The sequence below is a fragment of the Aquarana catesbeiana genome, linkage group LG01 (assembly GCF_042186555.1).
Source record: "Aquarana catesbeiana isolate 2022-GZ linkage group LG01, ASM4218655v1, whole genome shotgun sequence".
NCBI lineage: Eukaryota > Metazoa > Chordata > Amphibia > Anura > Ranidae > Aquarana > Aquarana catesbeiana.
In genome coordinates this window covers 497,971,149-498,090,887 of record NC_133324.1, presented here as the reverse complement: position 1 = coordinate 498,090,887, position 119,739 = coordinate 497,971,149, and the positions used below count along the sequence as shown (strand labels likewise).

Sequence of the window (119,739 nt, the reverse complement as noted above, 5' to 3'; positions counted from 1 at the left end):
TCACACCACCTAACACAACTATTACCTGGTTCAAAGATCCCTAGTTTGGCTGTGGAGGATATGGTTATTACCCCCATCCCACACAAGTTATAAGGACCCTTCGAGCTCTATATTGCTTAAGGCATCAGAAACCGCTGATTGGTGGATGATCCCGCCAGGTTTGCCTGCATATATTGTTTTGTATATTATACACCACTGCAAGCTCCTGAAGAAGCGCTTAAGGGCGCGTAACATGTAGAGTTTTTTTTCACTACATCTCTACCACCAACCAGCTGCTCCTTCCATTTGACATCATTTAATTTTGAATCATTATTGGTCGATCTGTTCCACTGTGGTAATAGTTGGTTGTGTTAGGTGGTGTGAGCGTCGTTTAGACCAAACACCATGTTTTGTTTTTAACATGTCATGTCAATAATTCAAATTTTAAAGATTAATAAAAGTTAATTTTGTATTTCAACGCTACAGATTTGCCGCTAAAGTCCACGTTTCCGTCTTTTTAATACATTTTGCAATATATTTAGGACTTTGGCACACTCATACCCATCTGTATCCACAACGCCATCTTCTGGCGATACATTTAAACTAAAATTTCTCTTCATTTGTATGTCAGTCAGTCTTAAAAAGTTACACAATAGGTTTCAAAATTGTAAAATGAATAGGTTATGATATAAAAGTTTAATGACAGTAGATACATAAATTAGATTTCACACACACAACATTTTATAACACAAATTTAACTTATTTATACAATGAAACCAAGTGCATTTAAGGTTACTAAAACATTGACAACTGACATTGTTTTATTTGAAAATGTATCAAGATATATTATCGCTATTTTAGATTTACTCATACCAATTTTACATTACATCGTGCTCTCTACAATTAAAACATACAGTTAAAAAAATAAGAGAAAGGCAATAGAAATGTGACGATACAGTTAAAAGCTAAAACACTTGACAAATATTAAGACACAAATGAATGCAGAGCTGTATTCATTCAGCCTCTTCTATGTCTTGTACAGCAAAACTCATACTGGGGACAAATAAGCAGCAAAGGAGAATCAGTTGTGCTGATAAGAAAATGCAATAGTTTGAGTCACTAGAACAAAACAAAAAAAAAAAAACAAAAAAAAAAAGGAAAACACTTTTACTGGTGTCCTGACAGTGTATAACCCTGTCAAAAACTCAAACCTACTTTCTTCTCTTACCAAAGTGAAAAAAAAGTTGGGGGTTTAGGTATACTTTAACCTTTGTCACTGTGATTTTTTACATATCAGTTTGGACTGTTTTTTTTCATTCTGCATTAAGGTGCATCTCTCTTGTGCTTTTAAAAGGCTGCATCAAAGTTAGAAATTAAAAAAAAGCTTCATGCACCATAAAAGAACATACTCTTAAAAAGGAGTTATGGTATGCTACCACCTTTACTGTACTACTGTGAATTCAAGCAGACTGGCTGTTATGTATAACCTATGGTGTCTTTAAATCACTGACCTGGAACAAATATACAGCTCAGGAACATAAAAAAGCATAAGCATTCATCTGCAGGCTTGTCCCAGGTCAGAGCCTTAAGATATTAAAGTAAGGGGGCTGAACATGATAGCCAGGGAACTATCTCTTAGCAATGCAAAACAGTCAGACTAGTTTCTAGTTTTTTTTATCAGTCATACTCTATTCTATATATTTACTACCTAAAGAATCACTGACCTTGAGTAAACAAGCAACCAACCATATCTGGGTCTGTGTCCCACTAAGTAAAGATGCCACAGGATCATCATGACTGCCAAAAAAAAATTGACAGTTACTTACCGATAACTGTTTTTCTAGGATATCTTCCAGGACGGCACACCTGAGATGAGAGGCTCCTCCCTACAGGAAACACAATCAATCGACAGCTGTTTTAAGTCCCCACCCTTCCCCTTGATCCTCAGTTTGTAGAGAAGTAACTCCTGAACCTGGTTCACAAGGGAAATCATTACTCATAGGTACTCACCTTCTAGTGTTCTACCATTTTCCCTCCTCCAACGGGCGGGAAGTAGGCCTGCCGTCCTGGAAGATATCCTAGAAAAACAGTTATCGGTAAGTAACTGTCAATTTTCTCTAGTCATCTTCCAGGACGGCACACCTGAGAGGATAATCAAGTACCTCAGGCCTACCTTAGGGTGGGACCACTGCAAGACCCTCTTGGCGGACCTTGGTTCTGCAGTGAGTTTTACCTCCATTCCATATGCTTGATGAAGGTATTATAGCTGGATCATGCGGCTGATCTGCAGGTCTACTCCACCGATGTCCCTGCCTTCTATGCTTCGGATGCAGGACCTAGGTGGAGTGGGCTCTTAAAGATGGAATCAGAAAACATGTTAAACTTGTAGGTTATCAATGTTGCCTATCTCACACATCTAACAACCATGGCCTATTGTGCCTGTAGGTGCTACTTAGAACCCTTAAAGATTAATCAGAGACCTGTGTTGTAAGACAAGGACACTAATTGATCACTAAGAGGGCCTGTCTTAACCATAGGTGTGCGCAGCCAATTTCATTAGGGTGTGCACCCTAAAGCTCAAAACACACATGCATGTGTGTGTGTCTACATATATATGACCCCGGCAAATTTATCTCTCTGCTGCCACAGTGAAAGAGACGAGCATAGACACTTCTCTTATGGCAGAGCCAGCAAGATGTAGATCTTTCACATGTTCCTGCTGCTACACAGAGCGATAATACTAATGTGCATGGTGTGATTAGGGTGTGCCTGGGCACACCCTGTGCGCACGCCTATGGTCTTAACACTATCCTGTTCAGGGAATTAAAACTGCAAAAAAAAAAAAAAGGTGGGCCCCTAACAGACAACCTTTTTTGTTCATTTTTATCTTTACATCAGCAAAGACTAAAGGGAAGCCTACTTAAGGGTAATAGATTAACCGAGGCTTAATCCCTGGGTTTAAGGCATGCCCACTCTGTGGCTTTACTTACGCCTGAGTGCCTACTTCAGGAGAATAAAGTCCATAGCAGGAGTATAACACTTATACTGCTACATCTAGTTCTGCTAGAAGGGTGAGATGAAGGTCATGCACCGAGCCGTAACCTATTCGGTCGGATATACATCTTTATACTTCATCTTCAGGTCATAATACTCCTCTGAACAGAACTTCCCAAGTTCTAACTAAGCAGGGTGATTCTTTATCGCCTTCCTCCAGTGTTCTATAACCCTACTGGGCTTCAACCCTAGGAAATGGTTCCAGCATCCCTGAATGTAAGGGGCTGAGGCTTTCTGACATGTGACGTCTGCAGCCAGAACTCCAGGCCCCTCCACGGAAAAGAGGGCTGAAATACAAAAGGTGATACATGCATTATTAATATCACAAATTAAAAAAGACCATAGATTGTGGACCCAGCACAATAGATTTAGACAGAAAGGACACAAGCATAGACAATAATGTGTATCTGAGTGTGGCTAGCTAAACCAACATATCAAATATGGGAGAGACCCAAATCTGAACTTCAATGTAGACAAACAGTCCTCACAGTCTGGTTTTCTGATGTGCAGCCAATCTGTAAAAACATTAAGATACACGCAAACCCTCAGCCTTGGTTCACACTGGGACGACTTGTCAGGCGACCTAGTCACCTGACAAGTAGCGTCCTGTTCTGTGCAATGGAGCCATTCTAAATCGGCACGATGCAAGTCACTCCGACTTAGAAAAAGGTTCCTGTACGACTTTGGGGGCGACTTGCATTGACTTCTATACAGAAGTCGTTTCGCAAGTCGCCGCTGAGTCGTGTCCTGGGTCGCCTGAGGCAGTCGCGCTGTAAGTCGTGCTGCCTCAGTGTGAACCGACCCTAAATGCTGCGTGTTTCTGAAGTGCAGCTAGCTAGGTCATAACTGATATATATACATAAAGGACGGGAGTCCTGTTTACGGTGGAGTTTTACTGATGTACAGCAAAACAGGGCCATAAATATAAGACAGAAAGACCCAAACTTCTATGTTGCGTATTTCTGATGAACCACCAAATACAGTTATAAGATCAATATGGCCCTGGCTAGCTAAACCAACATAAGACAATATCTTTTCTGTTATGCAGTTCTGTAGTGCAGTCACATAGAACCAACACGGAAAGGACCCAAGCAACCTGCAGCATTGTGTTTTTCTGAAGTGCAGTAAGGTAAGGCAATATGAAACAGAAAGCACCAACAAGCTTCAATGTTGAGTATTTCTGCTGTACAGCAACATAAAAACAGACAGCCTTCCTAGCTGCGATCTTTCTGGTGTATTGCAAAGTAAGGCAATAAACTCCATGATGTCTATTCTTGTGTGTAGCAAAACCTCAACCAGAAGGGAACTTCGGGCTCCCACACCTGTGCGACCCAACCTGCAACCGCAAAAACGCAAGAGAATCACTATGGCTTCCAATGGGAACCATTTGTGTCTGTGCAACTCCAGGTCGCAGCGCCACCAAGCAAACCCTGCTTTATGGATCCACAGACCTCAAGATTACACAGGTCGCAGGTAACTTGCAATTTTCAGGTTGAACAAGCGAGGGGTCCCCAATGCTCTATCTCCCTGGAGGCGTGCAGCCAACAACACCCTGCTGTGTATCCCTAAGAAGCAGCAAGGTAGAACAATGAGAAACAGAAAAGACACCCCTCACTGCTGTGCCTTTCTGATATGCAGCCGATAAGGCAGTAAATATAGAACATACAGGACACAAACGATCTTCAATCTTTGTGTATGTCTGATGTGTAGTAATATACCAATACTGAGCAGATACGCCACCATCCTCAATGTGTCTCCCTGCTGAGGCAGCAAAAACAAATCAGAAAAGGACAAGCAACCTTCACTGCTGTGTCCTTTCTGATATGCAGCCAATAAGGCAGTAAATGTAATGCCGCGTACACACGAGCGGACTTTACGGCGGACTTTGCCCGGCGGACTGGATTTCGTCGGACAATTCGATGTGTGTGGGCTCCAGCGGACTTTGTTTTCTCAAAAGTTGGACGGACTTAGATTTTAAACTTGTTTAAAATGTATCCGTTGAAATAGAGTCCGGTCGAAAAGTCCGCTCGTCTGTATGCTAGTTCGACGGACAAAAAGGCACGCTAGGGCAGCTATTGGCTACTGGCTATGAACTTCCTTGTTTTAGTCCGGTCGTACGTCATCACGTACGAATTCGACGGACTTTGGTGGATTGTGTGTAGGCAAGTCCGTTCATTCACAAAGTCCGTCGGAAAGTACGTCGAAAAATCCGCCGGGCAAAGTCCGCCGTAAAGTCCGACCGTGTGTACGCGGCATAAGACATAAAAGGACAGACAACCTTCAATCTTGTATATATCTGATGTGCAACAATATAACAATCTGAATAGAGATAGCACATCCATATTGAAGGGATTTGGCATGCGACTCAACATGTCAAATCGCATGCCTAAAATCGGCAACCTTTGCCGTTAATAGCACTGTCAGCCTGACGCCACTTTGCGGGGCTGCACCGATTACCAAAGTCAGTACAAGTACTACCCCTGGCACAGGTTCAATTTGTATTTCCCAACAATTCAGGACCATCAATCTTCACTACTGCCTATCTAATAAGCAACCAATAAGGCAGTAATACAGGACACAAAAAAACCCCAGACAGAACTCAATTTTGAGTATGTCTGATGTGCAGCAATATAACAAATATGAGCAGAGATGTCATAAGACTAAATGATGTGCATTTCCGCCATGCATCACAAGACCAGAAAGTACAGACCACCTTCCCTGTTGTATTTTTCTGATCTGTAGCCAAATAAAGCAGTACCTTTAGGATATAAACAGACAACAACAAAGCTTCAGTGCAGTGCATTTCTGATGTACAGCACTATACCCCTTATGAGCAGAGATGTCACAAATCTCAATGTGTATTTCTGCTGTGCCACAAAACATCCCAGCAAGGACAAACCTTCACTACTGAGGTCTACTGGTGTGCAACCAAGGAGGAGTCATGGTGTATCCCTTTATGAAATAACCAAACAGAGCAATTTGATCTCTAGGCATAGCCTGGGCTGTAGATACTAACACTTCACCCCCCAGTGAAGGAACAAATTCTAAAAATGTTTAGACACCTTACTATAGTAGCTGTTGTCCTACCTTACCTCCGTAGACTGAGCAAACGCTGGCCAGCTCACACACAGGTGGGGCTGATCAGAAACTAAAGTCTCAATGAGCCCAGCCCTAGAGACCAATTTAGGACAGCCTCTAGAAAAGGTGATCACCAATTTAGCCTGGAGGAAAATAGCCACCTGCAGGCTTTAAACAAGCAATCATGTATCTATCTAGCTCTTGCATATGTTTGCACAGAAAATCCTTAATTAAAGGATATAGGAAGCGATTTATGGTAAATCGCCTTTAGATCTGTCACTGAGTTGACTGCAGCCCAAACCAACAAAAAGGTTTTTCTTACCTCCTGCACTTCAATATAACCACAATGTAAAGGTGGAGTGGGAGGTTGGAGCTTATGACTTCAGATTCCTAGCAGCTGGGCTAATAGGGCCATATAACCTAGTGCACCTGCTGACCAGGAGCGCTTACTCTGAATCCTTCAACCTCTGCACAATCCATAAATTGTTCAGTGGTATACCTGGCCTGTAAGGAACTCTTTGTATCTACCAGGTCCTCCCCCCCCGCTCTATTCATCCCTACTAATGTCCCACAACCGGACATGTAGGGAGAGTGTTGGAAACCTACTGTTGTGATCACCACAGTGTCTCTGCTGTAAGAGGGAGCTGTGGATGGTGGTTTTAGCAGTAGCTTCTGGGCTATTTTGTTATGCAGACCCCAGGTCCTGCACTGCACCACTTAGTAAATTCAGGGGGAAGGGGAAGAAATGCCTTACCTACCTCTTTCCCATCTGAGGTGGTTTAGGCACACTCACTCCTCTGCACCACTTGTCCACCATACAGCACCTCTGATGTAAGAGGGAGCTGTAGCTGGTGTTTTTAGCAGAAGCTTCTGGGCTATTTGAATCCAGACCCCAGGGGAGATTATCTCAAATGCCCAGAAACCATCTGGCTGGGATTGGGGATTTTGCAGCTAAATTCCCAAGGTAAAGGAAAGTACTCACCGTTGTAGTCTTCCCCTTTATCCACAGCCACAGGGCTTGCTTTTCCATCCTTATGGTCCACACGCAAGGAGGATAGCCGCCAAAGTGCCCCCCCCCCAACTGCTGTCCCCGTAGGGAGCTGCAAGGTTAGGCTGTGTCCTGCCAGTCAGTATATACATCTGGGGGGCAATGCCGTACATTCCTCATTCCATTCTGAGGTGGTTTAGGCAGACATCCACCGTAGTGAACTGGTGCCTCCTCGAAAGGAGGATGTGGGCGCCTGCTCCTGCTGACTCTCAGCCTTCCCACCTGGGTAAGAACGCGGGTCGTTCAGGCGGCGCCCTCCCCAGCAGCCCATGCGAGCTACCAGGGGCCCAGGAGTCGGGGGCCCTGGAAAGAACTGACAGCCAGCACCCCTGTCTGAACGGACGCCCGGACAGGTAAGGGGGGGAGACAGGAAAAAGGCCCCTGAAGTTCTGGGGACACCACTGTACCCAGGGGCCTTCAGCTCTCAGGGGGGCTCTTCCAGTTTCTGCTGCCCCCCCTGAGGAAAGGATAGGGGAACCCCCCAGGAAGGATAAATATATCCGGCCAGACCCAGAGGCCCATCAGGTACTAACCAGGCCCGACCCTGCTTTGCCTCCAAGATCATACGAGATCGGGCAGGCGGCGCCCTCTTTCACTTTCAGGGTGATGTGGCCGTAGGCCTTCCCCAGGCATTTGGTCCGGCTCCCAGGGGGGGACCACCAGCCCCAGGCTTCGGGTCATTTGGAAAAAAACAAACGGTTTCGCTGTGTAGGGAGAAACACAATCAAAAAACTGAGGATCAAGGGGAAGGGTGTGGACTTAAAACAGCTGTCGATTGATTGTGTTTCCTTTAGGGAGGAGCCTCTCATCTCAGGTGTGCCGTCCTGGAAGATGACTAGAGAAAAAGAACTTCATAAAGAGTTTAAAAAAAAAAAGAAAGCTAGTGCAGATATCTTCATCATGACAGCTTAAAACTGTCATACACTATACCATATATTGTACTAGAAGAATCAGACCCATGCATTTCAAAGAAATACAGTAAAGGTTCATGTTGCCATATAGTTGCGTACTTGTTTAAACAGCATTCTTAGTGCTCATCTAGATCTAAACAAGCATACTTAAAACACAAGAAGTGCTTAATAGAGTTTGTATTTTACAATGCCAGCCTGGAGTGCCTGCTTACAAAGCAGCAAGCTACGACAATCTAGTATTGTACGCTGAGAAAGGTAATGTTCATCTGTGTATGTGTGCATTATACCACCGTAAGAGTGTATATGGGGACTTACATAAAGAACACAAAGAAAAGAATGCTTGAAGAGCACGTTTTCCAAATCTCACAGGGTCTGCCTCACAGAGTATATAATCAAGTTACGTAATACAGTTTGATTTATTTTCATTCTTTCATTATTTTCAAGCCATTACTTTAACATAGCACTTCCTTTTTTTTTTTTTTTTTTTTTTTTTTTTACAAGTTCCCTTGTTACTTCAGAAACCATTCACATTGTATACAGTTACTATCAGCATACAAGTTTTTGTAAAAAAAAAAAAAAAAAAAAAAAGCCCCAAGCAGAAATTCACAAAATAACACCAGTACTGTTAAGCAGGTAGATTGTCTTTGCTTCTTGTTTCTTCTTCTTTATTTGTGAAGGCTGAGGTGGAAAATGAAAACCTTTCCAGCAAACTACCTGCGACTCTGCACTGTGTTCAGCTGGTGCTTCAAGTTGATTGCTTGCTTCAGTAGACCTTCAATGCTTTTAAAGTGCACGCTGCTGAATGTCATACTTTTTACAGCACTGTGTTAAAAAAAATAATAATAGTATGTAGTAGAATTAATATAAGTCACTATTCACAATCCCAGCTATTTGACTCCTAGCAGATACATATTCCTTGAAAAATAATTATGGAAGCATAGGATACATGGTCTAATACACATCTGCTATGAGTCAGATTTAAACATTTGTACTGTAAAGGGCTTTCAGCTGCCTGGCACAGGGTTTTTCCTTTCTTGTTCATTGAGGGGCGCAGTATTCAGAAACAAATTGGTTAAACAATGACCAGCCTGGCAGTTTTTTACTAGTGTCCTATTAGGATAGACACCTTTTCTCTACTGAAAAAAGTTTAACCATTTTTACTAGCCATTTTGTTTCTCAAGAAAATGTTTTCTTCAAACAAGACTTCTCTACAAGCTGCTTGGGCTGGTCAATCTGGCAGCTATCCAGATTGATGTATCCACCAGCTTTAGAGGACAGACCTGGACCCTGCTGGACTATTAGATTACAGGGAACGTGACCTTCAGGCACTGAACTCTGCTTGTGGTGCTTTCCAGACCTCTGTGCACAGTATTAGTTAGTCACAGAATGCTTTCCAGGTATACAGCCATAGCATAGGCTCTGGTGTGATCCAGTCTTTAAAGATTGAAGTAAGCCATGTAGACTGAGCATGGGGGGGGGGGGGCACTATATTTATTCAAATCATTAGGTGCCATTATTATCCCTTTTTTTTGTTGGTCTTCATAGTAAGGGTCTAAATTCTGCGCAATTGAGTGCTGCATCAATAGGTGAAGTCTGTGGCTACAACTGGTGCTGTTATTAGTCTGGGATCTCTGACTGGCCCTAAGACTACCAAAACCTCTCCGGTACACATCCTACCCCAAAGCATCCTGTACAGAGACTGGGAAACTCTTGATAAACTAATTTACTCCTCGCAAATGTTTTGCAGGCCAATATTTTTTTGAGGCGTTCTTTATTAAAAAAGTGGTGTCTTGTCTTTATAAAGCACGGACTATTCCTTTTGTGGATTCACCAGTGTTTAAGGATCCCTATGACAAATGTTTCCAAATCCTTGTTTTCTCCGGCAGTCCCTGCATTGCAAACTGCCATTAGCCATCTTTTTTATATAGTGCTTAGAGCTCACCATGACACTCCTACGCTACTGTATAGGGGTTAGTGGATATCTCTTATCGTATTGTGTTCTCAGTACAACTGGATTTAAAATCTTTTCTTCCTCCAAAACTCCTTCCTCGTCTCTGCAGACTTAAGATATAGCTCCAGACTGGCCCAGGTGGTTGTAGCACGCTGACCTGGCTAGACACCTGGCAGGCATCTTCTGGGCTTTTCCAGATTATCTGGATCTTCTATCCCAAGGGCTGGGGTTTCACAGCTGCTTGCAGAGCCATTTTTTGCATTTTTCTCCCACATGTTAATAATGCACGTTTTAGTTCATCACCCAGCCGAACCTCCTAGGGCAGTGATGGTGAACCTTGGCACCCCAGATGTTTTGGAACTACATTTCCCATGATGCTCAGCTACACTGCAGAGTGCATGAGTATCATGGGAAATGTAGTTCCAAAACATCTGGGGAGCCAAGGTTCGCCACCACTGTCCTAGGACTTCTACCATCTGCTGAACATTTGATGTCAGTTTCTGATCCAATTGCTCCCTGAGCAGCAGGTCATTCAGGTATCCCACATTAGGAGTCCCCAAAAACTCCAGAACCAGACCAAGCACCTTCGTAAACACTCTTGGTGCCATAGACAGACTGAAAAACAACTCCGCAAATTGACAGTGGCAATCCTCCACTGCAAGGAAATGCTGTGAGATAATGACCCCTTGGGACAGCAGTCCTTCCAGGGCCTCAAACAAAAACTCTCTTTGTTGATCTGAAGATACACTTGAGTGCATAAAGAGTGGAGGACGAAAGCAGCAAAAATCCAGTTTGTAGCCTTTGGATCGCAGGCTGCAGACCCAGCTGTTTTTCTATAAACTGAGGAATGTTGGGGGTGGGAGGCATTAGATCAGGTTGATGTATGATGGCCAGCCTTCTGATTCCCAGGTTCATCATTCTGCAGTATGCCCTATGGTTAGATCCCATTTTAAAAGTGTCTTCCAGTGATCACATGACTCCAGGCTCTCTGCTCCTCTCCTCCCTGGCTGAGGTCAGCAGGGGAATCTTGGCCCCACCCACTGGAGATATCAGACAGGGAGAGCCAAGAGCCTGGAGTCATCTTATCGCTGGAAGACACTGAAAAAAGACAAAAAAACAGGTAGAACCCTTTTTTAATTTTTTTTTTTATAAAGCACAGCCACTAGGATGCAGCTTTTTATCTGACAGAGGGGATGATATAAAGATGAGATAGTGGCTTAACCACTGTCATATATTAAAAAAATAATAATTTTAGGTATTGTTTGTGTGATGACATTTCTTTGAGAGATCTTACACCTAAAAAGTCCCAACATTATTCGGCTTTTCCCTGGAACACCAGGAAGCTAGCAATTGGTATGATGCTTTAGAATTCGAAATAATAATAAAATTTTCTGGTAATGTTGATTCAAATTATTTTGCCAGAAGAATTACAGACCAGCATCTGACTTAAAGAAGATAACTATCATGTCCAGAAATTAATGCATCCTAGGACCCAACTTGCCAAGGTGCAGATTACTTTCTTTTATGGAAAAACATGTTCCTGGACTTATTCAAAGTGCCTCTTTACTCCCAGATTAGACCTACTGGATCAGGAATTTTATATGAATTGTCTCACCTTCCATTATTCTCTATTTTTTTATGGTGATAAATTAACAGCTGTACCTGCAAGCATACTCCACTGTGTAAATGGATCCTTGGCTCTGCTCTTCCCAGTTCTGCATATCAGCCTGTAATATCAATATCAGTAGGAATGTGAAATTCTCATGGTAAAGCATACAACCAGACTAATGTAATCAACTGAAAAAGGTCTAAAGTCAACAGCACCTCAGACTTGCTTGTATGCCCACCTTGGTAGCTCAGCACCAACATCTATACAATCCTATCTCAATGTATCAAATGTAACTATCAGAGCAGATTACCAATGAAGGAATACAGAAGTGTGGCTTTGGTCACATCAACAGGGGAGAACTTAATAGAATTGCCAGACTAAGGGGCTGTGTTAATCAGCTTGAATGCTGCAGGTTCATTGCAAGGACACTGATAGAAAAAAAAAAACATTAATGTGTTCTGTTCACACCATGTGTGTTGGTTTGCACTGCATAAAAAAAGCAGTGTGTCTGCATTTTTTTCAATTGCAATGTGTTGTTATAATGCATTGCAGATGCACATTGGGGGTTATTTACCAGAACTCAAAAGTGCAAAATCTGCTGCAGCTCTGCACAGAAACCATGCAGCTTCCAGGTTTGATTGCCAAAGCTTAACTGAAAAAGCTGAAGTTAGAAGCTGATTGGCTACCATGCGCAGCTGCACCAAATTCTAAGTGCTCCAGTTTTAGTAAGTATACCCCAATGTAAACAAGCAGACATACATTATATGCATCATAATGTGTGCCGCTGGTGTATATGGGTCCTTTGAAATCTTTTTTAAATGTTTTTACAAATTAAGGCATACACTAAGGAGGGTAAAGAAACATTCTGGACACTTATTATGCCCTTCTTGATCTGTTGCAAAGGAATTATACAGAACTCCTTTGCTTGGCCAAATAATTGTCAAAGTATCATAGCACTGGAAACCAAAAAATTGCCTGGTAATCAAGGGGCATTTCAGACTACTACGCAAGTGGTTAAAGTGAAAACACTTCTGCTTTTTTAATAAGAGGTTGATTTCCGATACCATGTCCTCTGGATTTAAGCTTGTAACTATGCCATTCCATACTAAAATGATAAACCCTCTTAAAAGGGACCATCTGAAATACTGCTCAAGATGAGCTGCATATATTCAGACTGCTAGGACAGGCTGAAAGTCAAAATCTTTTTTACAACAGGGTTGTCTGAACACAAATGGACTAACACAACAGATAAAGGAAAAGCACTCTCACCTTGTGCTGGGCCAGCTCCGGTAATGATCTACGCACATGTTCCTGCAGGCGATACAAAGCCACTGAAGGCTCATTGGCGAGGACATACATACTCTCCGTGAACTTGTCTGTGACTGAAACGATCAAAGCGAACGTAGTGTGAGTTATGAGGAAAAGCAATGCCCAACATTGGGTGGATCCCCTTTCTTTCTGTGTATTATGTTTATTTTTACATCTATGTATACTAATGCTAATGTTCAGACTGAATTTTGGAAGGGTGAGAAACCAACAGAAGTCAATAAAATCTATGCAGGGCTTATGTGGGTTGGCATGAACACTGTGGACGCATTTGTGCGGCGGTGGCTTGGTGTTAAGACCCACTTCTCCTGCTGCTGCATATGTGTCTTGCACAGTTGGAGTGGGGTTAAGCCCTGGTTCACAATGGTGAGATTTGACATGTCAAATCGGCGGCAATGGCATGGTCCTAATCAGTGCGAAATCTGGCCTGACATGCAAGAGTGAAATCGTGTGAGTTCAGCTGAACTCGCATGGCTTCATTCCCGCAGCTCAGTGTGAACCAGGGCTAAAGGAGAAGTACAGGCAAAGCTCACTTGGCTGTACTTCTCCTGTGGATCACAGGAGTGCAGTTTGTGCCGCATTCCTGTGACCTGTTTTCAGCAGAAAGCCCACTGTCAGCTGACGTCGCAGAGCCGGTCCAGGCTCAGGCAAGATCACGACAATGGAGTTGGGATCCACCCACATACCTGGACCTGCACCCGGCTTAGCCTCTCAGCACTGAGTGCCTAAGCTGGCCGCTTTCACCTTACTACAGCCCAGCGCTCCAGTGAGTGGGGGGCAGAGCAGAGAAGTGCAGACCTATGTATACCTGGATATGTATTATAGCAGAATGTAAAAAAAATATTTTTATTTTAAAAATTGTCACTCTTTTTGTTTATAGCGCAAAAAATAAAAACCGCAGAGGTGATCAAATACCACCAAAAGAAAGCTCTATTTGTGGGAAAAAAAGAAAATCAATTTTGTTAGGGTACACTGTCACATGACCGCGCAATTGTTAAAGCGACGCAGTGCCATATCGCAAAAAATTGCCTGGTCATTAAGGGGGTAAATCCTTCCGGTCCTTGGTTCTAAAGCCATAAAGTTTTTACATGAATGCATTCCATGCATTATAGTAAAAGACCTTCTGCGTCCAGAATCACTCCCCAAACCCCCCTTATACTTACCTGAGCCCATTCTCCCTCCTCACTGGGCAGATTGATAGCACAGGGAGCCGTTGGCTCCTGCTGCTGTCAATCAAATTCTATGATGAGGGAGCAGGGGGTGGGGCAAAGATCGCTGTCTGTGTCTATGGACACAGGCAGCGGGGCTTGAGATTGAGCCCGCACGAGTACCCCCCAGCAAGCTGCTTGCTATGTGTGTACTCGAAAGGAAGGGAGGAACCAGGAGCACCAGCGGGGGAACACAGAAGAGGAGGATCAGGGCTGCTCTGTGCAAAATCACTGCACAGAGCAGGCAAGTATAACATGTTATGAAAAAAAAAATAAAAGGTTTAGAATCAAGCTGAATTCTGTGTCTCCTATCACTTTATTTATTTTACTATGTTATTCAGCCACTGTAGTATACTGTAGTAGCATCAGCTATATACAGTAAGCTACGTTGTGTTCCAGCAGTAGTACGGTTGACTTCCTGTTTGTTGCCAAAACAAAACTGAGTCGGCCTCAATGCTTCTTAGCCATTCATTTTTTTTTAATCAATGAATACAAGGCTTCCTCTGATTAGCCCAGGTGGAAATTGTGATACCATCTGCCCGCTTCTCCACCTTGGCCAATCAAGGGAAGCGGTTATAACCCCTGTTGGCTTTTTTTTGTTGCCATCGGTGCCCCATTGAGGCAATTTCCCTTCACATCCTGCCCCATAGCCTCTACAGGAATGGAGAGGAAATCCCTGGCAGTCACCATGGTCACCAGTACTAATGTCCCCATTTCCCTTCTATTAATGTTCTGGTATCAACCCAAAATTTGGAATTTTCTTTTACTTTCACTTTTGATAATAACTCTTATATCGTAAGCTCTAATGAGTTGGGCCCTTTGATTCCTACTGTATTGTAACTGTACTGTCTGCCCTCATGTTGTGAAGTGCTGCATAAACTGTTGGCACTATATAAATCATGTATAATAACCATAAACAGGACTATTCGAGGCGTGAATCCTCCTAACAGGGGTCACAGACAGCAATAACAATTGGCAGGTAATCAAATCCCTCTCCACTCCAAGACTAAAAGAAAAAAGTTTTGCCTGCAGGTAAAAGTATATATTTTTATTTTACATTTGGAAGGGTTAGAACACCTGTCAGGCTTTTATTGCGGTCTATGTCCCCATTAGGGAGATTCACCCTCTCTTGATTTGCTCTGGTGACTATTGGCATCAGTACCGAAAGTGAGAGAGGAAAAATTCAAAATGTAAGCGTTGTCACCAGAACAGGAAATCTTCCAATGGGGACACCTGTTGCTGCGACAACTATCTAATGGCCCGTGCACACGTTCAGAAAATCGTATGAAAAACGATCGTACAATACAAGTCGTACATACATCGTACAAAGTTAGTACACAGCTTTCGAGAGCCGATCACATGTGAAATTACCGACAAGCACCAAAAAATTTTTGTACGATACTAAATCGTACCATTTTTGTTTAAAAGGGTTGTAAACCCTTTTGTTTTTTTCACCTTAAAGCGATGTTTCGCCAAAAAAATTTAAAAGCCAGCAGCTACACAGCCAGCAGCTAAAAGCTTCTAGCTTTTAACAATAGGACACTTACCTGTCCTGGAGTCCAGTGATGTCGGTACCTCAGCTGATGTCTCCATCAACTGTCAGATGCTGCCGCGGCCATTGCGGGAAAGGGTACACGGCAGTGTAGCCGAACGGCTTCACGCCAGGGACCCTACTGCTCATGTGCGAGGCCCCACTCCTCTCTCCTACTGGCCCGGTGACAGGGGGAGGAGGAGGGAACACCAAGGGGATGTCTTGGGCCGCGGCCCGAACTCCCGGAAGTGGGAATAGGATACCTGTCAAAGACAACAGGTATCCTGTCCCCCTTCCCCCCCAAAAGGTGCCAATTGTGGCACCGGAGAGGGAGAGGAGACAAATGAGCGGAAGTTCCACTTTTGGGTGGAACTCCACTTTAATGCATCCTATGCATTAAGGTGAAAAAACTTCTGTCAGTCACCGGCCCCCCAATTTTACTTACCTGAGCCCTGTATTTCGATTGGCGGAGGCGCGCTGTCCTTCTCTGCACGGGGTCCGGCTCTTGATTGGATAGATTGATAGCAGCGCAGCCATTGGCTCCCGCTGCTGTCAATCAAATCCAATGACACAGGCTTCGGGCTGAGTCCGGCATTCGTGTCTATGGACGCCAAATGCTGGACTCGGGAGCATGCCCGCAAGGTAACCCCCCGGGAGAGCGCTTCTCCTAGGGGGTAATCTGATAAGAGGAGAAGCCGCCAGGGGACCCCAGAAGTCAAGGATCGGGGCCACTCTGTGCAAAACAAGCTGCACAGTGGAGGGAAGTATGATATGTTTGTTATTTTACATAAAATAGAAAAACAATCCCTTAAAATCACTTTAATCAGTATAGTTGTCGTTTGAAAATACAATTAAAATACACTACATCACTTCTAAATTTTTATTCTGTTGTATGAGAATTTTCGTACTTTAGTAAACTCTTCATTTTTGATATGAGACTAGCACAAAAAATAAACAAATAAAAAAACACGGACGATCATTCATCTGATAATCTCATCGTGTGTTCCAGGCATAAGAGAGGATTGCCCCTCACATTGGAAAGACATCCATTGACTTCCTGTTGTGTCTATAAAACAGGAAGTAAAGGGAAATCTCTCTGAAGGGGAACAGATGGAAAAATAAAAACTTATACGGATTAATACCAGTCCAATGAAAAGTTTGGGCTTTAGTTATACTTTAAATGTTATTACTGTGTGTAGTGAATGGAGGACTCATATGCATTTCCATCTCTGAATAATCAATAGAATAAATGGGAACAATACTAAGAGCAGCTCTCATATCACTTACTTCTTTGAGTGATCGGCCCTGCCATCGCTTTACCCCCTCCACAACACCACCGGCTCACCTTTTTTCACCTTAATCTGCATCTCCTGCTCCTCCATGGCTTGAACTTAACCAGTGCACCGCCTCTACACGTCCGGGTGAGCATGGTCCGTCACGGACAACTGTCCGGGTACACTGGCACTAAAGGTTCCGCTTATAGTGCGGTGCTGAGCAAGACTGCTGTGTAGAGCAGAGTCTCCTGGCTGTGCTAGTCTGCTCTGTTCATCTTTTCAGTCATAGGAAGAGCCAGGTAACAGGTTGCTACTACAAGTCCCAGCATGAAGAACTACATACACATCAACTGACGGTCAACAAAGCAGGCAGAGACAGAATCCACCTATCGAAAGGGGAAGAAGCCATCGACCAATCAGGAAGCCTCTTACATCCAGCTTCCAGGAAGTGTCTGAAGAGGTACCTGGTGCGAAGAAGGAGAAGGAGTAGAGGGGGGACAGCAGCAGCAGGAGGTCATTGCACGGGTGGGTGACTCCATTCTAGGGGAATGTGTCTATGGGCTGCCACTGACATGGGAAGAGCAGGGGAGCACAAGCTCTCTGTAATGACAACTTTACTGCAATCGTCTTCAATCGAATTTACTAAGACTGGAGCAGCTGTGCATGGCAACCAATCAGCTTCTAGTTTTCATCTTTAAAGTGGAGTTCCAGTCATTTGTGTGTTTATTAAAAGTCAGCCGCTACAAAAACTGCTACTTTAATAAACACACACTTACCTGACCCACGGTCCAGCATTCACCCCAGCAGTTTTCTTCCTCTCTCCTCCCTTGGTGGCAGTGGCATCTCTACTATGGGCACCCGGCTGTGATAGCTTGTGGCTTCACAGCCGGGTGCCCACTAGGGTTGCCACCTTATCCCCTTAAAACTGAACACATATTAATTGCACAGGTTGTGCGGCTGATTAAGGTGGTAAACTCACTTGGTGCCTTATCTGCATCAAATTAGCCTCAGAACCTGTGTAATTCATATGTGTTTGGGTTTAAAGGGATGAGGTGGCAACCCTAGTGTCCACTGTGCATGCCCAAGCTGTGCTGTGCTCTGTGGTTGGTCCCGAAGTCTTCTAGGACCTGTCCTGTGTCCCAGAAGACTTCAGGAGGGAGGGGGAAGGAGAACTTCCGCTTCTGATCACCTAAGGCAACCGGAATGGAGGTGGCTGCGGGTACCTGTCAAAATTGGGTACCCACTCCCGCCCCCTCCTCCCCAATAAGAATGAGCTCTGGCGTGTTCGCACAGCCCACCAGGATGTCGGCACGGCGCTGCGCTAATCACAGGCAGTGAGACATTTCCTGATGTGCTTCTGCAGAGATCGAGAAATGTCTCACTGCCTGTGATTAGCACAGCGTAGTGCCGACTTCCTGGCGGGCTCCGCACGTGCTGTTTGCAAACACGCCTGAGCTCATCCTTACTCCCCTAAAGCTCAGTTTTACCATCAGGAGCTGGGGAGAAGGCCTTAAAGCAGAAGTTCCACTTTTTAGTGGAACTTCGCTTTAAGGTCTCATGCACACTGGGTGTTTTGCTAGATGCCTTTGCTCCTGGCAGCAGAGTTTTGGCAGACAAAAAACAAGCATTTAGCAGTGTCAAACGCTTTTTCTGCTCCTTTGAAGCACTGGCTGTGGGTTTTTTTTTTTTTTTTTTTTTCTGCCTCTAAATTCCTCCAAATGCCTATATGTGTGCATGGACACATAGGCTAACATGCAGGGGAGTTTTAGGCTGCGTTCACACTATGTGGGGCTGCGGTGCTAGGGTTGCCACCTCATCCCTTTCTAAAACTGAACACATAATAATTACACAGGTTGCGTGGATAATTAAGGTGGTAATGAAGCTCACTTGGTGCCTTATCTGCAATAAATTGACCTCAGAACCTGTGTATTTCATATGTGTTCGGGTTTAAGGCTGGATTCACACCTATGCATTTTTAGTGCTTTTTGCATTTTGCAGATTTGTACTACAGTCCATTTACCATGGTTTCCTATGGAACACGTTCTGTTGTGCAAATCTGCAAAATGCAAAACACTAAAAATGCATAGGTGTGAATCCAGCCTAAAGGGATGAGGTGGAAACCTTACGCGGGGCACAGCAGGGGGTCCGGTGCGTCCGTGTTCTCTGTATTAGGTCCGGATTTTTTCCTGAATCCAGACCTGAAACGGAGCCAAAGACGCACAGGACCCTTCTGCAGTGTGCGCCACGGCTGCCCCAGGGATGAGTGAACCAGCACCATTGAGAGCCGGTCACACTCTCCTGTCATGCGAATCGGATGTGGAGAAATCTGCATCCAATTCACATCAGTGTGAACCTTGCCTTATGGCAAAGAATAATAAAACTGCCAGATGCCCCTAGCAGCAGCAAAAAAAAAAAAAAAAAAAACATCCAGTGTGCATGAGGCCTAAGGCCCCTTTCACATGGGCGCTTCCAGTTGACAGACTCCGCTTGTTTAGCGGGGGATCGCTCCACTGATCCCCACTGAGTGGGCGGATGACAGGTCCATCTCCACCCCTCTGTGCCGAATGGACACAGTCCCGCACTTCCCTATGGGGAAATCGGGTGAAAACAGACTACTTGTCTGTTTTTATCTGATCCGCCATATGGATGGAAAATAGGACCACCATTCGTCTGGATTTTGCAGACAGGATCGGATAGCGGTAGATGTCAGCGGACACTTCACCACTGACATCCGCCGCTTCATAGGGGAAAGTGCAAGGTCTGATCAGGTCCGCCTGAAAAACTGACATGCGGACCTGATCGGACAGCACATGTGAAAGGGGCCTTAAGCTTAAAGGACAAGTTCACCTTTGAGAGCATGTTGCGTGTTTCACTAGATTTTAGGCTGGAACACGTAATATGTGTCCCAATGTTGCAGCCGCAGCCCGATTTCCAAAGAAGTCCCTCGTACTAGCCGTCACTTTTTGTAATCGGCTTCACCCATCGGGCGCATCATTCATTTACACAGCTCTGTGTGTGAATAAACTACAAGCGCCAACATCCATTTGCAGCTGTCAGTTTGTAGTTTTCAATGAACTATGACACTGTGGAGTGGCATGTTAGTTAATTGATTCTTCCTGTCAGATTTTATCTTATTGCCCGTACAATGTACAGGCGCACCGATAAATACACTCACAGATCTGCATGGCCTGCCTCCTGGTGCAATGCTTTACAGGCTCCAAAAAAAAAAAAAAAAAAAAGCACTTTTTTAATTTTTTCTTATCTGCGTGTTTATTTATTTATTTTTCTTAAACGTGAACTTATCCTTTAATATGGAAGTTCACCCTTAACTGAAAAGTCTCTCCTGTCCACCCCTCTTCCTGAATATTGGCTTTTTTTTCAGAAAAAGGTTTCGGTCCTTCCTCCAATTCATGTTATTTGCTTAGTTCAATAAAATGTACTCTCTGCTGTGCCCCCAGGGATATTTTCGCCACATATCCCAGGAGGCCTTAGTGTTTATTTACAGGGGGGGTGGGTGTCATTGGGGGCTCTCCACCCGAACCCTGAAGAGCTGTCAGGCTTCGTGATGACGTCAGGCACAAACATGGTGGCAAGGAACCTGTGTAGCAGCTGCTGAGAATAGGATCTCGGCAAGATGAAGTTGGATCCACTTGGTGGGTGAGTATCTAAACTGTTGAGAACCCACCACAGTTTATGCCGGAGTTAAAAAAAAAAAAAAGGGGGGGGGGGATAGGAAGGTGAAGATCTGCTTTAAAGTGGTTGTATTTCCATACATATACCCAGTGAAGTGACTGGCCTCAGGTGATACACAGAGATGAAACAAATCCTCCTACATAGGTTGTATATGTTTATCTGCAGTCTTTCCTCTCTGTATTTGCTCAAAGTCCAGCATTTATAAAGCTTGTCTAAGCTGTCAGAACATAGGGGTCGGAGAGCTGAAGATGCACTCTGCAGAGCTCAGTGAAAAGAGGTTCAAGAGCTAATTGGAGAGAAGGGACCACACACACACAGCGCTGAAGCTGGAGATCCCTCTCATGTCACCATTTTTCTCTTGGTGTCAGGAAAACTTGTCAGAAGTAATTCATGCTGATAGCAGAGGAACAAAGCAACATGCAGAAATGACACTTGGCCCTTTGGATAGAGACACAAGATAGAGGGATATTATTTGTTCATATTTCATGTCTGAAATGTACAACCACTTTAAGCTGTTCCCCCATCCTTGTTTGTATGGATGAAGGAATGTGTTTTTTTTTTTTTTTTTTGTTTTTTTTCAGCCTGCTGGCTAAACAACAATGGTCACCAGGTCAAATAAAAGTGGGATGGATGTTTCCAGCAGGTACTCACGCAGCAAAACCCGTCAGTGGTTCTAATCCTTCCCTACTCTATTCAAAACTAAAAAAAGTTTGGTTATACATTTGATAATACTGGATATCATGAGCTGAACAAGAGAAATTCGGTTGATTCTCTGATCCATACTAAACAGCATGGATATATTTATCTCCGCTGCCAGAAGGAATTAACTATAATTTGAGTGATCTATGGTCTATATCTATCTATCTATCTATCTATCTATCTATCTATGCTAAGCCTTAGAAATTTAATATTTAAAATATCTTTTTTGGTTCTAAAGAACATGCTGTTATTTGTTTTGTTCTATGTGCAAACAATTCTAACACATTATTTATTAATAATAACTCTCTATTCTTATCCTAGAAATGGCAGATCCTATGGCGGACGCCACAGGCTTTCCACTTACTAGTGATGACAGCACCGTCATCTTACACCTTTACCCAGCAAGTCAGAGTGGCTCAGACACAGAGGAAGAGATGACTCATATGAATGGTATGGATTTAAAAGAACTGTGATCATGTGGGGAAGTTTAGACTGGAAGGAACTGTCCAGATGGCCACTAGGCTACATGAGAATGTAAGTGCAGCTGCCTTAGTAGTGGGGCCACCATACCAAGTGAATTAGAGGATAGAACCTCTCCCCTCTTCATCAGCACTTTGCAATATTCTGTAAACATCCTACATTAGGAGATGTTGTTAGTGTGCCACCTACTGCCAAGTGCTGTAGTAGATGATGTCATCATAGTTGGGGAAGCAAGGAGAAGTGAGGAATCCTTGTAATGGCCCTAATTTATAATTGCCTTAAAATGGTTGTAAAGGCTCAAGGTTTTTTTTTTTACCATCATACATTCTATGCTGCTCTGGAGCTTGCATTGGTAATAGCAGATCCCATATACTTCTAATTATACTGCCAGATCAGTGGTGGCTGGGTCTTATATTAATTTTGACAAGACACAGTAAGGCTTATTTTCGGGGTAGGTCTTATCATGCCATCTTCCTCCCTGCCTGTCATAAATCCCCTGTGTACAAGTGCTTGTAGAATGTTGATATCACACAATGAAAAACTGCTGCAGCTGCTGCAATGCAAAACTGCTGAGATGTAGTGCCACATACCTTCTTATATCGCCTGTGACACTCCGGAGGTCTGCAGAGGAAGGGGGGCCCGAGATGCCCCGCTGACATCTTGGTGCATCTCGTCACTTCCTTAGCCTACCAAACCTCTCCTCCCTGCTCCGAGCACTGTAGGGGGGGCGAAATCCCTCACTGACAGCTGGGAGGAGAGGAGCAGATCAGCTGATCGCAGAGAGGCTGTATTCCGAAGGTACTTTGCACAATTGACACACAGTATACACTACTGCAACAGAGTAGTGTATACACTATACACACAAGCACTCTACGGCTTATTTCTTTATCGTACATCATAGGACACAGAGCCTCAAGTAATTGGTGGGTTATGGGCCTACTTTCAGGTGTTGACACTGGTAAAACCAATACAGGAAGTTGACTCCCCTATATAACCCCTTCTCCTTCCAGGAGTCCTCAGTTTTTTCGCCAGTGTCTAAGGTGTTGGTCACGAGTGAAGATGTGCTCTGAGGAGCTCCAGGGAGGGATCCATGCTGGATTTAAAAAACCTCCATAACCGGATCCATCCTCGCCACTGAGGCCATAGGATGGTACCTGGGCCTCGCATTGAAGATCGAGGTTTTGCCTGTAAGCTTCTCTTTGAGAGCTGGACCCTAGGAACCAGGACTCTTTTTGGTTTTTCCACATTACCTAAAGTTGTTCCTGAGGGGTGCTATACAGGTCCAGAGGAGCGGAACCCCTATTAATAGGGCCCCAGTCTTTGAAGGTTTAACTACGCTACCCGCCGTGATGGGTGAAAGTTGGATCTGTCTGTTTAATCAGCAGTATCCTGCAGCGAGGAAAAGGTAAGGGAAGAGGCTAGGTACCGTAAAAGGTGCCTATGCTTTCCTTCCATCAAAGACATACCTTTAAAAAAGTCTCCTCTAGAGGGAGTAAAATTACACATACCTTACTTGTTTCCTTAAACAGCTCTGTGTGGTCCCAGCAGCAGAGGGGGGTTCTTGGTGAACAAAGTGGATTTCTTTAGAGGAATCAGAGGGATACAGATTTTCTGGCTGACAGTAGATGCAGCAGTATGAAGTGTATGGGTTTGTTATCACTAAACCGCTTCATCTAAAAAACTTACAGGTAGTTACAGCTATTGCCTTTTAAGATGCTATATATCTCCTGGCTATATCCCTCCCCCTCCCTCCTCTGGGAGGCATGCTGACCAGTTCCTCTAGCTCAGAAAGATAGAGCGCCAGCACCGGCCCTTATAAACTTAGTGTGTTGCTGTTTAAACATGTAAGCCTGTGATCAGGCAGTATTTTTTTTGTAACTCACAGTGTGCGTTCTCGGCGATGCCGCCTCCTCCTCACTGTCCGTGATTGGTAACAGCGCGCGCACACAGGTTACGTTCATAGATCACACAGCTGAATCAGGATTCTCATGTGATGTCTAAAGAGTTGAGGGGGCGGGTCACGAAGGGGGTGTGTTCTTCAGGGCGGTGCCATGTGAAAGTCATAAAAAGACATCCACACAGCTGATCTGTCTCACAGATAGATGGTGCTAAGGGCGGAACACTGACGATGCCAATCAGGATTCTCACCTGATGTCTGTAACGAAGTTAGTTCATAAAGAGTCTGTTGCAGCCACATCACACTAAGAACACAGCAGCGCTGGGCATGTAAGAGGTGTATCACAGGCATTTCCAGCACAGGAAATAAGATTGTTATCAGCAGTTAAATACTGATTCTATGATGACACTTGTCTTGTAAATTTATACTAAGGCAAATAAGATATATTTTGTACCTTGTATTATGACTTCCAAAGCTACTTTGAAGACACCTAAGGTGCCACCCCCAGGCGCTGGGAAACCAAGTCATGCCGCCATACTGTCATCCTCTCCGAAGATACCGGACATGGCAAGCCAGGGTGAGTCATTGGAAGCTAGCGTTGGTGCAACTGCTTTACACACTTCAGCCCCTGTATATGTGACTGAAGATGCATTTTCCTCAGCCCTGCAGGGCCTAGAAGGAAGATTAGCGGCTCTAATCGCATCCTCCATCCAGGTAGATAGGAAGCATCCTAGATCCCTCTCCCCCACCTTAAATTCTTTAACAGTGTAGGGTCCAAGGGAATTGTGGGAACAAGATGAGGTATCTCCCTCAGTTAATTTAGAGGAAAGACAAGCTGGTTATTCCTCTGCTGAGGAAACAATACTTGATGTGTCATTTTCACAAACTGAAGCACAGAACCTTACTGAAATGGTTCGCTCTGCTTTCATGCTACCCCTAACAGAGCTAGCTGAAGGTCCAGTTTCCTCCCTGGGTTCCCTCAAACCTTTGCATGCGTTTCCCGTCCACGCATTTCTAGAAAAGCTTATTTATACTGAATGGGATCATCCGGATAAGCATTTTCCCACTCCGAAGAGATTCTCAGTTCTCTATCCTATGGAGGAAAAGTTCACAAGAAGATGGAAAGTTCCCGCAGTTGACGCTGCGATTTCCAATGTGAATAAGAGTTTAACTTGTGCAGTGGACAATGCGCTTATGCTTAAAGATCCAACAGATAAGAAGTTGGAAGGCCTATTAAAATCCTCTTTTTCTCAAGTCATCTTCCAGGATGGCACACCTGAGAGATGAGAGGCTCCTCCCTACAGGAAACACAATCAATCAACAGCTGTTTTAAGTCCCCACCCTTCACCTTGATCCTCAGTTTTTGATTGTGTTTCTCCCTACACAGCGAAACCGTTTTTTTCCAAATGACCCGAAGCCTGGGGCTGGTGGTCTCCCCCTGGGAGCCGGACCAAATGCCTGGGAAGCCTCTGGGTCTGGCCGGATATATTTATCCTTCCTGGGGGGTTCCCCTATCCTCTCCTCAGGGGGGGCAGCAGAAACTGGAAGAACCCCCCTGAGAGCTGAAGGCCCCTGGGTACAGTGGTGTCCCCAGAACTTCAGGGGCCATTATCCTGTCTCCCCCTTACCTGTCCGGGCTTCCGTTCAGACGGGGGGGGGGGCTGGCCGTCGGTTCTTTCCAGGGGGAGAGACTCCTGGGCCCCTGGTAGCTCGCGTGGGCTGCTAGGGAGGGCGCCGTGTTCTTACCCAGGAGGGAAGGCTGAGAGTCAGCAGGAGCAGGCGCCCACATCCTCCTTTCGCTAGGCGAGGAGGCACCAGTTCACTACGGTGGATGTCTGCCTAAACCACCTCAGATGGGAATGAGGAACGTATGCCATTGCCCCCCCCCCCCCCCCATGTGTATATACTGACTGGTACAGTGCAGGACACAGCCTAACCTTGCAGCTCCCTATGGGGACAGCAGTTTGGGGGGGGGGGGGCACTTTGGCGGCTATCCTCCTTGCGTGTGGACCATAAGGATGGAAAAGCAAGCCCGGTGGCTGTGGCAAAAGGGGAAGACAACGGTGAGTACTTTGCTTTACCTTGGGAATTTAGCTGCAAAATCACCAATCCCAGCCAGATGGTTTATGGGCATTTGAGATAATCTCCTCTGGGGTCTAGATTCAAATAGCCCAGAAGCTTTTGCTAAAAACACCAGCCACAGCTCCCTCCTACATCAGAGATGCTGTATGGTGGACAAGTGGTGCAGAGGAGCGAGTGTGCCTAAACCACCTCAGATGGGAAAGAGGTAGGTAAGGCATTTCTTCCCCTTCCCCCTGTATATACTGAGTGGTGCAGTGAGGACCTGGGGTCTGCATAACAAAATAGCCCAGAAGCTACTGCTAAAACCACCAGCCACAGCTCCCTCTTATAGCAGAGACACTGTGGTTATCACAACAGTAGGTTGCCGGCCTCTCCCTACATGCCCGGTTGTGGTACATTAGTAGGGGTGAATATAACAAAGGGAGTGACCTGGTAGAACAAAGAGTTCCTTACTGGCCAGGTATACCACTGAACAAGTTATTAATGGTGCAATGGTTGAAGGATTCAGGAGTAAGCTCCCCTGCTCAGCAGGTGCACTAGGTTATCTGGCCCTATTAGCCCAGCTGCTAGGAATCTGAAGTTGCTCCAAGATGCTTAAAAGCTGACCTAACTTTCAACAATGTGGCAGGGACCAAGCTTCTGTATGGCACAGTAGGGGTTCCCTTGTGACAGATCCTCCTGTTGGGGGTTGCTTGCTATGGGTAACTTTTCATAAGCTCCAACCTCCCACTCCACCTTTACATTGTGGTTATATTATAGTGCAGGAGGTGAGAAAAACCTTTTTGTTGGTTTGGGCTACAGTCCACTCAGTGACAGATCTAAAGGCGATTTACAATAAATCGCTTCCTATATCCTTTGATTAAGGATTTTCTGTGCAAACATATGCAAGAGCTAGATAGCTACATGATTGCTTGTTTAAGGCCTGCAGGTGGCTATTTACCTCCAGGCTAAATTGGTAACCACCCTTTCTAGAAGTCTTAAATTGGTCTCTAGGGCTGGGCTCACTGAGACTTTAGTTACTGATCAGCCCCACCCGTGTATGAGCTGGCTAGCATTTGCTCAGTCTACGGAGGTAAGGTAGGACAACAGCTACTATAGTAAGGTGTCCAACCATTTTAGGATTTGTTCCTTCACTGGTGGTGAAGGGTTAGTATCTACAGCCCAGGCTATGCCTATGAAATAAATTGCCCCTGTTTGGTTGTTTCATAAAGGGATACACCATGACTCCTTCTTGGCTGCTCACCAGTAGACCTCAGTAGTGAAGGTTTGTCCTTGCTGGGGTGTTTGGTGGCACAACTAAAGTACACATTGAGATTTGTGACATCTCTGCTCATAAGGGGTATATTGCTGTACATCAGAAAGGCACTGCACTGAAGCTTGTTTGGTGTTCTTTATATCCTAAAGGTACTGCTTTGTTTGGCTACAGATCAGAAAAATACAACAGGGAAGGTGGTCTGTACTTTCTGGTTTTGTGCCACACGGCAGAAACGCACATCATTGAGTCTGGTGATGACATCTCTTCTCATAATTGTTATATTGCTGCACATCAGACCTACACAAGATTGAGGTCTGTCTGTGGGGTTTTTGTGTCCTGTATTACTGCCTTATTGGTTGCTTATCAGAAAGGCAGCAGGAAAGATTGATGGTCCTGATTTTTTTTTTTTTTTTTTTTTTTTTGGGCTCCAGAACAGAAGTACAAATTGATCCTGTGCCAGGGGGTAGTACATATACTGCCTTTGGTAATCGGTGCAGCTCCACAAAGTGGCGTCGTGCCGATTCAGACAGTGCCATTAACGGCAATGACTGCCGATTTTAGGCATGCGATTTGACATGTTAAGTCGCATGCCAAATCACTTCAATATGGATGTGCCATCTCTATTCAGAATTGTTATATTGCTGCACATCAGAGATATACAAGATTGAGGTCTGTCTGTGGGGTTTTTTGTGTCCTATATTACTGCCTTATCGGTTGCTTATCAGAAAGGCAGCAGTGAAGATTGATGGTCCTGATTTGTTGGGAAATACAAATTGAACCTGTTGCGGGGTAGTACATATACTGTCTTTGGTAATGGGTGCAGCACCACAAAGTGGCGTGGTGCCGCTTAAGACAGTGCTATTAACGGCAATGGCTGCCGATTTTATGCATGCGATTTGACATGTTAAGTCGCATGCCAAATCACTTGAATATGGATGTGCTATCTCTGTCTGAGGTGCAACAACAATTCTGAATATACAAGATTGAAGGTTGTCTGTCCTTTTATGTCTTTTACATTTACTGCCTTATTTGCTGCATATCAGAGGACACAGCAGTGAAGGTTGCTTGTCTTTTTCTGATTTGTTTTTGCTGCTCAGCAGGGAGACACATTGAGGATGGTGGCATCTCTGCTCAGTATTGGTATATTGCTACACATCAGACATACACAAAGATTGAACATTTTGTGTCCTGTATGTCCTATATTTACTGCCTTATCGTCCATATATCAGAAAGGCACAGCAGTAAGTGGTGTTTCTCATTGATATTCCTTGCTGTTTCTTAGGTATACACAGTAGGGGGTTATTGGCTGCACTCCTCCAGGGAGCCACAGCATGGGGACCCCTTGCTTGTTCGACCTGAAAATTGCTTTTCCTGCGACCTGTGTAATCTTGAAGTCTGTGGATCCCGTAAGCAGGGACTGGTGGAGACGCTGCGACCTGGAGTCGCACAGTCACGAATGGTACCCTTTGGAAGCCATAGTATATGACTTCTCATGAGTCTTGCAGTCCCAAGTCGCAGGTTGGGTCGCACAGGTGTGGGAGCCCTAAGCTTATCTGTCCCTTCTGGTTGAGGTTTTGCTACGCAGCAGGAATACTCATTGTGGCGTTATTGCCTTATTTTGCAGTAGACCAGAAAGACCGCAGCTGTAAAGGCTGTCTGTTGTTTCTCTGTTTTTATGTTGCTGCACAGCAGAAAGACTCAACATTGAAGCTTGTTGGTGCTTTCTGTTTCATATTGCCTTACCTTATGGCATTTCAGAAAAACACAATGCTGTAGGTTGCTTGTGTTCTTTCTGTGTTGGTTCTATGTAACTGCACTACAGAACTGAATAACAGAAAGGATTGTCTTATAGCTTTACTTGGTGGTTCGTCATAAATACGCAACATAGAAGTTTGTGTCTTTCTGTCTTATCTTTATGGCCTTGTTTTGCTGTACATCAGTAAAACACCACTGTAAAAGGGGGTTCCCATCCTTTCTGTATTTACCAGTTATGACCTAGCTAGCTGCACTTCAGAAATGCGCAGCATTTAGGGTTTGTTTGTGTCTTAATGCTTACATATTGGCCACACATCAGAAAATCAGACTGTGAGAACTGTTTGTCTACAGTAAGGTTCAGATTTGGATCTCTTCCCATATTTGATATGTTGGTTTAGCTAGTCACACTCAGATACACAATATTGTTGTCTATGCTTGTGTCCTTTCTGTCTAAATCTATTGTGCTATGTCCACAATCTATGGTCTTTTTATTTGTGATATTAATAATACATGTATCACCTTTTGTATTTCAGCCTTCTCTTCCATGGAAGGGCCAGGAGTTCTGGCTGCAGATGTCACATGTCAGAAAGCCTCGACCCCTTACATTCAGGAATGCCAGAGCCATTTCCAAGGGTTGAAGCCCAGTAGGGTTATGGGTCACTGGAGGAAGGCAATAATGAATCGCCCTGTTTAATAGGAACTTTGGAAGTTCTGTTCAGAGGAGTATTATGGCCTGAAGATAAAGTATAAAGATGTATACCCGACCAAATAGGTTACAGCTCGGTGCATGGCCTTCATTTTGCCCTTCTAGCAAAACTAGATGTAGCAATATGAGTGTTCTACTCCTGCTATGGATGTTAATCTCCTGAGTAGGCTCTCAGGCGTAAGTAAAACTATAGATTGGGCATGCCTTAAACCCAAGGATTAAGCTTCTGTTAATCTATTTCCCTTAAGTAGGTTTCCCTTCAGTCTTTGCTGACGTAAAGATAAAAATGAACGAAAAAGGTTGTCTGTCAGGGGCCCCCCTTTTGTGGCAGTTTTATTTCCCGGGACAGGGTTGTGTTAAGACAGGCCCCCTTTTACTGATCAATGTATTGTCCTTGTCTTACAACACAGGTCTCTGATCTTTTTAGTGGTTCTAAGCAGCACCTATAGGCACAGTAGGTCATTGTTAGATGTGTGACAGGCAACATTGATAACCTACAAGTTTAACATGTTTTCTGATTCCATCTTTAAGAGCCACTCCACCTAGATCCTGCATCCGAAGCAGAGAAGGCAGGGACACCGGTGGAGTAGACCAGCAGATCCGCATGATCCAGCTAAGATACCTTCATCAAGCATATGGAGTGAAGGTAAAGCTCACTGCAGAACCGAGGTTCGCCAAGAGGGTCTTGCAGTGGTCCCACCCTAAGGTAGGCCTAAGGTACTTGCTTATCCTCTCAGGTGTGCCGTCTCGGAAGATGACTTGAGAAAAGTACTAGTTACTTACCGGTAACTGTCTTTCTGGGAAATCTTCCAGGACAGCAGGCCTACTTCCTACCCGTTGGAGGAGGGAACATTTTAGAACACTAGAAGGTGAGTGCCTATAAGGAATAATTTCCCTTGTGAACCAGGTTTAGGAGTTACTTCTCTACAAACTGAGGATCAAGGGGAAGGGTGGGGACTTAAAACAGCTGTTGATTGTGTTTCCTGTGGGGAGGAGCCTCTCATTTCTCAGGTGTGCCGTCCTGGAAGGTTTCCCAGAAAGACAGTTACCGGTAAGTAACTAGTACTTTTCCTTAGCAGGGAGCGCGACTCAGCCTGCAATTGCAGCTATAGGCATCTGTCAGTCCTTAAAGGACCAGTTCACAGATGCTCTTAATGAGCTCCCTGCACAACAGGCCCGGGAATTGGCAGAACTGCCTAGAGCATTATGCTTTGCCATAGATGCTGTGAAGGATTCTATTCATCAGGCTGCTCGCCGTGTGCTAGTTCACATGCGAAGAACCCTTTGGTTAAAGGGTTGGTCAGCTGAAGCGCCTTGCAAGAATCTTTTAACCAGTTTTCCCTTTAAGGGAGAACGACTATTTGGCGAGAGTTTGGATAAGTATATCCAGACAATCTCTAGCGGAAAGAGTACTCTTTGCCAGTTAAAAGAAGATATAAACGTCCTTCATTTAAGTGCACCTTTTCTCCTGTGCCAGGTACATCCACCTCTAGGCAGGGGCAATGGCCTCCACCATCAGACTCTAGAGGAAGTCCTCAGGGTCAAACCCAGGCACAAAGGAAGACCTGGGGCCGCAAGCCTGCAAAGCAAAATACCAAGGCCTCATCATGAAGAGGCATCTCCCCTCACCAAGGTGGGGGAAGACTTCTGGGGTACTCAGAAGTCTGGCAAAGGGAGATTCAGGACAAATGGACTCTCTCCACAGTCTCTCTAGGATACAAGCTAGAGTTTCGAGAGTTTCCACCATCTCTTTTTTGGAGATCAAACGTTCCCAAAGATCCAGGGAAAAAGCAATCCCTGTTGCAAGCATTAGACCGATTATTGGCTCAAGGGGTGATCATACAGATTCCCAAACAAGAGCAAGGTTTGGGGTTCTACTCAAACCTGTTTATGGTACCAAAGCCAAATGGGGATATCAGACCAATTCTAGATCTACGGAATCTAAATCAGTTCCTGAAGACCCGCTCCTTTCGCATGGAGTCGATCAGATCAGTTGTTTCCATCCTACAAGGAGGAGAACTTTTGGCATCCATAGACATCAGAGATGCATATCTGCATGTCCCTATATTCCCTCCTCACCAGAAGTTTCTGCAATTTCGAAGTAGAACAAAGGCATTTTCAGTTTGTAGCCTTGCCCTTCGGGCTAGCTACAGCACCTCGGGTATTCACAAAGGTACTAGCCCCACCTCCAGCAAGGTTAAGGGCACAGGGCATAACTGTCTTGGCTTACCTAGACGATCTATTGTTAATAGACCAGTCGTGGCCCGCTTGAAGCAGGATGTAGCCATTACAAGCAGTTACCTGGAGAATCTGGGTTGGATTCTCAACCTGAAGAAATCCTCCTTAAAGCCATTAAAGAGGCTGGAGTATCTGGGCCTGATCATAGACACAGCCCAGAAAAGGGTGTTCTTGCCTCCCGCAAAGATCGGCTCCATACAAGAGCTGGTGCGGATGGTCAGGTCAAAAAGAAATCCCTCAATACGTCTTTGCATGAGGTTATTAGGAAAGATGGTAGCTTCATTCGAAGCAATCCCCTATGCCCAATTCCATTTGAGACTGTTTTGAAACAGTATCCTGTCTGCTTGGAACAAGATTACCAATGAGGCTGTCCCCAAGAGTGTCTCAAAGCCTCAGTTGGTGGTTACTAAATCGGAACCTGCTGAAGGGAAAGTCCTTCAGACCAATTATTTGGAAAGTAGTAACGACAGATGCCAGCCTTTCAGGCTGCGGAGCAGTACTAGAGAAGACTGTTCAGGGACAGTGGTCAAGAATCGAAAGAGCCTTGCCCATAAACATCCTGGAGATTCGGGCAGTGTATTTGGCTCTGAGAACCTGGACTTCCAGGTTAAAGAATTGTCCTGTCAGGATCCAATCGGACAATGCCACGGCTGTGGCATATATCAATCATCAAGGGGGCACCAAGAGTCTCTCAGCTCAGAGAGGTGAACCAGATTATAACTTGGGCAGAAAAGAATGTCCCATGCCTATCGGCAGTTTTCATTCCGGGAGTAGAGAATTGGCAGGTGGACTACTTAAGTCGCCAGCAATTGTCCCCGGGGGAATGGTCTCTTCATCCAGAGATTTTTCATGCGATTTGCCAAAGATGGGGGACTCTGGACATAGACCTTCTAGCATCCAGGTTCAACATGAAGCTAGTCAATTTTGTGTCCAGGACAAGGGACCCACTCGCATATGGAACAGATGCTTTGGTGACCCCATGGGATCAGTTTTCACTGATCTATGCATTTCCCCCGATTCAGTTGCTACCTCGACTTCTTTGCAGGATCAGACTGGAAGAGAAGTCGGTAATACTGGTAGCACCAGCATGGCCCAGAAGGTCATGGTATGCAGAGATTGTAAAGATGACAGTGGAAGGTCCATGGCTCCTCCCACTAAGGCCAGACCTGCTATCACAGGGGCCGATATTCCATCCTACTTTACGAACGCTAAATTTAACGGCCTGGCTATTGAGACCCACATTCTGAAGAAGCATGGGCTTTCCAGGGCAGTTATTTCTACTTTAATTAATGCTAGGAAGCCAGCTTCTAGAGCTATATAGTATAGTGTCTGGAAAGCTTATGTTTCCTTGTGTGAATCCAAGGGTTGGCACCCTCGAAGATATATTATAGGCAGAATTCTTGCCTTTCTACAGGTAGGCATAGACATGAAGTTGGCCCTGAGTACTATTAAGGGCCAAGTCTCAGCCTTATCAATTTTATTTCAGAGACCACTTGCTACGCATTCTTTAGTCCGGGGTTTTATGCAAGGAGTGATGCGGATTAATCCGCCAGTTAAATCACCCTTAAGCCCTTGGGACTTGAATTTTTAGTTTTGTCAGTGTTACAAAAACCGCCATTTGAAATGATACAGCATATTCCCTTAGTCCTTCTGACTAGGAAGCTGATATTTTTGGTTGCTATATCCTCAGCAAGGAGGGTTTCAGAATTGGCTGCTCTTTCCTGTAAAGAGCCATATTTAATTATTCATGAGGACAGAGTGGTGTTACGCCCTTGTCCAGGCTTTTTGCCAAAAGTGGTTTCAGGCTTTTATCTGAATGAAGATATTGTCCTGCCATCGTTTTTTCCAAAACCATGTTCCAAAGAAGAAAAGTCACTACGTTGCCTTGATGTGGTGAGAGCAGTGAAATGCTATTTAAAGAAAACTGCTCAGATTCGTAACACTGATGTCTTATTTATTCTGCCAGAGGGTCCTAAGAAAGGACAGGCAGCGTCAAAATCCACTGTGGCTAAGTGGATTCGGCAAGTTATAATTCAAACTTATGACTTAAAGGGAAAGATTCCCCCTTTTCAAGTTAAGGCGCACTCTACCAGAGCGGCTGGTGCTTCTTGGGCAGTGCGTCACCAGGCCTCCATGTCTCAGATCTGCAAGGCCGCGACTTGGTCTTCAGTGCATACATTTACAAAATGTTATCAAGTAGATGTAAGATGGAATGAGGATATTGCCTTTGGGCGCAGTGTGCTGCAGGCAGCAGTATAATTCCTCAAGGTCTGGGGGTGCCCTACGGGTTGTCTCCCTCCCCTCAAGTAACATTGCTATGGGACATCCCACCCAGTAATTACTTGAGGCTCTGTGTCCTATGATGTACAATAAAGAAAATAGGATTTTTAAAACCGCTTACCTGTAAAAATCCTTTTCTTGGAGTATATCATAGGACACAGCGCTCCCGCCCCTCTGTTTTATGGGGTGAGAGTATATTGCTTATATTGCTTGGCTACAAAAACTGAGGACTCCTGGAAGGAGGAGGGGTTATATAGGGGAGTCAACTTCCTGTATTGGTTATACCAGCGTCAACACCTGAAGGTAGGCCCATAACCCACCAAGTAATTACTTGAGGCTCTGTGTCCTATGATCTCCAAGAAAAGGATTTTACAGGTAAGCTGTTTTTAAAAATCCTATTTTTTTTGGGGGTAGGGCTTATATTGTAGCCCTTCCAGAAAATCGCAGCAGGTCTTATTTTCAGGGAAACACGGTATATTAGTTTACAGGAAGTACTTATAAGTCCTTTTGATCTGTGGCCAGGAGAATGAGCATGGATGGACCCAGAGGCTAGGAAGTAGAGTGCTAGTCTAGAGGACCGTGGAACACTTTTTGGACTTTCTGTAATATTTTCATTAAAGCTTTCTCTCTCTCTTCTGTACAGTTGGCCCATTGAAATACTCAACTACTCTAACCAATCGGCAGCGTGGAAATATGGTATCTGTATTGCCAGCCACACTGGACTGTGAGTACATGGAGAATTGCAGTGTCTCTCTTAGTATAACACCTCACACAGATTTATATAGAGGATTCTACAACTACATCTTAGGCTGAGCTGTGTAAACATTAATGATTTTATACTTATACACCAAAATTCATCAGTAACAAACAGGGTCCATAGGACCTTTGGTTGGATCCACCTTGGGTCCATCAATGTTTGCTGTATTTACTACATTACACTATTTTCTATCCATTTCTAGTGTATGGATTACCCTGACCATAAATATGTAGTTACTGTATGATTGCTGTTTTTATACCTAATACATGTTGACATTTGACGCAGTTCACACAGTTCAGACAGTTCAGACATTCACACATGGCAAAATCAACCATCAGCCATATTTAGGACTCTTTTACATCATACGTGCAAGAAAACTGATGGGAAAACCACGCAATATTACTTGCAGAAACATGAGTTCACATCAGTTTTCATGCACGTTTCAGTAAGTTTCTATGCACATTGACATCTATGCACATTGACATCAGTTTTTCATGTGCATCATCAGTTTTTATGTGCCCTGTTCACACCAATGTTGATTTCATGTCATTTTTTTTTTTTTCACGTGTGGAAAACTGCATACATGTTGCAGATTCCTGCACAGAAAAAATCCACACATTGTGGTGTCAACAGGGCACATAGAAAACCATTGATTTCTTTGAGCCCTTGCAGAATGCGTACAGAAAAACTGATGTCTCTGCACCATGGTGTGAATGACATCTCAAATTGCAAAAGTAACTGAATGGATTGAGGTAATCTGCCACCAACAGTCTATATACAGTATTTATATCTATATAGCAGGGATAGTGGTAGGTTACCTTAATGTGTATGTAAACTCTAATGCCTTGTACACACGGTCGGACATTGATCGGACATTCCGACAACAAAATCCATGGATTTTTTCCGACGGATGTTGGCTCAAACTTGTCTTGCATACACACGGTCGCACAAAGTTGTCGGAAAATCCGATCGTTCTGAACGCGGTGACGTAAAACATGTACGTAGGGACTATAAACGGGGCAGTAGCCAATAGCTTTTGTCTCTTAATTTATTCTGAGCATGCGTGCCACTTTGTGCGTCTGATTTGTGTACACACGATCGGAATTCCCGACAATAGATTTTGTTGTCGAAAATTTTATAGCCTGCTCTCAAACTTTGTGTGTCGGAAATTCCAATGGAAAATGTGTGATGGAGCCCACACACGGTCGGAATTTCCGACAACAAGGTCCTATCACACATTTTCCGTCGGAAAATCCGCCCGTGTGTACAGGGCATTAGTGCTAGTTCACACCAGACGCAGTTCCATGCGTTTTTTTTTTTTTTTTTTTTTTTCTGCGCTAAAAATGCATGCACAGTGTTTTTCATGTATTCACACCAATGCAGTCTGTTTCCGGTGCAGAAAAAGAGAGCGTGCTGCATTTTTTTTTTTTTTTTTTTTTGGCTCTAGTTCACACCAGTGCAGTCAGTTTCCGGTGCAGAACTGACTGCACTGGTGTGAACTACAGCCGTTGAAAAACAGAGGATCCCCTAGTTACAAACATCCGACTTACAAACGGAGGGAGACAACAGGAAGGGAGAGGAAATCTACTCCTAGGAAGGGAAATTCTCTCCTGTAAGAGCTATTATAGGAAAAAGGTACCTCCACTGATGCTTTATCACCAAGGCTTGTTTCCACAACAACCCAAAATTTTCAAAATCCAATTGTCATTGGGACAGAAAGTGAGGTGAAATCTTCTGAACAGGGGCACGGACAGCAAAACAAATGTTACAGGGGTGATAACCCTTCCCTATGCTATCCAAAAAGCTTAAAAATAGTATTTTTTGGCTGGAGCTACACTTAAAAAAACTTACCTATTCTGACTTACAAACAGATTCAACTTGAGAACAAACCTACAGTCCCTAACTCGTTTGTAACCTGGGGACCCCCTGTACATGGGAAAACACTGTGCATGCATTTTTAGGGCCAGTTCACACCACAAAAAATGCACTCCGGATACGTTCCGGATCAGTTTTTGCTTACAGTTCACAGCAGCATGCTCCTTTTTTTTTTTTTTTTTTTTTTTCTGCACCGGAAACTGACTGCACCACTGGTGTGAACTAGAGCCATTGCAATACATGAAAAACACTGAGCGCACGGAACTGATGTGAATTAGCCCTTACACTCTATTTTTTTTCTTATCTGCTCCCTTTTAGGGCCAGTTCACACCACATGCAGTCCAGTGCGTGTTTTTTTTATTTTTATTTTTTTTCTGCATCAAAAAGCATAGAAAGTAGGTTATATGGTTTTCAATGGCATAGTTCACACCAGTACATTCCAGTTCCAGAAAAAAAAAAGTAGAACATGCTGCATTTTTCCTGCACTGGACTGTACTGGAACGCTATAAAAAGCATCAAGAGCTCACAGCAATGCACCGGAACGCACTGGAACACGTTCTTATTTAAGGGTTAAGGGGAAAAAAAGGGGTGAAAAATGCACTGGACTTCATCAAAAACGCACTGGAACACATCAAACATGCGCATGCAAAAAAACATCTGGAGCGCATCCGGACTGCGTTTCTATGGTGTGAACTGGCCAGTTCACAGCACATGCAGTCCAGTGCATTTTTTTTCTGCCTCAAAAACGCATGGAAAGTAGGTTATATGGTTTTCAATGCAGTTATAGTGCGTTCCAGAAAAAAAGTAGAACATGCTGCTTTATTCCTGGACTTAAACGCTGTGGAACGCACCTAAATGCACCAAAAGCGCACTGGAACACACATGTCCTTATTTAGGGCCAGTTCACACCATAGAAACACAGTCCGGATGTGTTCCAGATGCTTTTCTGCATGTGCATTTTTTTTTTTTTTTTTTTTTTTTTTACGCATTCCAGTGCTTTTTTTTTCCCCCCTCTTCTTTTTTTTTTTTTTTTTTTTTTTTTTTTTTTTTTCCTCAGCCTTAAATAAGGGCATGTGTGTTCCAGTGCATTTAGGTGCATTCCAGTGCATGTTTGATGCTTTTTACAGTGTTCCAGTACAGTCCAGTGCAGGAAAAATGCAGCATGTTCTACCACTTTTTATTTATGGAATGCACCGGTGTGAAATATGCCATTGGAAATCATATAACCTATTTTCCATGCGTTTTTGATGCAGAAAAACACACTGGACTGCATGTGGCGTGAACTGGCCTTTAGGGCCAGTTCACACCACATGCAGTTCCGTGCGCTTTTTTTCTGCACTAAAAATGCATGCACAGTGTTTTCCATGTATTCCAATGGCTCTAGTTCACACCAATGCAGTCAGTTCCAGTCAGTTTCCGGTCAGTTTCTGCACTGGTCTCAGTGGGAAGCATCGATAGTTTCAAGAAACTATTAGATAAGCACCTGAACGACGGCAACATCCTGGGAAATACAATGTAATACTGACATAAAATCACACACAGGTTGAACTTGTGTCTTTTTTCAACCTCACCTACTATGTAACATGGAAAACACTGTGCATGCATTTTTAGTGCAGAAAAAAAGCGCACGGAACTGTATCTGGTGTGAACTAGCATTTAAGGTTAAGAAAAAAGGGCGAAAAATGCACTGGACTGCGTCAAAAATGCACCAAAAACACATCCAAGACACACTGGAACGCATCCGGACTGCATTTCTATATTGTGAACTGGCCTAATCTAATAAATATGCCAAAAGCATTGTATTACTATATGTATTGTACAAGTGCAAAAATTAAAAAAAATATGTATTTTAAAATCTGTTCATCCAGCCAGAAATCCTTTAAACCAGCAATTGCCTGTACTTTCTGCCTCTGGACTGTTAGTAGCTAGGATTGTTCCCTCCTCCCTCCTTTCTTTCTCTTCTTCTTCCTCGAGATTGGTGCTTGTAACTCCCCTCACCGCCGCACCGATCGTCCTTGACTGTCCCCTGTGTCCTCCTCCTCCTCCTCCGCTCCCCCTCGCTGTCGTCCTCCCCCTCGCTGTTGTCGTCGTCCTCCTCCTCCGCTCCCCCTCGCTGTCGTCCTCCCCCTCGCTGTTGTCGTCGTCGTCATCGTCCTCCTCCTCCGCTCCCCCTCACTGTCGTCCTCCCCCTCACTGTCGTCTTCCTCCTCCTCCTCCGCTCCCCCTCGCTGTCGTCCTCCCCCTCGCTGTTGTCGTCGTCCTCCCCCTCACTGTCGTCCTCCTCCTCCTCCTCCTCCTCCTCCTCCTCCTCCTCCTCCTCCTCCTCCTCCTCCTCCTCCTCCTCCTCCTCCTCCTCCTCCTCCTCCTCCCCTCGCTCTCCTCCTCCTCCTCCTCCTCCTCCTCCTCCGCTCCCCCTCGCTCTCCTCCTCCTCCTCCTCCTCCTCCTCCTCCTCCGCTCCCCCTCGCTCTCCTCCTCCTCCTCCTCCTCCTCCTCCTCCTCCTCCTCCTCCGCTCCCCCTCCGCTCTCCTCCTCCGCTCCCCCTCCGCTCTCCTCCTCCCTCTCCCCCTCCCCCTCCCTCTCCTCCTCCCTCTCCCCCTCCCCCTCGCTCTCCTCCTCCTCCTCCTCCTCCTCCTCCTCCTCCTCCTCCTCCTCCTCCTCCTCCTCCTCCTCCGCTCCCCCTCCCTCTCCTCCTCCCTCTCCTCCTCCTCCTCCTCCTCCTCCTCCTCCTCCTCCTCCTCCTCCTCCTCCTCCTCCTCCTCCTCCCCCTCCCCCTCCCCCTCCCCCTCCCCCTCGCTCTCCTCCGCTCCCCCTCCTCCTCCTCCTCCTCCTCCTCCTCCTCCTCCTCCTCCTCCTCCTCCTCCTCCTCCTCCTCCTCCTCCTCCTCCTCCTCCTCCTCCTCCTCCTCCTCCTCCTCCTCCTCCTCCTCCTCCTCCTCCTCCTCCTCCTCCTCCGCTCCCCCTCCGCTCTCCCCCTCCGCTCTCCTCCTCCCTCTCCCCCTCCCCCTCCCTCTCCTCCTCCCTCTCCCCCTCCCCCTCGCTCTCCTCCTCCTCCTCCTCCTCCTCCTCCTCCTCCTCCTCCTCCTCCTCCTCCTCCTCCTCCGCTCCCCCTCCCTCTCCTCCTCCCTCTCCTCCTCCCTCTCCTCCTCCTCCTCCTCCTCCTCCTCCTCCTCCTCCTCCTCCTCCTCCTCCTCCTCCTCCTCCTCCTCCTCCTCCTCCTCCTCCTCCTCCTCCTCCTCCTCCTCCTCCTCCTCCTCCTCCTCCTCCGCTCCCCCTCCGCTCTCCTCCTCCGCTCCCCCTCCGCTCTCCTCCTCCCTCTCCCCCTCCCCCTCCCTCTCCTCCTCCCTCTCCCCCTCCCCCTCGCTCTCCTCCTCCTCCTCCTCCTCCTCCTCCTCCTCCTCCTCCTCCTCCTCCGCTCCCCCTCCCTCTCCTCCTCCCTCTCCTCCTCCTCCTCCTCCTCCTCCTCCTCCTCCTCCTCCTCCTCCTCCTCCTCCTCCTCCTCCTCCCCCTCCCCCTCCCCCTCCCCCTCCCGCTCCTCCTCCCCCTCCTCCTCCTCCTCCTCCTCCTCCTCCTCCTCCTCCTCCTCCTCCTCCTCCTCCTCCTCCTCCTCCTCCTCCTCCTCCTCCTCCTCCTCCTCCTCCTCCTCCTCCTCCTCCTCCTCCTCCTCCTCCCTCTCCCCCTCCCTCCTCCCTCCTCCCTCCTCCCTCCTCCCTCCTCCCTCCTCCCTCCTCCCTCCTCCCTCCTCCCTCCTCCCTCCTCCCTCCTCCCTCCTCCCTCTCCTCCTCCCTCTCCTCCTCCTCCCTCTCCTCCTCCTCCGCTCCTCCTCTCCTCCCGCTCCCCCTCCCTCTCCTCCTCCTCCGCTCCTCCTCTCCTCCCGCTCCCCCTCCCTCTCCTCCTCCTCCGCTCCTCCTCTCCTCCCGCTCCCCCTCCCTCTCCTCCTCCTCCGCTCCTCCTCCTCCGCTCCCCCTCGCTCTCCTCCTCCTCCCCCTCCCCCTCCCTCTCCTCCTCCTCCGCTCCCCCTCCCCCTCCCCCTCCCTCTCCTCCCTCCTCCCTCCTCCCTCCTCCCTCCTCCTCCCTCCTCCTCCCTCCTCCCTCCTCCCTCCTCCCTCCTCCCTCCTCCCTCCTCCCTCCTCCCTCCTCCCTCCTCCCTCCTCCCTCCTCCCTCCTCCCTCCTCCTCCTCCCCCTCCCCCTCCTCCTCCTCCCCCTCGCTCTCCTCGTCCTCTTCCTCCTCCTCCTCCGCTCCCCCTCGCTGTCCTCCTCCTCCTCCGCTCCCCCTCGCTCTCCTCCTCCTCCTCCGCTCCCCCTCGCTCTCCTCCTCCTCCTCCGCTCCCCCTCGCTTTCCTCGTCCTCGTCCTCGTCCTCCTCCTCGCTCTTCCTCCTCCTCCGCTCCCCCTCGCTCTTCCTCTTCCTCCGCTCCCCCTCGCTCTTCCTCTTCCTCTTCCTCCGCTCCCCCTTGCTGTTGTTCTCGTCCCCCCTGCCGCAGATCTTTCAGGATGGAGAGCAGAGGAAGGAGCCAGTAAATATGTCATGTCATTTACCGGCTCCTGGAGAATCTGTGTCCTTAGTCCCTTTCTCTGTCTCAAAAGGGAGATGTCAGGGGTCTGATATCTCACCAAAGCCCCCCCCCCCCCCAAAAGGGGTTGTTAAAAAAAAAAAAAAAAAAAAAAAAAAAGGATATCGGTGCAATCCTAGACCTAACACAATGTTACGTAGTTCTAACACTCCCATTCATAGGATTACAATGCTTCTTAGTACGGTTGTCACCCTAGACAGGATGTTGGGTAATGGCAGCATTACAAAGTTCAAATAAATAGAAAAAGTGGAAAAATTTACTTTCCAGGCACCAATCATAGAAAATAATAGACAATAACTTTTTATTAGCAATTAATACATAGAGATAAAATAAAGAAAAAAATGTTAGACATTTAAAATAGTACTGCAAGCTTAGATGCGGTGGCTGCATTATCTATTTTTGTTCTTAGATTTAGATGCACTTTAATCGGTCCAGTCCTCCTTTGTGATCAACAGCTGGGTAAAACTGCAAAAACTTGTTGTGTATGGCCAGCAAAAAAGCTAAGCCATACTGCTCCGTTTTCAAACTGTTAAACTGTTAAAATGTTAACTAAAATGCCTGATCATGTTACATTTATAATCTTTCTACATTTTGGTTCTCTTGCATTGCTGTCCTGGATAGGAAGATAACAGGACCCAAGTCTCGGCTACTACATGAGCTTCTATGTTTATAAGTACCTAGATACACTAAGCTGCATTTAAAGCATTGCCATAGCAGCTAATGAGATTTTCTTTTCTTTCATAATCTGCAGTAGAAAAAGAGTGAATCTGATTCGTAAATAGTTATACTGAAGACAACTCATTAGTGACTGTCTGTTATAGGTAACTGCCAGCCAATACTCAAAGGGGGTCTAGTTAAAAAAAAAAAAAAAAAAAAAGCATAGTAGGTTATCCAGTATAAGTGCATGTACATTTATTCTGTGCAAATGAGAGAAAAATGAATATTATTAGGCTAATTACTGTTCCGGGCAAAAGTTTTCCATTGATGTAAAATGGAAAATACTACATTTGGCTAAATGTGGTATTTTCTGTTTTAAATCCGTTAACATTCAGCCAGCACAGGTAAAAGCCTAATAACATTTGTTTTTTTTGCTCCCTTTGCACAGTACCAATGTACATGTACTTGCTCTGGGCAAATTGCTATTTAATTCTTGTACAAATAGGCTCCTAGGTGTCCAGTTCCAGCTGATGCTTCAATGGTGTGTAAGCCGCAACACTGAACTACTATTTTCTCCTTTCTGGGCAGGTAAAGTTACAATCCAAAAGGTTTTGTCCAGTGCTATTCTGTGCATTCTGCACTAAAATCTCAGACACTGGTATCAGTACGGTCTGTGAATTGCAGAACACATCCCTTCTATGGTATGGAGATAGGGAGCGGTGGAGGTGTTCTTTAGTCCAAATTAGGAGCGAGCAGCCTAGGGTGACAATACTTCATCTCAAGTCACAGTGGGTGTTGTCACTGTTGGACAGGAAGTGTGTTACTGGCATATAAAAAAAAAAAGGGGGAGAAAAGCCTAAAAGTAAACTATTGCAGTAGCTGCGGTACTGGGAAGCTGCAATTCTGGGATTTAGATAGTTTTACCACCTTGCATGGGCCAAGTTCAAATTAAATGTAGGTGAACATGCAATCCTATTAAAAGTCCCTTATACTTAAGTTCAGAGGGTCAGTATTTTATTAGTAGAAAGATCAGCTTTTTAAATAATTATTGGGTTGATTGTTTGTCCCTTTTTTACCAGCCCTATCTGTACATCAGGTGGCAGCCCAGGGGGAGCTGACTCAGCTTAAGGAATATCTACAGAAAGGTATTTTCCTCTCAATTTACACAATTGTTAACACTGTGTGCTATGGTCTGGGCAAGCTTACTGTTTCTTTAAACTTTGTTTTTTTTTATTTTATTTTTTTTTCCCCCCAAGATGACACTTTACTAAATCGACCAGATGAGCGAGGTTTTACTCCTCTAATGTGGGCTGCTGCTTTTGGAGAAATTGAAACTGTTCGTTATCTCTTGGAAATGGTAGGGTTTTTGTTTGTAGCTATTGAAGAATGGCCTTATATTTTAAATGTGGATTTAAACAACTTAAATGAATTCAACCTGTACCCAAATGATGCGCACTTCAGTATTTACATATTCTGAAAGAGCACTTGAAAACAAACTTGTGTTCACCGTTAATCTCTGTAACTATTAACATTATGAAGGAATTCATCTTTAACCACTTGACCTCCAGAAGATTTACTCCCCTTTTATGATCAGGCCATTTTTTGCGATACGGCACTGCATTACTTTAACTGACAATTGACCGATCATGCATTGCTGTACCTAAATAAAATGTATATCATGTTGTTCTCACAAATAGAGCTTTCTTTTGGTGGTATTTGATCACCTCCTGTATTTTTATTTCTTGCGCTATAAACAAACAAAAAAAAAAAATTTTTTTTTTTTTTATTTTCTGCTATAAAGCACATCCAATAAAAAAAAAAATTGAAAAAAAATCAAATTTCTTCATACATTTAGGCCAATAAGTTTTCTGCTACATATTTTTGGGAAAAAATCCCAATAAGTGTTTATTGATTGGTTTGCGCAAAAGTTATAGCGTCTGCAAACTATGATGTGTATATGTACTGGAATTTTTATTCATTTTGATTTGTTTATACCAGTAATGATGGCAAGCAGCGACTTATAGCGGGACTGCAATATTGCGGCAGACAGACATTAACTGGCACTTTTGACTTTGTGGGAACCAGTGACACTAATACAGTGATCATAGTTACATAGTAGGTGAGATTGAAAAAAGACACAAGTCCATCAAGTCCAACCTATGTGTGTGATTATGTGTCAGTATTACATTGTATAACCCTTTATGTTGCGGTCGTTCAGGTGCTTATCTAATAGTTTCTTGAAGCTATCAATGCTCCCCGCTGAGACCACCTCCTGTGGAAGGGAATTCCATATCCTTGCCGCTCTTACAGTAAAGAACCCTCTACGTAGTTTAAGGTTCAACCTCTTATCTTCTAATTTTAATGAGTGGCCACGAGTCTTGTTAAACTCCCTTCTGCGTAAAAGTTTTATCTCTATTGTGGGGTCACCAGTACGGTATTTGTATATTGAAATCATATCCCCTCTCAAGCATCTCTTCTCCAGAGAGAATAAGTTCAGTGCTCGCAACCTTTCCTCATAACTAATATCCTCCAGACCCTTTATTAGCTTTGTTGCCCTTCTTTGTACTCGCTCCATTTCCAGTACATCCTTCCTGAAGGCTAGTGCCCAGAACTAGACAGCATACTCTAGGTGTGGCCGGACCAGAGTCTTGTAGAGCGGGAGAATTATCATTTTATCTCTGGAGTTGATCCCCTTTTTAATGCATGCCAATATTTTGTTTGCTTTGTTAGGCTCAGCAATGGCATGCAGTGCCAAGCTGCTGCTATCATCTACTATGACTCCCAGGTCCTTTTCCTCCTAGATTCCCCCAGAGGTTCTACCCCCCCCCCCCCCCCCCCCCCCCAGTGTATAGATTGCATTCATATTTTTTCTTTATCGTACATCATGGGACACAGAGCCTTAAGTAATTACTTAATGGGTTATAGGCCACCTTCAGGTGATGGACACTGGTTACACCCAATCCAAGAAGTTCACTCCCTATATAACCTCCTCCTTCCAGGATCACATCAGTTTTTTCGCCAGTGTCTAAGGTGTTGGTCATGAGTGAAGATGTGCTCTGAGGAGCTCCAGGAGGGATCCATGCTGGATTTCAATAGCCTCCATAAAGACCAGATCCATCCAAAGTGCCACTAAGGCCAAAAAGGAGGGTACCTGGGGCCTCGTATCTGAAGCACAAGGTTTTGCCTGTAACGCCTCTCATTGAAGGGATGGACCCCAGAAACCCAGGGCTTTGGTCTTGCTACATTACCTAGCTTTCCTGGTGGGGTGCTTTTACAGGTCCGAGGGAGTTGGAACCCAGTTTTAGGGACCCGGTCCTTGAAGGTTTGCTAAACGCAGCCTGCCGTGATGGGTGAAGGTTGGATTGTCTGTTAATTCAGCAAATCCTGCGTTGGGGATAAGGTAAGCGAAGAAACTTGGGTATTAAAAACACTTAGGGAAAAAATGTTGTCATGCCTTAATTCTCCACTAGAGGGAGTCTATGCACATACCTTACTCTGTTGTCTTCACTGTAAAGCGCAGTCAGTCTGTATGTGGCCGCAGCAGCAAGAAATCTACCAAATGTTATCTTTTCTCTCCCCTGAAGGGACCAGGGGTTAGGGGGACATCAGCGGTGCACCCCCCCCCCCCACCGTGGGGGGTGCGGAGGTCCCGCTGGTACTGCTAGTGTTAACTGTTGAAATGCTGTTTCTGTGGTATGTACCTGCTACAAACAGGTCTCTGGCCCCCCCCCCCACCCCCGTGTTGGGTCTGTGGACCTGAAAACTCTGCGCACAAGCATGGGAACATTTTAAATGTAAAAAGGAGCAGAATTTTTTTTTTCTCGGAAGGGGCGGGGCCTAAGCATGTGCCGTGAACGTCCACGAGGAGCATACACAGATAAACTACAGCTGTGACAGTCTCTCCTCGGCTGATGAGGAGAAAACAAGCAGCCTGCAACACAAGGACACAGAGCTGTGGCACATGTGGGGGTTGCAAACTGGCATTCCTGATACAGGAACGACACCTTTTTCCCAGCACCAGGCTGAATTTTATAGAGGCTTTAAATGTCCTGACTATTTTCAGCGATTAAGTGCAATTTGTATAGTGCCTCTGTTTTTGTACTTAGGACTATGCCTACCAAAAAAAACACTACAAAAACCAAAGAAGTAAAGGTTTCACCCCCAGGCATTAGGATCTCGAGTTGCATTTCCACGCTGTCATCATTGCCTGAATTACCAGTTATGGCAAACCAGGGTGAGCCATTGGAACAAATTGATGGTGCAACTGCTTCTCAGCCCCTGTATACGTGACTGAAGATGTCCATTCCTCCACCCTGCAGGTTCTGGAAGAAAGATTAGCGGCTTTAATCGCACCATTCAAATGGATAGGAAGCGTGCTAGATCCCCCTCCCCCACTTCAGAACCTTTTCAAGGGGAACAGTGGGCACAGGATGAGGTGTTACCCTCAGTCGATCAGGAGGAAAAACAAACCGATTATTCCTCTGCAGAGGAAACAACGGTAGATGAACCTTTTTCAGCCTCTGATACAATCTCTTACGGAGATGGTTCGCTCCACTTTCATGCTACCCCTTACAGAGTCTCCTGAAAGCTCGGTTTCTTCCTTGGGTTCCTTAAAACCTTCTCATCCTTTGCATGCGTTTCCTGCATATGCATTACGAGAACAGCTTATTTTTGCTGAATGGGATCTCCCTGATAAGCATTTTCTCCCTCTTAAGAGATTTGCAATTCTCTATCCCCTGGAGGAGAAATTCTCCAAAAGATGGAAATCACCAGCAGTTGATGCTGTGATTTCCAATGAAAAATAAAGGCCTATCTTGACCAGTAGACAATGCACAAATGCTTAAGGATCCAACAGATCAAAAGTTGTAATCCTAAAATCTACTTTTTCCATGGCAGGTGTCGTTACTCAGCCTGCAGTCGCTGCAATAGGAGTCTGTAAATCACTAAAGGACCAATTTAAACAGGCCCTTAGAGAGATTCCTGCACAACAAGTTCGGGAATTGGCTGAACTACCAAAAGCATTATGCTTTGCCATAGATGCTATTAAAGATTCTATTCACCAGGCATCCTGCCTTACGCTTGTGCATATGCGTAGAATCCTGTGGTTAAAAAATTGGTCAGCTGAAGCACCATGTAAAAACCCCCTAACTGGGTTCCCTTTTCATGGGGAGCGACTGGAGAAAACTTGGACAAATATATCCAAACAATTTTTAGTGAGAAAGGTACTCTTTTGCCAGTCAAAAGAAAGTATAAATGCCCTTCATTTAAACGGGCTCTTTCCCCTACACCAGGGGCATCCGCCTCTAGGCAGTGGCGATGGCCTCTGCCATCAGACTCTAGAGGAAAATCTTAGAGTCAGACCCAGGCTCAAAAGAAGTCCTGGGGTCAGGAAACCTGCAAAGCAGAATCCTAAAGCCTCATCATGAAGAGGCAACCCCCCTCACCAAGGTAGGGGAAAGACTTCTGAGGTCAAGCATTCCCAAAGATCCAGAGAAAAGACAATCTCTGTTTCAGGCACTGGACCGATTAATATCTCAAGGGATGATCATACACATCCCCACAAAAGAGCAAGGTCTGGGGTTTTATTCAAATCTTTTCATGGTACCTAAACCAAATGGAGCCGTCAGACCCATTCTAGATCTAAGAAATCGAAATCGGTTCCTGAAGATCCACTCCTTTCGCAGGGAGTCGATCAGGTCAGTAGTTTCTATCCTTCTAGGAGGAGAACTTCTGGCATCAATCGACATCAGGGATGCATATCTGCATGTCCCTATATTTCCCGCTCATCAAAAGTTTCTGCGGTTCGAGTTAGAACAGCAGCATATCCAGTTTGTAGCCCTGCCTTTCGGGCTAGCCACAGCACCCCGGGTGTTCACCAAAGTGCTGGCCCCACCTCTAGCCAGGTTAAGGGCACAGGGCATAACAGTCGTAGCGTACCTAGACTATCTATTGCTAATAGATCAGTCGGTGGCTCGTTTGGAGCAAAGCGTATGCACTACAACCATTTATCTGGAAAGTTTGGGTTGGATTCTCAACCTGGAGAAATCTTCCTTAAATATCGCTAAAAAGGCTGGAGTACTTGGGTCTGATCATAGACGCAGCCCGGGAAAAGGTGTTCTTGCCTCAGGCAAAGATCAACTCCATAAGAGAGCTGGTGTGGATGGTCAGGTCAAATGGCGATCCCGCCATTCGCCTTTGCATGAGGTTGCTAGGAACCATGGTGGCTTCATTCAAAGCAGTTCCCTATGCCCAGTTTCATTCAAGACTGTTGCAAAACAGTATCCTGTCTGCTTGGAACAAAACAATTCAAGCTTTAGACTTGCCAATGCAGCTGTCCCCAAGAGTGTCCCAAAGCCTCACTTGGTAGTCACTAACCCAGAATCTGCTGATAGGAAAGTCCTTCAGACCAGTCATCTGGAAAGTGGTGACGACGGATGCCAGCCTTTCAGGCTGGGGAGCAGTACTAGAAAAGACAACTGTCCAGGGACAGTGGTCAAGAACCAAAAGAACCTTGCCCATCAATATCCTAGAGATTCGGGTAGTACGTCTGGCTCTAAAGGCCTGGACTTTCAGGTTACGGGATTGTCCTGTCAGGATTCAATCCGACAATGCCACAGCTGTGGCCTATATCAATCACCAAGGGGGCACCAAAAGTCTCTCAGCGCACAGAGAGGCGAACCATATTCTAAAGGGGGGGGGGGGAGGAATGTTCCATACCTATCGACAGTCTTTTATTCCGGGAGTAGAGAATTGGCAAGCGGACTACTTGAGTCGCCAGCAGTTATTCCCAGGGGAATGGTCTCTTCACCCCGACATATTTTGGGCTGTCTGCTAAAGATGGGGGACTCCGGATGTATATCTTCTAGCGTCCAGGTTCAACATGAAGTTAGTCAACTTTGTGGACAGAACAAGGAATCCATTCGCATGCGGAACGGATGCGTTGGTGACCCCATGAGATCAGTTGTCCCTGATCTATACATTCCCCCCTATTCAGTTGCTGCCTCGACTTCTTTGCAGGATCAAGCTGGTAATTCTGGTGGTACCAGCATAGCCCAGAAGGTCATGGTGTGCAGAAATCGTCAAGATGGAAGTGGAGGGCCCATGGTCCCTCCCACTACGGCCAGATATGCTCTCAAAGGGACCGATATTCCATCCTTCTTTACGGTCTCTAAATTTAAATGGCCTGGCTATTGAAACCCACATTCTGAAGAAACGTGGGCTTTCCAGGTCACTTATTTCTACCCTGATTAATGCAAGGAAGCCAGCTTCCAGAACTATATATTATAGGGTCTGGAGGGCTTATGTTTCCTGGTGTGAATCCAAGGGTTGGCATCCTCAGATATATCCTAGGCAGAATTCTTGCCTTTCTACAATTAGGGGTAGAAATTAAATTGGCCTTGAGTACTATTAAAGGCCAAGTCTCGGCTTTATCAGTCTTATTTCAAAGACCGCTTGCTACTCATTCTTTAGCCTGGGGTTTTATACAAGGGGTAACGTGGCTTAATCTGCCCGTCCAAACCTCCCTTGAACCCTTGGGACATGAACTTTAGTTTTGTCTGTGTTACAAAAACAGCCATTTGAACCGATACAACATATTCCCTTAGTCCTTTTGACAAGGAAGTTTGTATTTTTGGTTGCTATATCCTCAGCAAGGAGGGTTTCGGAATTGGCTGCTCTTTCTTGCAAAGAGTCATATATTTGATTTTTCATGAGGACAGAGTGGTGTTACGCCCTTGTCCAGTTTTTTTACCAAAAGTGGTCTCTGGTTTTTACCTGAACCAAGATATTGTCCTGTCATTGTTTTTTCCAAAACCATGTCTTGATGTGGTGAGAGCAGAGAAAATCTATTTAAAGGCAACTGCTCAGATTCGTAAGACTGATGTCTTATTTATTCTGCCAGAAGGTCCTAAGAAAGGACAGGCAGCGTCGAAATCCACTGTCACTAAGTGCATTCGGCAAGTGATAATTCAAACTTATAATTTAAGGGGTAAGATTCCCCCTTTTCAAGTTAAGGTGCACTCTACCAGGTCGGTTAGTGCATCTTGTGTTATCAGGCCTCCATGGCTCAGATCTGTAAGGCCGCAACTTGGTCTTCAGTGCATACATTCACAAAATGTTATCAGCTGGATGTAAGGAGGTATGAGGATATCGCCTTCGGCGCAGTGTGCTGCAGGCAGCAGTACAGATCCTCAAGTTTGGGGCAACCCTCCGGGTTGTGTCTACCTCCCCTCAAGTAGCATTGCTATGGGACGTCCCATTAAGTAATTACTTTAAGGCTCTGTGTCCCATGATGTACGATAAAGAATATAGGATTTTTATAACAGCTTACCAAGTCTTGGAGTACATCATGGGACACAGAGGTCCCTCCCCTCTTTTTTGGGATTTAAGTATATTGCTTTGCTACAAAAACTGATGTGCTCCTGGAAGGAGGAGGGGTTATATAGGGAGGGAACTTCTTGGATTGGGTATTACCAGTGTCCATCACCTGAAGGTGGCCTATAACCCATTAAGTAATTAAGGCCACCAAAATGCATTATTTTACATTTTTCTTCATTAAACCTCATTTGCCATGTAGTTGCCCACCCCATTAATTTGTTCAGATCTTTTTGCAAGGTTTCCACATCCTGCGGAGAAGTTATTGCCCTGCTTAGCTTAGTATTGTCCGTGCTAAATATATGCACTGTCCCTATACTATTGACACTGGCCGGAAAAGGGTGAAACATCTAGGATAATCAAAGGGTTAATTGTGAGCCTAGCCAGTGTTTTAATGTACTGTGTGCTGCTTTTACTCAGGGAAGTGATGTATTCTATTCCCTGCTTTGCAGGGACACAAAATCCATCCCTTTCTCCCCCTGTCAGACAGAGATCTGAGTGCAAAATTTTATTTAGCAGTATATGGGCGATCCTTAAGTGATTAAAGCTCACATCAGAGGCACAGATGGCAGCCTTGTAAGCTGTTAGAAATCGACTGATATTGGATTTTAGAGTCTTTGATATATTTTATTTGGATCTTTTAGAATAATTCACTTCACAGTACGAACAGTTTTAAAGCCCTTTTTGTTTTGTTTCTCATTCATTGATGGACTGCTGCCTAGTATGGATTGGCAGCCCAGTATAAACCCCACCTAATTATATATATATTTATATTTAATTAATTTTTTTTTTTTTTTTGCTAGTGTCCTAGAAGGACAGACACCTTTTCTTCCTGTTCAGCTCAGAGCAGGCTAACCTTTTTGCTAGGTACCATTTTTTTTTTTTTTTTTTTTTCCCCCCCTCAATCAAGTTTCTGACTTCATTGCTGCTGAGCTGGAAAGTTAATGCAGCTATCTAGGTCAGCCTTTCCTTAGCTTGACTTCCATTTGTCATACCTGGACCCCACTGGACTGAACATTGCAGGGCTACCAAGGAATAACCTTTAAACACTGGGCTCTGAATTGGGGCATTTATAGACCTAGGTATATTGGTAAAAGTTAGCTGCACTCCCCAGGTATGACCTTGTCTCTGAAGACTCACTTTGAGTACATTTTTATCAGCTGTTTGGGCTTCATTAGTACCCGAGCCCTTGCTTCGTATCCTGAGCTTTAGGTTGCTTTGCTGCTTTGAGTAACCCCAGCTCAAACTCTACTAACTGCTACAAGACTGCTTTTCAGCAAGCCGACGTCTGCAACCTAGAGTCTATTCCATCATCGGAGGCCTCTTTAGCTGTATGTAGTGCGACTGGTTCCTTTTCCCTTTCAGCTGCGGTTTTCGCTACAGTCATGTAAAACGTAATGTTCAAAGTCACTTAGTTATTCGCAGAGGCCACAACGCACTCCAGCCCCTTCCCCAACAAAGTCTGTAATCTGATTTACTCACAAAGACTTTGCTGACTCAGAATCACTCTGATCAGAGAAGCTATGTGTACCCCCCCTGCCTGAATGTTTATTAACCTTGTAAACTTTTGAAATATGATTTTGTTCAAAAGTGAACTATTCCCAGTGTGAATCTGTTCCACCTTAAAGCCAGCACTATACCAGTGACGGATGTGCCTGTCATTAAAGCAGATTTTCCCCCTCTCCACCTAATAAACCTGACTACCTAAAATTGCTAAAAACATTCTACTAACTAAAACTAACAAAGTTAGTAGTACCAGCCTGCTGTCGCCTCCCATGGACTCCTGAGTCTCTGCACTTGTGTCCCTTGCTGATCATCAACTCACGCTGCCATTAAAATAAAAACTGAAAACCATTTTGTATGGTGCATGCACAAGCTGAGGCATGTGACATCATTGTTGGGTTGAAAATATGTTTATTAGAAGTTCATCACAAACCAGAGCTTCTCGAGAGTAAAAATTAACAGTATGAGTAAACGCATGAAAGTCTCTGAGAATCTTTGAAGACATTTTCTACAACAACATAGACATCTGTGGTGACATCATTGTTGGGCTGGCAGAAAATAATGAAACCAACTGTCAGTATTGTCATATGCCTGGAGGGAAAAAAAGACTTTCCCCCAGATCTTGCAACATGTACAGGAAAGATATTTATTTTCTAAACAGATGACTGAAATTTTGTATGGCACATGTGTGAAATGAGGCTCATGACCTCATGCGCTTCACGTTACGCATGCACCATATAAAAATGAAGCTAGTCTGTAAAAACACTTTGCTTTTTTTTCTTCAGATATCACAAGGTAGGAAAGAGATCCCCCTATAGGCACTGGTGACATTGCCTTCCCAGGGTACATCTGTCAGACCAGGGCTATGTCAGTCTTGCCTTCAGGTAAACCAGAAAGTGCACAAATAAAAAAAACATGTTGGATGATTTTACATCAGTATGCAGAGCTGCACGCTAGACCTAAATGATACGCTGTTCATTTATAGAACACTGTTCTTGCTGATGGGCCCTGCGCCTCACCTCTGTCTTGGTTGTGACTTTTTCCTTTGCCAGGCTGTGGCTAACTGGTTGTAATTCCTAAAAAGGGATCCTATCGTCTCTTTGAATCTGCTCAATACCAATATCAATGATGCTACTGGTGGCAGCAGGAGGAGCCTAAGGAACAGACTGTCTTTTCCCTCCTTATCAGTTAGGAAACAACTCTCGTTTCTTCACTCCAGCAGCCTTCAAGTTGAGACCCTCCCTAGCTTTATTCCTAGTCTACCAGCAAGGTAAGGTGGCTGAAAGTCCACCAAATTTTTAGACAAGCCTCTTTCCACATGAAGGTGCACCTCCACTATCCAGAGTTGGGGGATGTTTGTTAACCGTTACAGACAGCTTGCATCTTAGATGGCTTGGGTGCAGGAGGTGGTTATACCAGGGCTACAAAATGAAGTTTTGTTCTCTGCCCCAAACTCTGCTTCTCGCCTCCAAACTTCCTATGTCACAGCACTGATCAGATCTCCATTTAGTCCTCTGGGGTCTTCTGAACCAAGGTGTCATTGCCCCCTATTTCTGTAGAGAGGTTTCAAGAATTTTACTGTTTAACGTATTCAGAGTTCCTAAACCCAAAGAGGGGAGGGCATCAGTCATATCTTGGGTCTCAATGCTCTGAATCTTGTTTTTATAAACATAAAATCCTATTTTGATAAACATTTGTTCCGCTTGGGACACACAAATCCAACATCATCACCTTCCTTGAGTCTACCATTTTGTGCCCTTGAAAATATGAATGATTTTGAGGGATCATTTATGAACTTGTTATATGCATGTGAGAAAAAGCAGAAAAAAAGGGATTTGGCCACCCAAGATACAAAATGGGAGGAAGGGCCTGGTAGATTTTCACTTTCAGCAAAAGATTAGCTGACTTCTTCTTTCCTTATGGATGTCCACTGTAGAGTTCCCCTTGTGTTCTGCTAGCTAACTCCAGCCCAGAGTATTTTCATAGAGAAGACAGTTCAATGCCTGCTGCTGTATGGGAGACCATCTCAGAACTTTGCACAGTGACTATTCTTGTGGCTACCCTGACATTGCCTAGTCCATCCACAACATTAAAAACGTGCACATAAAACATGTCCACTAGAGTATACTGCATTAGTTGTTTAATGATGAGCAGGAAGCTTAAGGTATTATTTTTTTTTTTTTTTTTTTTTGGCTAATTGAATACCAGTAGTATAATGTATGCTGCAGCAAACAGTGCATTATTTTTCTTCCCTACAGTAGCTCAAGAAAGTGCTAAATATTTCAACTGCTGGAGAATTATTCAAGTAGTAGGTTCTTAATGCTACAGTGCATATGTTTTGTTAATCGGTTTTTCTTTTACTACATTGGGTAGTGCTTTAATCTCCCTTGCAGGAAACGGAACACAGATACATAAGGACCATGTATATCTTTAAAACAAAGAAATACAGGTATATCAACCACATTAGGGGATCTGACTACACCATATGGTATTGATAGTGAATGAAATATGACATGCTAATTAATTAGAAGGTTTTTTTTTTTGTACATAAATACATTTAAAATCCAGACCTGCTGCACAAAATGCTCAACAATACTCATTTCTTTTTGAAGGGTGCTGACCCTCATATACTGGCCAAAGAAAGAGAAAGTGCCTTGTCCTTGGCCAGCACTGGAGGATATTCTGATATTGTGACCCTGCTCCTAAACCAGAAGGTAGACATTAACATCTATGATTGGGTAAGTGAATATATGGCACAATAACTATAATGAGAATGAGGTAAAAAAAAAGTGTGGTTCTTTTCCGCTTGAGTTCAAACTTAAACACAAGTGAACAGGTATCGCACAGATAGCACTGAAAGTCCAGTTATACAAAGTAATGCCTCAAAGCAAAACAAGGCTGCTTTTGCGGTGCTGTCTTTTTAGCCAAACAGCTGTGCTCTGTGAATCCCTTTTTTAAGTTTTAAATGTGTCTAAAGCAAAGATTGTATAGTTTTAAAAAGAAAAGATATAAAACCTTTTTATTCTTTTTATTCAAAAGATTTTAAATTGAACTTGCAGAAACATAGACCACAAACCAGACTAAAACAACAACTTCATAATTTTATCATCTTGTTTACATAAACTTGACTCCTAGTTTCCTTACAGCTTTTAGTCTTAAGTTTAATCTCAAATTAATAATAAAGAAAAAAGACAAAAATGTTTTAAAAAAACGGATATAGTAATATGGGAATGTACCTTCACAAAGAAGTTGAAGAAACCTATATTACCTGGACTTTTAAGGAACCCACAAAAAGATATGTTAACAATTTGTATTTTATTCGTGATACAAACATAGTAGTAAAAGTAATCTAAATGAAAAACCAAAGCATGTTTTTATGTGATGACGCATATAATCAAGGTTCATTGAAAGGGTATGTCATATCCCGAGTATATGTAAACACGGGCAATTCGATATAGTCACAGTAGGGAATCTAGGGGGATTCATAGAGCTGCATATGGGTTTCTTCAACTTCTTTTGTATATCTGTAGGATGTAACACTTTTTTTTTTTTTTTTTTTTTTTAATGGTCATTTGTTTCCAGTTATGTGGAATGTACCTTCAGAATTTTTAAATATGAACAGGAAGAGGAGGACAATATTACCAACATTACTATCAGACTGATTCTAACAAGAACTCAGAGCAATGTGGGAGCATTGGTTTATTGATATAGCTGTAGCTTGTACATGACATAGGAATTAAATCATATAGATATGGAAAAAAGAAAGAGAGAAAAAAGAAGGGAAAAGAATGAGCGGGGTTTGGGTGGGGTAGAAGAAATGCAGAGAGGAGATAAATAGAACTGTGAAAAAAGGAACGGTGGTCAATCTTAAAACTCTTCAGACTGTTGAAAGATCATTAAGTGAATGTATGCCTATCTAAATAATCCGTTGGGGAAGGTATCCGTTTGCCAATGTCTAGGAATAACCACACATGCAGCAGCAAGGACTTTTTTTTTTTTTTTTTTTTTTTTTTTTTTTTTTTTTTTACTTTTAGCCCGGGTTCACACCTATGCGAATTAGATGCGGCTTACACCGCATCTAATTCGCAGGACATTTTAAAATACATTCATATGAATGCATCTGGTTCACATATGTGCGTTGCATTCGCACTGCGCATTGCACAAAAAACGTGTGCGTTTTTTGGGCATTGTGGTGCGAACTACAAGCCTATTATCTCCTATGGGAACGCATCTGATTCGCAGATGCATTGCGTTCTGAACAAGGATTTTCTCTTTCTCCTCACTACACCTCCCCATCTCCCCCCCCCCCTCCCTCCCCCTCTCCCTGCTCTCTAATCCTGAGCAAAAACGCAATGAATCCGTTGAACAGGAGATTGTTATCTCCCCAGTGAAACCTGAGCTTCAATTCGCACCGCACATGTGTGAAACCAGGCTAAATTAATGTAATTGCCCCAGGAATAAAGGACAAACCAGGTGGTCATGGGAGTATTTGGTATCAATCATAACAGTTTGATGGGAGCGCATTGATATATATAAAAATATACATACACACAATACACTCAGTCTATGGGAAGATTTGTTCCAAATACAGATGTTTGCATTGCTGGCGGAAATGCCTGATTATCAAAGAGTGGCATTATAGGGCCAATGTAGGAGGACATGGCTAAAGAGGAAACAGAATGATCCCCAATAGTCAATATTTGTTTCGTCGAGGGGCATATCCTTCTGCAATTTTGAATCAATCCATGACAGAGCCCATAAGTCAGCTTAGTTGAGGATTTGTTTGAGTGCCACTCAGAGTTTAGTATCATGAGGATGCATCCAGTCCGTTACTTTAGTTAGTACAGAAGCCTTGAAATAGAGAGCCGTGTAGAGTGCTGCACCCAACTCTAGATTTGGGCTGAGATAGTGTTTTATGATCTAAAATGTTTTGACCCCCAGATGAGTTTTGTGTATAGACATTGTAGTTTTTGGAGGAACGAGTGCAGGATTGTGATGGGAAGAGTTTGAAATGGGTATAGGAATCAAGGGGTGACGTACATTTTCAAAATATTAATTATACCAAAAAGGGGAACTTTTTTTGGTCCTAGGTTTAAAGATCTGTTACTGATTTCCAAAGTAAAAATTGGAAGTTTAACAGGAATAGTTGAGATAAGCCAGAAGGAATATGGATCCCATGGCATTTTGCTGATTGACGGCCTCATTTGAAAGGGAAACTGCACTTGTTGAGGCCTGAGGGATACATTCAGGATTTCTGATTTTGATCAATTAACCTTGAAATTACAACACACTGTGACCAGAGCAATACAGTGTTACCATAGTAATACAGTGTTACCATAGTACTACTATGGGGAAGTGATCAGGATTTTTTTTACACATTGTAATTCCCTATGCCAGTGAATTTCATGAGTGTAAGCAACCATTTTTACTGAATGAAACTGATTCATTCAGTGTCTTGTTAGTAATTAGCTGTGATTGGCCAAAGCTAATCGCATGGTACAGATGGGCTGTAATTGGCCCTGTCTGTACCATGTGATTATTGTGACCAATCATTTAGCAACACAATTGTATACAATGAATGACATGAAAGGAAGCCATCCATTGTTTACAATTGCCATATGATCTACTGTAATTGGTTACAGCGATCACTTAGTGGAGGCAGTGGACTGGTATAGTGATCAGTCATCGGCTGTGTCTGGTGGCTGTGCGGCCCCATGCGAGGCATGTTCTGGGAGGACGTCATATGACGTCCACCCAGAACAACGAAAGTCCTGTCCAGGCCCTCATTTTGCTATAGGCTAGGTGGGAACTGGTTACCATAACTGAGCTAGTTATTTTGACACAAATGTGCACAGACTGCAAGTTTCTTACCTAAACCATGTTTTTTGTTACAGAATGGAGGGACGCCATTACTGTATGCTGTAAGAGGGAATCATGTGAAATGTGTGGAGGTGTTGTTGGGTAATATTTTGAAAACTTTTTTCCCTAGCTGAAATATTCTGTCAGTGAAGTGGTCTAGTTTGTTTTGGAGAAGGGAAGGGTGCATGTGCAGGAATACATGAAGGCATTCTTTTCTATATCAAGTCAGCCTCACTGATCGATTTTTGAATATGAGTGTGTTTTGTACATTTTGAAACTTTTTTTTTTTTTTTTTTTCTTTTTTAATTTTAAACATGCGTATTTTATACCAACAGAGAGAGGATCTGACATAACGATGGAGGCAGATTCTGGATATACCCCAATGGATCTTGCTGTGGCACTGGGTCATAAAAAAGGTATATGAAATATAATTTCACTGAACATGGAAGCTGTGCTTATAATTATCAGCATTCATATTACAAAACTTCAACATTCACCTTTATAACGTTAACGTGCTGGTCATAGTGGGGTAGTACGTAGTGTCTATTAGTTATAGATAACTGAATAATGGCCCTAGAATTATTGCTTTAACTCCGATGCATGCGGCAATCTGTAACGTGTAGCGAGATCAACATTTTCATACGTAGGCAGCCCCAACACATGTGTTTACATTTGTATGTATGTAGAGATGGGGGGACCGCACTACTGGGGGTCTGTGGAAGCAGCTAGGAGTGTCTGTAAAACACCCCTGCTGCTGCAGGCATATTTCATATGCTGGCAGTGAAAGAGTAAAAGCATCTTTCAGTTTTAGGAGTGTAGACATAGATATTAATGGGAGTTTAAATTAAAGGGTAAGTTCACCTTTACAGAAAAATCTCTAAGGTGAACTTACACTGGACCCCCTTACCCATCCCCTCTGGTCCCACTGACCTGGAGTCTGGTGACTACCCACTCTGACACATCGGACAACCACTTCACCGGTCTGGGGATTAGAAATCCCCTTGGCTTAATCTCCTAAGCGTACGTGTAGGAGGCATTCTATTTGGTCGGCGCCGTCGACCAATCAGAACCCGCGTAGCCTGTCCTGTCAGCACTGGAGAAGAGGGGAGAAATCCCAGGGCCGGTAAAGCGGCTATCTGATGTGTCAGAGCAGGTGATCACGGGCCTCCAGGTCAGCAGGGAGTGGGTCCAGTGCAAGTTCACCTTACACTTTAACTGCTTGCAGGCTTCCAACAAACATCAAGTTGTGCTGAACCTAACTTAAGCCTGCTTGCAGCCAGCATTCTTATTAAAATCAATGTTTAACCATCCCATAGTGGAGCTAAATGAGGCTTTAACCCTTTTGCTACCAGAGTTGCATATTTTTTTTTCCCACACATTTTAGAGCTGAAGATTACTTAAAACCTCCCAACACATTTATAAACAAAATTTCCTGAAACCAGAGACCTTGGTAAATTTTAAATGTTGGTAGTTGAAATTTTTTTCCCGTAACGCAATTATGCACAACTGTTCATCAAACCCATATTTTCAGTAAAAAAAAAAAAAAAATTCACCAAAGATAATTTTAGTGAACACAAAGGCAAAATATTGCCCATTTTTTGTGAAATGTAGAGAAATTTGAGGTTGCTTTGAGTAAATACCAAACATGTCAATCCTTAAAACTGCAGGGGCTTGTGAAATTATTACTCTAAAGCTGGCTACACATTTTTCTTGTACAATTTTCCTTTAGATTTACCAAAACCATATGATACGAGGTCACACCTGAACACTTTCAAATTGGCATATAATTGTGAAGTGGAAGGAAAATGATAAATGGTTTCCAAATATTTTTTACAAATATGTGAAAAGTGTGACCTGCATTTGTATTCAGCCTCCCTGAGTCAATACTTTGTAGAATCACCTTTCACTGCAATTACAGATGCAGGTCTTTTTTGCACATCTACAGAGTGACATTTTTTTGCCCATTATTTTTTGCAAAATATCTCAAGCTCTGTCAGATTGGATGGAGAGCTTCCGTGAACAGCAATTTTCAGGCCTTGCCACAGATTCTCAATTGGATTTAGGTCTGGACTTTGACTGGGCCATTCTAATACATGAATATGATTTGATCGAAACCATTTCATTTTAGCTCTGGCTGTATGTTTAGGGTCGTTTTTCTGCTGGAAGATGAACCTCCCCCCCAGTCTCAAGACGTTTGCAGACTCTAACAGGTTTTCTTCTAAGATTGCCCTGTATTTGGCTCCATCCATCTTCCCATCAACTTTGACCAGCTCCCCTGTCCCTGCTGAAGAAAAGCATCCCTACAATATGCTGCCATCACTATGTTTCACAGTGGGGATGGTGTGTTCAGGGTGATGGTGCAGTGTTAAGTTTTTTGACACACATAGGGGGTTATTTACTAAAGGAAAATCACCTTGCACTACAAGTGCATTTGGAAGTGCAGTCGCTGTAGATCAGAGGGGGACATGCAAGGAAAATAAAAAAATAGGATTTTTTAAAACAGCTTACCTGTAAAATCCTTTTCTTTCGAAGGACATCACGGGACACAGAGCCACAGTAATTACTGATGGGTTATATAGGTATCACTGGTGATTGGACACTGGCACACCCTATCAGGAAGTTCAACCCCCTATATAATCCCTCCCCCTTGCAGGGATACCTCAGTTTTGTAGCCAAGCAATATAGTGTATTAGAAGAGGGGCGGGACCTCTGTGTCCCGTGATGTCCTTCGAAAGAAAAGGATTTTACAGGTAAGCTGTTTTAAAAAATCCTATTTTCTTTCTCAAACATCATGGGACACAGAGCCACAGTAATTACTGATGGGATGTCCCAGAGCAATGCTACCTGAGGGGGGGGAACCACGACCAAGTAGGGTGCAATCAGACCTGAGGACCCTGTACCGCTGCCTGCAGCACACTACGCCCAAAGGCGATATCCTCATGCCTTCTCACATCCACCTGATAGAATCTGGTGAATGTATGAACTGAAGACCAGGTTGCGGCCTTGCAGATTTGAGCCATAGAGGCCCGGTGATGCACTGCCCAAGAAGCACCAATAGCCCTTGTGGAATGTGCCCTGATCTGAAACGGAGGAATCTTCTGTTTCAAACCGTAAGCTTGAATGATCAACTGTCGAATCCATTTAGAAATGGTAGCTTTTGACGCTGCCTGTCCTCTATTGGGACCCTCTGGCAGCACAAACAAAACATCCGTCTTGCGGATCTGAGTAGTTGCCCCTAGATAGGCCTTAACTGCTCTTACTACATCCAACGAATGTAGAGATCTCTCTTCCGGAGAACAGGGATCTGGAAAAAAGGAAGGTAGAACAATGTCTTGGTTTAAATGAAAATCAGAAACCACCTTCGGTAAAAAACTAGGATGAGGGCGTAGTACCACTCTATCCTTGTGTATAATCAAATAAGGCTCCTTACAGGAAAGAGCTGCTAATTCTGATACTCTTCTAGCAGAAGAGATGGCCACCAGAAAAATTAATTTCCTTGTCAACAAGACCAAAGGAATCTGACTTATTGGTTCAAAAGGCCGTTTCTGTAACACAGCCAGGACCAAATTCAAGTCCCAGGGGTTTAGGGGCGCTTTAACCGGAGGATTAAGACGCATCACCCCCTGCATAAAGTTTCGGACCAAAGAATGCGAAGCAAGTGGCCGCTGAAATAATACTGATAAAGCAGAGACCTGGCCCTTGATGGTACTCAAGGCCAGCTTCATCTCTAATCCCATCTGTAGAAAATCAAGGATTCTACCTATGACATATTTCCTGGGATGCCAACCTCTGGATTCACACCAGGTTATATAAGCCTTCCAGACTCTATGATAAATCATCCTGGAAGCTGGCTTCCTTGCATTAATCAAGGTAGATATGACAGGACCTGAGAGCCCACGACTCTTCAGAACGTGGGTCTCAATAGCCAAACCGTCAAATTTTGCGTTTGTAAGGCAGGATGGAACACTGGACCTTGAGATAACAGGTCTGGGCGTTCCGGTAGTGTCCACGGGGAACCTACCGTCATCCTTACTATTTCTGCATACCAAGTCCTTCTGGGCCAAGCGGGGGCCACCAGAGGTACCGACTTCCTTTCCTGCCTGATCCTGCGAAGGAGTCGTGGTAGTAGCAGAATAGGCGGGAATGCGTAAATCAGTGAGAACCGATGCCACGGAATCACCAACGCATCCGTCCCGCATGCAAGAGGATCTTTTGTCCTTGCCACAAATCTGTCTATCTTTTTGTTGAATCGGGATGCAAAGAGATCTACATCTGGAACCCCCCATCTTTGGCATATGGCCCAAAAAACGTCGGGATGCAGAGACCATTCCCCTGGAAGTAACTGCTGGCGACTTAGATAGTCCGCCTGCCAATTCTCTATTCCCGGGATGAAAACTGCCGATATGCATGGCACATGCATCTCTACCCAGACTAAGATCTGGTTCACCTCTTTTTGAGCAGCTCGGCTCCGGGTGCCTCCCTGATGATTGACATAAGCCACTGCTGTGGCATTGTCGGACTGGATCCTGACCGGACAACCCTGTAGCCTGATAGTCCAGACCTTTAGAGCTAGATGTATCGCCCGGATCTCCAGAATGTTGATGGGTAAGGTCCTCTCTGTCTTGGACCATACCCCTTGGACCGCAGCCTGTTCCAGAACTGCTCCCCAACCTGACAGACTGGCATCTGTTGTTACCACCGTCCAGGTAACCGGTAGAAAGGATTTCCCCTTCTGCAGGTTTTCGGGTATGAGCCACCAATTGAGGCTCTGACACACCGCATGCGACAGGTGCATCAGAAAGTCTAATGCCTGAACCTTCTTGTTCCAGGTCGACAGAATACTGTGTTGCAGCATTCTTGAGTGAAACTGAGCATAGGGAACTGCTTCGAATGAAGACACCATCTTCCCTAGTAGCCTCATACAAAGGCGGACTGAGGGACCCTTCTTGGTCCTTACTGTCAGAATCAGCTCTCTCAAAGCAGTGATCTTTGCCTGGGGTAGAAATATTTTCTCCTGGCTTGTATCTATAATCAGACCTAAATACTCCAGGCTTCTTACTGGTTTTAGGAAAGACTTTTCTAAGTTGAGGATCCAACCCAGGTGTTCTAGATACCTGACCGTGGTCCTCAAGTTTCCATTCAAAGAGGCTACCGACCGGTCTATCAAGAGCAGGTCGTCTAGGTATGCTATGACAGCTATACCCTGAGCCCTTAATCTGGCCAGAGGAGGAGCCAAGATCTTTGTGAACACTCGAGGTGCAGTGGCTATCCCGAAAGGCAGAGCCACAAACTGGAAATGGCGCCCTCCTACCTCGAAGCGCAGAAACTTCTGATGAGCAGGAAAAATGGGCACGTGCAGATATGCATCTCTGATGTCTATTGATGCCAGAAATTCTCCTCCCTGCAGGGTGGGAACTACTGTTCGAATTGATTCCAGACGGAAGGATTGAATCCTTAGGAATCGGTTCAGATCCCTTAAGTCCAAAATGGGCCTGACATCCCCATTTGGCTTTTGGACCGTAAAAAGGTTGGAATAGAAGCCCAATCCCTGGTCCTTTGCGGGAACTATCATAATGACCTCCTGCGACAAAAGTCGCTCTAACGCTAGAAGGAGCGACTGCTTCTTCTTTGGGTCTCTGGGAACATTTGATCTGAGGAACCGAGGAGAAGGGAATTCCTGAAACTCCAGCTTGTACCCTAAGGTTACCGTGGAGACTACCCATCTGTCCTGGAAGTCCTCGTGCCAGAGCTCTGAGAACTGTCGCATCCTTCCCCCCACTCGAGTGAGCGGGGGCGCCCCCTCATGCAGAGGTCTTAGTGTTTTGCCTAGTAGGCTTCTTTCCCCAGGACTTCTTTTGTCCCTGGGGTTGACTCTTGTCTCTGGACCCCGATGGAGGCGGCCGTCGAGACTGCCTGGAGGCTGAAGCCCCCGGCGCTGGGGAAAGAGTCAGTTTGAAAGAGGGACGCTTACTCTTCTTCTTGACAGGTAAGAGAGTGCTTTTCCCACAAGAGATTCTCTTGATATAGTTATCCAAGTCCTCTCCAAACAACCTTGCACCACGAAATGGAAACCCAGCCAGTAGCTTCTTACATGGTGCTTCGGCTGACCAATTTTTCAACTATAGGATTCTACGTATATGCACCAACCCCAGTGAAAGACGGGAGGTTTGCACGATAGAATCTCTAATGGCGTCAACCACAAAGCATAAGGCCGCTGGAATGTTAGCAAACCCCTGGGCCTGCTGTTCAGGTAATACTTTGATGACCTGCTTAACATGGTCTCTTAAGTATTGACAGACTCCAATCGCTGCTACTGCAGGTTGGGCCACTGATCCTGCTAAGGAGAAAACATCCTTCAATAGGGATTCCATCCTCTTATCTACAGGATCCCTGAGCATCTGAGCATTGTCTACAGGACAAGTCAGGCTATTATTTACGGAGGAAATGGCGGCATCAATAGCCGGTATTCCCCACATTTTAATAAACTTTTCTTCCATCGGATAAAGTGTTGAAAACTTTCTCGGCGGAAAAAAACGTTTGGGTGATCCCACTCAGAATAAATGAGCTTTTCAAGTGAAGTATGAACAGGAAAAGCATGTGCTGCTTGGAAAGGTTTCAGTGACCCCAAAGCAGAAGAGGATTCCTTAGCAGTTTCAGGTATGGGCAACTTAAATGTGGAGCGGACCAATCCAGTGAGGATCTGCACTAAGACTTTCTCCTCTTGGGAAGTCGCAGAGGGTCCCTCTCCACCTGATTCCCCCGAAGAGGAATCATCCGTCCCATCCCGATCCTCTGAAAGGGATTCATCTCCTTTATCCCAGAGCTCCTCTGTCTGAGGGTCTTGGGGAACAGAGGAAAGCCTAGTGCGTTTTCTTCCACTGAGTGAAGACGTAATCACGGCCATTAATCTTTCCTCTAGACCATTAATGGTTGAGGAAAAAACTTCTTGTGTAATATATACAGGGGCTGAAGTGCCAGAGGCAGGTGTAGCCCCTGACCCCGATGGCTCTCCCCGGCTAGCCGTCCCTGGCCCATCTTTAGGGGGGGGGAGGATGCTGCCGACAGGGGGCCCTCAGAACCTGAACGAGATCCCCTAGTGTCTCTGGTTCCTGGGGTGCTTGAACCTCTTCTACCCATAGTGCAAAGCAACAAGGTGTGAGGTATACAAATGAACACTGCCCGCTGAGCGATGTAGTCTGGCTAAAAGCCTTGCTACCCAATGCTCAGTCTGGTGTTACTTCAGTAAATGCTGCCTAGGAGAATGCCTGTGTCCCACCTTACATGCGACCGTCAGCTCTGTGTCTCTCAGAAGGCTGAGTGCACCTGTACAGAGTGCCTTTAATAGCCTGCAGCTGGCCTGAGTGGGAGTCTAAGCACTCTGTGCTGACGTCCCACCCCCTCCTCTACCGCCCCCCCCCCCCCCTCGAGTTTTGAAAAAAACGAGTGCTTCCCGCACTGCCGACTCTCCTGTCATGCTTCTGGAGAAAGGCTGGGGATGGGGGGGGGGGGAGAGGAGGGAGGCTGGTAACAAGATCTGCCTGAATGGCTATCTTCAGAGATGGTGGCCATTAGGCCGCAGAGCCCGGGTGGTATAACCACTTTCTAGACCCCTGTGGCCCCTCTCTAGCCTGGGGGGGAACATTCAAACATGAGAAATCCCCCCTTCCACCTTACCTGTTTGCAGCCTGCTTGAGACGCTGGGACATAATCAGCGATTACAACACCTGAGACAGAGTCAGCATGTGCAGGTTTGTGCTCTTGGCAGCCCCCGGTGGTCACAATAGGCATAGCATGCATTTACCTTAAAGGAGAAAAGCCACTAGAACTCAAAAATTTTGTGGAATCTCCTCTTACCTTATCCAGCCGCAGGGTGCTGTTTACACAGACCCAATCTTCACCTCTCACGGTGGGCTCCGTTTGAAAAACCCGTCAGAGACTGGGGCCCCCATCAGTAGGGGGATCCAACAGTTCTGGGACCGTAAAGCACCTCGCCAGAAATTAGGAAGTGTAAAGCCATTTTCTGATCTGTGGGGTCCAGCTCTCTAAAAAGAGAAGCATTACGGGTAAAACCTCGTTTCTTCGGACACGAGGCCCGGGTACCATTCAATTCGGCCATGAAAAGACACTTTGAATGGATCCGGTTCGCCTGGCTTGCCCCAGTATAGGATCTTAGGATATTCCCTTTGGAGCTCAGCACAGGACATCTTTACACGTCCATCACCTAAGACACTGGCGTAAAAACTGAGGTATCCCTGCAAGGGGGAGGGATTATATAGGGGGTTGAACTTCCTGATAGGGTGTGCCAGTGTCCAATCACCAGTGATACCTATATAACCCATCAGTAATTACTGTGGCTCTGTGTCCTGTGATGTTCGAGAAAGAAACAGCATTTTAGCTTGCAAATGATTGGGTGATTAAAATCAGCAGAGCTTCCCCTCTTTTCAGATCTTCCCTCTGCATTACAAGTGCACTTGGAAGTGCAGTCACTGTAGAGTGGATGTACCTTTTAATTTAGTAAATCAACCCCCTAGTGTTTTGCTTTTAGACCAAAAAGTTAAATTTTGGTCTCATCTGACCAGAGCACCTTCTTCCACAGGTTTGCTGTGTCCCTCACATGGCTTCTCACAAACGGCAAACGTGACTTCTGATGGCTTTCTTTCAACAATGACTTTTCTTTTTGCCACTCTTCCATAAAGGCCAGATTTGTGGAGTGCACAACTAATAGTTGTCCTGTGGACAGATTCTCCTACCTGAGCTGTAGCTCTCTGCAGCTCCTCCAGAGTTACCATGGGCCTCTTTGCTGCTTCTCTGATGAATGTTCTCCTTGCCCAGCCTGTCAATTTAGGTTGACTGTCATGTCTTGGTAGGTTTGCAGTTGTGCCATACTCTTTCCATTTTTGGATGATGGATTGAACAGTGCTCTGTGAGATGTTCAAAGCTTGGGATATTTTTTTATAACCTAACCCTGCTTTAAACTTCTCCACAACTTTATCCCTGACCTGTCTGGTTTGTTCCTTGGCCTTCATGGTGCTGTTTGTTCACTAAAGTTCTCTAACAAACCTTTGAGGGCTTCACAGAACAGCTGTATTTATACTGAGATTAAATTACACACAAGTGGACTCTATTTACTAATTAGGCGACTTCTGAAGGCAATTGGTTCCACTAGATTTTAATTAGGGGTATTAAAGGGGGCCGAATACAAATGCACGCCACACTTTTCAGATATTTATTTGTAAAAAATTTTGAAAACCATTTATCATCTTCCTTCCACTTCACAATTATGTGCCACTTTATGTTGGTCTATCACATAACATTTTTGGTTGTAACATGACAAAATGTGGAAAATTTCAAGGGGTATGAATACTTTTTCAAGGCACTGTAATGTCTAATGGCACACCATAAATAATGAATGACAATTCATCAACAGTTCTGCACCTGACTCCGTGCTCCACCCAAAACGTGTCAGTGTGGTTCCTGTCCGAATCTTATGCGGTTTCCCGCACCGCTCCTGTCATAGTAGGCTCGTCATAGTAATTTTGAGCCTGAGTTCACACAGGAGCGGTGCGGGAAACCTCCCTGCATGATGGGCTCGGGCTACTCCTGGCTCTCTCCCCCCAGCGGTTCCAACCATCCACTGGACCCCCTCCCTGCTCCCGCTGTACCAGATTGCTGCGATCTCCCGCTGTCAGACCACGAAAAGCTCCTTCACAGGTCCAGGGATTTGAAATCCCAGTGGCTTTCTCTCCTCTTCTTGCAGTACGGGCTAGACAGCTTCTGATTGGTCAGTGCTGTCCATGTGACGGTGCTGACCAATTAGAATCCCTGTAGTCTGTACTTTCAGGCTGGGGGGAGAGAGCTGCAGGAGATGTGGGGAACAAAGCCATGGGAGAGGCAGGAGGACCCAAGCCGCAGCCATCACCAAAGGAACATTCCAACGAGTTCAGGTTCCAAGAAGCACTGAGGTCAGTCTGAAACGCGCCACCTCCTAGGTTCAGGCACTCTGTCTGGTTGGCTATCATTTGCTTATTTGGAATAAACTTGTTGGAATGTTCCTTTGGTGTGCAGCCATTCTTTTCTTCTCATTGATTATCGGTGGCGAGCCATGGCTTGCATCCGGACTGCAGTGATTGCTCACCTGGTGCGGCGCATTCCTTGTTTGAATCAAAATGTCTGACAAGCCTGGGATCATAAAGGAGTTGTGCAATTCAGACAGGAATCGCACCACATTTATGTTCAAATCGCATGCAATTCTTTGCAGTGCGATTTTCACCTATTCATTTTGTATGGACGCAAATCGCATCGCAAAGTATTGGTTTCGGGAGCATTTTTAGGAGTACTCGTGAAAATACTTGGTATTTGCGCACCCCTAGTAGGAAGGAAGTCACGTGGGCAAAAAGGCTAAAAAAGAAAATGCAGCCACCATGTTTAAGAATTGGTAAGCTGAAATATATAATAATTTTTGTTGTTGAATTGGCACCGTAAATATTGAATTGCAAAAGGCTCACTTGGGAGTTGGATAAAGGGGAAAAAGGGGAAAAAAAAAAAAAGCTTCCTTTTTAAAACTGAATTCCAGCCAGATATAAAAGACACACACTAATGCTGCTCTGCATTCATTAATATCATTAAATATAATGTTGTTTAAATGCAAGCAGTGTAAAGCCCCATGCACACTATTAGATTTTCTGCAGATTTTTGTTTTAAGACTTACCAAAACCATATAATATGAGGTTAAACCTTACGAGTTTTAATTTGTATGCAGTCAGGCAGGCCCTTGCACTACATGGTTTTGGTGAATCTGAAGAAAATCCTAATAGGGTGTATGGGGCTTAAGTAACTGAATTTGATTTGGTATTGGCCCCATACAATCCCTTGTAGAAGATCTCAGACTGGAAAAGTGAGGGGCAGTGCAAGAATCCAAAAAGCTGTGTTGTAGCACTCATTTGTCAGCAAGGAGCATGCTCAAAGAAAACAGAAAAGTGACAGAGCTTTGAGCTAAGTGTTGCTTCCCCTTCACTTTCCAGACACAAGCTGGGGTAGGAACAAGGCCCTAGCTATATTATTTAACAGCAATAGAGAAAAATTAGGCCTCTTGTCTTGCCAGGGCTGTGTAAATTTAGGAACTGGATGGACAGAGAGAAGATTCTACATTTTCGTAGATGAATCGGCTCCCACTTATTTATTTAATCTGTGTTTCACTGTTATGTTTAAACAATGTTGCATAGTTTAGTACAGAGGTAGACAACTGTGACATTCCAGCCGAGGTTAAATAAATCCCATCATGCCTGTGACTGTCTATTTCTTGCAATGCCTCATGGAACTTGTAGTCTCACAACAGCTGGAGTGACAAAATTGCCTACCGGTTATAGTATATAGATATGAGATATGTTCTATTATTGCTACTTGCATTAAAGAAACAGGGTCTGTGCTGTAGCTATAACATGGTTTCTGTGCTGAAGGTATATTTAATACTGTTGACACAAAGAAGATAGACATAACCCTGGAAGCCAATATAGAGTTAGAAAACAGAGAGATAATGGACCTGAGATTGTTTTTTTTTGTCAAGCTTATGGCGTTACAATTTTCTCTAGTCCAACAGGTCATTGAACATCACATCCTGAAATTGTTTCAGAGCCAAGTGTGACACGGTTGAGAGAAATAAGTAGAGAGATATATGAGCTCGTCTTAATCTGGTGAGACATCTGACAGAGGTCATGGACAAGATGATACAGAACATACTAAGCAAGCTGGCATTTCTTTTGTAAAGGAAAGACTTTATTGAAGCACTTGACAGAAGAATGCACATTCAGAATAGGAATATCTTTAATCAATGTATCCAACGCAGTATATTGAAGGAAAAATTCTATGGCTTGTGTTGGGCAGCAGGAATGACACTTTAAATGTTGGCTGCTGCCCTTGGTAAAAGTGCCTTGCCCAGCCATGATGATGGAGGGCCTGTGTAGGTGGCATTTTAGCATATCTTCTTCTGTAACTCCAGCATCGATCAGCAACGTTGAAAACATTATCATGGTAAAACAGGTCATCCTTCATTTAAGAACTTCAGAGTATAAGGTATTTTAGGTGGAAGGTTTATTTGATCTAGAGCCCTTTAAACCCTGGAGATATCTAGTATATTTTCATTAAGTTAAAGCTGTGTATCTGTCACACAACTTATGATGTATATGACAACTGCTTTATTTACATAAATATATATACATGCTTCAATCGGGTATAATGTTGGCCAGATGCATGCAGAAGTTTGGCAATATAACAAAAAAGAAATTCCAGCATTTATCAAAGCTCTCAAAGGGTGTATGACATGGGCTCTGGATTGATTCTGAATAATGATTTTATGGGGTCCACATAAAGCCATCGTCTTGTTGGATTTCATTGGGAACCATTTTTTTAAACCACAAATAATAAATTATTAGGAATTATTTATATTTCTGTGCTGCACAGTGGAAGACTCGCACATGCCTGAGAGTAACTTGTTGGCTTTGAGATTGTTTCACAACTTGTGATTGACTGCCCACCCAATCTCCTCTCCTGTTTTAGAATAATGCCATCTTACCTCTCAGGAAGCTTTGCCCTGTGTGCTTTTCCTCTCAGAGCAGAAGTGTCAAAAAGAAAATAAAAAGGAGCGTTCAGAAACCCATAAAGGCAAGTAAGAAGCCAAGGCGGGCTGTGCATTAGGTTTTATGCAGGATTGAAGCCTGTTGTGCAGGCCCCAAGTTTTTGTATGCAGGGTTTTTCTAGGTTTTAATGAGCTGAATGGCAGCTCCTCATCTGGGATTGGATGGAGAAAGATATTCTGAGAGCTGGAGCAGGGCTTTGCATTATTTTGGCTAAAGGTGAATGAGGGATGCACTAGTGCTGTAGTGGCTGGTAAAGAAACCAGAGTTCTGCTAGGAACACAGCTTACCCAGAAGTTTCAGATTTGGGTCAACAGCAGCAAGACTGGTAAGTATGAGTATTGGTCTTCTACAGGGTGGCTTATTTAAATTTTAGTCACTTTCATTTAATATTACACAGGGCTTTACAGAGTTTGTAGAAGCATTAATTTCTCGAACAGTGGTGAGCAGCAAAAAAAAAAAAAAAGAATCAGACTGTTTAGCCCTAATAGACAGTGGAATACTACTTTATATACAAGTGCATACACAACAGTGGGCAGAAATCATGATTTGAACAGGGTCTTGTAAAGAAAAGCACAAGTGTCTGCTATTTCAGTATTTACGGTCACTTAGGCATTAATGTATAATTTGACTTGGTTCATCATATTACAATCATTTTTATAAACTAGAGCGGATTTGTTTTTAAGCATGGCTTATACAGTAGGTAGTGGGTATATTAAAAAAAAAAAAAAAAAAAATCGCCCTCCTTTTTAAAATAATCACATCTTGTTGCTTTGCTGCCTAAGGCCCCTTTCACACTGGGGCGGTTTGCAGGCGTTATTGCGCTAAAAATACCACCGGCAAACTGCCCCAAAACAGCCTCCTCTGTTTGTTCAGTGTGAAAGCCCGAGGGCTTTCACACTGAAGCGGTGCGCTGGCAGGAGAAGAAAAAAATCTCCTGTCAGCCGCATCTTTTGAGCGGCGTATTCACTGCTCCTGCCCATTGAAATCAATGGGACAGCGCAGCTATACCGTGGCTATAGCCGCGCTATACGAGTGGATTTAACCCTTTTTCGGCCGCCAGCGGGGGGGTTAAAACCGCACCGCTAGCGGCCAAATACCGCGGTAAAACAGCACTAAAAATAGCGCTGTTTTACCGCCGACGCCCCCTACCGCCCCAGTGTGAAAGGGGCCTAAAAGAAAGATGGACACGTTTTTTTGTTTTATCTGGCAGTATTTACTCAGTGCAACTTATAACATCTCTAATGTCAACAGAACAGGAAAAAAAAAAAAAATCCAAAACAGAATTACTGAGTTGGAAAAAGGAACACCCCCCTCCTAACAATGACTTAATGCAAGTGTAGCTAATCACCTTCTCAATGGCACACAACTGATCAGCTGTGGTCATTATTGGATCAGCATGAAAAGAGCTTTCCTGGACCAGTAGTGCAACTGAAGCAAACCATCAGCTATAGGTGACAAGGCACTGTCAAAAGATCTTGGGGATAAAGTTGTAGACAGGCACAAGTCAGGAGATGGATACAAAAAAATGCCAAAGGCTTTATTAATGCCTAGAAGCACAGTGAAGTCTAATACTAAGAATTGGAAGGTATTCGGTACAACACAGACCCACCCTGGATCAGGATGTCGCTCCAATCTGGATGATAGAGCCAGGAGGAAACTGGTCAGAGAAGCTACCAAGAGGCCTACAGCAACTGTGAAGCAGTTGCAGGAATCTATGACAAAGAGTGGTCATTGTGTGCATGTGACAACAATATTACAAATGTGGCTTGTATGGGAGGGTTGCAAGAAAAAAGCCACTTCTCAAGAAAGACCAAATGCAGTCAAATGCTTTGCCAAATTGCACCTTAACCACTTCAGCCTCTGAAGGATTTACCCCCTTAATGACCAGGCTGTTTTTGTGATACGGAAATGTGTTGCTTTAACTGACAGTTGCGCAGTTCTGTGACGTTGTACCCAAACAAAATTGATGTCATTTTTTTTCCCACAAATAGAGCTTTATTTTGGTAGTATTTGATCACCACTACGGTTTTAAATTTTTGCGCTATAAACAAAAAAGACCCAAAAAATTAATTAAAAAAACAAATGTATTCCTCAGTTTAGGCCAATGTGTATTCTGCTACATATTTTTGGTTAAAAAAAAATCGCAATAAGCATATATTGATTGGTTTGTGCAAAAGTTATAGCTTCTACACAATAGGGGATAGATTTATGGACCTATTTTATGTTTTTACCGGTAATGGTGGCCATCTGCGATTATTTTTTTTTTTTTTTTTTTTCGGGACTATGACTTTGCAGCGGACAAATGTGACAAGTGACACTTTTTGGTGATCAGTGTGTAAAAAATGCACTGATCAATGTAAAAATGACACTGGCAGGGAAGGTGTTAATACTAGGGGGCAATAAAAGGGTTAACTGTTCCCTGCGTGTGTTCTAACTGTGTGTGAGAGGGGGGGGGGGGCTTACTGGGACAACACAGAGATCGCTGTTACTGAGCACTAGGAACAGCAGCTCTCCATATTGTCCCCTGTTAGAACGGGGATCCGCCTTGTTTACATAGGCAATTTCCCGTTCTGCCTCTCTGTGCAGCGATCAGGCGCGCCTCCACAGTAACCGAAAAATATAACTGAACTGCGCTAATCAGAAATTGAAATGTTATACATTGAAACATATGTGAATGACATCCCATATACCAAGGAGGCAAATAACTATAGTGATATAAAAATTGGATAATCCTAAATAATCCAAAATGGGTGACAAAATAAAACTAATACCAATAGTGATAAATAAAAAGTCCCAAAGAACCCAATTGATATCTGATATTAATTGCAGAAAAGCTCTTCAGATGACACCAAGTGACAAATCCACCACCAAAAGCAATGCGCGCTTACCAGAGGCAAGCTACAAGACAGCTTGTACACCTAAAGATATCCAATCAATAGAAGCGTCCTGGTCCGACTTCACCATGGAGAGGAAAAAGCAGGAAAGGCTCCGTCCGATAGGCAAGGATGATTACCAGGGAGGACCTATCGGACGGAGCCTTTCCTGCTTTTTCCTCTCCATGGTGAAGTCGGACCAGGACGCTTCTATTGATCGGATATCTTTAGGTGTACAAGCTGTCTTATAGCTTGCCGCTGGTAAGCGCGCATTGCTTTTGGTGGTGGATTTGTCACTTGGTGTCATCTGAAGAGCTTTTCTGCAATTAATATCAGATATCAATTGGGTTCTTTGGGACTTTCTTTTATTTATCACTATTGGTATTAGTTTTATTTTGTCACCCATTTTGGATTATTTAAGATCATCCAATTTTTAGATCACTATAGTTATTTGCCTCCTTGGTATATGGGATGTCATTCACATATGTTTCAATGTATAACATTTCAATTTCTGATTAGCGCAGTTCAGTTATTTTTTTCGATTTCTGTGTTTGTGTATGCCTCACAGATAGGGACTGTAGCTTTTTATTTATCATTTGGGTCTGTGAAGCACTGTCATTTTTTGTATTTTGCGCATCCACAGTATCTATTGCATGAAATGACATACAGGTACGTCGTTTCCCGCAGTAGAGCAGCCCTGCCACAGTATATGTGCTGTGGGCGGTCCTTAAGTGGTTAAAGATCCTGAGGCCACATGGAAAAAGGTGTTATGGTCAGATGAGACTAAAATGTAATTATTTGGCCTCAACACCAACTGATATGTCTGGCGGAAAACCAAAGCCGCTCACCAGTCTAACACCATTCCTACAGTAAAGCATGGAAATGGTGATAACCTGTTATGGGGGAGTTCCTCTGCAGCAGGCACTGGAGCCCTTGTCAGAATAGAAGAAAAATTGATAGGGCAAAATACCATCAAATTCTAGAGAAAAATCTGCTGCCCTCTGCCAGAAAGTTGTCAATAGGAAGTAGGTTTACCTTTCAACATGAAAGTGACCTAAAGCACACAGCAAAAATGACCACACAGTGGTTGGAGAAAAAGGTGAATGTCCTTGCATGGCCTAGTCAGAGCCCAGACTTAAGCTGGATACACACTATATAATTTTCTGTAGAGCTTTTCATTCAGATTTACCAAAACCATATAATGCAAGGTAAAACCTTAAGGCTACTTTCACAGTGGGGCAGGCGTCGGTGGTGATTTTAGCAGCGCTTTACCATTGTTTTAGAGGCGTTATTTGGCCGCTAGCGGGCTAAAAAGTGTTAAAACCGCCCGCAAAGGGGCGCTGCCCCATTGATTTCAATGGGCAGCGGCGCTTTAGGAGTGGTGTATACACCGCTCCAAAGATGCTGCTCGTAGGACTATATTTACCGTCCTGCAAGCGCACCGCTCCAGTGTGAAAGCCCTCAGGCTTTCACACTGGAGAGACAGGAGAGGCTCTTTACAGGCGCTATTTTTAGCGCTGTAGTGCCTCAGTGTGAAAGTAGCCTAAGAGTTTCAATTTGTATGCAATCAGGCAGGCCCTTGCACTACATGGTTTTTGTAAATCTAAAGGAAATCGGACAACAAAAGTTGTATAGTGTGTATGGGGTCTTAAACCCCATTGAAAATCTGTAGAATGACTCGCAGTCCACAAATGATCACCATCAAATTTAACTGAACTTGGGCAGTTCTGCAAAGATTGGACATATATTGCAAAGTCTAGATGTGCAAAGTGAAAAGAGACATCTCAACAGAAAAGCTGTAATTAAAGCAAAAGGTTCAACAAAATCCAGACACGGGGGGTGATCCTTTTTTTCAACTCTAAAGCAGCGGACTTTTCACCTGGACCGAGTCCGGCGGACAATTTGACCGTGTGTGGGCTTCTTCGGACCTGCAGCGGACTTTTTCGGTCGAAAATCAGATGGACTTTAGATTTGGAACATGCGTTAAATCTTTCCAACGGACTCAAGTCCAGTTGAAAAATCTGCTCGTCTGTATGCTAGTCCGACGGACAAAAACCGACGCTAGGGCAGCTATTGGCTATCAACTTCCTTATTTTAGTCGTACGTCATCACGTACAAATCCATTGGACTTTGGTGTGATCGTGTGTAGGCAAGTCCGTCGGACCTTTGTTGTCAAAAAGTCCGACTATGTGTACACGGCGTAAGATTCTGTTTTTGCAATTTTTTTTTCTGACATGTTGGTATTATAGCTCTCACTTGAATGTTATAAGTTAGTAAATACAGCTGGATAAAACAAAAAATGTATGTTTTCATTTCAGGCTGCAAAGCAACAAAATGTGATTCTTTTCTATACCCACTGTCTTTAAATAAGTAAAAGGGTTGTGAAAAAAATATTAATTTTTATCTATTATATCATCTTGCTTGGAGTAGTTAAGAGAATGCAACTAGAACAGAACAATCTTCCTCATTTGTAATATACTATTGGCTATTACTATTATATACTATACTATTTATGCTCGAGACACCAGCTATCCTACCTCTATCGTTTCCAATTGTTTGTGTCACTGGGCATCATAGAGATCAGAAGAATTAATAAGAAAAGGGCTCACAAAGCGAAAGGTTAAATGAACACTAGTAACTAGCATTGCACCAATACTAAGAATTTTCGCAAACACTTGTACAAATGCTTCAATACTAAAACCGACACCTTCACATATATGCGTTTTGTACCAAATGTGATTTGCATGACATGTGAACCTTTAGCCTTTTCAATGGAGGTGGTTTACATATGTGTGGGCCGGCCGCAGCAGGATTTTAAAGAGTCAATTTTGAGCACGATTTAGGTGCAATTTCCATTGTCATACACTTTGACAACTTGCACCTGAACCACGTCAAACCGGTGGGGGCTGAAATCCTGCTGTCAAAACCGGACCGCACATATGTCACTAAAAATAGGTATTGATGAGTAATTGAGAAAAAGTATCGGTACTTGTACTCAGTCTTAAAAAATGGGTATCGGTGCATCCCTACTAGTAACAGCTGTAGGAATTGCAAAATAAAAAATATACTCTTGCAGTGAGCCCCCTCTCCACGTTGCAAGGGTTAAACACTTGTTAGGTCTAAGGGTAGAGGAATACAACATAATACCTTATTCCTGGCTATTGTAGTTCTCATCTTCTCCCTGCATTGTACTGGATGACTCGGCACATGTGACTGCCAGCTTTTTTTTCTGCCCCGAGACGCCCCTTTGTTACCCTATAAGCGTTGGCTTCTGCACCATCTTTAAGTAGAACTATAGGCAAAACGGTTTTTCAATTTGGATGGAGTAAGAAGAGGGTATAACCTCTGCAGTTTTTTTTTTTGGCACTTGTGTCCCATTGGGGAGATTCACCTTCACTTCCTATCCGATAGCTAAAAACAGGAAGTGAGAGGCAATCCCTTGGGGCTCCTCAGGTCACCAGAACGAGAGAAGAGATGGGGGGTGGGGGTCACAGACAGCAATAAAAGGTGTTCTAATCCATCTCCACTCTGTCCAAAAGAAAGTTTTTGCCTTTTAGTTCTAGTTTAACTAGAGGTGCACCGAAAAAAGCCAGTCTAAAAGCCGATAATGGAACCGAAAAGGGGGCAGTCCGCCCCGGGTGCCACATGTGTGTCATTCTGGCGCAACCCTGTCAGAGTCCTCCCCTCATTGTAATTGTCATGCAGAGCAGCAATCTTGCGCTGTGTCCGGAGCTGGATTTGGATCACCAGGTGGCCGCTGTAACAATGTCCCATCTCCTAGACTGGCTCTTGTGATAGATGGCACACTGAATCAATGCTGGGAAATTGAATCAGTGTGACATGTCATAGCAGCAGGTCTAGGAGGTGGGACTTCGTTACAGGCCGCCCGGCGATTAAAATCCAGCTCTGTGACACAGCGTGAGATCGCACTGATGAGGCTGCATTGATCTCCTGTATCATGTCTGCAGTCTCTGACCATCTCCTGTATCATGTCTGCTAGAAGTGCACCGAATGGAAATTTTGCTAATACTATTCGCAGTGTGTTTAAGTAAGAGATTGCAGACATGATACAAGAGATGGTCAGGAGACGGCATATTTCTTGAGCTTTTCTTGCACTAAAGGTGCCAATAATGGCCAACCATAAATTCATATTAATTTTAAATTGATACTAATTAAAAAGTCGAATAAAATTTTATATATAAAAATATTATTTTTTTTAAAAACGGTCAGTTTCAGCACCAAAATTTCCATTTGGTGCACCTCTAAATTTAACCCAACAATTCCTCTTGATTGGCAAGGCACTCAGAAGTGCAGGTGGCAGGATGTAACTACCAAATTCTTTATTCTTGTTAACAGGGTCACTTTTATTATACAAGATTGCTTTATTTAATTGACTGTATAATATACACCTTCCTTTGCAATAAACCTTTGCATATAATACCATGTGCTCACATTGTTTTCCAATGAACACGATTTCTGTGTTTAAAAAAAAGACATGCACCTACAGATCCTATATTCTTTTAATCCTAAAGGTTTTGTCACAAATTCAGAAGATATGTAATGCCACAACATAAATGTGAACAGAGACAAATGTGCTACCAAGATATCAGGGTTCTGAAAAATAATGTGTAAATAGAAAAAAAAAAAAAAAGCGGAGGTATTTTGGATGAACTTAGAATCACTTTTATGTATACTTCATTAAAAAAAAAAGAAACTATACTAAAAAGGACTCTATCTCTTTAAAACAGAATGATTTTATGTTTCGAAAAATAAAGTATTGGATTTTTTTTTTACAATGCGTCTGTGTGCACAATCTCTATACAATTTCATTTAGATTTACCAAAACTACGGAATAGGAAGACCCACCTATCTATCCATTCAGGCCCTTGCACTACATCAGGGATGTCCTACCCATAGCCCGGCCTGGAAGGATGTGGGAATGCTGTGCAAACATAACAGTTGTGGCAGCCTACATTGACAAGCCTGGAGGGATGCATTGCAAACATAGTTGATGGCCACAGGGTTTGCATGCTAATGAGGTCAGCTGGATTTGATGTCCCAAACTTACATACCAGGAAGTCATGAACTGTTAATGGAACACACCAGGGGCTATAAGGTAAGGCCTAAAAAGAAAGCTTTTATTTTTCTGCAACAGAGATTCATTAATGGTATATTGCTACATAGGGGAGCGGGAATTTGGGGGGGAAAAAAAGGGGGGTCAACATAAGCCTAGTACACAGGCCAAATGTTGGGCAGCATCGGCTGGTTCAATAGAAACCAGCCGACATTTGGCCTGTGTGTGTACTTCTGTCGAAGGGGCATAACCGAAAAAGGTCTACCAATTGTCTCCCTCAGCCAATGGCTTACCTACTGGGCACTTTTACCCCATACCTGCCCAGGCCGATTTTCAGCGCTGTCACACTTTGACAATTGCGTGGTCATGCAACGCTGTACCCAAACTAAAGTTTTATCATTTTTTTTGTTGAGACAGCTAGAGCTTTCTTTTGGTGGTATTTAATCACCAGTGGGTATTTTATTTTTTGCTAAAAGGAAAAATGACTGAAAAATGTAAAAAAAAAGTTTGTTAAAAATTTAGAAAAAAAGTCATTTTTCTTCATCACTGGTGTGCGGTGATAAGATGGCACTAATATGTGGCACTGTTGGGGCTGTACTGAATCAGTGCCCTGATTATCTGTGCAGGTCTCCCCTGTGAGAAATTACTGCTGATCGGCTCTCCTCTCCTCACACACTGTCAGTGTGAGGAAAGGAATGCTGATAACCGGCATTTCCTTGTTTACTGTGATTGGACAAAGCTGATCACATGGGTAAAAAAGACTCATCAATGGCTCTTTCCAGAGATTGGTAAAGCACTGTGTCCCAGGGACAGAGCGCACCACCAATCGCCGAGAGTGGGACAACGTCATATGACATCATCCCAGAATGAGAGAGCCGCCGCCTGCCCATCATTTAACAATACGGCGGGCGGGCAGTGGTAAGGTTTGCTTATATGCAATTTAAGTGATTGGGTTTACATATACTTCAAGTTGTGATACACATGATTGCAATTATCACACCCATCAAAATATTTTCATAATGGTTATAAACAAAGGACTGGACACACAGTACAAGGCATGCGATCCCTTTTGCAGAATGTCTTATTTTCTAGCGATCATTACTCCCTCTTTGGTTGAGAAGCACCCGGGAATGTTGTACAGTTCAGTAACAGTGCAATGAACTTGCATTCATATGTGCCTCTGAGTAACATACTCAAAGCTTGCAGCCACGTACATCGAGGTGATAAACTACAATCCTTCCAAAGAAATCTGTGCTACTTGGGAAAGAAAGCCGCAGCTTTTCAACACACCGCTCTGTGAATACAAATTTGTGAAGCAGAGAGGTTAAGGGAAACGCTAAATAAGAAAGCATTGAAATTAAGTACGATTTTGTAGATAAACGAAAGTTAAAGTGATTGTAAACGATCACCTTGTAAAACAACCCATTCTGTTTAAAATAAAAAGGAAATGCAAAACATTTTTGTATAGATAAAAAAAAAAAAAAAGGAAAACATGTATTTATAGTTTTTTTTTTTTTTTTTTTTGAGAAGTGATCACATTCCCTCTGTTCTCAGCTGCATAAGAGCTGGGGGAGGAGAAGCAGCAGTACACTGACCTTCCTAGTGAATGGCTGTGCAACGGGAGCATGTCAAGACAAGTCTGATCATTGGAGAAGAGTACACAGAGTTCCTCAGCATAGCTAGAGAACTTACCACGGTGTGCTCTACTTTTTAGTGTGGTCAGTTTTTAATAGGAAAGCAAGCAGATGGACTGTCCAGGAACCCCAGGGATTTCACAAAGGAAGCAATACAAAGAACAGGAGACTCTCTCATACCAGTACATGGTACAGCAGGCACATATCAGGAATATGAAATGTTGGGGTAACAAACGCTTTAACTGTTCTGAACAATTAAGAACTATTCCAGGAACAGTATCCATTTATACACTTACTATGGGCCAGCTTGGTTCAAATGAATGTTCCTGATGCCACCTTTGTGTGGATGAAAGTAAATCTTTAACTTAGTGTTGTAGCCTATGCTATATAAAGGAAGCAACGTCCTTTTCCTGTGGGTGCTCTGTGACTTTTAGCTGTGTGATTATTAAATAGCGTTGAGCGCTCTGGCACCTCCGCCACTGAAGAGGAACCTTGTATTTTTTTTTTCAATGAATACAAGGCTTCCTTTGATTGGCCTAGGCAGAGATTGTGCTGTCATCTACCTTGGCTAATCAGAGGAAGCCTTGTAATCACTGAAAAAAATACAAGGTTTCTCAGGAGTGGCAGAGCAACCGATGATTTTTTTATTAAAGTGGTTGTAAAGGCAGAAGGTTTTTTATCTTAATGCATTCTATGCATTAAGATAAAAAGACCTTCAGTGTGCAGCAGCCCCCCCCTAATACTTACTTGATCCCCCTCCCTATCCAGCGATGTGCACAATTCCCTCGGCCGTCCGGGACTCTCCCTCCTGATTGGCTGAGACACAGCAGCGGCGCTACTGGCTCCCGCTGCTGAGGGGACAGGGCCAAACCATGGCTCCGTGTCTGAATAGACATACTGAGCTGCGGCTCGGGTGCCTCAAGCTGCTTGCTGTAGGGGCACTTGACAGGAGGGAGGGGCCAGGAGTGCTGAAGAGGGACCCGAGAAGAGGAGGATCTGGGCTGCTCTGTGCAAATCCACTGCACAGAGCAGGTTAGTGTTACATATTTGTTATAGTTACTTTAAGTAAACCAAGAGGAAGTCCCTTCCTGTAAGTAGCATAGGTGCTTACAATAGTAAAATTTAACTTTGTCAACACAGTGGGGGCAAGGTCTTTCGGTTGGTCCAGAGTAAGTGTATAAAGTAATAACATTCCTGGAATTCTCCCATTAAGATCATCTCACTTACCAAAAGAATACTCTGCTGCTTGCAGTGCAAAGACAATAGCAACAAATATTTAAAAAATTGTTACCCTTAGGCCCCTTTCACACATGCGGACCGTATGTCCGTATTTCATCCATCCGTTTTCGGATGAAATACGGACATACATGCATCCCTATGGGATAGCGGGTGTCAGCGGATGTACATCCGCTAACACCCGATGTTGTCCGGCTCCGCTCTCGTCCGATTCTGCGGACGGAAGAAAATCCTATTTTTCTATCCCTCTGCAGAGCGGATCGGATGAACACGGACAGACGGTCCGTGTTCCTCCGATCCCCCATAGGGGAGAGCGGAGATCTGACAGGGTGGTCCCTGCACAGTGTGCGGGTCCCGCCCTGTCATCTGCCTGCTCAGCTGGGGAAAACAGAGCGATCCCCGCTGAGCAGCGGATAAACACGGGGCGGATCAACACGGATCCGTCCCGTGTGAAAGGGGCCTAAGACAAAAAAGTCAATATTCTACAGAAGTATGGGATGTCATTTGTTTATTCTAAAGGTTAGCTAGAACAGGCTAAAGCAATACTGGTTTTGTAATATTTATAGTATAGTGAGCAGAACTTTTATTTCTTTGATGTCTACATGCTTTAGCAAAATATCTTTGAAATTTGGCATGTTTCTAAAAGGATATCTGAAGGGCATTGATGTCTTCTGGATAAAAGTTGGTTACAGTCTCGAACTCTTCATTTTTAAGGCATCCTGCAAGGGAAGATAATTATTGCATATGTTATATTTTATCATTGTTTATAGGTAAACAGCTAAATACATAGATGTCAACACTATACCAATTATGTCCATTGCAGTTGACATTGTAGTACACACAGTTGCATTGCACTAAAAATAGGATTTTTTATTACAGCTTACCTGTAAAATCCTTTTCTTTCGACGGACATCACGGGACACAGAGCCACAGTAATTACTGATGGGTTATAGGGTATCACTAGGTATTGGACACTGGTCACACCCTAATCAGGAAGTTCAACCCCCTATATAACCCCTCCCCTTCCAGGGATACCTCAGTTTTGTAGCAAAGCAGTATAGGTGTATTAGAAGAGGGGCGGGACCTCTGTGTCCCGTGATGTCCGTCGAAAGAAAAGGATTTTACAGGTAAACTGTAATAAAAAATCCTATTTTCTTTTCTCGGACATCACGGGACACAGAGCCACAGTAATTACTGATGGGATGTCCCAAAGCAATGCCAACTGAGGGGGGGGGGGAATCACAACCAAGTAGGGTGCTATCAGACCTGAGGACCTTGTACCGCTGTCTGCAGCACACTACGCCCAAAGGCGATATCCTCATGCCTTCTCACATCCACCTGATAGAATCTGGTGAATGTATGAACTGAAGACCAGGTTGCGGCCTTGCAGATCTGAGCCATAGAGGCCCGGTGATGCACTGCCCAAGAAGCACCAATAGCCCTTGTGGAATGTGCCTTGATCTGAAACGGGGGAACCTTCCGTTTCAAACCGTAAGCTTGAATAATCAACTGTCGAATCCATTTAGAAATGGTCGCTTTTGACGCTGCCTGTCCTCTATTGGGACCCTCCGGCAGCACGAACAAGACATCCGTCTTGCGAATCTGAGCAGTTGCCTCCAGATAGGTCTTGACTGCTCTTACTACATCCAAAGAATGTAATGACCTTTCTTCCGAAGAACAAGGTTCTGGAAAAAAGGAAGGTAGCACAATGTCTTGGTTCAGATGAAAATCTGAAACCACCTTCGGTAAAAAACTAGGATGAGGGCGCAGTACCACTCTATCCTTGTGTATAATCAAGTAAGGCTCTTTACAGGAAAGAGCTGCTATTTCTGATACTCTTCTAGCAGAAGAGATAGCTACCAGGAAAATTAATTTCCTCGTCAGTAAGACCAAAGGAATCTGACGTATTGGTTCAAAAGGATGTTTTTGTAACACCGATAGAACCAAGTTCAAGTCCCAGGGGTTTAGGGGCGCCTTAACCGGAGGATTAAGACGCATCACCCCCTGTATAAAGTTTCGGATCAGAGAATGCGAAGCAAGCGGCCGTTGAAACAACACTGATAAGGCAGACACCTGGCCCTTGATGGTACTCAAGGCCAGCTTCATCTCTAATCCTAATTGTAGAAAATCCAGAATTCTACCTATGACATATTTCCTGGGATGCCAACCCCTGGATTCACACCAGGATACATAAGCTTTCCAGACTCTATGATAAATCATTCTGGAAGCTGGCTTCCTTGCATTGATCAAGGTAGATATGACAGGACCTGAAAGCCCACGATTTTTCAGAACGTGGGATTCAATAGCCCACCCGTCAAATCTAGCATTTGTGAGGCAGGCTGGAACACCGGACCTTGAGCTAACAGGTCTGGGTGTATCGGTAGGGTCCACCGGGAACCCACCATCATCCCTGCTATTTCTGCTTATCAGGTTCTTCTGGGCCAAACGGGGGCCACCAGAAGTGCCGACTTCCCTTCTTGCCTGAGTCTGCGAAGGAGCCGTGGCAGTAGCAGAATGGGAGGGAATGCATAACTCGGTGAGAGCCGATGCCACGGAATCACCAACGCATCTGTCCTGCCTGCAAGAGGATCCCAGGCAACCGGTAGGAAGGATTTCCCCTTCTGTAGGTTTTCGGGTATGAGCCATCAACTGAGGCTCTGACGCATCGCATGCGACAGGTGCATTGGAAAGTCTAATGCCTGCACCTTCCTGTTCCAGGTCAACAGAATACTGTGTTGCAACAGTTCTGCTTGGAACTGCGCATAGGGAACTGCTTCGAATGAAGCCACCATCTTCCCCTGCAGCCTCATACAAAGGCGGACAGAAAGACCCTTCTTGGCCCTGACTGTCAGAATCAGCTCCCTTAGAGCAATGATCTTTGCCTGCAGACACTTCATTTAAGCAGGAAAAATGGGCACATGCAGGCCTGCATCTCTGATGCTTATAGATGTCAGAAATTCTCCTCCCTGCAGGATGGAGATTACTGTCCGAATTGATTCCAAAACGGAAGGACTGCATCCTTGGGTATCGTTTCAGATCTCTCAAATCCAAAATGGGTCTGCCGTCCCCATTTGGTTTTCGGACCATAGAAAGATTGGAACAGAGTCTCAATCCTTGATCCTTTGTGGGAACCCCCACAATGACCTCTTGCGACAAAAGTCGCTTTATCGCTAGAAGGAGTGACTGCTTCTCTTCTGGTTTTCTGGGAACACCTGATCTGAGGAAACGAGGAGAGGGACATTCTTGGAACTCCAGTCTGTACCCTAAGGTTACCGTGGAGATTACCCATCTGTCCTGGAAGTCCTTCTGCCAGGGCCCTGAGAGCTACAGCAGTCTTTCCCCCCACTCGAGCGAGCGGGGCGCCCCTTCATGAAGAGGTCTTAGTGTCTTGTTTAGAAGACCTTTTCCCCCAGGATTTCTTGTGTCCCTGGCGTTGACTCTTGTTTCTTGCCCCAGACGGAGGAGACCGTCGTGACTGCCTGGAGGCTGATGCCCCTGGCGCTGGGGAAAGAGTCCGTTTAAAAGAGGGACGCTTACTCTTCTTCTTATCAGGTAAGAGAGTGCTTTTCCCACAGGAGATCATCTTGATATAGTTATCCAAATCCTCTCCAAACAACCTTTCACCACGGAAGGGAAACCCAGCCAGGAGCTTCTTACATGGTGCTTCGGCTGACCAGTTTTTCAACCATAAGATTCTACGTATATGCACCAACCCAAGCGATAGGCGAGAGGTTTGCACGATAGAATCTCTAATGGCGTCAACAGCATAACATAAAGCCGCAGGAAGGTTAGCAAACCCCTGGGCCTGCTGTTCAGGTAATACTTTGATGACCTGCTTAACATGGTCTCTTAAGTATTGACAGACTCCAATCGCTGCTACTGCAGGTTGGGCCACTGATCCTGCTAAAGAGAAAACATCTTTCAATAAGAAGTCCATCTTTTTATCCACAGGATCTTTGAGCATCTGAGCATTGTCTACAGGACAAGTCAGATTACTATTTACAGAGGAAATGGCTGCATCAATAGCCGGTATTCCCCACCTCTTAATAAATTTTTCTTCCATAGGATAAAGTGTAGAAAACTTTTTCGGCGGAAGAAATCGCTTATCTGGGTGATCCCACTCAGAATAAAGCAGCTTTTCAAGTAAATTATGAACAGGAAAAGCATGTGCTGCTTGGAAAGGTTTCAGTGACCCCAAAGCAGAAGAGGATTCTGTAACAGTTTCAGGTATGGGCAACTTAAATGTGGAACGGACCAAACCAGTGAGGATCTGCACTAAGACTTTCTCCTCTTGGGAAGTCGCAGAGGGTCCCTCTCCACCTGAATCCTCCGAAGAGGAATCATCTGTCCCATCCCGATCCTCTGAAAGGGATTCATCTCCTTTATCCCAGAGCTCCTCTGACTGAGGGTCTTGGGGAGCAGAGGAAGGCCTTGTGCGTTTTCTTCCACTGAGTGAAGATGTAATCACGGCCATTCGTTTTTTCTCTAATCCAGAAATGGTTGAGGAAAAAACTTCTTGTGTAATGTACACAGGGGCTGAAGTGCCGGCAGCAGATGTAGCTCCTAACCCCAATGGCTCTCCCTGTCCAGCTGCCCCTGGTCCCTCAGGAGGGGATGGTGTAGCAGACAGGGGGTCCTCAGAACCTGAACGAGACCCCCTAGTGCCTCTGGTTCTTGGGGTGCTTGAACCTCTTCTACCCATAGTGCAAAGCAACAAGGTGTGAGGTATCAAAAACGAACACTGACTGCTGAGCGATGTAGTCTGGCTAAAAGCCTTGCTACCAAATGCCCAATCCGGTGTTCTTTAGTAAATGCAGCCTAGGGGAATGCCTGTGTCCCACCTTACATGTGACTGTCAGCTCTGTGTCCCTCCAAGGCTCAGAGCACCTGTACAGTGTGCTTTAAATAGCCATGCTTTGGCACTGTGGGCGTCTGAGCACGCTGATGCTGTGCTGACGCCCCGCCCCCTCCCGTTTTTGAAAAACGAGCGCTTCCCGCGCGAGCCGACCCTTCCTGGCAAGCCTGAAGGAAGGCTGGGGGTGGGGGAATACGGAGGAGGCCGGCAGTGATGGGCCCTGCATCGCAATGCGGCTTCGGTGGCGGCGGCGGTAGCGGCTGTGACAGTGCGGTCTCACCCGCCTTACAGCATACCTGAGCCTCTCCCTAGCCTGGGGGGACCATCCCAGCAGAGAAAACCCCCCACCATCTTACCTTTGGAGCTGGAGGGAGAGCCTGTGCAGCGGACGCTGAGACAGAATCAAGCATGAGAAGGTTTGTGCTCTTGGCAGCCCCCGGTGGTCACAATAGGCACAGCATGCATTTACCTTAAAGGAGAAGAGCCACTAGAATTGAAATTCTGTGGAATCTCCTCTTACCTTATCCAGGCCGCAGGGTTCAGTTTATACAGACCCAGCCTTCGCCTCTCATGGTGGGCTCCGTTTGTGAAAAACCGTCAGAGACTGGGGCCCCCATCAGTAGGGGGATCCTTCAGTTCTGGGCCTGTAAAGCACCTCGCCAGAAATTAGGAAGTTTAAAGCCATTTTCTGATCCGCGGGTCCAGCTCTCTAAAAAGAGAAGCGTTACAGGTAAAACCTCGTTTCTTCGGACACGAGGCCCGGGTACCATCCAATTCGGCCATGAAAAGACACTTTGAATGGATCCGGTCGCCTGGCTTGCCCCAGTATAGGATCTTAGGATATTCCCTTTGGAGCTTCAGCACAGGACATCTTTGCACGTCCAACACCTAAGACACTGGTGTAAAAACTGAGGTATCCCTGGAAGGGGAAGGGGTTATACAGGGGGTTGAACTTCCTGATTAGGGTGTGACCAGTGTCCAATACCTAGTGATACCCTATAACCCATCAGTAATTACTGTGGCTCTGTGTCCCGTGATGTCCGAGAAAAGAAATGTATCCAGCATGTCACTTTCAGCTCGCTTTACCGCTCCCCCAACCCCTCCATAAATGTCAATATAAATTCTCCACAAAAGCGCTGTTATGTTCTACATGTTTGAGATTCTTTTGAAATGTGTTTACAGGGCACTGGGGAAAACATCCAGCGGAATCCAGAAGCCCACAATACTTTGAAATTACAGAAAATATTGTCTAAAAGTTACATCAGCCTTTTACCGCCTTGCTTGCTGAATAGCGTGGCTGCACTTACTGTATATAGGCCAAGTCAAACATCAGGGAGAGAATAGTACAAAAATCCATCATTTTGTCTTTAAAAAAGGACAACTGGGCAAAAAACAGCACAGGAAGCACCAAAAACACCAGAGATCACACCACAAGCTCGCCTATAGGTGCTCAACGTGTGACCCTCCAGCTGTTGCAGAACTACAATTCCCATCATGTCTCTGCCTTTGGGAGTCACGATTGCAACGGTCAGTCGTGCAATGCCTCATGGGACGTGTAGTTCCACAACAGCTGGAGGGTCACAGGTTGAGCACCCATGCTAGCCACTCCTCAATACAATTTATTTTGCATGTAAAACTACATGCATATGTGAATTGAATCAGTCTATTTAGCGGTTCTGAAGTTCAGCTTGAATGATGTATTACTGGATACAGAGCTGTAATTTGTATCTTTTGTGTTTTAATTTCCAGCTTTAACACAAATACCTATATTACACACCTCTACTACAAATGATGCATCCTTGAAATTATTTCAAAATTAAAATGAAGACATGATCAGCTTTGTCTTAAAGGGTAACATATCATTGTGTGCAGACACCCTTACCCTGAAGATGTTGATCTTGGCCATCCCTCTGGACCCCATTGCACTGAGCGGTCCTGTTGCCCCGTGCTGCTGGTGTAGTCACCCATTCACCACACTTCACAGCCCCAGATCGAGTTTCTATCATAATACTCATGATGACATGCACTCATTGGTCAGAGGAACCATGTAACTGTGCTGATCTATGAAAAGCATGTTTGAGACTTCTTCCAGTAAAGTGTCAAAGAAGTGCTTCCCATGTACTCACGCTTACTAATGACCAGGGGTTTTGCTAGGTGGGAAAAAGACCAGGGACTTCAGCCTGAAGTCTGAGCACGGCATGGGGGGGTAGGCTCACTTGCTGGTTGCTGCCTGGCTCATTAGTGCCCATCAATGCTGACCACTAAACTGACCTACATGACTCATACACTGACCTACCTGCCCCACACTGACCATTACACTGACCCACTCTGACCATTACACTCCCCTACCTGACTTTTCCACGTCAGACTTCAGCTGACCTCCCTCTGCAGCGCAGCCTTACCTGTAGTGTGTGGGACGCCCATCCCATTCATGGCCAGTCAGAGACAGCAGGTAGCCAGAGCCAGGACAGGAGAGCCGCCCGGCCATTTACACAGAGCTAGCGCCGAGAGGGGACCTCACAGTGCTTGGCGTGGCCGCTTTGTAATTACCGCCTCCTGGAACCTGCAGCGCCTATAATGGACGTCACACGTCCTGCGATCGTAGCACTGGACCAGTGTGACAACCATCATAGGCGCTGTAGGATCAAGGAGGTGGGACTTGTTATGTCACTCGGCCGCGCTCGGAGTCAGATCGTTCCCCCTCTGGCTGTGCTGAGTGGCTGCTCGGGGCTAATAATAGAATTATGAAGGCTCGAGGCCGGGGCTTTTTGGGGGCCCACTCAGCCCCCTCTCCCGACGCCACTGCTAATGACTCTGGGGCTGTGTACTGCATTGTACAAATTGTTACACCTGCAACAGAGCATCATGACTGCTGAGCAGCTGGGTCTGGAGGGGTGGCCTGAGTATTTGGAGTTCTTTAACCTTTTCGTTTTTTGTGAAAAGACGAACTTACCCTTTAATGAACTTGTGATCTGCACCTTCAAACTATACATTATTTACAACATAATGATAACACAGTGATCTAGTATCTTCACAGTGAGGGTGGAATGCACCCCTGATGCTGCATGCTGTTTTATGCACTTCCATCATATGTACCAAGGTTGGCTGGGGTTCTACTGACTTCAGCAGTATCTAGTTTTCTTATGTGGCCCCTCTTGAAAAACTGTGTGAGGCCAGATCAGTTCTTACCTTCTAAATTGCAGTTTTTACTGGAAAAGCCACCTTGGAACTGGATGTGGATTTCAGACACACAGACTTTTTGAGGGAATTCAAGTACGATCCACTGAGATGACCCCTGGAATAAGAGGAGTACATTCATAAACTATTGCATCCATTATGCCAATTTCCACTGATTAAAATGATAGATGCAAGAGATACAACATTAGAATGTGCATAGGAGGCACAGTGCAAAAATACTGAGGGTTTTTAAGGCAAACTAAACGTTTACCATCAGGCACCAAGAAAAAAAATGCACATAGACGCAAGTAATTTCTTCCATAATTGTATTCTTAAGGGGAACCTGTAAGAATAGAAATATGGGATCTATGACGGTTGACTTTTTTTCCTCTTCAACGTGGATTTACACAACACCTCATCCTAACTGTTCACTAAGCTTCTTATTTATAATGAAGAGAAGATATTGCCCACTGATTTCAGTTATACTTTGCAGTACTACCGCATTAGGTGGCCCACCCATTCGTAAAAAATGTGGACGTGGGCTCCAGTATGCACCCTGTCTTGGCCTACTAAGTTCTCTCTGCTTAGTTATGCATAACTAAGCAGAGAGCTCTGTGATTGGGGGAGTGCTGGTCAGAAGCCTGACAGGTCACAGGACCAGGCTTCTCCTAGATTTCTTCCTTTATTTAATTTTTTTTAAGCTTTGCATTTTTACCCATGAATACAAAGCTTCCTGATTGGTCGAGGTGAAAGGGCGGGCAGGTAACATCGCGATTTAAAGCGATAAAACATAGCGTTAGGCTTTAACCACTTCCCGCCAGCCGGCCGTCATATGACGTCCTTGACTTTGAGCGGGGATATCTAATTGATGCCTGCAGCTACAGGCGATTCCCTACACCAATTGCTGCTTTGTGGTCCAACATAACAGATAATTACAGCTGTAAAACACTAATAAATAGTAATAAAATGACTCAAGCGCTGGTGTGATAAGAAACTGAAAAATTTTTACAAATAGTGTGATAAAAGCAGCAATCCAAAAACAGTGATCTCTCACTAGTGGGATATAACAAGAATAAATAAATAGGAATGGTCCGCTAATACCACAGTGCTAAATAAGTAAAAATAAACCAACAGGAAATGTATAAATCTATATAAAATTAATATACAGTACTATTCACAAGCTGTACCATGTGATACTATGGCACCTATTATGTATCATACCCATTGGATGTGGTGCAGTAAACAGAAAAAAGGTAGGAAAAAAAATTTCCACATTACAAACAAACCTTGCATACTAAATTCAATGAAAAAGTATGTACTACGGTGCTATGTGGACCCTCTAAAATCCAAAATATAATATGGCAAATATAGGAAAGTTTAAAGATGATTGCAAGAACTCATGAAAGTTATATAAATTGTCCCATCCGATACTGTTGCTCCAAGCAACATAAAGCTGAAGACAGGTATATAGGCATGACAAAAAAGAGAGACTGATCTTCCAGAGTATATCTACCACTCCATCTGACACAAATCTCTGGTGTTCAGTCAAATATCTGATTTGGCCACTTTTTGTTTGTCTTGCTGTCTACCGCTCCCGGTTCTCAAACATAAAAGAAAACCAACAATAGTGTGATACTGCTAAGAATAAAGGCAGGATCAACAGACTAAAAGCCGATGCACTCACATACACCCGGTTTATAAAAGCGAGTAATGCGTAACAGTCAGGCTCACTCCTCCTCACAGCCTCTGTGTGATCGTACACTTGTGGCTGACGTCACTGGCTCCTCCCGATGCATTGCGTCACAGGTCACGTGACTTTTTCAAGGAAATCCTGTTGGTTTATTTTTACTTATTTAGCACTGTGGTATTAGCGCACCATTCCTATTTATTTATTCTAGCTGTAAAACCCTTACATCCCTGTAGGGGATTCAGACCCTGTAGGGTCCCCCAGATAGCTGGGCAATTGGACCAATGCTTAAATCGGAATCATCGTTCAGGTAGAGGTGCTGACTGGCCTGCTTTACCTAAATGTGAGTTACCAAAGCCTCTTCAGCAGGGAACATTTAATAAATGTTAGTGTTAGTTGTGTGACTGGGGCTGAGTTATCAATTTTCTTTAGAAAACACAAGTATTTGACAGTTGCAATCATTTAGCCCTCACTGGACCCATTCAATCTTAACCACTTCAGCCCCAGAAGGATTTACCCCCTTCCTGACCAGAGCACTTTTTACAATTTGGCACTGCGTCGCTTTAACTGCTAATTGCGCGGTCATGCAATGCTGTACCCAAACGAAATTTGCGTCCTTTTCTTCCCACAAACAGAGCTTTCTTTTGATGTTATTTGATCACCTCTGCGGTTTTTATTTTTTGCGCTATAAATGGAAAAAGACCGAAAATTTTGAAAAAAAATGGCATTTTCTACTTTTTGTTATAAAAAAAAATCCAATAAACTCAATTTTAGTCATACATTTAGGCCAAAATGTATTCGGCCACATGTCTTTGGTAAAAAAAATGTCAATAAGCGTATATTTATTGGTTTGTGCAAAAGTTATAGCTTCTACAAACTAGGGTACATTTTCTGGAATTTACACAGCTTTTAGTTTATGACTGCCTATGTCCTTTCTTGAGGTGCTAAAATGGCAGGGCAGTACAAAACCCCCCCAAATGACCCCATTTTGGAAAGTAGACACCCCAAGGAAATTGCTGAGAGGCATGTTGAGCCCATTGAATATTAATTTTTTTTGTCCCAAGTGATTGAATAATGCACAAAGTTGTCACTAAATGATATATTGCTCACACAGGCCATGGGCATATGTGGAATTGCACCCCAAAATACATTCAGCTGCTTCTCCTGAGTACGGGGATACAACATGTGTGGGACTTTTTGGGAGCCTAGCCGCGTACGGGGCCCCGAAAACTAATCACCGCCTTCAAGATTTCTAAGGGCGTAAATTTTTGATTTCACTCCTCACTACCTATCACAGTTTTGAAGGCCATAAAATGCCCAGATGGCACAATTTTTTTTTTTGCACAAAGTTGTCACTAAATGATATATTGCTCACACAGGCCATGGGCATATGTGGAATTGGAAATAGCTTGGGGTGTATACTTTCCAAAATAGGGTCATTGGGGGGGGGGGTTGTGCCACCTGGGCATTCCTTGGCCTCCGAAACTGTGATAGGCAGTGAAGAGTGAAATAAAAAATTTACGCCCTTAGAAAGCCTGAAGGCGGTGCTTGGTTTTCGGGGTCCCGTGCGCAGCTAGGCTCCCAAAAAGTCTCACACGTGTGGTATCCTTGTACTCAGGAGAAGCAACGGAATGTATTTTGGGGTGTAATTTCACATATTCCCATGGCATGTTTGAGCAATATATCATTTAGTGACAACTTTGTGCAAAAAAAAAAAATGTGTCTTTTTCCCGCAACTTGTGTCACAATATAAAATATTCCATGGACTCGACATGCCTCTCAGCACATAGCTTGGGGTGTCTACTTTCCAAAATATGGTCATTTGGGGGGATTTTGAACTGTCGTGGCATTTTATGCACAACATTTAGAAGCTTATGTCACACATCACCCACTCTTCTAACCACTTGAAGACAAAGCCCTTTCTGACATTTTTTGTTTACATGAAAAAATTATTTTTTTTTGCAAGAAAATTACTTTGAACCCCCAAACATTATATATTTTTTTAAAGCAAAGGCCCTACAGATTAAAATGCATTTTTTGGGGAAAAAAAACACACTTTTTAAAATTTTAATGCATTAAACACACTATATTGCCCAAATGTTTGATGAAATAAAAAAGATGATCTTAGGCCGAGTACATGGATACCAAACATGACATGCTTTAAAATTGCGCACAAACGTGCAGTGGCAACAAAATAAATACATTTTTAAAAGCCTTTAAATGCCTTTACAAGTTACTACTTTAGATTTACAGAGGTCTACTGCTAAAATTACTGCTCTCGATCTGACCTTCACTGTGATACCTCACATGCATGGTGCAATTGCTGTTTACATTTGACGCCAGACCGACGCTTGTGTTCACCTTAGCGCGAGAGCAGGGGGGGGGACAGGGGTGCCTTTTTTTTTTCCTTTATTATTTTTTTGCTTTTATATCTTATTTTTAAACTGTTCCTTTCATTTTTTTTTTTTTTTAATAATTTTTATTGTTATCTCAGGGAATGTAAATATCCCCTATGATAGCAATAGGTAGTGACAGGTACTCTTTTTTTGAAAAAATTGGGGTCTGTTAGACCCTAGATCTCTCCTCTGCCCTCAAAGCATATGACCACACCAAGATCGGTGTGATAAAATGCTTTCCCAATTTCCCAATGGCGCTGTTTATATCCGGCGAAATCATGAAATGCTCGTAGCTTCCGGTTTCTTAGGCCATAGAGATGTTTGGAGCCGCTCTGGTCTCTGATCAGCTCTATGGTCAGCTGGCTGAATCACCGGCTGCATTCTCAGGTTCCCTGTTGAGACAGGAGAGCCAGAGAAAAACACAAAAGACGGTGGGGGGGGGGGGGGGGGGCCGCATTCCCTCCCACTGCTTGTAAAAGCAGTCTAGAGGCTAATTAGCTGCTAGGATTGCTTTTACATGAAAGCCGACCGCTGGCTGAAAAGAATGACACCAAAATGATACCTAAACCTGCAGGCATCATTCTGGTATAACCACTCAAAGTCGTGAATTGCGTACCTGAAGACAAAAAAATGGTTAACAATAAAACACAGTAAACGGTAAAGTATAAAAAATTGCATACCTGAAAAGCAAACATGGTAAAACATAATAACAATAAAACATTGCAGAATAGAATACAGTAAAAAAGCGCAGAACAATAGAGACAACAATGAAACGACAACAATTTTTTTTGTTATATATTTTTTTGTGTTTTTTTTTTTTTTTTTTTTTACACTTTTTTTTGTAACTAACTTTTATAACTGTAACCGGTTCCAGGTTCGGGTCTCTCAAAATGCGATGGCATCTCGGGAGACCCTGTGTTAGTGTGTCCTAGTCTGTGCAATGCTGTACCCTACGCTAATACTCAACTAGTGTATGGTAGCGTTCAAAACATTCACCAATGCAAAGACCAGGATTGTCAGGACAGGAGGGACAATAATAGCGGGTGTCACGCCTATATCCACGCTTGCTGCAGACACAACAACTTTTTGGGGGGGGTTCGTTGGGTAGGGGTACTCGGGAGGACATAAAAATGCCTCTCATGCAGCCGACTGCATTTGATTGGGGATGTGAATGGGGGAAGTACGGGTGCTGCAGAAGTGGTGGGTTCCCAATTAGGATTGGCGAATGCAGCAGGAAGGGCACTATGGGCACGACGGGCCTGTTTGTCTTCTTCTTGGTGGCAGCGGGACAATACTTGTGCTTGCCACCTCACCAGCTTGAACTGCACTTATGGGACTCGCCACGTCACCAAGTGTTACTGCAGTGCTGGTTTTACTATGACCGGGGTGTACTAGGCCGCTGGTGCTTGCCACTTCACCAAAACACTACCAAAAAAAAACCTGTTAGCGATCGCAGGGATCAGGCCTGACTCTGCGAAGGCTGCAGTTATGCGTTTAGTGTTTTGTAAGTGACAGTGATCGATCGATACTGCACTTGGGTGGGGTGGGCTAGGCTGGGCCGGGCGGAGGGGCAAAACGCAGGTGCTAGCAGGTATCTGGGCTGATCCAGCTAACACTGCGTTTTTGGGAACCCTAAACTGCTGGGGACGCTAGTATAGATCTGATCGGATCAGATATTGATCCGTTCAGATACTATACCACTAAGGGAGGTGTACGGTGCGTGAGTGGGTGTTAGTGGTACTGGCACTAACCTGACCCTGCCTGGGGCTGGTGCTTGCCAGTTCACCAAAATGCTACCAAAAAAACTGTTAGCGATCGCAGGGATCAGGCCGGACTCTGCGAACGCTGTAGTTATGCTTTTAGTGTTTTGTAAGTGACAGTGATCGATCGATACTGCACTTGGGTGGGCTGGGCTGGGCCGGGCGGAGGGACAAAACGCAGGTGCTAGTAGGTATCTGGGCTGATCCCACTAACACTGCGTTTTGGGAACCCTAAACTGCTGGGGACGCTAGTATAGATCTGATCAGATCAGATATTGATCGGGGGTGTATTGTGTGCCTGGCATGTTCTACTGAGTGTGTAGTGTTATGCACTCACAGTGAAGTCTTCTGTCCTTGGCGCCAGAACGGAAAATACCGAGCCGAGGAGAGATGACATCATTTCCTTTGCTGCTGTTTAGCATACAGCAGCAGAGGAAGAACCTGATTGGCTGGAAGCGATCGCGAGGGGGGGCCACGAATGGATGGTCTCCCCCTCACCTCTCATCGCTCCCAGTCACAAGCCGACCGCCTCGGGCAACGGGTACGTGATTCTGCCTGCCCGTGCCATTCTGCCGACGTACATCGGCGTGAGGCAGTCGGCAAGTGGTTAACAACCTACGCTCCATCTCCTTGCTCCCCTTCTTATCCAAACGTCTCGAACGTCTGGTCTACAACCGACTGAGCGTCCACCTCGCTAATAACCTTCCTGATCCCCTTCAGTCTGGATTTCGTCCTCAACACTCCACAGAAACTGCTCTCCTAAAACGAACAAACGATCTACTAACGGCCAAAACCAATCAACACTATTCTGTACTCCTACTCCTGGACCTCTCTGCTGCCTTTGATATGGATGACCACCCCCTCCTCCTCAAAAAACTACACGCCTTTGGTCTCCGTGACTGTACACTTTGCTGGTTCTCTTCCTACTTATCCAACCGCACTTTAGTGTTTCTTACAACTCTACTTTCTCCTCTTCTCTTCCTTTCTCTGTTAGGGTCCCCCAAGGTTCTGTTCTTGGACCTCTCCTATTTTCAATCTACACCTCCTCCCTGGGTCAACTGATCACCTCCCATGGCTTCCAATATCACCTCTATGCTGACAACACCCAAATCTATTTCTCTACCCCTCAGCTCACTCCCTCTGTCTCCTCACGTATCAGTAATTTACTCTCAGATATATCAGTCTGGATGTCACACCACTTCCTCAAACTCAATCTATCCAAAACCAAATTTATAATTTTTCCTCCCCCATATGCCCCTTCCCCTTCCCCTGATCTCTCTGTCAAAATCGATGGCACAACTATAAGCCCATCCCCACATGCCAAGGTTCTATGTGTAGTCCTAGACTCTGAACTCTCCTTCAAGCAACACATCCAATCACTGTCCAAATCCTGCTGCCTCAACCTCCGCAACATCTCCAAAATACGCCCCTTTCTAACCAATGACACAATAAAGCTCTTAATTCACTCGCTGGTCATCTCTCGCCTCCACTACTGCAACTCCCTTCTCATTGGCTTACCTCTACATAGTCTATCACCTCTTTAATCCATCATGAATGCTGCTGCCAGACTCATCCACCTTACCAATCGCTCCACCTTACCAATCCCTCTGTGTCTGCCACTCCTCTCTGTCAATCCCTCCACTGGCTTCCGCTCGGCTAAAGAATTAAATTCAAAATTCTAACAACTACCTACAAAGCCATCCACAATTTCGCCCCCAGCTACATCACTAGCTTAGTCTCTAAATACCAACCTACTCGTTCTCTTCTTTCTCTCAAGACATCCTGCTCTCTAGCTCCCTCGTCACCTCCTCCCATGCTCGCCTCCAGGACTTTTCCAAAGCCTCTCCAATCCTATGGAATGCCCTACCCCAATCTGTCCGCTTATCTCCTACTCTAATAGCTTTTAGACAATCTCTGAAAACCCTTTTCTTCAGAGAAGCCTACCCTACCCACACCTAACAACTGTATTTTAATTTTTTCCATCAGCTCATCCCCCACAGTTATCACCTTTTGTTTCCACTTGACCCTCCCTTCTAGATTGTAAGCTCTAACGAGCAGGGCCTCTGATCCCTCCTGTATTGATTTGTATTGTAAGTGTACTGTCTGCCCTCATGTTGTAAAGCGCTGCGCAAACTGTTGCCGCTATATAAATCCTGTATAATAATAATTTACATTTTACCATAAGTTCTATAATAAATATAGGTTTGGCTTATGTTTAGCTTATAGGTCTGCTTTAAAAAAACAGAGAAAACAAGTCAGTAACCATGCAAAAAAAAAGTGTCAGATCACGTTGGTTCCGTTTTATTAGGGAACCGTTACAACCTTAAAATCTGCTCTACCTTAGGACAACCATGCAAAATTATGCCAACATCACAAAATGCTTTAACCACTTCAGCCATGGAAGGATTTACCCCCTTTAATGACCAGGCCATTTTTTGTGATACGGCACTGCGTCAAACTGCGCGGTCATGCGATGCTGTACCCAAACAAAATTGATGTTCTTTTTCCCCCACAAATACAGCTTTCTTTTGCCTCTGCGTTTTTTATTTTTTGCGCTATAAACCAAAAAAGACCGACAATTTTTTTTTTTTTTTTAAACTGTATTTTTTTACTTTTTGGTATTTTTTTGCCCCCCCAAAAATGTAAAAAAACTAAAATGTATTCATCAGTTTAGGCCAATATGTATTCTTCTACATATTTTTGGCAAAAAAAAAAAAAATGATATTGATTGGTTTGTGCAAAAGTTATAGTGTCTACAAAATAGGGAATAGATTTATAGCATTTTTATTATTATTATTTTTTTTTTTTTTACAAGTAATGGCGGTGATCAGTGGCAGTTATACAGTCATCAGTGCTATAAAAATGCATTGATTACTGTATAAATGACACTGACAGGGAAGGGGGAAGGGGTTAAGGCTAGGGGGTGATCAAGGGGTTAAGTGTGTCCTGGGGGGGTTCTAACTGGGGGGGGGGGGGTACTGCCTGGGAGTAGAGGGAGAGATTGCTGTTCTTAATCACTAGGAACAGACAATCTCTCTACTTCCCTGTCAGAACGCGGATCTGCTTTGTTTACACTGGCAAATCCCCGTTCTGCCTCTCTATGAAGCGATCGCGGGTGGCCGGCGGACATCGCAGCTACCGGCCACGCGCATCAGCTCCGGCGCCGCATGCAATAGAGCCGCCCTGCTGCAGTATAACTGCTGCGGCTGGTCGGCAAGTGGTTAAAGAGTAACTCCACTTTTGTTGAGAAAAAAAAAAACCCTCAATCGCCTTTGGGTAATCTATGTACATTGCAAGGCTTTTAAACTTTGTTGCAGATTCCTACCAGTTTCTGCTCTGAAGAAAATACTGTCTGTTGTGTGCAGAGTGAATCAGAGTGGGAGTGACATTTTCATTATTAATCAGCCGATGCCTTTGCAGTGTTCTGCATCCTTTTAGAATTAACCTTTTGGGCTTATCTTACCGAAAATGAAATTTTAGTAGCCAAGGATGCCTACAATCTGACTTGTGTATCTTAGTGTAGACTAGAGGTCGACCAATATATCTGCCGATATTTGCCAGTTTTTAATTAATCGGCATCGGCCGATTGTGCTGATAAAAAAGGCCGATTATACCTTCAGCGCGACTTGCAAATGACTTCTGTAATAGAAGTCAATGCAAGTTGCCTGAAGTCTTCTGTGGAGACATTTCTCCTCTCTGGGCAGCCTGCCAAGTCTGATAAAAGAAGCTAAAAAGTTACAATGTTTACACTTATCAACCATGTCTAGGAGATCTCAGTTTAACCATTTAAAGACTAAATCTTTTCTGACACTTGTTGCTTACAAGTAAAAATCCTGTATTTTCTGCTAGAAAATCACTTAGAACCCCCAAACATTATATATATATATATATATATTTTTTTTAGCAGAGACCGAAGGGATTAACCACTTAAGGACTAGCCTCGTTTTGGATTTTAGGTGTTTATTGAAATAATTTTTTTTGCACCATATTTGCGCAGCGGTCTTATAAGCGCACTTTTTTTGGAAAAAAATCACTTTTTTGAATAAAAAAATAAGACAAAAGTTAGCCTATTTTTTTTTATATTGTGAAATATAATGTTACGCCAAGTAAATTCATACCCAACATGTCACGCTTCAAAATTGCGCCCACTCGTGGAACGGCGTCAAACTTTTACCTTTAAAAATCTCCATAGGCGACGTTTAAAAAATTCTACTGGTTGCATGTTTTGCGTTACAGAGGAGGTCTAGGGCGAGAATTATTGCTCTCGCTCTACCGGTCGCGGCGATACCTCACATGTGTGGTTTGACCACCGTTTTCATATGCGGGCGCTACTCACGTATGCGTTCGCTTCTGCGTGCGAGCTCGTCGGGATAGGGCGCTTTAAACAAATTTTTTTTTTCTTATTAATTTTACTTTATTATATTTATTTTTGCACCGTTTTTTTTTTTTTAAATTTGGATCACTTTTATTCCTATTACAAGGAATGTAAACATCCCTTGTAATAGAAAAAAGCATGGCAAGTCCTCTTTAATATGAAAAAAAAAAAAAAAAAAAAAGTGGGCGGAGCTGACGTAATGACGTCGCTTCAGTCGTCCAATGGTATGGAGACGGATGGCGGCCATCTTAGCCTCACTCGTCTCCATACTCAGGCACAGAAAGGTCCGATCGCCTCTGCCGCTACCGATGGCTCCGGTAAGCGGGGAGGGCGCGGGAGAGTGGCGGAAGGGGGGTGGTACCTCTCCCGCCACCGATAACGGTGATCTCGCGGCGAACCCGCTGCAGAGACCACCATTATCGTGTACAGAACCACCGGCCCTAAAGATGGATACCTTGGTTGTGGCAGCAGCTGCTGCCGTTACCGAGATATCCATCTTCAAAGTGCCAACGTATATGTACAGGAGCCGGTCGGTAAGTGGTTAAAATAGCGGTTGTTGCAATATTTTATGTCACACGGTATTTGCGCAGCGGTCTTTCAAATGCAATTTTTTTTTAAAAAATACACTAATGAATTGAAAAAAAAAAAAAAACTAAGCAGTAAAGTTAGCCCACTTTTTTTCGTCCAAAAGTTTTGATTACCTGTTTTTGTGTATTTAATATTCAAGATATAGTTTTTTTTTAAATCTAAATCATACATACAAGTGAACTGATTGGAGGTTTGTTTTGTTTAATAAATGTTTAAAATGTAAAAAATTTTCTGTATCACCTATTACTTAAGGTTGCTTTCACACTCGGAGCGGGCATGCGTTGACGGTAAAACACTGCTAGTTTTAGCGGCGCTTTACGGTCATTTTAGCGGCGCTATTTGGCTGTTAGCGGGGCGCTTATAACCCAGCTAATGCGCTAATGCGCCCGTGAAGCATCGCTGCCGAAACGCTTTGCAGGCGCTTCGGCAGCGGTGCACATTCATTTCAATGGGCAGGAGTGGTGGAGCAGCGGTATACACCGCTCCAAAGATGCTGCTTGCAGGACTTTTTTTTACATCCTGCCAGCGCATAGCCTCAGTGTGAAAGCACTCGAGCTTTCACACTGAGACTGCGGGGGAGCCATTTTGCAGGCACTTTACAGGCGCTATTTTTAGCCTAAAAGTGCCTGAAAAACGCCCCATTGTGAAAGGGGTCTAACTGTTAGATTTTATGAGATGAAGGAAAAATAAATAAATAATCGAACTAACATATCGGCTCAAAAAAATTGGCATCATATATCGGCCACCGCGATTTCTAAATATCGGCATCGGCGTGAGAAAAACCCATATCGGTCGACCTCTAGTGTAGACTTCTGGGAAAATAAGTGAACTAATCACACATGCAGAAAATAAAATTTCTGAGGAAGTGCTGTACACTATTTGTGAACAGAACAACCCCAGGTTGCTATATTGCACTGAATTTTACAGAAAATTACAGAGCTGCAGATTGAAAAGGAGATATAACTTTTAACAACATTAAATTACAATATGACCTGTGTGGCAATTGTATATGCTATATATTTAATTTCTTTATTTGCTATATACCCTTTAACCACTTGCCGACTGCAATTTGTGTGATATATATATATATATATATATTCTATTAAAAATGTTGTGGCCTGCAAGTGGTTTACCAGATTTATAGCTAAAGAAATCAACCATAATCCCAGTGCCGTTTTTTTCAGCAGATGGCTGGCTTTCTCATGAAGCTGGTCCAAGCAACTCATGAGCTGCTGGAACAGTTTCCGAAGCAGCCGGAGGGGATGTTCCCCCCCACCGCTGTTTCTCAGGCTTACCATTTCCACCAGTTCGCCCAAGAAACGATCTGATGGTGTGGTCTATGGCCTCGGAGGATTGGGGTGATGTCACTTCTAGTCTAGGCTGGAAAAAATATATATATATATATATATATATATATATATATATATATATATATATATATTTTTTTTTTTTAAGTGAAAGGTCCCATTGATTGGCCAATCTTTTGCTTTTAAAAGATAAAGAAATGTGGGGTCTTTTTGACCCCAGATCTCTCCATAAAGAGGATCAGTCATCCTTATTTCTATTACAAGGAATGTTTACACTCCTTGTAATGGGAAAAAAAATAATTAAAGGGACAGTGTAAAAATAAAAGAAATACAAATTAAAATTAATAATAAAAATGTAACGTGCCCCCATCCCTCCATGCTCGGGCACAGAAGTGAACGCATATGTAAGTCGTGCATGCATATGTAAACGGTATTCGAACCAAACGGGAGGCATCGCTGCGAGCTTTAGAGCGAGAACAATAATTTTATCGCTAGATCCCCTAACTCTAAACAGGTAATCTGTAAAGGCATTTAAGGCGTCACCTATGGAGATTTTTAAGTACCATAGTTTGTCGCTATTCCATAAGCGTGTGCAATTTTAAAGCATGACATGTCAATTTAGGCCAAAATGTATTCTGCTACATATTTTTGGTAAAAAAAAAATCCCAATAAGCCTATATTGATTGGTTTGCACAAAAGTTAGAGCATCTACAAACTATGGGATATATTTATGGAATTTTTATATATTTATTTTTAATAGTAATGGCGGCAATCAGTGACTTACAGCAGGACTGTGACATTGCCGCAGACAAATCGGACACTAAGTGACTCTTTTGGGGACCAGAGACACGAATACAGTGATCAGTGCTAAAAATATGCACTGTCAGTGTACTAATGACACTGGCAGGGAAGGGGTTAACATCTGGGGCGATCAAAGGGTTAAATATGTTCCTAGGGAGTGCTTACTAATGGTGGGGGATGTGCTTGTACTGTGAGAAGGCAAAGATCCGTGTTTCTGCTTAGCAGAAACACAGGATCACTACCTTCCCTTCTCACAGAAAGGCGATCTGCCTTGTTTATATGGGCAAACTGCCGTTCTGTTGCTCTCCCGAACGATCGGCGGGTCCCATTGATTGGCTCCCACTGTGTCCAATCACAGCGGGAGTGGGTTGCTGGCAGCACGTGTGCTCGAACCAGACTCGGAAGTGCAGAATCACGTACAGGTGCGTTGTCTGCACCGGAGAGCCGCCTTGCCACCATATATATACATTCAGCAAGCGGTTAAAATAGTACTATAGACAAGACTTTTTTTTCCCGCCATTTTGGATCCGGTAATAGAGAGTTATAACCCCGGTCAGTTTATTTTTTGCCATATGTCTTCCATTGGGGAGATTTCCCTTCACTTCCTGTCCCATAGCCAAACAGGAAGTGAGATGAAATCCCTGCAAATTAAGGGAATCCCACTGGGAACCACAGGTCACCAGAACTAGTGTCCCCATTGGACGATTTTCCCTTGATTACTTTTCTGGGGACAGGCCAAAAATTGACATTTTCTTTTACTTTCACTTTTAAAGATAATGGTAAAACAGGACAAATGGAGAGGGTAAATAAAAACTGACGGGTTCTAATCCCTCTCCACTCTATCCAAAACCAAAAAAGTTTTGCCTTTAGTTTTACTTTAAGCACTTTCTCTAAGACCCCTTTCACACTGAGGCGCTTTACAGGCGCTACAGCGTTAAAAATATCGCCTGCAAAGCACCTCTCCTCTCACTCCAGTGTGAAAGCCCTACTGCTTTCACACGGAAGCGGTGCACTGGCAGGACACTCAAAGTCCTGCAAGCAGCTTCTTTGAGGCGCTTTAGGAGCAATGTATACACCGCTCTTAAAGCGCCCTTGCCCATTGAAATCAACGGGTAGCAGTGCTTTGGGGGCGCTTTTAACCCTTTTACGTACATTAGCGGGGGTTAAAAGCGCCTAGCTAGCGGCCGAAAAGCGCGGCTAAAAATAGTGGCGCTTTACCACCGACACCCGGGCGCTGTGAAAGTGCCCTAAGTATAGTGATTTTTTAAAAAAAATTCTGTTCTTTTTAACCGCTTCAGACCCAGAAGGTTTTACCCCCTTTCTGACCAGAGCACTTTTTACAATTTGGCACTGCGTCGCTTTAACCGACAATTGGGCGGTTGTGCGATGCTGTACCCATACAAAATTTGCGTCCTTTTTTTCCCACAAACAGCTTTCTCTTGGTGGTATTTGATCATCTCTGCATTTTTTATTTTTTGCGCTATAAAACAAAAAAAGAGCAACAATTTAAAAAATAAAAAAACAATATTTTTTAGTTTTTGCTATAATAAATATCCCCAAAAATGTTTTTAAAAAACAAATTTCTTCATCAGTTTAAGTCAATGTATATTCTACATATTTTTGGAAAGAAAAAAGAAAAAAAGAAAACTCACGGTTCGGATTGTTCCTCGGATCAGGAGTCACGGTTCGGATCAACAACAAACAAAAATCTCCCCCACTGTAATATCTACAATCTGCCCCACTGTAATAATATCCACAATCTCCCTATTGGCAGGGTATGGCAGAGTATTGCAGGGTATAGGCAGGGTATTGGAAGAGTATTGGCAAAGTATTGGCAGGGTATTGGCAGAGTAATGGCAGGGTATTAGCAGGGTATGGCAGAGTATGGCGGGATGGCTGAGCATGGATTGATGGATCCATGGATGTGACTGCAATTTCACAGAGCAGCGCTGTGGACACTACAGATCCTGCCCACAGCGCTGCTGCCATGCGATCTCTCCCCTCCACTGTACAGATCAGTACACAAAGGGGAGAGAGGAACCGGCGTCATGACATGATGTCCTTTGACGGAGCGATCACGTGGTGAACAGCCCCTGGGTGTACCAAGATGGCCGCCGCTCCAGAGCTAGGCCGAAGCCGCGGCCTTACCTAAGGCCGAGGCAGCGGCGCGCTCCACGGAGCGCATGTGTGCCGATCCGAACAGGTTGAACCGTTCGGATCACGGATCGGTGACGATCCGTTGCACCCCTACAAACTATAGGAAAGAATTATGGCGTTTTTTTTTTTACTAGTAATGGCGGTGATCTGCGATTTTTAGCGATACTGCGACATTGCGGCGGACAGATCGGACACTTCTGACACATTTTTGGGACCACTGACATTTATACAGTGATCAGTGCTATAAAAATGCACTGATTACTGCGTAAACGTCACTGGTAGGGAAAGGAATTAACACCAGGGGGTGATCAAGGGGTTAAATGTGTTCCTTAGTTAGTGTTTCTAATTGTATGGGGATAGGACTGACTGGGGGAGGAGACATATCGCTGTTCCTACTTACTAGGAACAAACGATATGCCTCGTCTCCCCTGACAGAACAGGGATTTGTGCATTTACACACACAAATCCCCGTGCTGGCTCTTGTGCACGTGATCGCGGGTGGCCACGTGCGTCGGGGCTCCTAAAGGGAACAATGTACCCATACGTTGTTTTGCACAGCCATGCCATTCTGCCGACGTATATTGGCGTGAGCCAGTCGGGAAGTGGTTAAAGAAAAGAGGGGGTACAGCAAGTCCAGAGAGAGTGAGCTATGTGTAAAATGCAATTGTAAGGCACCGTGTCACATTTTCAAACTAACAAGATATGCCATGGATGGTAAAATTACACTTAACATAACAAGAGACTTTGGGGGATATTTTACCTGGACTTCTAGTGTTTCCTTAGCAATTAAAAAAAAAGAACAAGGGCTGAGTTCCCACAAGTGCACTATGTGGGTATAGATAGGGACGTATGTTAGAAAGGGGCAGGGATGATGAAGAGTAGAAATAGGTAGAGAAAAAAAGAGAAAAAGTGCCCTAGAAAGTTCTAAATCGGGTCTAGGTCAGGTGAGGAAGAGGGTTATATCATTATTTTTTTTTATCTTTAAAGGCCTTTACTGGCTAGCCACACAGTGGAGTACTTTGATGTCCTGCATAAATATCATGGTCTTCTTGAAAGATGCAGACATTTTCCTGTACCATTGCTTGAAGAAAATCTTCTAAAAACTGGCAGTAGGTTTAGGGGTTGATTTTGAGTCTATCTTCAACCTGGAAAGGTCCAGTTAGAGCATCTTTAAAACCAGCCCATACCAGTACCCCACCTACACCTTGCTGGCAGTGGAAGTGGAGCTCTGTGCCCATAACCGATCCTGCCAACGGGTCATCCATCTGGTCCATCTAGGAATCACTCATCTTATCAGTTCATTAAACCTTTAAAAAAACATCTGTCTTCAGAGATTTCTTGGCCCAGTCTTGACATTTCAACTTATGTGTCTTGTTCAGTGGTGGTTGGACTTTAGCCTCCCTTACCTTGGCCATGTCTCTGAGCACTGAACACCTTGTACTTCTGGGCACTCCAGGTAGAGGTCGCAGTTCTGGAATATGACAGCACTGGAGGATAATGGGTTCTTGGTAGCTTCTTGTTTGGTTCTTTTCCTATCTTTGTCAGTTGATTTGCATCTTTTTTCTCTCAACGCGTTTCTTGCGACCCTGTTGACTATTTGTAACAAAACGTCTGATGGTTCTATGATCACACCCCAGTATATTAGCAATTTCAAGAATGCTGCATCCCTCTGAAAGACTTTCTACAGGTTTTGACTTTTCAGAGTTAATTAAATGGCCTATTTTGCCTAAGGAAAAGAAGCTGCCTAGTTATGTACAACTTGATATAGGGTGTTGATCCCCCTAGGCCACACCCTCCATAATTACACAAATACACAGCAACTGGTATTCTTAAATCCAAAAAGCATTCAGGTCAGCTTGAAATTGGACAATATGCATAAAAATGATTTGGTCAAAATACTCACTTGCCTAATAATTGTGCACATAGTGTATGTCCATAAATATTTTGAATTTTCATAGATTTTGCCATAAGGATGTATTGTATGCGCGAATACGTGCAACACAAACACCTGAAATTACGTCCAGAAATGCTGATGCTCAAACATGAGTACTGTGTGCAAGATGCCCTAAAGTAGTCAGGTCTGACACTTCTTATTATGCCAGGGTGGCATGTATACAAAAACTATTATATATCAACCATTCTCTCCCCCCACCCACCAAAAAACTCAGCAGAGTCTAATGGTGGTATTAGATCAAAGCAAACCATGAACATATTAACCAGTTGCGGAACTTAGGTGTGCTACACAGGCCCCAAAAAATTTCAGCACACACAGGGCTTATGTAGCATGCCCTGTACCTCTACCTAGACGTTCTTACTGGCAATTCCCAGCTGTTAAAATGACAGTGATGAGCTGGTAAACGGTGGTTGTAGAAACTGTTTAAAACAGTAATTACGAAACACAATGTATCATAGCAACTTGACAAGTAATAAAAGAAAAACGTTATTTTTTCCCCAGAGTTTAGCTTTAATTATAACCTTACAATAACTGTGTGCTTTCTGAAATTACACTATTGCAGCCCTTACAAGTGATGTTGATAAATGCACAACCTCCAATATTTTATCATAGGAGCCATCTTATGGCTATATAATATCTAATAGTAAAACACCTGCCAGAGCAAAGGTTACCATGACTGTACCTGATCAGAGTTCCAACACGTCTCATCTCTGTGGTCAAAAAGAAACTGTTTGCCAAACTGCTTGACATCTCTCTGGAGTACTGAACTCACCCTGCAATTACAGAGATTAACAGTGAGCAGAAAAGTGACCAGACACACACAATGTATTAATTATCCTTTTCATCCAAGAAGCCATATTTATAAATGATTATCAACTGAGGTCTGGATACCATCTGTTCTAACAGGTGGTCTTATGATACTCACTGTACATTGTCCTTTGGTCAATAGAAAGTGAACACAGACTGAACATTTTGAAAACAGTTATAAATTCATCTGTATGACCAGCATTTTTTTTACATATATGAATATTAATGAGCCAGAAGCTCAACAAGCTGCTTCCACAATCTGGCTGGCGATTTCTTCTTATTGTGGTTCATTGATCCAAGCTTCCAACACTCAAAGCGAACCATGCACAAAAGACTGATCTCAAATCACAACAGTGCTCCAAAACTGACGAAACCTCCTGAGCTAAACTTCTACATAAATCAAAAAAGTGACCATGCATTAAGATTCTAAAGGCTGGTGCATACAAACCTTTGGCTTATGCGTTCTATAGGAGAGCAGCAGGGTATGACATGAAAGAAGGGTTCACTGACCCCTATGATGACTGCAAAAGAAGACCATAAAAGTAAAATAGGATAAAAAAGCAGATAGAGCACAGGATCATGAACCTGTGCCAAGCTGCAGAGATATCTGCTGGAGTTCAACAGAAAACAAAAGCTTGCTAGGCAGAACAGCACAGGACTGCAAGCGCTACAAAAGACAAATAAGCTGTTCATTTGCAAGGGCATTTTCACTTAGCTTAGTAAATGTGGGTATTCTTTACAAAGCAAGTTTTCCCCTATCACATGAATGGCAAAAAATATATATATTTTTGCTGGCAGATGATGGGGTATTCTTGCATAATGACACTTTTACCATACCTACCAAGTTAAATCGGCGCTTCACCCAAAAAGGTAAGTTCCGCTTTAGGGACTTGACTCCTTTCCACCTCCTCTGTCAGAAATGGCAGCTTTTTTTGAAAGCGGGTGGGGTGGGTACCTGGTCTTCGAGCGGAGGTTCTCTTACACCACCACTCTCCACCTGCAGTCTTCTGACACGTCACAGGTCCAAGAACACGGCAGGATCATTCACAATGCACAGCACGGCTCATGCATGCGCAGTGGGCACCCGACTGTGCAGTTGCAAGCTGTCACAGCCGGGTGCCCACAGTTACCATGCCAGCTCCAGGGACGAAAGATGGGTGGGGAAAAGGGCTTGAGTGAGCATATCGCTGGATCCTGGGATAGGGGAGTGTCTGTCAGTTTTTATAGCTGCTGACTTTCATTTTACTACCCCCAATTACAACATTTCTGAGCTCCTGGAGGCGGGGGTGTGAATCTGATGTCACACACTGCACAGTGAGGAGAGCTCAGTGTAATCTGAGACCAGAGTGGACGGAATAGACACTTCCCCCTCTACACAGTCTCATAGGGAAACATACACAGCTGAGGCCAACAATTAACTGATGTATGCTGAGGAGAAGGTGGGGCATCCACAGGATTCTGTGGTGTTGGTATAGTAGTAGGAGTAGACTGTCAGACGTAAATCATGCCGATAGCAGAGGAATGACAGAGCAAACAGAAATCACACTAGGTGCTCTGGGTTGCTGCAAATACACGCTTTGTTCCAAGTATGGATATTTTTATACAGTACAGTGATTGAACGTGTATAATATTTTTATACAGTACAGTGATTGAACGCGGTGGAGAGGTGGGGTGGTAAACCCCACCTCTCCACCACGTTCAATCATTGCAAAGCATTTTCTGAATGGCGCCCATGCCAAGCAGCCAACCTTCTTTGTTCACAATGCAGAAGGGCAGCTGCAGGAACAAGAAGCAAGTTGAAATCACTAGAGTACCTAGTTTCTAGCAATTTTAAGCTTCCAGGGGCATCAGCCAGGTATGCATATACATAGCTCTATTGATCCAAGCTGGACCAATGTAACTATGTATAATATACCATATCTAGAATTCTTCTTTAAATCAATGCCAACCAGTAAATGCTGAAACAACTAGATAAGCATACATAGGTATATAGTTAGGTTGAAAAAAAGACACAAGTCCATCAAGTTCAACCAAAAAAAAAAATATAATCCCATATACACAAACCTACACCCACAGTTGATCCAGAGGAAGGCAAAAAAAAAAACCAACAGCAAAGCATGCTCCAATTTGCTACAGCAGGGGAAAAAATTCCTTCCGGATCCCCCTGAGAGGCAATCAGATTTTCCCTGGATGAACTTTACCTATAAAATGTCAGTACGCAGTTATATTGCATGAAAGAATAATAATGCTGGCCATACACTATATGAAAAATCGGCTAAAACCCTTTTTGAAAAAACGAACATTCGGTCGTGAGAGCACACGATACTATAGTCCTATCATGTAATGACCGATAAATCGTTCAGTGGACATAAATGAATCCATTTTTTGTTCATTTTTTTTTACATATACCTAGTGCAAACAGTTCGGACAGGAAACACATTAACCTTTCAATTTATCGTTCATTCGGCAGAAAATTTCCAAACTTGTCCTTCGTTTTTTCAGCTCAAAAACGACCAACGATTATCAATTTTGTGCCCATTAACTGGCCGATAAACTAACAAATTGTCTAAATGACCAAATTTCGGACGGTTTTTCGTATAATGTATGGTCACCATAACTTATATTCTCAGAACAACGATGGCAGCCTTTATACAGGTAATGTTGTAGCAGTGACTCCTTGCCACAACAATGCTGATGTTGCTAGGAATCCTACATCATTATATTAGCTGATACGAATTACTCTCCTTCAACGATGTCTAACAAAGCCATAGAGGTTAAATACAAAGCTGCTAAAGGCATCAGAAAGTCAATTGCTAAGCATCTGAGCTACAAATCACATTAAAATTAGCAAGTTAGCGCTTTCCATAGAAATTAACACCGATTTAATTAGTGGAAAGAAATCTGGAAATAAATCTCCCATCTGACATAGTCCTTAGTATGTACAGTTTCATATGGCTGCTCAGGATCACGTCAGCCGCTTGTAAAAAAAAAAGTGAGTCCCTATTTGAAAATGCAAACAGTCTAAAGACAAAATAGCTTACTTTTGCAAAAAGAACAGGCAACAGTCCATGGTTCAATGGCACAAGTCAAGATAATGGAGCTTCACCACCATACCAGTTCCACACTGAGGTTTTGGGGGTTTCTTGTCTGCTCCAGAAGTCTCAAAGAGGCTCAATCCCAAGCTTAGGTCACCCTGCTAAGGTGTATCCAGCACACTCTCCCACAGCCAGGTGCTGACCCTTTCCTCTTCCTTTTCTGGACGCTAACTCCTTCAGGAACAAAGTCCCTGTAATCAGGGTTTGGAGGTTCTTCCCATCCAAAAAACTCTTTGAGCCTCTGAAATTCCAGGTCCCTAATAGCAATCTGGAGATTACTGAAAGTCAATCCTCTCCTCTATACCTGAGCTATCCCAGAACCCTGCATGAGTGAGAATTCCTGCGTACTCAAAATACTTTCAAACTGCCCTCCTTAAAAGGGCCAACATCCAAATAGCGAGTAAATATTCCTGCCGTTTAGGACCCAACCCTGGCATCCTGTGCAACACTGAAGTAGACAGCAAAGGAAAAATTGCTGCTCCAGGTAAGAAAATCCAGGCACAATGAATAATGTAAGACTCCTCACACGGGTGCAAGCCCTAGCTCCCATGTTGTCTAAGACTGAAAGAAGGAAGAAATTGGCTGTGATTGAAGTCCATATATTGAATGAGTAAGTACAGTGTAGCTGTGCGAAACTAGTCCACCTCTGTTCCAGCTACTGCAACTGCGGTGTGTGTCATTGTTTGCATGGGCTTCAATCATGTCGGTCAATCACGTCGGTGTGCAGCCAATTTCCTCCCTTTTGGTCTGTTAAATACACTAAATGTGTTTTTTTTATAGCAGTTTGATAACTGCAAAAAAATAAATAAATAAATAAAATTAAAAATAAATAGCTGTTCATCCAGACAGAAATCTTGCAAACCAATAACTTCCTGTAATCTGCCTCCAGACTGTTATCAGTTAGCATTTTTTCCTATTAGCTTCTCCTTCATGGACTGCAAAACACTTCCCCTTGTTAAGGAGGAAGAGAGGTGTTCTATAGTCCCAACACACTCCCTGTCTTTGGGTGTCAACGCTGTTCAGTATGGTTGTCAAAATAGGACGGGAAGTGTAAACGGCAGGATGACAGGTGGAAAAAAACGATGAACAAAGAAAACGAATGCAGCCACCACATCAAAGGGCCATCAAGCTGCAATACTATCAATATTTGTTCTTGGGTTCAGATACACTTTAACTGCTTGCCCCCCCCCCCCCCCCCCGCCGTCATTTGGCTCTCGTTCTGGGATGACGTCATATGACAGCGCCCCAGAATGGCCGCTCTCGCGAGCTATGGAACCGGGGCAATCCCGATCTCTGTAAAGAGGCGTGGATGTGGCTCTCTAACCATGTGATCGGCTGTGTCCAATCACAGCCGGTCACGTGTAAACATGGAGATGACGTTAATCGGCTCTTCTCAACTCACACTGACAGAGTGTGTGGTGAAGAGAGCCGATCAGCTGCATCTCCACGCAGGGGGACATATAGGAATGTAATCAGGGCACTGATGATCAGTGCCCTGATTACAATATAGAAATACAGTGTCACCAATCAGTTCCCACCATTGCCCACCAACGCCAGCAATCAGTGCCCACCAGTGGCAGAGATCAGTGCCCATTAGTGATGCCAGTGAGTGCTTGTAATCAGTGCCGCCTATCAGTGCTGCCCATCAATGCCCATCAGTAATGCCCATCAGTGCCACCCAACAATGCCCATCAGTACCGCCTATCAGTGCCACCTATCAATGCCGCCTCATCAGTGCCAACTCATCCATGCCCACCAGTTCAGCCTATCAGTGCTCATCAGTGAAGGTGAAAAATTATTTAGTTACAAAATTTACTAACAGAAAAAAGTAAAAAACATTTTTTTTTTTCAAAATGTTTTTTTTTTGGTAAAAAATGAAAAACGCAGCAGTGATTAACCACTTGAGCCCCGGACCATTATGCTGCCTAAGGACCAGAGGTCTTTTTCCAATTTGGCACTGCGTCGCTTTAACTGCTAATTGCGCGGTCATGCAATGCTGTACCCAAACGAAATTTGCGTCCTTTTCTTCCCACAAATAGAGCTTTCTTTTGATGGTATTTGATCACCTCTGCGGTTTTTATTTTTTGCGCTATAAACGGAAAAAGACCGAAAATTTTGAAAAAAAATGATATTTTCTACTTTTTGTTATAAAAAAAATCCAATAAACTAAATTTTAGTCATACATTTAGGCCAAAATGTATTCGGCCACATGTCTTTGGTAAAAAAAATGTCAATAAGCGTATATTTATTGGTTTGCGCAAAAGTTATAGCGTCTACAAACTAGGGTACATTTTCTGGAATTTACACAGCTTTTAGTTTATGACTGCCTATGTCATTTCTTGAGGTGCTAAAATGGCAGGGCAGTACAAAACCCCCCCAAATTACCCCATTTTGGAAAGTAGACACCCCAAGGAAATTGCTGAGAGGCATGTTGAACCCATTGAATATTTATTTTTTTTGTCCCAAGTGATTGAAAAATGACAAAAAAAAAAAAAAAAAAAAAATATTTACAAAAAGTCGTCACTAAATGATATATTGCTCACACAGGCCATGGGCCTATGTGGAATTGCACCCCAAAATACATTTAGCTGCTTCTCCTGAGTATGGGGATACCACATGTGTGGGACTTTTTGGGAGCCTAGCCGCGTACGGGGCCCCGAAAACCAATCACCGCCTTCAGGATTTCTAAGGGTGTAAATTTTTGCTTTCACTCTTCACTGCCTATCACAGTTTCGGAGGCCATGGAATGCCCAGGTGGCACAAAACCCCCCAAAATGACCCCATTTTGGAAAGTAGACACCCCAAGCTATTTGCTGAGAGGCATATTGAGTCCATGGAATATTTTATATTTTGACACAAGTTGCGGGAAAGTGACACTTTTTTTTTTTTTTTTTTTCATAAAGTTGTCACTAAATGATATATTGCTCACACAGGCCATGGGCATATGTGGAATTGCACCCCAAAATACATTTAGCTGCTTCTCCTGAGTATGGGGATACCACATGTGTGGGACTTTTTGGGAGCCTAGCCGCGTACTGGACCCCGAAAACCAATCACTGCCTTCAGGATTTCTAAGGGTGAAAATTTTTGATTTCACTCTTTACTGCATATCACAGTTTCGGAGGCCATGGAATGCCCAGGTGGCACAAAACCCCCCCAAATGACCCCATTTTGGAAAGTAGACACCCCAAGCTATTTGCTGAAAGGCATGGTGAGTATTTTGCAGCTCTCATTTGTTTTTGAAAATGAAGAAAGACAAGAAAAAACATTTTTTTTTTTTCTTTTTTCAATTTTCAAAACTTTGTGACAAAAAGTGAGGTCTGCAAAATACTCACTATACCTCTCAGCAAATAGCTTGGGGTGTCTACTTTCCAAAATGGGGTCATTTGGGGGGGTTTTGTGCCACCTGGGCATTCCATGGCCTCCGAAACTGTGATAGGCAGTGAAGAGTGAAATCAAAAATTCACGCCCTTAGAAAGCCTGAAGGCGGTGCTTGGTTTTCGGGGTCCCGTACGCGGCTAGGCTCCCAAAAAGTCTCACACATGTGGTATCCCCGTACTCAGGAGAAGCAGCAGAATGTATTTTGGGGTGTAATTTCACATATTTCCATGGCATGTTTGAGCAATATATCATTTAGTGACAACTTTGTGCAAAAAAAAAAAAAAAAAAAAAAAAATTTGTCTCTTTCCCGCAACTTGTGTCGCAATATAAAATATTCCATGGACTCGACATGCCTCTCAGCAAATAGCTTGGGGTGTCTACTTTCCAAAATGGGGTCATTTGGGGGGGTTTTGAACTGTCCTGGCATTTTATGCACAACATTTAGAAGCTTATGTCACACATCACCCACTCTTCTAACCACTTGAAGACAAAGCCCTTTCTGACACTTATTGTTTACATGAAAAAGTTTTTTTTTTTTGCAAAAAAATTACTTTGAACCCCCAAACATTATATATTTTTTTAAAGCAAATGCCCTACAGATTAAAATGGTGGGTGTTTCATTTTTTTTTTTCACACAGTAATTGCGCAGCGATTTTTCAAACGCATTTTTTGGGGAAAAAACACACTTTTTTTAATTTTAATGCACTAAAACACACTATATTGCCCAAATGTTTGATGAAATAAAAAAGATGATCTTAGGCCGAGTACATGGATACCAAACATGACATGCTTTAAAATTGCGCACAAACGTGCAGTGGCAACAAAATAAATACATGTTTAAAAGCCTTCAAAAGCCTTTACAGGTTACCACTTTAGATTTACAGAGGAGGTCTACTGGAAAAATTACTGCACTCGATCTGGCCTTCGCGGTGATACCTCACATGCATGGTGCAATTGCTGTTTATGTTTGTCGACAGACCGCCGCTTGCGTTCGCCTTAGCGCGAGAGCAGGGGGCGACAGGGGTGTTTTTTTTTTTTTTTTTTTTTTTCTTTATTATTTTTTTGCTTTTTTAATCTTACTTTTAAACTGTTCCTTTCATATTTTTTTTTTTAATCATTTTTATTGTTATCTCGGGGAATGTAAATATCCCCTATGATAGCAATAGGTAGTGACAGGTACTCTTTTTTGAAAAAATTGTGGTCTATTAGACCCTAGATCTCTCCTCTGCCCTCAAAGCATCTGACCACACCAAGATCGGTGTGATAAAATGCTTCCCCAATTTCCCAATGGCGCTATTTACATCCGGCGAAATCTAAGTCATGAAATACTCGTAGCTTCCGGTTTCTTAGGCCATAGAGATGTTTGGAGCCACTCTGGTCTCTGATCAGCTCTATGGTCAGCTGGCTGAATCACCGGCTGCATTCTCAGGTTCCCTGTTGAGACAGGAGAGCCAGAGAAAAACACGGAAGACGGTGGGGGGGGGGGGGGGGGGCATTCCCTCCCACGGCTTGTAAAAGCAGTCTAGAGGCTAATTAGCCGCTAGGATTGCTTTTACATGAAAGCCGACCGCTGGCTGAAAAGAATGATACCAAGATGATACCTAAACCTGCAGGCATCATTCTGGTATAACCACTCAAAGTCGTGAATGGCGTACCTGAAGACAAAAAAATGGTTAACAATGGTTAACAATAAAGCACAGTAAAGTGTAAATAATTACACACCTGAAAAACAAACATGATAAAACATAATAACAATAACAATAACAATAAAACATTGCAGAATAGAATACAGTAAAAAAGAGCAGAACAATAGAGAGAGAGAATAGAGAGAGAGAGAATAGAGAGAGAGAGAACAATAAAACAACAACTATTTTTTTTTATTTCATATTTTTTTTTTTTTTTACACTTTTTTTGTAACTAACTTTTATAACGGTAACCGGTTCCAGGTTCGGGTCTCTCAAAATGCGATGGCATCTTGGGAGACCCTGTGAAAGTGTGCCTAGTCTGTGCAATGCTGTACCCTACGCTAATACTCAACTAGTGAATGGTAGCGTTCAAAACATTCACCAATGCAAAGACCAGGATTGTCAGGACAGGAGGGACAATAATAGCGGGTGTCACGCCTATATCCGCGCTTGCTGCAGACACGACATCTTTTTTGGGGGGTTCGTTGGGTAGGGGTACTCGGGAGGACATAAAAATGCCTCTCATGCAGCCGACTGCATTTGGTTGGGGATGTGAATGGGGGAAGTACGGGCGCTGCAGAAGCGGTGGGTTCCCAATTAGGATTGGCGAATGCAGCAGGAAGGGCACTATGGGCACGATGGGCCTGTGTTTGTCTTTTTGGTGGCAGCGGGACACTACTTGTGCTTGTCACCTCACCAGCTTCAACTGCACTTATGGGACTCGCCACGTCACCAAGTGTTACTGCAGTGCTGGTTTGACTACGACCGGGGTGTACTAGGCCGCTGGCGCTTGCCAGTTCACCAAAACGCTACCAAAAAACGTTAGCGATCGCAGGGATCAGGCCTGACTCTGCGAACGCTGCAGTTATGCGTTTAGTGTTTTGTAAGTGTCAGTGATCGATCGATACTGCACTTGGGTGGGCTGGGCCGGGCCGGGCGGAGGGGCAAAACGCAGGTGCTAGCAGGTATCTGGGCTGATCCCGCTAACACTGCGTTTTTGGGAACCCTAAACTGCTGGTGACGCTAAGATGCGATCAGATACTATACCACTAAGGGAGGTGTACGGTGCGTGCGTGGGTGTTAGCGGTACTGGCGCTAATCTGACGCTGCCTGGGGCTGGTGCTTGCCAGTTCACCAAAACGCTACAAAAAAACCTGTTAGCGATCGCAGGGATCAGGCCTGACTCTGCGAACGCTGCAGTTATGCGTTTAGTGTTTTGTAAGTGTCAGTGATCGATCGATACTGCACTTGGGTGGGCTGGGCTGGGCCGGGCGGAGGGGCAAAACGCAGGTGCTAGCAGGTATCTGGGCTGATTCCGCTAACACTGCGTTTTTGGGAACCCTAAACTGCTGGGGACGCTAGTATAGATCTGATCGGATCAGATATTGATCCGTTCAGATACTATACCACTAAGGGAGGCGCATGCTGCGTGCGTGGGTGTTAGCGGTACTGGCGCTAACCTGACGCCTGGGGCTGGTGCTTGCCAGTTCACCAAAATGCTACCAAAAAAACTGTTAGCGATCGCAGGGATCAGGCCTGACTCTGCGAACGCTGCAGTTATGCGTTTAGTGTTTTGTAAGTGACAGTGATCGATCGATACTGCACTTAGGTGGGCTGGGCGGAGGCACAAAACGCAGGTGCTAGCAGGTATCTGGGCTGATCCCGCTAACACTGCGTTTTTGGGAACCCTAAACTGCTGGGGACGCTAGTATAGATCTGATCGGATCAGATATTGATCCGATCAGATACTATACCACTAAGGGAGGCGTATGCTGCATGCGTGGGTGTTAGCGGTACTGGCGCTAATCTGACGCTGCCTGGGGCGACGCATATCACCGCCGGGCGATCAGGGGGCTAAACCTTTATTTGGTAATAAACGGCGGGTGCCCTGACACTATAAAAAATAAACAAACTAACCAGCGTCATCCGTAACGGTTATACGGTGATCAGTGGTGAAAGGGTTAACTAGGGGGCAATCAAGGGGTTAAAACATTTATTAGGTAGTATATGGGGGTCCCTGACGCTATAAAACGCTGACGGCGAACCTAAATATTTACCTCACTAACTAGCGTCACCAGCGACACTAATACAGCGATCAGAAAAATGATCGCTTAGTGACACTGGTGACAGGGGGTGATCAAGGGGTTAAAACTTTATTAGGGGGGGTTAGGGGGGTACCCTAGACCTAAAGGGGGGTAATACTCACTGTCCCAACACTGTAACTGTCACAAACTGACACTATGCAGTAATCAGAAAAAAAAAAACAAAAAAAAAAAAAAAAAAACTGCTGGTGTCAGTTTGTGACAGGGGGGGGGGGGGGTGATTGGGGGGGGATCGGGGGGGGGATCGGGGTGTTTTGTGTGCCTGGCATGTTCTACTGTGTGTGTGTGTGTTGGTGCACTCACATAGATGTCTTCTCTCCTCGGGCCGGAACGGAAAATACCGACCCGAGGGGAGATGACATCACTTCCTTTGCTGCTGTTTAGCATACAGCAGCAAAGGAGTGTTTTCATTGGCCGGCGGCGATCGCGAGGGGGGGGCCACGAACGGATGGTCTCCCCCTCATCACCGATCGCCGCTGGACAAAAGACGACCGCCTCGGGCACCGGGGGGGGGTCCGATCGGACCCCCCACCCGCGGAAGGCAAATCACGTACCCTGTACGTGATTTTGCCTGTCCGTGCCACTTTGCCGACGTACATCGGCGTGAGGCGGTCGTCAAGTGGTTAAATACCACCAAAAGAAAGCTCTATTTGTGTGAAGAAAAGCATAAAAAACTTGTTTGGGTACAGTGTAGCACGACCGCGCAATTGTCATTCAAAGTGCGACAGCGCTGAAAGCTGAAAAATGGTCTAAGCAGGAAGGGGGTCTAAGTGCCCTGTTGGCAAGTGGTTAAAGAGTAAATCCCCTCCCACTTGCATTTTTTTTTTGCCATCTCACCTTGTCTTTATCCTCTTCACGACCAAGCTATAGCCGAACAACGGCTACAGTGCAGTCGCACGCTGCCAAGAGGGCGTCCTATGAGGTCCTCCTGTGATCGCACTTCCCGCGCACCCCCTGCGGCGCATATCAGCAGTGATCTGTGACCGTTGTGTACTTCAGACACAGCTGATAACAGACTGGGGTAAAGAGCCAATCACAGAGGCTCTTTACCATGCGACCAGCTGTGTCCAATCGCAGCTGATCACAGTGTAACTAGGATTTGTCAGTTATCGGCATTCCTCTCGTCACGCTAACAGCTCGTGAGGAGAGGGAAGCCAATAACCGGCAAATCCACACAGGGGGCATCTACACTGATAATCAGGGCACTGATCATCAGTGCAGCCCCAACAGTGCCTACAAATCAGTGCCTATTAGTGCCGCCTCATCAGCACACATCAGTGAAGGAAACTTATTTACAACATTTTAAAACAGAAACTAAGAAAAACGTTTTTTTTTTCCAACTTTTTTTTGTTTGCTTGGCAAAAAAAAAAAAAAAAAAAAAAAAGGGGGGAGGCGATTAAATACCACCAAGAGAAAGATCTATCTGTCTCAAAAAAAATTCTAAAGATTTAGTTTGGGTACAGGGTTGCATGACCACGCAATTGTCATTCAAAGTGCGAGGAAACTGGCAAAAGCTTTGGCATTTAAAAAAAAAAAAAAAAGTATTTATTAAAAAAAATTAAAGAAAGAAAAAAAAAATAATAATTATATATATATAAAAAAATTACATAATAAAATATAAATTTATGTAAAAAATATATATTTTTCTTTAACAGTAACAATAATAACTATTTGCAAAAATGGTGGGGAAAAGTGCAACATTAGATAAAGTTGTAAAGGAAATATATATATATATATATATATATATATATACCGAAAAAAAAAAAATCATGTAACGATTACAAAGTGCATGGCAGTGCTGTCCTTTACACTTAGAAATAAATCTAACCATTCACCTAACCTGCTCACAGTGCCTGGACATATCACAGACTCCACCATGTTGCCGCTTGTACAGGAAATATGCTGCCGTAAAGGGCGACCCTTCCATGCGTTCCAAGCCTCCAGTCCAGGAAAATTTACATAAAGGCGTTTCATTGGTCAGTTCACTTCTATTCATCTCTATCAGATATGCTATGTTTGAATATGACCATTAGAGGGCAGTGAAGTCACAAGTATTTCACATAACATAGAGTTAAAGCAATGCTAAACAAACGGGTCTGTGTTTGAATTTGTACACACACATTTCTTTGTATATAAGATTGAAGCAGGTTGAAGAAAGCAGTAACAGAAAGTGTCAACGTGTAACACTTTTTTTTTTAATGGAGTAGAAAAGTGTTAGTAAAAAGCTTTTAAAGCAGAACTCCGGTTTCCAAAATAAAAAAAAAAATACAAAAAATTAATTGCGTTGTTTATTTAAAAAAAAAAAAAAAAAAAAACTTTTGCTACAATACTTATCCTTTTTTGGCAAGCAGGATTGCTCTTTATTGAAACAATGGCATGGTACACACCCCTGTTTTTGACGCATATCTGTAAAGCCTCGTACACACGATCAGATTTTCGGACGACCGTTTATCCATTTTTTTGTTGCATGCTAGTCTCATGACGAAAGTGAAGATGTTACTCACAATACAAAAA

At 44.0% G+C, this 119,739-nt stretch overlaps 3 protein-coding genes across 8 annotated transcripts; 1 reads left to right on the top strand and 2 right to left on the bottom strand.

Annotated features, from left to right (window-relative positions):
• Positions 1 to 656: 656 nt before the first annotated feature.
• Positions 657 to 17,356, bottom strand: BORCS8 (BLOC-1 related complex subunit 8). 2 transcript variants are annotated; one of them, XM_073592597.1, is made up of 4 exons: positions 16,983 to 17,356; positions 12,900 to 13,012; positions 11,684 to 11,748; positions 657 to 8,892 (listed from the first exon to the last, which is right to left on the bottom strand). In XM_073592597.1, exons 1-4 carry the CDS (start codon positions 17,005 to 17,007, stop codon positions 8,781 to 8,783), a joined length of 315 nt encoding a protein of 104 aa, XP_073448698.1. In that variant the 5' UTR covers positions 17,008 to 17,356; the 3' UTR covers positions 657 to 8,780. The 2 variants fall into 2 exon arrangements, with proteins under 2 accessions (XP_073448698.1, XP_073448689.1); XM_073592588.1 differs by having other exon boundaries at positions 17,041 to 17,336.
• RFXANK (regulatory factor X associated ankyrin containing protein) lies at positions 17,127 to 70,747 on the top strand. 3 transcript variants are annotated; one of them, XM_073592573.1, is made up of 9 exons: positions 17,127 to 17,429; positions 21,683 to 21,811; positions 34,698 to 34,778; positions 42,994 to 43,059; positions 43,171 to 43,271; positions 54,403 to 54,528; positions 57,685 to 57,751; positions 57,985 to 58,065; positions 69,238 to 70,747. In XM_073592573.1, exons 2-9 carry the CDS (start codon positions 21,685 to 21,687, stop codon positions 69,288 to 69,290), a joined length of 702 nt encoding a protein of 233 aa, XP_073448674.1. In that variant the 5' UTR covers positions 17,127 to 17,429; positions 21,683 to 21,684; the 3' UTR covers positions 69,291 to 70,747. The 3 variants fall into 3 exon arrangements, with proteins under 3 accessions (XP_073448674.1, XP_073448656.1, XP_073448666.1); XM_073592555.1 differs by having other exon boundaries at positions 17,128 to 17,494; XM_073592565.1 differs by lacking the exon at positions 17,127 to 17,429 and adding an exon at positions 19,048 to 20,626.
• Positions 70,748 to 77,656: 6,909 nt separating this feature from the next.
• Positions 77,657 to 119,175, bottom strand: NR2C2AP (nuclear receptor 2C2 associated protein). 3 transcript variants are annotated; one of them, XM_073592539.1, is made up of 5 exons: positions 119,066 to 119,175; positions 106,838 to 106,928; positions 89,143 to 89,248; positions 81,750 to 81,817; positions 77,657 to 79,538 (listed from the first exon to the last, which is right to left on the bottom strand). In XM_073592539.1, exons 1-5 carry the CDS (start codon positions 119,101 to 119,103, stop codon positions 79,422 to 79,424), a joined length of 420 nt encoding a protein of 139 aa, XP_073448640.1. In that variant the 5' UTR covers positions 119,104 to 119,175; the 3' UTR covers positions 77,657 to 79,421. The 3 variants fall into 3 exon arrangements, with proteins under 3 accessions (XP_073448640.1, XP_073448630.1, XP_073448645.1); XM_073592529.1 differs by having other exon boundaries at positions 119,061 to 119,153; XM_073592544.1 differs by lacking the exon at positions 106,838 to 106,928 and having other exon boundaries at positions 119,066 to 119,153.
• Between the last annotated feature and the right edge of the window lie 564 nt (positions 119,176 to 119,739).

Coding starts and splice junctions, on each gene's coding strand:
- BORCS8 (XM_073592588.1), bottom strand. CDS start 17,077: ATGGAGGAGCAGGAGATGCAGATTAAGGTGAAAAAAG. Junction 11,749..12,899: donor CGGAGCTGGCCCAGCACAAG/GTGAGAGTGCTT, acceptor TTGATATTACAG/GCTGATATGCAGAACTGGGA. Junction 8,893..11,683: donor ACAGTGGAGTATGCTTGCAG/GTACAGCTGTTA, acceptor TTTTTAACACAG/TGCTGTAAAAAGTATGACAT.
- RFXANK (XM_073592573.1), top strand. CDS start 21,685: ATGGCAGATCCTATGGCGGACGCCACAGGCTTTCCACTTACTAGTGAT. Junction 57,752..57,984: donor ATGTGTGGAGGTGTTGTTGG/GTAATATTTTGA, acceptor TTATACCAACAG/AGAGAGGATCTGACATAACG. Junction 58,066..69,237: donor GGCACTGGGTCATAAAAAAG/GTATATGAAATA, acceptor AATTTTCTCTAG/TCCAACAGGTCATTGAACAT.
- NR2C2AP (XM_073592529.1), bottom strand. CDS start 119,152: ATGGAAGGGTCGCCCTTTACGGCAGCATATTTCCTGTACAAGCGGCAA. Junction 89,249..106,837: donor CGTGTTGGAACTCTGATCAG/GTACAGTCATGG, acceptor CTCTTATTCCAG/GGGTCATCTCAGTGGATCGT. Junction 79,539..81,749: donor AAGACATCAATGCCCTTCAG/ATATCCTTTTAG, acceptor TCTCTGCTTCAC/AAATTTGTATTCACAGAGCG.